At 47.6% G+C, this 144,179-nt stretch overlaps 2 long non-coding RNA genes across 4 annotated transcripts; one reads left to right on the top strand and one right to left on the bottom strand.

Annotated features, from left to right (window-relative positions):
• The first annotated feature begins 32,849 nt into the window (after positions 1–32,849).
• Positions 32,850–124,701, top strand: LOC119402001 (uncharacterized). 3 transcript variants are annotated; one of them, XR_007417128.1, is made up of 4 exons: positions 36,898–36,977; positions 92,306–92,347; positions 121,082–121,186; positions 124,630–124,701. It is a non-coding gene; the product is annotated as an uncharacterized LOC119402001 (long non-coding RNA). The 3 variants fall into 3 exon arrangements; XR_007417127.1 differs by lacking the exons at positions 36,898–36,977; positions 92,306–92,347 and adding an exon at positions 32,850–33,024; XR_005185596.2 differs by lacking the exon at positions 92,306–92,347 and having other exon boundaries at positions 36,819–37,017.
• On the bottom strand, positions 77,510–82,738 carry LOC119402000 (uncharacterized). Its single transcript, XR_005185595.2, has 2 exons — positions 82,607–82,738; positions 77,510–77,923 (listed from the first exon to the last, which is right to left on the bottom strand). It is a non-coding gene; the product is annotated as an uncharacterized LOC119402000 (long non-coding RNA).
• Positions 124,702–144,179: the final 19,478 nt, after the last annotated feature.

Below are 144,179 nucleotides of genomic sequence, written 5' to 3'. Positions count from 1 at the left end.
CGGACCAACGCACAGCCCATTTGACCTGATGGCCCCGATAAGCGGGGACGCATCGCTGCAGTCGGTTCCTTCTTCACGAGAAATGACAAGTATCTCAAGTACCATGTAATACAGAAATTGCTGAGAAGAAAGCAATATCTCTCCGCTCTAGATGTCTCACGGAAACGGAGCGATAGTGGCTCCAACACCACCAGATAGGAAGTGGCGACGGATTAACTGAAGTCAGTGAGAAGTTTCAATATGACTAATTAACCAATGTTGTGATATTTGGAGATGGGCCTATCCGCTGCTACAGACAAAAGTGTGAGCTCTGTCAGAGGCTTTGTGTCAGACAACAACCTTGTGGAACTCACTGACGATGAAGCCTTGGATGGATGGAAGTGCGAAAATGTCACACACGTACAACGTGTAACAATCAGGCGCAATGACAAGGAACTTTCTTGTAATTGCGCAATTGTCCAGACATATAATACTCCCATTTGGCTCCAGCACCGTGCCGGAAACAGTTGCAATAGGATATCCTAAGTTGCGTGTCAGTACCTACATCCTACACCCCTGGAGCTGCTTCATGTGCCAGAGGTATGGCTATGGGTCTCGAAGTTGCCGTGGGAGCTTGCATGTGCAAAGCACGCTTCGGGACACTTCGTCGGTCACTTCAATGCCAGGCTAAGGTAAATTACCTAAACTGCGATGGCTCCCACCCTTCATATTCCAGATTGGTCTCCACCTAGAAAAAAGCAAAGGAAATTGCTAAAATTAAATTCACACTGTGAGTAAGAGTCAGAGGAGCCTGACAACAAGTCTCAGAATCTCTCTGGTAAACCATTCGTCACCGAAGTAGTGCAACGGAAGGCAGTAATACGACGGTCTCAGGCAGTCGCTCATACCACGCGCACTGTGCTAAGGCGAAGCTACAAGCACCCATGGCAGGAACAGCCACGGCTGCCCTGCTTTGCCCCAACAAGTTCTAGCAGCAGCCCAGAAGATAAAGATATCCCGTGGACCTCTAGCCACTGGTGGTGGGGAAGGCTTCGTCCGCTGCGACGAAACATATTTGATGTGCACACCGCTCGCTAAAGCGGCTGTCTGATGCCTCGCCAGATGCGATGAGCTTTTCTTGTGCACCTGCACAGGCAGTGGCTCAGGAGCGGGGAGGACGCCTCGACCACTGCAAAAAGCGTGAAACCTAATTAGAGGGTCTGAAAAAGCCTTCGTCAATTTTCCCCTTTCCACCACCGAGTACTAACTCATTTTCAATATAGACAAATAATACGATGAAATGTCAAGGGACTTCTACACAAACTAAGCCTGTACAAGTGTTCCTAATAAAAACATGTCCAAAGGTGCTGTGTGACTACAAAAACGCACCAAAATTCAACATACCAGGTTTCCTTCGGTCGTATGTTCTTTTCCACAGCGATCACTAAGACGCAGTCGCATCATGTGGAGATGTTGCCATCAAACTTGACAAATGTGCTATGTCGTACCTCACACATGAAACGATACTAGTGGGAGTGATCACCCAAGCTATATATTTTGATATATTTTTATAGCTTTAGCTCAAAAAAAACGCCAGGAATACCCGGAACGCGCAGCACAGTCACAGCGAAAGCTAGATCAGCGACCTTTCTAGAGCTTATTACAGCGAAAGCTGTTACCAGATCCGAATGGCAGTGGGGTACTTGTCACCCTCCACCGCCAGCGCCGGGGTCCGTAACCAATATCCCGCGAAATAAACAAAAATGAAACAAATAAAAATATCCAGGATCGGTTGGGACTTAAACTCCGGCCCTCTGCGTGGCAGTCGAGTGTTATACCACAGAACCACGCTGTTCCTTGAAACTCCTTTGCGAAAAGGCCCTATGCACGCGTTATATGGGGCAAAGAATCGCATACCATGCGTGTTATGGGGTGGCAGAAGAGCAAAATAACAGCGAGGTGTCACAGAATGTTAATTACGCAACGAGTGTGCGGTTTAAAGGTTACTACCCACTACAAAGTAGTCAACCAGAATTGATCGCTATGATCAGCGACATGAAGCATCAACAAAGAGCACATAATGCCTTACAGATGTGTAGCGGGTATCTAACTTATCCGCAGAAAGACGAATATTGGCATAGTGGATGCTTCCCTACTTCGCAAAGTTGTCATTTGCGCCGTAGTAGATTCCTTGCATGTGTAAAGTTTGCATCATCATCATTATCATGTGTACTTGTATTAGTTTCCCCAAGAGAGTTTAGAAATGACAATAGATAGGCCACTCGTCTATCTTTTGCTGTGAGTGCGCTGCACGCTCGCCTGGCTTTTTTTTTTTATTTCGATCGCGATTATATGGACGCTCTCGACTGATTTTTGCCATCGCCGTCGCCGTCATGTCCCGCATATGTATGTGGATGTATATATAAATAAAAGCCACAAATCAAATATTTCAGAAGAAAAAAATTACAAAACGCGCGACCGGAAATTTGATCCATTGACCCCTAGATCAGCAGCGCGCTGCCTTAGACCATTACGCCATGGGTCGTTCGTTCTCCAGGATACTAACGGCATAATAGAAGAGCACGCGGCGTTTAGTGAAACGCGCGGGACGCCCCACGTGGCAAAATTAAAATTATGCGAGACGCGGGCCATGCTGTATCGTAGCCCGCGCTGCGTTTGCTTCGTACCGCTGGCAACCCACGCTTGTTTTCCATGTTGGGGTTGTAGCGCCGCGCCACTGGTGGCCGGTCGGCAAGAGCAAAAGAAGAGCATACCGTAGCTCGTGGTGGCACGAGCTAGTGGGAACGCTTTGGCTCTTGTAGGCTTATGCCATGAGAGGAAAGAAACGAGATGGCTGAACCAGAATCACAGTATATATCTTATACCGAGACCAGAATACTGAGCCTAGAATTACGGCGCAAACGCACAAGACACCCATGAAGAAAAGAAACGTACGGTACGAAAAAAGAAACGTACGGTACGTACGAGCGCTGACTAACAACTGCTTTATTTTTTCATACGCCAATTCATATATAAGACCTAGGCAACCTTACCGCGAATACGCACACAAGAATAGCTCTAAACCGAAACATGTGACATGAATGATAGTGTACTACGCTAATACCTCAAATCATATTCAGATGGCTGCAGAGACAAAGAAATAAAGAAAGAGTAAGAAGGACAAAGGAGTGCGTCTGCGCTGGTATTTTAGCCTCAGGAATATGTAGCAACTAGACCCAAATGATGTTTTATTTTAGTGACCAGAATCAACGCCCGCGGGGAATGCGAGCCGTGGCTTCACATGCCGCTACAATGCGCCGTCTTTATACTCATCTCTTGAGATCACGCGCTCTCCGGTTTTGTTCGCCAACCAAAGGAAAGCGCTACAGGGTCTTGGGATAAAGCGAGCGCAAAAGTCCGAGTGTGGCTTGCGTTCAGCGCATGCGTCGTGGAGACTCGCAAATGTCTGGTGTCTTCAATTCTAAAACTCTGTAGTGTTTCGCCGGAGTTGGGATCTGGGCCTCCTACTTGTACTTTATTATACAGGACATTGTTGATCATGCTCGCGCGATTATCTCTTGAAGGGAAGTTTTGTACGTATTGTGCTTTCACCGCAAAGATTGCGTTGAAGCTCTAGACCGCAGGAAGGTAACTTTCCTCGCTGCAGTGGCCGCGTGTGCGAAAGGAGTGAGCTGCTAGCTATAAGAGCCAAAGTAGGGGCTAGTTGAAGTAACAACTGTGACAGTTCGAGCTCGTCCAGTGTATACCTGCGAGTTCTATTCGTGCGTTTTTCTTTGTCCTTCAGCCACGCGCAGGAAATTTCTACCTGCTTCTCGTTCTTCATGTGAGATTCCAATTTCTTGTTATGACATTCATTGCTTCGCCCTTGAAGCGAAACTCCGACTTTTTTTTTGGTTAAACACCCTTGGGGCAATCACTAAAACTACGCTGTATGGCAGCGACTGCGCCATAAATCATCATACCGTTTGTGAAGTACAGAGACAGGGAATACAACATTTTTGTTATTCTGTGAAGAATCGCAATACCCGTGGCACATTTGTGAGGTATTACGTGCACTTTGTTGATGCGGTAGCTGAAGACGATGAAGAATTATGGCTCAGCCCTTTCTAATGGGTTGTAAGCTTAAAGGGGCCATGACGCGGTCGCCCAGAGATTCGTGGTTTTCAGCGAAAACTAGTAGTAGGGGGTTTATTATGCCTATACGGATTTCAAAAGTGGGCCGTAAGAGACTATTTCAGTGCAAAACAAGACCTAGAAGTCGCCGGCTTTAAAGCCCGCTTACCGCCGGCGACCGCCGTTTTGCTATGCCGCGTGTGACGTCACATGCAGCACGGAACGGAACCGTCGTGTTCTACTAAAGTTGCAGCCGCTGCAAATCGTCCAACTTCAGTGCTAAGCTGAAGAAAGCTCAAGTATCTCGATATCACGTGCAGCTTACCACGGAACAATATCGTTCGCCGCAATGCAGAGGCTTGCACAGCTAGCTGCTTGTTACTTCACGGCTCGTGAGTGCACCAGTGTTGCCTGAGTCTCGGGCCGCTCGCGTGTTTATAAAAATATTCGATTATAAATTAAGTGCTCGACCAAATGCGCGAACATTTCACCAGCTTATTTGTGAATGCACTAGGATTAATCCACATAACACAGATTATAATGAAAAATTGGGTGTCATGGCCCCTTTAAACGACCCACTAGTTACCTAATTGGCATTGGTTGACGCCCCCTCATTATTTTACTGTCTTACTACGCTATTTTACATATGGTAACGTGATTCCTTGGCGATAATGCAAATACATTTGCGGGGTACCCACTAAGCCATAAATTATCACTACTTTTGTGTAGTAGGGCTAGACATGTGCGCCGGACCCAAAATCACCGGCGGCGGCGCGCCGGTGTTTCCACCTCTGGCGGCGGCGCGCGAACGGCGTGGGGTTCATCTGACCGGCGGCGGCGCGGCGCGGGGGAGGAGGCGAAGCAGTGAATGCGTAAGTACACGCCGTAATGTTACATGAACGAGGGCTAGCAGCTAACTCTTTTTGCTCCGATCTCACTTAACTCTACAAAACGGTGGTGTATGACAATACGGCCGCTCCCGAGAGAGAAGCGGTTTTCGGTCAGTTTGTCCTATCAGTGGTCCGTGCGCGAAGCAGTGAGATCACGGCACTCACAACGCTCACAGCACGTAGAAGCTATACGAGCCGTTCGCTGGGGGATGTCTGCCGAAATAGCGCGCGTGCCAGCGCTCTCCACCGTGCCCTTATAGAGTTGCTGCTCGAGTTACGCAGTCCCTCTCCCCAGACATCCCTTCCTGCTCCTTCGCCCAGCAAATGATGGGCGGCGCGTTTCCTTCTGCTTGAGGAGCAATCAACGGCAGCACTCACATGTGGGTTGATCTTATTCCGTGTGACGGAGATGGCCAGCTTGTTTCTTCTCTGCTTTGGCCATGTTCCTTGCCAACGCTCCGAAGCTTGTACTCACGGGTCTAACACACAATGCGCGGAGCGATGTTATCGATTTAGAGTTTATACGGAGCATGACGGCGATGGTGAGAGCTGTCGTGAGTGTCCATTGAATTGCTAACGCAATAGAAATATACAAAAAACTGTCGAAGTGGGCTCGCCTTTTTCCTGGAAAGCTGCATCGTCTCCGCTCTAAAGAGTTCGTCCGTTGGAAGAATAATATAATCCGGCGCCTTTTCCATTGGTTTCGTTCTCGCCTTCAATACCCTTCTTACAGAAGACATCTCCTCGCCACTTATTTCTTCACAAAGCACGCGTACAATGTCTGCACTAAGCGTTGAACGTATCATGATTTCACGCTTGTCGGCTGCAGTCTGTTATCTCTGCATGCGCGGTCGCAAACGCACAAAATGGAGCGAAAATATTTAATCGCGCTCGATAGTCGTGCGAGAGAAGCAAGAGCGGGTGGGCGGCTACATAGCAAAGTAGTATGGGAGACCATTCACAACTTTTACTTCTCGTATATGCACCAGTCGAGAATATGTACTCTGATGATGTCACGTGAATCACTGTTCTGGCATCACGAAGTGCACCAAGAGACAAGAAACGCTAAGAGAGAATTACACGTTCGTTGTTTTTTTTTTTTTTTTGTATTTTCCGAGGCTGTTAGGGGCCCTTTATAAAACAGGGCGTGCAAACACGGATGCAGGAGAGTAGTCAAGACACCAGAAACGCCACTAACTGATAAATCATACAGCGGCGGAACCGAAGGTAGACACAAATATTTATCTGCGCATTCCCACGTAAGAGGCCATACCTATCAATCAAATGCGAGTAGTGGTCTACGCGAGAGCTGTTCACTCTCTCGACTTTTCTCTTATGTCCGTGTTTCCACGTCATGTCTTCTTAACATGAATACCTACCAACTAGCTCAGCTATATTCTAAGTTTGCCATTCTCTTTACTTCTGTATTTATTTATCGATTTACTTGAGTAAGAATGAAAGGAAAAAGTGTACTAACGCACCGATATATCTATAAATTACTTATCTATTTTATTTATTTGTGCACAGTGTACTAGGTCCAAGACTCCGAGAATATGTATTAGAGAAGCGAGTTGGACTAGTTGGTGCGTATAAACTGCGGACATATCTACTAGCGCAAAAACACACAAAGGACGAGGTAAATACGGCAGACAGGATGTAGCGCTAAACTTCAACTGATAATTTACGTCCACAAGAAACAGGTAATCACAAGCTGCGCAGGAGGCTCCGCCACCCGGAAGAAAACATTCAAAAAACGCCCCCATAAACGTCGCAGTGGTATGCATGATTCCACTGCCGTGCGGAAAGTGCTACATCGGCCAGACGGGTCGTTGTTTAAACGACCGTCTGAGGGAACATTGGGCATCTGTCAGTGCTGTCGCTGCCGGTGGCCATCTTGCTGACCATTGCCGAAGGTGCACGTGCACAGCACAGTTTCACTGCGCTCGTATGTTCAGGCGGTTGCGAGGTCAATCAGGCAGAGAGATTTACGAGGCCTTCTGCCTAAGAAAAGCGGGTGATCGGTTGGTAAGCGCACCGTCGCTGGCCCTCAGCAACAAGGAGTGCGCATGCTTAGAACGTAATCTGCGCATAGAACCGTTGGACTAGTTATGACACGATTCATTAACTTTGCATGTGAAGGAAAAAAAAAGAAAGGAAAAAGCATTGACGTTTATGGGGCCGTTTTTTGAATGTTTTCTTCCGGGTCGCGCAGCCTCCTGCACAGCTTGTGATTTCCTGTTTCTTGTGGAAGTAAATTATCAGTTGAAGTTGAGCGCTGCGTCCTGTGTGCCGTCTTTACCTCGTCCTTTGTGTTTTTGCGCTAGTAGATATGTCCCAAGAATATGCTAACCAGTGAGTTGGGTCGTCTCCCTTTAAGGCTGGAGACCGCGGCAGCGTTAAGGTCAGGCAACACTCGTGATATTTATGGAGAAGAAAAAGATACTACAACTTCTGGGGAGCTATTCTCGATGCGTTCATCCAAAGGAGATGTCCACAGTCCATTTCAGCAGAACGCATTCAGTTATTCGAAATAGCGATGAGCCGTGATGTCACCTCGCTGTTGACCACGTCGCCGCACCGAACCCGCCAGCACATTCCTAGCGTAAGAGAGTGGACGAAATGCACAGAAACAGGAATATTTCAAGTCTGAATTTGCATATAAATGTGTCCCAGATATTTGAGAACGATGCAGGGAATGCGTACGGCCTTACAGCCGCGTTAAACCTAAATATAATGCGGCCAAGCGGCCGCATTAAACCTAAATCAATGGCTAACACGATCAAAAGACATGTGCACCGAAAATCGGATCTCTGAGGGCTGCGTTCGTTGCATTGAAGCGAATTTCGTCCTTATCATTTGTGTCGAGAGTGTTTGAAAGCTTCGTGATGTCATGATGGCACTGCAGAACAAGAACCGGAAACAGGGGGCGCGCTTCTCGCCGAGCTTCCGCTATTCAGCGGCCGCCGAAATGGACAGTTCATTACATGGACACATCGAGAAGAGCTCCTCCAGCGAAGTGCTGTATTTTATTTCCAGATTCTCCATTCGAATTAAAACAGTAACGGCGGCGCGCCGCAATTATTGCGCGGCGGCGGCGGCGGCGCGGCGCGGCGGCGCACACCTCTAAGTAAGGCTGCGTCCTCAATACCATTATGTGTATTTGTTCGGACAAGCGTGGTACCCGCTACACACCTGTGACACAGTATGTGCACTTTGTTGATGCTGTGGCCATAGAGGTTCCTAAAATTAACTAGAGGGTACTCTGGCGCTGCGATCGTTCAGCCACCATGGGAATGATGGGCAGTACACGGATTTGCCTAGTCTTCGTAATTGCGGGCTTCGAACGCACCTGTGGCTTCGTTTATTGCAGTGTTTTGGTTTTCTTTCGGATAAAAGAATGGATGGTTGTGAACTTCGTAACCAGATTTGAATCGTTAAGGCTAAAGAAGTTAAAGTGGTGAAGTGAAACTGCTGATTTTTGCTGAACTTCGTTTTGCGACAAAGCGGATGCAGGCGACGCGGAGCCAAACGGAGCCGAAAGAACGAAGTTTAAACAAATCCGTGTACTACCCATCATTCCCATGCTGGCTGAAGCGCCATGCGTTGCAGCTCCCATAGACACTAGCGCCAGAGTTCCCTCTAGTAAGTATTGTATGAAACTCTATGGCTGTGGCTGATGACGAAGAAAAATTATGGCAGAGCTTTTTCAATGGGTGCGAAGCATCAAACGACCTACTCGTTACGCATTTCGCATTGCGTGACGCATGGTCGTTATTTTAACGCGAGAGTGTTAAAGAGCTCGTTTCGCAGAAATTCCGGCGTCGACATCGGTGTCGGCGACATTGGTTGCGAGCAAGAATCTTCATCTTGTCCGTGACCAAAAAATCGAGAAAGATGCAAATAAAATATTTAATGAAAAGCTTTGGTTCGAATGAGAATCTCACCCAGGCCGTCTGCGTAGCAAGCAGGCGTTCTACCGCAGAGCCATGATTACACGCAGCTACTTCGAAAAAAAAAACACTATTACGCAACGAGTGCGTATTTTGAAGGCCCATCAATTACCAAGTGGTCAGACATATGACAGATCACAACGTCAGGGGTAGTTGTCCGCCGCCACCGCCACCGATGTGTGAAACCACTTTCGCGCGAAACAAGAAAAAATAACGTAAGTGAAAATATCCTGTATCGGATTGCATTTGAACTCGGGGCCTCCGTGTGGCAGTGCAGTATTCTACAACAGATCCACACTGGTTTCTTTTCTCCTGCTTTCATTTTTACCTTTTTCGTATTCAGCATAGATACGGCGCTCCAAAGGAATTCAGTACAGGCAGCTAACATGTTCATTCTGCTCGTATCACGATACAACGCAGAGCTACGCTAGTCCTTGAAAGTTCTTCGAACATGACTTTCAGGCCACGCTGGTCCTTGAAACTCCTTTTGCACAAAGACCCTACACAGGCCTCACGTCGGGCAAGGAATTTTAGAATAACTGAGAGCTGAGCTAGTTGGTAAGTATTCATTGTAAAAAGACAGGGCGTTTGTGTACGCGTTTGTGGTGTCCTGACTTCCTTCTTGTGTCCGTGTTTGCACGCCCTGTCTTTTTACAAGGGCAAGGAATCGCGTTACCATGTGTAATATAGCGTGGTAGAAGACTAAAATAACAACGAGGCGTCGCAGAATGCTAATTCGGCTACAGTGTTCTTGAAGGGGTTAGTGGGATTAGGGAAAGCCGGCAAGTGTGGCATCTCACGTCGACGCCGCGAGATGGCGCCACCAGCGCCTGGGCTGTACGGAAAGCTGAACGCAGAGCCTTGCCAATGCGGAGAAAGCCGTGTGCGCTTGGTGTTTCACCGAAAAATGGAAGCGCGCAGTTCCTTAGCATATTTGCTGGAAACTTCCTCAGAATTAGGACAAGCGCAGACACAGATGGAAAAGCAGACGTTTTTGAGGTCGCGTGAAAATAAAGCCAACCCTACGAGTGCAGACAAACGGCCGCGCGACGATGCGGCGATTCGTAAACTAAAGGCTCGCGAACACCGTAGACGTAAAAAGGTGAATGGGTAAATTGCTTTGTTCATTTGTCATTAACAATGTGCATGCACGTTAGGACGCAATCGCATTCAAAAGTTTGATTTAGACAAGCAATTGCGGCGCATGTACTAGCACATTCAGAACATATGCCATATTTACATATTTTACATATTTACATATTTACATATTTTATTTCATTTCGAGTGGTTTCGTTTCCGAAAGTACATATCCACTGAAAGCTTCGGAGTAATTATTCCCATGACGATGCCGCTATGGCGTGGTCATAGTAGTTACCGGATATAGCGAAATTTCATGACACAGTAAAAAAATTATGGTGGCAACAAAAACGTAGCTGGTTCGATTCCGCTCTTCGGAAGCTTTTTTTCGGAAATATTTTTCTTTGGGACTTTTATATATATATATACATATTTATACATATACGCAGCATGACGGCGGCGACGGCGACGGCAAAAATCAGCCGAGACTGTCCATATAATTGCTATCGCAATAAAACTCTTTATTGGCACAAAAGATAGGCAGCCCCGGTATTCTCAAAGTACATGGATGCAACGAGAGAGGCACTATGAGCAACGGCTCATCTTCGCATGGAATATATTTTTACGCCGTTCCTGTCGAGATTGGTTAAGCCCTTTTACATAAAAGTGCAGCCTGGTCAGCACATAAAACATGGTGAACTATGTCGTGAGCGCATCTGAATGCTGGCTGCAACCTAGGGCATAACCAAAGTTGTCCTTCACCAGCAACATTACATCCAGTATGCTGTCACTGTAGAGTTTTTCTCGGCTGAAGAACACAGTGAAGATGTCGTTTGAAAGCGTATCGATTGGCTCCCCAGGAGGCGCATCCCACAACCACCAAAACGCGAGCTTGGAATAAAATTTTCGCAGATCCTCGTTGCTTTCAAGGTTTCACGTCGGCTTGAAATGTTGACCTAGAAAGTGCTTTTATTCCAGTACCTCGAACCTAAAAGAAACCTTCATAGAGAGTGTGCTACATCTTTAGATTGGTTACTTATCCCGGGTTAAATGCATTAAAATGTTTGAAATTTATTCAGATTCTGGAAGCGCGTGAGTGTAGCCCAGTGGTTAGTCTATTGGCGCTCGTCGGGGCTTATGGGCCAGGGTTGAAATCCGCGGACCGCCAGGAATATTTATAGTAGTCATGAATATTTATAGTAGTCAAGTTTTGTAGTCATGACAAGGGGCCGGATTTTTAGGCAATAAAAACGCTCGTTTTAGGCGCCAAAATAGGCAGGCCGAACAATGTTTTAGGCTTCCAAAATCGTAAATATAGGCACAATAAATTTTCACATAAATTCAATTAATTTAAAACGAAGACGTGTGCGAGCTCTTTCTACGACAGGAAAACAAAAATCTTATTGCTTAAGATAGCACAAAGGCGCCAACATTTGAACATAGCGTGCTTTGTCCCGCACGGTTCGCACTCCCGTGTTCTGCAGAGTGAGTCATGTGTCCACTGTTAAATCAAGAAACTCCTGAGTGTCTTTCCAGCATGAATGAGAAGTGCAGAGCAGGAGCAGACAGCCAGATTGCTAAAAGACTAGAGGGGAGGGATTCCTCCTATTGGCCGGATCAAATTGCGTAGAGCCAATTTCTCCCCTGGCAGTGAACCAGTGGCGTAGCTAGGCGGGGGGGGGGGGGGGTTTAACCTTCCCCTGTCCCCCGAAACTTTTCAGTTTTGCGTGTGTGTATATACAAGTACCCATACAAACGCATGCACGAACATATATAAAGTATAGTTGCCCCCCCCCCCCTGAAAAAGATTTCTGGTTACGCTACTGCAGTGAACACCTTACAAAGTAAATTACAAAAAAAGCCGCATGCACATCACATTTTTCTTTCTTTTTTTTCTCTTCACTCTCCTTTCCGCTGACGGCTCTCCGCGGTTTCGCATTCGCCAACCGTTCGGGCCATGTCAGCGCGACGGCGAAGGCTCTCCGGCGTGTCCCTCTTCAGTGTTGCCAGCGGTTCTTGGTTGGTTGAACTAGAGGACAAGGTTGAACCCCATAGTTCCCAACAGTCAATCTTACGCGTTAACATGAATAACGGTCTCAAACAGCACACGGGAGCGAAACTTGAGGCTAAGTAGTTTTCATATAAGCGCCAATTTTGAAAATAGGCATTTATAGGCATTTGTAAGCATTTAGGCACGAACGCCAAAAATGGGCATTTATAGGCACTATAAAAACACTATAAAAGCCCTTCTTAACCTCTAATTCATGCTCATATATCAAAATGGCGCGATAGGAGCCCAAGGAACAAAATAGGCATTTACCTGAAATCCGGTCTCTAGTGATGACCATCTTACGTGTCGATGCAACAGGCGGAACGATGGGCATTTTTCTTATTAAGTCGGGGTAGAAATGATCACGGATTAAAAAAATAGCTTATTGCGCAAGCGTCTATAACTCATTGCTATTGCTTAGGATCCCCACACTCAACTTCGCATGAATAAACTTGAAAAGTTGCTAAGAAAAGCAGCTGAGTTTACTTGAGCTCATTCAGATGGCACATGTCTGTGTCATTCCTTCTAGAAGCCGCGGCACGAAAAAAAGTCGTGCCGCGGTGAGGACTGTCGTCAGACATCCAAGCATCAGGAATTAGGGGTCAAGAGAATCCGTACTTCGAATGGACATTGTTGCTGATGCCGATTCGACGACTGTAAATCATTTTGAGGAGCTTGGAAGATTTCGTCATTACAAAGAAAACAGCGACATTCTGAGCTTCCATAATGTCCGCGTGGCTGGATTGAGGCCAGTCATTGATGCACTCAATGAAGCATTTTTATTGGCAGTTCATTCTTAGGAATGCCAATCTGTACATGAGATCGTGATTCGATTCAAGGGGCGCTCCTCCATAAGCATATCTGCCAAGTAAGCCGAAGGAATGGGACCTCAAAGTATGGTTGAGAGGAGAAGTGTCTGACTATATTTATTCTAGTTAGGTATACCAAGGCGCAACTATGGGAATTCAAATATTTCAAGCGACTTAGCATGGCTGGAGATGCAGCCATCAGGTTGCCCGAAGGATTTCACGTGAAAAATCCTAAAGTTTATGCTGAGAATTGCTTAACATGCATGGCCCTTGTCAGAAGCTGAGACCGAATATTATTTGTCGGGGCTGCTGTGCAAACCATCTGCAAGGAGCGAATGAAAATCTAAAACCCTTGAAGGAGCTCAATGCGGACGAACGGTAGCACATCAATTTGCACCTCAGCAGACAACATCACAGTGACAAGGTGGCTGGACAACTCGCTTGCTCACGTTGTTCCAGCTATGCAGGAATGCTGCCTGAAGACACAGGCAAAAGGTACAATACAAAATACAGAAAAGTAGTTGATGTCACCCCGCCGTACTCCGTTGAGCATTACAACAAACACATAGGAGTTGTCGAGCTCATTGATTCCTTGCTTGTAAGGTGCAGAAAGTACGCCCGGAACAAGAGGGGCTATTTGGGCATTTTCTTCCACCTAATAAATGCAGCTGTTGTGAGGGACATAAGGGTGACCTACATGTGGAGTATTATATGGACCAACTTCACTCCCGAAGTCGCGTTGCCGAAGTGCTCATATTCGGCAGTGAAGGAGCGCCAAGATCGAAGTGATGAGCCCGAGCATCCAATGATTCTTTGCCAACACACATAAAAACGAGAGTGCTCCACCATGTTCCCCTGAAAAAAGAGCCTTGACGGCGGGCGCCATTTCCCAAATATAAGCGAACAAAAGTAAGCCAGCCGCTGTACAAGCCTTGCCTGCCTGAACAAGACAAGGTACCTATGCGGTCGCTGCAACATGACGCTTTGCCCCAAGTGCTTTCATTACTTCCACAGCACGTAAGCTGCATGTATATATTGGGCGAACATTTTTCAGACTATTTTCTATTTCATTCGAACTCAAACCAAGTACTAATAGCGACTTACAGCAGGTTTTTGCAGAGGGACATATATGAAATCAGCAGTCATGCAAGCACTGCGGAATCAGGGCATCGACGAAGCCTATATAAACATAATGGAACACATCTACAGCGCATCCACAGCCACTATAGTCCTTCATAAAGAAAGCGACAGAATCCCAATAAAGAGGGGCGTACGACAGGGAGACACGATCTCTCCAATGCTATTCACCGCGTGTTTACAGGAGGTTTTCAGGGCCCTAGATTGGGAAGAATTAGGGATAAGAGTTAATGGAGAGTATCTCAGTAACCTGCGATTCGCTGATGACATTGCATTGATGAGTAACGCGGGAGACGAATTACAGCTCATGATTACTGAACTCGATACGGAAAGTAGAAGAGTAGGTCTGAAAATTAATATGCATAAAACTAAAGTAATGTGGAACAATCTTGGCAGAGAACAGCGCTTTGCGATAGGTCGCGAGACGCTGGAAGTTGTAAAGGAGTACGTCTACTTAGGACAGGTAGTAACAGCGGAGCCGAACCATGAGAGTGAAATAACTAGAAGAATAAGGATGGGATGGGGCTCATTCGGCAAGCACTATCAAATCATGAATGGTAGTCTACCACTATCCCTCAAGAGGAAGGTATATAACAGCTGCATCTTACCGGTACTTACCTACGGAGCAGAAACCTGGAGACTTACAAAGAGGGTTCAACTTAAATTGAGGACGACGCAGCGAGCGATGGAAAGGAAAATGATAGGTGTAACCTTAAGAGACAGGAAGAGAGCAGAGTGGGTCAGGGAACAAACGGGGGTTAAGGATATCATAGTTGAAATTAAGAAGAAGAAATGGATATGGGCCGGCCACGTAGCACGTCGGCAGGATAACCGGTGGTCATTAAGAGTAACTGACTGGATTCCAAGAGAGGACAAACGCGTGAGGGGAAGACAGAAAATTAGGTGGGTAGATGAGATTAAGAAGTTTGTAGGTATAACGTGGCAACAGAAAGCACAGGACCGGGTTGATTGGCGGAACATGGGAGAGGCCTTTGCCCTGCAGTGGGCGTAGACAGGCTGATGATGATGATGCTATATGAAATGTGATAAAGATGATCTTTACTACTTGAAATAAAATGTTTTCATAATCCTGGGGGTCTCTAATAGCATTTTTGGCGAAAAACAGTTTTTTAGCCTCTCAGTTTAATAATGCGTGAGCGGATTGGAAATGTAATGGAAGTATATGTGAGAGTATTGGATGGAAACATGTAGCACATGTGTCCATTTCTCTCTCAGTATCCAATGCTAATAATGGAATATAACTTTTTTACTGGCTGCTTAATGACTTTGAAGTGCTTGAATCACATAGTTGAATCAGGTAAAAGCACCATGGTATTTTACGACCAAGGAAAATCCTCTAATTATATCTTTTTACTCAGTCCTATGTGCTACATATGCGACAAAGCAACATGTGATACCTTTTTGCTGGAATGGCCGAGCAAGACGTATCCTAAGTAACGGACATGAAGACGAAATGACCACATCCGTATCAACGAAATCTCGATGCCCCTTATTTCCTGTACCTCTTTCGGTTATGAAGCCTTTTTTTGCAAAGAACTTGGGCTATCTGCAGCGACCATGGGATGCAGCAGAGTCAAATACGCTTGACCTTGTTAAACCATATCTGGGAAGCGGCTGATAGCTTCAAAAATTAAGACGAATTGAAGTAGTCCTTTGTCGACTGAGAATCTGTCATACATTCTCTGCGAAATCTACATCTCGCTTGTCAAAGCGAGAACTACGTTCTTTGCAAATAAAGAAATAGACGAAGTTGACTATGGTTTGCAATTTCTTCATTATTAAATTATTCTGATGAGCAAAAGTCAAAGATAACGTGTAGTTCTCTAGCAACTTCTAGTGATAAGTCGGAATTTACGACTCGATAAAAATTGAATGTTTCAGCCCTTTCCTGCAACGCAGTTTTCGCGCGCCTTTAAAGAAGGCAGCCTCAAAATGTTGTTACATGACCAGTGTCGAAAACTTGGAGCCACTACAACATATACGGAACCATATTTAAAGTTACATTATCTAGAGCAATTGACGACTTATCTAGAGCAATATACGACATTTTCTAAAGCAATAGAAGGCATTTTGATTTTCTATCCAAGGATGAAAGCAACAGTGTGGCCTTCAATTGTGCTTGCTGCAGGAAAACTCTTGAGTGTCCAAATAGCATACATTCTTTAGTATGCATTGAAGAATATATAAGACAGACGTTAAATATATAGCGAACGTTTAGGGAGTAAATTTCTATCTTCTCTATCGCCATGCGTAAAATTTAAAATACACAAGAGAGCAATTCGTTGGGCAAGTTAGTGATCCATAATGCTACTAACAGCGCAAAAAAGGACGAAGGACCAGGAAGCGCTTGTCTGTGTTTCTTCCAGGTCCTTCGTCCTTTTTTTGCGCGGTTAGTAGCATTAAAATACTCACTGATGATTTTAATGAGATTTCAATGGCTGATTTGGATATGTTTCCGCAAAGACTTCCAGATTTAGCTCGTGGTGGTGATGGAATAACTGCAAAATTTTACAAATACCTACTTATACTAGTACAAATACTACTACAAATACTACTTTTACAAATACTACACGTTATCTTTGACTTTTGACCCGACGTATCATCTGCAATTGCCATCCATTCTACAGAATGCTCATTGATTCCTACCAGTGCCAACATTGTTAAAACTTAAAATATTTCGAGTTCTTGAAGGTAACTGTGAAGGGTAACCTCATGAAAACATTGCACCAATTGCGTTAGCTTCTAAGTGGTTAATATGAATGATTTTTATGCCCATATTATGAACATGTTAATGGATTAATAAGTTTACAGCCCTTTCAAATCGGACTCAGACGAGTATGCTCTATTTGGTATGCTCAAGGAGCTTTCTCATGCAGTGGTTCTTTAATTAAACCAATAGTGTCATTTTGCTACAATCCAATCTCTCCTCCTTGCTGCGGCCATACAAGTGTAGCTTGCGTCAAATGCGCTGAAGTTCATTATTCCGCCTGCTTGCATAGCAGCTGCACGTTCCTGGCCTAAAAGATTCTTCATATACCACCAAACATAGCAACCGCTTTTCAATATTGCCGTGGACGCCTTCCCATCTCGCTTTTTTAATCACTTTTTTAATATGATATTCGGCCGAACCGAAGTATCGGCGCCGTCACGTGCGCGTTTGACTTGCGTTGTTGACAGTTAGACATATTATCTGGAAGCTTATATTTCTTCGTGGGGATCTGGTGTTGAAAAGTGCTTTTTTAGCGAACCACTGTACGTACCATAACGTAGCTCCATCGACCACGCGGTTACCGCTTTATACGCTACACGCTCTATATGCCGTATTTGCGCAAATGAAGACTCCGTAGTGGAAAAGTTTGTTTGATATTTCGGAAAAAAAATTTAACAAGATGCAACTCAGTTGCAATGCGCAAGATTATTGGGAGTGCCGATGGTAACGCGTTCCCGCCGTGTGGCACGCGACGCATGGTCGGAGATAAATGCTAGCGCTTGAAAACGCTCCAATGCTAGAAATACGCTTTCTGCGTTTGATTGCTTGTCTAATACTTTATCATTGTTGAGTACGATGGAGCATCAGCTATAGTTGGGACGATGATACCATGTACTGCGCACGTCAGGAGTAATTCGAAAATTGATATCTGATGTGTACAGGACATCAAAGCTCCCGACATGTTACTCTACTGTGAAGTTCACAGTAAAGTAAAATTTCGGCTAGTAAAATTTACAGTAAAGTAAAATTTACAGTAAAGTAAATTTCCTGTAACGCGCATGTATACAGGAGCAGAAGGGGGGGAGGCGTGAGAGATGCTCGGAGCTTCCAGAAAGCAATGCGTAGTATAACTTACAGGGCATGGTCGCCCATGGCCGTGCGCACCGTATATATCTGGTGGAGAGAAGCGAATGCTCCATATATTTCGGGCGCGCTGTACTGCTATCGCTTACTCCTCGCTGAAGTAATGACAGCACGAAGCGCTAGCGGTATTTTGTGAGTAGGAAAACTTAACTAATACTCACTTTGAATAATTGTGAACAAGTCTATGAATGAAATCTCGTTCCCCATAATTATTAACAGCCAGTTTCCTTATTCCATGTCTAGCCGCAAGTATCCACACTTGAATTCGGATGGATGACCTTTATTTTACATAGCGATGGGATATTTATATACGCAGTAATATTATATATACAGTAAAATTTCGTGAATTCGGATTGCCCTGGGCTGGACAAAAAGATATCCGAATTAAGTGAATGTCAAATTATCAAAGTATGAAGAACACATAAGAAAGCGTCGTTTACATGAATGCACTTTCATTTTCTTAATGGAAACGCAAATCTTGTGCTTATTACGCATAAAAGCTGTGTAAAACCCGCAATTTTCGTCATACGTCGACTTCGTTCACAAAGCGACCAGGGTGTTAGACCCCCGTGTTTATTTAGCCCAAAACGTGTTCTGCACCCATCGCTTGTTACGTACCCCCACCAGCACCACGCATACATGAAGACGGTTCGTTCGCTGGTAAAATGGTCGGCAAGCGATAGTTCGTCCATCATAATGTAGCAAAACGAGTTGTATCCGAGCATACCGACCACGGCTGAAAGCTCTTCGTCTCAAACAGCTTGCATCTTGTTTGCGTTTTCTGACATTGCGCGCTCATCGCACCAAGTTCAAACAAAGCTGCTGAAAGCCAGATCCGCATGTGGACAGAACTAAACCAAAACCGTGATCACTAACTGATGAAGATGATGATGATTTGAGGCTGATCCTTTTGTATCGGGCGGGCAAGATTAATTGCCCTAGCGAGAAAAGAAAGAAAAAAAACTTAGAAAGTAAATAAACTAAAACACACCACAGGCGTACACGCACCGTATCAGTTCGCATAGTTAGTCTGCACGCCTTCAATTTTTGTCCACGTAAATCACTACCGCTGCGTCGCGCGCCACCACTGCACCAGCCTTGTTTTGGTGGTGCGTACTGCCATCGCCCGCGGGTGGCGCCAGCTCATTTGTGTATAAAAGCCCCAGTGCCTCGGGCAGTGTGGTGCCCTCTCGCTGGCGTGGGTCCAAACACGTACAGCGTAGCACAAGGGGGGGGATAGTTTCTTCTTCCTGCTCGCACACCCGGCACATCGCCCTCGTGTGGTCGGTATTCTCGCCGAATCGGCGACGGTACACAAGCGTTCGTAGTGCCCAGCCCGCCCTTCGAACAGAAGGCGACTACCACCATTGTTGTCGTACATGCGCTCCTTTTCTATTTCGTTCTTGTAACTTCGATACACCGTCAAGGTTGGCTTGGAACGCATCGCCTTCCACCTCTGCTCGTTCTCTTCCTCCCGTACCTGTTCTTGAACGGCAAGAGCCCATCCGCACTCCCTGCTTGTCTTCACGGGTTTCGCGAAAAAACCAAACATTCGGTTCAAGGTGTACACCCGCGCAGTCCACTGTGTCCTCATTCGAGTCACGATGGTGTACTGGAACAAGCGCCTTGACCACCTCTTGTCATTCATGAGACGTAGGCGCCCTCGTAGGCTACCTTGCTCCTGGCTTCTCAAGCCTCATACGACGACCATTCAACGTCTCCTTGAATGGCCTCTATTGCAACTCGTCCGTGGCAGCCCAAGGCTAGTCGACCAATCTCTCGCTGCTCTCGTTCCAGCCACTGTCTGGTTCCTGGTTGGAAGGTTATTACAGCATTGGCAAAAAAAGGCATGGGACATGCACACTCTTCCACTTTTCTAGAACCATCAGGAATCGGTTGCAGCCCCAAAAACATTCGTTTACGCATCACGTTCGCCGCTTTGCCTGGTGTTTGTCAGGGTGTTTTCCTCACGGATATCTAGAACATGCCTCGATGTGCTCAGTTGCACTACCGAGGTATCTGTACTCTTACTTCCACAGAATCTGCCCACCCTCTGGCAGCGACAGTGCCGAAGTTGTGCCTGTGCCTTCGAACACCAGCACCGCTGATTTCTTTGCGCTGAAGCCGAGTCCGAGTTTGCATAGGTTATTGCCCATAATGAAACGAGGTGCTGTAGGTCACCCAGACTGTCAGCCATCAGGACAATATCATCTGCGTATACCAAGCCCGGAAGCCTCCAGGGAACTGGTGCTCCGTCATATGAGTGAGAAAGAGAAAATCCAACTCAATCCGCCAACAGCGTCCTCTTGAGGCTGGCTGTATACAGCATATACAGCAGCGGCGACAATGAACATCCCTGTTTGAGACCCTGCTTCACCGTCACTCGTTCGGCTTGGGCTTGAGGGAAACACGCCACCACCGTATTGTCCGTGTATAGCCGGCGCAGTAGACTGACCCATGTCTTCGGCATGCCAATCTGCGTCATGCAGTGAAACAAAGGGCCATGCGGTACGCTATCATACGCCTTGGCGACGTCGAGAAAACAAGTTTATAGTCCTCTGTTCTCATTTCGCGCTATCTCGATAGCCTGGGTGGGCACAAATACATTGTCCTCGAGGCGCCGTTTGCTGCGGTAGCTCTGTCAATTTGTGGGCGTGTTCTGCCTAGCCGCCCATCCAGCGATGCGGACAGCGTCCGCCTGGTTTCGGTTGTCTCCAAACACTGTTTCCGCTCTTTTGCATCCCACAGTTGCGGTGCTTCGCGCTGAGCAAGCTCCGATGAAGGTCCGAATTAATGGAGTTGCGGCCAAATATGCCCGAATTAACGAGGGTTTGACGCCAATAAACAATGCATATGCTGGCCGGGACCAGAGAACACGATCAAATTATCTAATTTACCGACTTAACGAGCTTTTACTATCTCTCTATCTATCTATCTATCTATCTATCTATCTATCTATCTATCTATCTATCTATCTATCTATCTATCTATCTATCTATCTATCTATCTATCTATCTATCTATCTATCTATCTATCTATCTATGAGAAGATGATGACAGACGAGAACTCAGTCTGATTTGGTCAGGTGATGGCGCTTGCTTGCAAGCTCCGCTGTTTCCTGAGAGTTCACAGTCGTGGAACTGGCTTTAATTTTGTACAAGTCAGCTTGACGATGTCTGATTATATTTTACGAGGAACTCTCGTTGTCACGTGTAGTGGCGTTCCTATCCGAGACAAATGCCAGTTAGAGGATGTAGCTCTCACCGATGCATATCTTCATTTCGTATATTCAACCGCCTGCACGCTTATTAGCTGGAACAAGAAAGGAATCAGTTTTGTTGCAATCACTAAAAATAATATAGTATATTAGTGTATACAAAGAGAATGCAAAGCTACAGACTACAACGGGACCCCATTTTCCAAATGTGCATATTAAAATAGCTTACCAAGGCTAACATAAACTCCGTGCAAGGAGTGAGTGAGAACATTATTGTGGTCCAAAAGTGGCCGAAGTTGAACACGACTGGAGGTCCCGCTAGCTCAGCAATCGCTGCTTTTTAAGGTTTTTATTACAAATATGGGCACAAGGTGTGCAAAGAACAAGCATATACGAAGTGTTCTAGGGGAGTCAAGGTAAACATTAATAAACAATGTAAAAAATGAAAATGAACATTCATGACAACAACAAAAAATAGTATAACTCCCATGAGGTACAAATAATAATTGGATAACTGGAAAAAAATTCACAACACGGATGTCAAGCTGCAATTTATGGAGTTGCAAAGAAGTAAGGTTTACTTGGACAAAAATAATTGAGTGCGCTGATAATAATAGACTGCAAATTGGTACTTGACAAAATAGATTCTGCTAGCTGTTTCTTTAATTAGTTAATTATAAGTGTTTTCATGTGTTATAGACTTGTGTTTCAGAAAGGGACAGACGAAAGCAGAACGCTTCATGCACCGTAATTAGTATGCATGTTCGTTAAAGAAGTGACTGTTTGTCGCAAAGCTGGTCGTGTTAGAATATGTTAAATAAGATTGGGGTACTGAGCTATAAAATAGTGCGTTATTCATTTGTTTGAACACAAAGGTGCGGACGTTATATTCAATGAAATTTGTCAGCCTGAGGACTTGAAATTTGTGAAGCACTACTGCCGGAGCCATTTCTTTCACTTTGTGATATTAACGCGCCTTGTGCACTGCAGTAACGAAGAAAAGATAAAAAAGAGAGGAAAGGACGAAATATTTATCATTTATTTATTTATTTACTTATTTATAGCTCTGCGATCTTTTACAAGATCTTGGCAGCGTGGCGCATATATGAGTGCACAAAAAGAGAAAAATAACGAGGGAAAACAATCGCTAAGTTTGTTCGCATATGCGCTTAAAAGAAGGAAACAAACAGGCACGTGACGTTATTCCAAAATTCTTGAAATCAAACAGACAATGAGTTAGCATAAGTAAAAAAGAAAAAAGAAATAAGAAACGCACGAAAAACATCTCAGCCGGACAAGAAAATGCTTCCTACTGAAGGTGCGATTCAAATTGCGATTAATTATTAATTATTGTTTACTATTACGGCTGCAAGGGGCTTATCTTTATGCCAATATTTCTTATAGCTATGCTCTTTTGACTAAAGTAAGGCGTTAAATATCTCACAGTAAGTCGCATACAACACAAACGTATAGTTCGTGGCAACGACAACTATTATGCATAAGTTCAAACCTGCGTCGCTAGAAGTAAAGTGTAGACTTCTTTTCTGATTATTGAGACTTGGCGTTTTTTTTTTTTTTGAAAGAAGAGGAGTTTATGAGATATTGAAAAGAAAACTACTTTAGTAACAAGAGCACTGGCGTCTAAGGCAATGGCTCATTCATGTAGTTTTTTGTATAATACGAAATCCCTTGTGTGGGCACGCTTCCAGAGACACACAAAGATGTTTTAACAAAATAAAGCTTCGTTCATAGAGCTCAAGCGCGAGAAATAGTACGTCCTAATGTCTTATCAGAAAACAGCCTGTTTCATAAATCACGAGACATGCAATAAAGACATCATAGCAGAATGGTCTAATTTTAACAGTTGTTCAGTCACCTTCACAGACATGTGAGAACGGTCCATGAAACCTAGGGGAGACTGCATGCCTATATTGTAAAATACCATTTGCTTAATATCCCACGTTTTTTCTATAGAAGGAACGCAGGCTTTGTGCCCGCGAGAGTGTGACAGTGTTCAACAAACATTTTACAGTCGCCTTAGCGTTCTGACAAAGGTGGGCGCTTATAACAATAGATTCGTGTGTTAACTTGTAGTCACAATATCTACCGAAGCTGTTTAATGCTAGATAATGCGTTTCCCTGCGGTATTCTGGGCAATGCGCGTCCGTATATATAAGAAAAATATACACAAAAGATTTTGAGATCGCGCAGCCTTCGGATGCGCGCAAACGTGGTGACGCTTGCCTCGGTGTTGTGTGGTGGCGCCGCGGTAGCATGACGTAGACTGCTGCGAGAAACGGGAGACGGCGAGATGCCGAGGCAAAGCAGCTCGTTAAACACTGGAGAAAAAGGTACAAAAATCGGCCGCCATCCCGCTCTGCGATCGTGAATTTCCGCGAAGCTGTATGAATAACAACCCATGCTGATTCGGGGTTATCATTTTTTATTACCTTAGAGAAAATGTTGTGATAATCGCATGTCGCCGCTCTGGTAGACCGTGATTAGTTCCGCGACCATTTTCTGCAAATCTAATTTGTTCCTTACGTCGAGCACTGTACTCACAGTGCTCATCTGACATATTCAGTTCCCGTGGCCTACCCGTGGTGGTCAAAGAATGAATTTAATAGGTTGCTACATGAGTCTGCTTTTTAATATGAAAGCGGAAAACACACGCGGGTAGAAGGAATGGATGTTTGACGTCATTCGAAGCCATCGTGTGAAGTGCAAATAAGTGGACTGACGGCTAAGGCAATACCTCGCTTTCAACTTAAGGCTAACCCAGTACCTTCAACCTTATCTTTACCGGGAACGCGTGTCAAGCTCTCCCCGTTGTTCATAGGTGCCTTATCATCCATCATGCGGTATGACGCTTGTTTTCTGGTTTTATTTAAGGAATTTAACACTCAGCTCCATGGTGTTTGCTTGACGGCCAAGGAACAAACGCTGTTTGCCTTCAATTTTTTAAAGGGCCCCTAAACCACCTAGAGGTGGATATTTAGTTGTGGCGTTGCAGTTCTGCACGAGTTCGCAGCGAACGCTAGCGGAGTTGCAGGAGTTTGCTCGTTCGCTCGTTTTTCGCTACGCTGCATTCGTCGGCTCGTCTGTCCACCTCTCCGAATGACCTTCTTCAGTATCCGCAAATATCCACATTTTTGAGGACGCTTTTCACAATGTCAGCGCATTTACCTGGCTGATCTGCAACCTGTCTGAGTGACGGCAGGACGTGGTATCATATTTTAACGCCATTACGTTAAAAAGCCTGTGGTGCGAGAATTCTGGTGGCGGCGTCGGCGGTGTTGTCCATGGTGGAAAACACGCGATAGATGTAACATATAAAAAGCGATGGTTCGAGTTGGAATTGAACACAGGCATTCTGCGTAGCGGCGACATGTTTAATCATAGAGCCACGCCTGTGTTTGAAACTGCTTTGGAAAAATACCCTACACAGGCATCATGTTGGGCGAACAGACCAGACATTGCATGAAACAAGCCATGAATCTCTCCACGCATCACACCATGCGAATTGTTTAACGAGTGTGTGGCTTAAAGCTGTTCACCCATTAGAAAGTGCTCAGCCATATTCGTCACCCCCATAATTAGCCATAGCGTCAACAATATATACAGCAAAAAAGGTGCGCCTATTGCCATAATGACGCGTACATTGCAAAGCGAAGAATAATGGCGTAATGTTCACTTCGCGACTCTATTGGCAGTAGACACACTGGGTGAGTTTACAGCGGTAAATTGTACGCGCAAACAAGCTTCTTTCCTCGCAGCATGGTCAAGATGTCCACCCAGAAGCTACTCACGGCGAGCGAATGAGAATGTGGTGTCTATGGGGCCCGAGTATACTGTGACGTTCCACTCTTTAATGCGAAGCTTAAGCGCGCTCAATGATTTTGATATGATAGCAGTAACTTGTGGTTGGGGTGCGTCTTGACAAAACTCTTGCATGTATCTCACTCACTCTCATAACGAAACGTTCTGAAATCAGCAATCTTTCCACTCAATTTATCCCTCTGTCCATTCGGCGCCGTCCACACCGCTGTTGCTTAATAGATCGAAATTTCTCACGCTTGTAGACTCGTATCGGCTAGGTTTCTTGTGTGAAATGCCTGAGGACGGCCACAAAGCGAGGCCATGACCTCATGTAGGCAAGCTATTTTCCATGATACGCAGTTGGAACGACTTTAGCGAAGAAGCCATCCAAGTAAAATGATATTTTTCCGAAGTTGCTGAAATGTGCATACACTGGTGACGAACTCTTCAAACACTCGCGTAGCCGATGTCATTTCCACGAGGTGGTCATCCTAATCGACGAACAGATGGTAGGGCTATAGTACGGTGCAGGCGCACCTTTGTGTATGGGAACTTTCACAATTGTCGCGGTTCATTCTATGTCAGAAGAAGCTTTCAACCTGTTGATGAGTTTTGGGTAACCTATGGCTGGGCACTGCGTAAATATTTTGTCTGAATTGCTTTTGTGTGGCTTCATTGACTTCGCTGAACAAAAGGTGATATCGTTCCAAATTACGCGCCTCTAATCTCCGGCGTTATGAAAACCTGGCGCCACTGTTGTGATAGGGAGAGGATGATCCTAGGTTCGCGGCTTTTTTGATGCTGTATATTGTTTCTTATGGGGTATGACATTCCTAATTCGACAGAAGACGCGGCAGAATGTATATGCGATGGAAAGATACGTGCTACTGAATCGTAACAGCGTATCTAGCGCGCATGAGTGGACCCACGGAGCGCTTGACTGATGATTTTATTGTTTACAGAAAGTTTAAACATGTGCAAGCTACTGAAAACGTGCTTCTTGCGAGAACAGTGACCTTTACTGGCAACACGCTTAAACACGTGGACTGGAACTTGATTATTCCATGGCGCTACAATGAAGACTCGTACGTCATAACTAGGTGGCTCTGATATCGCCGTGAGTTCTCTGAAATGCAGAAGCTGTGTGACCTGCACAGAAATTTTCGGGCACGCATGAGTTATCTGATGGCACCTGCCAAGGCTCTTATGCTGGCGTTGATTTTTTACAGTTCTTGGAGTGCAAGCATTCGATTGGCTTCTTCTTTTACCGACCTCTATTGCGTGACCGCATCTAAAGGCAGCTAAGTTGTGACATTTAAAATAATTGGGTTGCTTCGAAAGCATCAAGCCTTAAAGGAACGCTCTCACACTGTCGTGTCAGCGAGAGTGTGAGAGCGTTCAAGAAAAAGTTTAGAGTCGCGTTAGCGTTATATCGCTGGTGGGCGCTGGTAACCACCGATTTGTGTGTAAACTCGTAGTCACATTTTATACCGAAGCTCTTTAATACTAGATAATGCGTTTCCAGGGGGTATTCTGGGTAGGTCGCCTCCGTGTATATACGAAGAATATACACAAAAGAATTTGAGATGTCGCAGCCTTCGAATGCGCGCAGACGTGGCGACGCTTCCGAGGCAGTTCTTCTTTCCCTATCTTTCTCTTTCTTTCTTTCCCTCTGTAGTACTTCTCTCGCCCATCAGTGTCAGTGTATCTCATGTCGGACAAATGGATGCACCTGTTCTGGGAGCGAAGCAGAGGATGACAGTGAACTGATCGCGTGCCTGTAAATGATGATAACCATTTTCTACCTGGGGCACACGGCAAACCTCGAGCATAAGAGCGCTGCTAAAAAAACCCACGTAGGCCCATCGTGCACATATGCCTAAATGGGCGGCTGCGAGTTCACCGCTTCAATGGGCACAACGAGGTGCAGAGCCATCTCAGGAACACTACCGCGAGTTTACGTGTTCGCCTTCCTAGGTCACTGCTTCGCTTTCGGCTGATATGTGTCCAAATTGACTCGCAAGGCACCTGAACGGGAAACTGTCTCTAATATCCGCCTTGGTAACATGGTTGGAAAGGTATCACACAGCTACCCTCGAGGACGCGGGTTCAACTCCCGCCCATGGAGGCCGCATTGGGATTGGAGTGAAATGTGAGAATGTCCATTTGCATATACTTATTTGAACGTTAAAGAACCCAAGGTTGTCCAAATTTACGAGGAGCCTCTCGCGATGGCATTGCTGATAATTAGATATCATGGTTTTCTCCCGTTACCCGCGGTACGTAAGATTCTACTGTGATATTTGCGACCTCTGCCTGGTCACTTCTCCGATCACGCTTTCAAAACCTAAGCGCGTTTACCTTGCTGATCCGGAATCTGGCTGAGTGACGGCAGGACAAAGCTTGATATTTTAACGCAGTTACGAGAAAGAGCTCGTGTCTTAAAATTTCCCGTGACATGCGTGGGCGGCGTTGTCGATGGTGGAAAAAACGCAATAGATATAGCAAATACAAAGCGGTGGTTCGATTTGGAATTGAACCCAGGAATTCTGCGTAGTGGCCAGATGTCCCAGCACAGAGCCACGCCAGTGCTTGAAACTGCTATACATTGTGTGAAACTGCTATACATTGAAACTGCTATACATTGAGTCTCGCCAGGCGTCACACCATGTGAAGTGCTTAACGAGTGTGCGGCTAAAAGCTTTCCGCCCATTAGAAAGGGCTCAGGTATATTCATCACCATCATTAGCCACAGCGTCAACAGTTTGTTCTGCTACATAGCTTCATCTATTGACATAAGGACGCGTACTTTGCAAAATAATGAATAATGGCGTAGTAGGCACTTCGCGACTGTACTTGCAGTAGGCACACTGGCTGAGTTTGCAGCGGTAAATTGTACGCAAAAGCACGCACCTTTTCTCGCAGCATGGTCGAAGTGTCCACCTAGAAGCATTTAAAGAATCACTTAAAGAAGGAGGTACAGATTGAGACACAATACGCGAAAGAATTTGATGCGCTGAATGAAACACGCAAGTTTCCTTTGTGAATACATGCCTAATTATCAAAGCATTGTTAACTGATCTGCAGGCAATGCAAGGAATATATTCGCTTTGTTGAGTCATCACTTAGCGCTTCCTCCCGATATGCAAATAGACACGTAAACCGTGGTGCACTATCTCAGTTCTTGGAGATGAGAATGCTTTACTAAATATCAGATCATTGCGAAATCTCCTTCTCTGAAGCGCGTATACTCTGAGCGTACTTTTTATTCAGTGTAGTCAAATCAGTCGATTTTATTATCTATACGTACATGTCATGGCATCGGAGGAACTTTATTTTGGTCTAGAAAAAATAGAGCCCGAGGGCGAAGGCTCCCAGACGAAGTCGGTTCTCCCCCCATATAGTCACCAGTAGGTAAAGGCTTTCCCGATGTTGTGAGCTCTCCGGACGGCCAGGAGTTCATCTTGGAGAACTTAACTCGTCAATACTAATAATATCTCGGATTAAACGTCCCAAAACCACGATATGATTGTGAGAGACGCCGTAGTGGAGGGCTCCGGAAATTTCGACCACCTGAGGTTCTTTAAGAAGAAGAAGATGCTTTTAATGAGAAGAAGGAGGGCTGAGGTTCTTTAACCTGCACCTAAATCTATGTACACGAGCCTCAAACATTTTCGCCTCCATCGAAAATGCAGCCGCCGCGGCCGGGATTCGATCCCGCGACCTTCAAGTCAGCAGTCGAGCGCCATAACCACTAGAGCACTGTGGCGAGGCAAGCAAGACAGAAACTCGTTGTTCGCCCACTCGAGTACTCCTGACTGTTGAGATCCGAAGCGCTCTGGCTTGAGCACAGGACAAGCAAACCATCAAATCGGCTCGGAGTGTGTGCACAACGTTTACATACTGTGGGAAAATCTCCGTCAGTTGTGTTAAGCACAAAAGGTATGGAAAAGGATGTGGTTTGAATCATTCCTAATGGAATTGCCTGAGCTCGGCTCAGCTAATGATGGAGGCAGGGATGGGAGTAAGCACCTGTTGCCGTCCCTATAGTGTGAGGTCATTTCGCGAAAAGTAGTAACTGGGTTTCTATAGGAGCCGCAGTCATCCCGGAGCACTTTCTGATCTGGTGTGCGGTATGTGGGATCTCACAGAGCAGGGTGAGCTTGTTTGTTAGGATTGCAGCCCATTGGGCTGACCAAGCGGCGCTAATGAGCTGGAAACCAGACCAGGTCTGAGCTAATTGGTGTCCGCCAATTGAGAGCCGCAACTATGTAAATGATATGGCTCACGAGGAAAGCATGGTGAGCTCTAAGGAGGATATCCTCGCCTATGCCGCCCTTTGTTCGACACCCGTAGAAATAATCTCAGATTGTTCTCCGTATTTGTGGTGAAATGGACTATAGTCTTTGCGTCGCATTCCTTAGAGTCTAATAAAAGCCGTAGAATTCTCATATAGTCGACTCTAGGAATTGCGCGACTATCCTTCGTGCAAACTCTAATGGACACCTGATCGAGTGGGGTCAGTTCCCTAGCACCTTGCCTAGCCTGTCTGTGCAACAGGAGCTCCGACGTTTTCAGCGAAATTGCCAGTCCCGTACCTTCCTGGAAAGACTCTGTAACGTCCAGAGCCTCCAGTAGGGCTTGTTCGACAGCCGCCTCCGGTCCTCAGAGACACCAGATTGCAATGTCGGCAGCATATAAAGCGTGACCGGCATTCATAGCAGCATCATCTGGTTGCTGTGCCCCATAACAAAAAAAAAATTGCATATAAACTCCATGCATTTTCAACACAAGGTTTTTTTTGAAAATCAGCGCTTTTTCCCATGTATCTTTTACTGTATTTATTCGGCGCTCTCCAACCGCTTTCGTTTACTACAACAAATTCTTTCACGCATCCACGCTTTAGAGTGGTAAAGACTAGATTTCTTGCCTGAAATGCGCGAGGAGGGCCAAAAAGCGAGGCCACTGCATTATATGGGCAAGAAGTTTTCCTCTATACGCACTTGGAATGAATTTCGCGAACAGGCCATCCAAGTAATATATAACATTTTAAAAAACTTGCTGAAATATCCATACAGGGGTCGCAAAGTTTTTCTACCCCCCGCGTCGCCCATGTCGTCTTCAAGAGGTGGTGTTCCTCACCGGCTGTCAGATGGCAAAGCTATGGTATGGTGTACGCACACCTTTATGTATCGGAACTTTCACGATGGTTGTCTCTCATTTCATAGCGGAAGAACCATTTGCTGTGGATCAGTGCTAAGTAACCGATAGTTGTGTTTGGTGTAACTTTTTTAACAGGAAATGTTTTTGTGCCGGGGTCCACCAAGACTTTCATGACGTATTTCCGTCGCGGAAATACCTCAGCAAACTGAACGCCATCGGATGGCAAAGAAAAGACATTATAAGGAAATGTTGCATTGACGGTACCCATGACCACCCGGTCCCCGACGGTGGCTGGCGGGCGTTTAGCCCATAGAGCTACCGCTAAACACATTGCAGAGGCTACATGAACGCGCCTTTCATCTTTCACACTTTCTTCTTACAGTGTTCATGGGTGGATGGATGAATGCTATCAGCGTCCCCTTTATAACGCGACGTTGACATGTGTGCCGCCAGGCTCGAGAAAAAAAAAACGCGCCGTTGCTATTACCGCCCTGTTTGGCGCCTTTCCAATAGAAGTGTAATTTCGTCAACGGTTTAACACACCGCGAGGTGTCCGATTTAGCCCAAGCATCGTAGTGTGCCTCGATATGTGCGCTTCTAGTGTACTAGAATACGTGCGCTCCCCTAAGGTATTGCATTCTTTGATGGGGCTGATGCCACCGCGACCCCATTTCTTGCCTCGCGTCTCGTGCCTCTTAGCGCAGCCGCCGTAGAGCGGTGAGGCGCAGGTAAGACGCCGTGGGCTCAAATATGGCAGTCGCGCCGCAGTAGACGCCGGAGATGTCGTCATCCTAAACCAGACAAAACGCGCATCGAGGCGCCCTTAAGCCTCGCCCATAGCATCCACACATATGGAAAAAAATCGCAGCATATCCACGGAGTGAATGATGATGAGTGGGCGAAGCTGCGGAGGTTCATCGGTAAACCGTGAATCTTCCGTGAATTCTGCCCAGTACATCATCACCGACGTGAGATCGGGCGCGTTTATACTAAAGGTTCTATGAGAGTTATGACGACTTGCAGCTCACTTTAATTGTACATGTACGCTGTGAATTTTCATTTTTTAATCACGCACAGGAGAAATCGCACACACGCACTACCTTGGAGGTCAAAATCCAGTGCCTATATATACGAGGTGGTCAGTGAACGGTTGCGCAGCGCGAGCGGTCGGTTTTTTCAATCAAGACGCTGCCGCGACGCTGCCTCGCGACGCTGCCTGCGCTCATCGGGGGACCGTAGGAGAGGAGAAACATCTGGCGTCTTTCGTTAAGCAGCTGGCGTGTTTTCGTTTTGCTTTAGAAATATCTGGCGTTTTTCGTTTTGCTTTTAGAGAACATCTGGCGTCTTTCGTTGGTTTATTTCATCAATCAATGGCGTTTTGAACAAAATTTTTATTGTTAATTCACGCACAGAAGAAATCTCACCAGGCACTACCTTGGAGGTAAGCAATGGCTGCTAATGGGAATGAGAGACAGAAGAAGTCGGCTTTTAGCTAACACTTACACTTCTACTTCTACTAACGTTTCCTACTGGAACATGCCTATGGCTGCTAATGGGGAATGAGAGACAGAAGAATTCGGCTTTTAGTTAACGCGCACGCTGCGAATTTTTATTGTTCAACAACGCACAGAAGAAATCTCCCACCGGCACCACCTTGGAGGTCAAGATCTGGTACTAGCGTTAAGACTGGTTACGCACTACGACGGGGACGAAAGGGTACCGCTTTAAGGAGCTTCGCCCCTAAAATACCTCGCCGCCGCTCGCCGGCTGTCGCACCCGTTCCCCGCTCGCCCTGTGAGAGTTAACAGTCAGCCTGGAGGGAAGACACGACGCACGTTGTGTTTCTATTCGCGTTTTACGAGGCTTTGAAGGAGTGTATATTGAGTATCAGTGGTTAATATTCTAGTACACTATATCAGTGGTTATGTGCTTGTTGATGTCATGTTTGCGTGGAATTCACCCATATGCGGTGTCCACGATTATGTTAAGAACATCAGCGACCGCAAAGGTTAAATCGTGATCATGGGCGTTAGTGGTCGGTACGGAATTGTACATCTAGGCTTCAACGTGTGTGCATCTACATCAAGGAGTGCTGTATCTGCCAAACAATAATAAGCATTATACAAACTCTCGTATACCAATGCAAACAAAGACGACCAATGCGATCGACTACTTCTGTGACGACACGTTTTACTTTTGGTGTTATACCGATTCCCATGACGGAGGGATCAACGATGTTTTATCCTAATTGTTTTAGGCGGCTTTACACGACTTCGCGGAATAAAAAGTTAAGTCATTCACACTAAGACGCCTCTATTTTCCGGCGTCAAGACAATCTGGCGACACTGTTCCGGGAGGGAGCGGTGGTCCTATGGTTGCCAGCTTTCTTTGATAGTAGTTGTATATTTCTTTTTCTGGGATGTGGTATACTTTATTTCGCAGACGATGCGACAGAATGTTTGTGCGTTTGAGAAAGAGCTGAAGCTGAATCATAGCATTGTATCTGTTCCGGATGGGTTGATCGACGTGGCGCTTAGCTTATTGTTTTTTTTTTTATTTTGGGTAAAAGATTCAACAAACACGTACATGCTTCTACGGGCGTGCTTCTTGCCAAAGCAGCAACCATCTCTTGCGACATGCCTAAATACGTACCCTTTAACTTGTTGAACCTACGTCAACACAATGTGGTTTCGCACGTCATGAAAAGGTGGCACTTGTATCGCCGCAAGTTCTCCTACGTAGAGACACTGCGCGAGCTGCGTGCACGTTTCCGGAAGCACAACAGACGTTCGAGTGGAGATCATTACAGCTATAACAGCTTTCTTATGCTCTTAGGCTTATGTCGATTTTATAACTCTCTTGGAGTGCAAGCCGTCGAGGACCTTGTTTTTCCGGAGTACTTGTGGATGAAAGAATCGCAGTAAGGTAAGTTGTGACATTAGAAAAAAGGTGACCTGTTACGAGAGCATCAATCCATAAAAGAAACGACTGTTCGAGGTTTCGGCCCAATGTTAGACATACTTGCATGACAAATCAATACAACATATGCCCTTTTAATATCTTTCCAACTGGGTGTAAAATTTTATTTCTGCAGTTTTTAGTGACTTGAAGTTTGAGATAGTTCCATATAACTAAGTGGAAAAAAAAGGCCCTACCAAAATATCGAAAAGAACTTTTGGAATATTCCGAAAATACGAAGCACATTAGAATAATTGCTATTTTTACATCTACTCCGTTTTCGCTCACTATATAAAATAGGAGCACCAAGCCTGACGTTGGAGTGTCGCAAGTGTCCGAAACTGAAAAATTAGATAATGCAGTCCGACGCAGTGTCACACGTTCATTTTGTCTCTAAGATGAGAACTTGGGTAGAGGTTTTGTGATTATAGCAGTCGATTTGAGCAGCTGGATTACGTTTAAAAATTGCGACCAGTTCCACTTTCTAAAGATGGATGACCAGCAAGGCTGGCACACACACCGACCTTTCACCACGCTTGCGTCCGCAGGGAAAAGTTCCTTGAGATTATGTACCTGACCTGCCTCGTAGGAAAGCTTGCGTATATCGATGTTTGCTTCCCTTAAAAAATTATCCAAACCTTCGACGGTATGAAAACACCCCGCAGATGCAGAGGAACGCACGCAGAATAGACATCATGCTTAGAGAAGCAGCCGAGCATGAGGTCTGGGACGGGACGGTATTACCCCAGAGACGAGGAAACGGCCGCGTTGGCGCTGAACGTCGCTGTGTTTGTGCTGCCGCCCGTGCAAGCGCAGTGTGCTCATACTATGGCGTTCCACTCTTACGTGCGAAGCTTAAGCATCCTCAAAGATTTTGATACCATAGCAGCACTTTGTAGTTGCGGTGCCTCATAAAAAAAAAAAACTTGCACATATATTCCATTGATACTCAACACAAGATTTTTTTGAAAATCAGCGCTTATTCCACTCTATTTTTTACTGTATCTATTCGGCGCTGTCCAAACGCTTTCGTTTACTGCAACAAATTATCTTAGCCTTCCACGCTTTGAGACTAGTTACAAATAGATTTCTTGCCTCAAATGCGTGAGAACGACCAGAAACCGAGGCCAATGCATCATATAGGCAAGACATTTTCCTTCATACACAGTTGGAATAAGTTTCGCGAACAGGCCAACCAAATAAAATATTGCATTTTAAAGAACTTGCTGAAATGCGCATACACGTGTCGCGAATCTTTTCTACCACTCGCGTCGCCCATGTCGTCTTGAAGAGGTGCTGTTCATCATCGGCTGTCAGATGGCAAAGCTATCGTATGGTGCAAGCACACCTTTATGCATGGCAACTTTCACGATGATTGTCTCATTTCATAGCGGAAGAACCTTTTGACTGTGGATCAGTGTTTATTAACCGATGGTTCTTCTTATAGTGTAACATTTTTAACACGATATTGCTTTATGCCGAGGTCTACCAAGAATTTCATGATGTATTTCCGTCACAACAATAAGTCAGAAAATAAACGCCATTACATGCCAAAAAAAAAAAACTCCAAGAAAAAGTTCTTTTGACGGACCCGTGACCGCCCGATCCCCGACGGTTGCTGGTGGGCGTTTTGCCCACTGAGCTACCGCCAAACACATTGCAGAGGCTACATGAACGCGCTTTTTACCTTTCACACTTTCTTCTCACGGTGCTCTTGGATTGATGAACGGATGCTATGAGCGTCCCCTTTATAACGGGACGGTGACATGTGTGCCACCAGGCTGGAAAAAAAACAACAACAAAAAACCCGCCGTTGCTATGACCATCCTAATCGCGCGTTTCCAATAGAAGCGTAATTTCGTTAACGCTTTAACACTCCGCGAGGCGGCCTATTTAGCCCAAGCCTCGTAGTGTGCCTCGAAATGTGCGCTTTTAGTGGACTAGAATACGTGCGCTAAGACGCCGTGGGCTCAAATATGGCAGTCGCGCCGCAGTAGACGCCGGAGATGTCGTCACCCTAATGGCGCGTTCACACTGAGACATTCGGCGGCGAGAGCGCGCGGAATCCGCTTCGGTGGCAGCGAGATCCGCCGGAAAAGCCCATTCCGCGCCGATCGGTCCTGGACCGATTTTTGCGGCAGCTGCCGCCGGATTCCCTCACCGCGAACCAATCGGAACGCGAGTCGAACACTCGAAAAATGGCGGCGCGTTTGTGATATCGGAGTCGTCGAAGCCCGCAGCAACAGCGAAGTCTTTCGTAATCATCCTGTAGCTCTCGACAACTACCAAGTGTTGTCGAAAATTAGCATTTTTGCAATACATCATCACGATCTCGCAAAACGGGTAGCATTACCTCGGCTCGACCAAGCTTCTCGCGTCTTGCAAATCCGGACGAACCAACTACGACTGCTTGCGTCGTTTCTTGTTCGGCGAACGCATGTTTCTCCTCGTCATACATCGCCAGAAAGTTCCTTTCCAGCAGGCCCAGCAGTTCCACGACCCAGCCACGACCCTGCTCCTGTTTATGCGCTTCGCCATAACGAAACGCATACACAACGCCGAGCGCGTCGATGCCAGCGTTCCTTCGCGCGAAGGGACGATGACAACTAGGCGCCCTAGTTTCGGCGGTGCGGTTGCTAAGTGGTGTGAACAATGTGGAATTTCGGCGGCGCGCGAATTCCGGTCGCTGTGGCGGGCGGATTCCCCAGTGTGAATGAGCCATAAACCAGACAAAACGCGCATCGAGGCTCCCTAAGGCCTCGCTCATAGCATCCACGCATAACGAAAAATACCTCGGCGAGGCTCGCCGGCTGTCGCACCCAAGGAGGTTTAAAAAAAAATTCCTTGGTCGCACCCCGTTGCCCGCTCGCCCTGTGAGAGTTGTCAGCCAAGAGGGAAGACACGACGCACGTTGCGTTTCTATTCGTGTTTTACGACGCTTTGAAGGAGCGTATATTGAGCATCAGTGTTTGTGTGCTTGTTGATGTCATGTTTGCGTGGAATTCACCGTATGCGGTGTCCACGAATACGTTAAGAACATGAGCGACCGCAAAGGTTAAATCATGATCATGGGCGTTAGTGGTCGGTACGGAGTTGTACCACTAGGCTTCAACGCGAGTGCATCTACATCAATGGGTGCTGTACCTGCCAAACAATAATATACCTCCTACAAACTCTCGTTTACCAATGCGATCAAAATCGACCAATGCAATCGACTACTTCTGTGACGACGCGTTTTACTTTGGTGTTATGCCGATTCCCATGATCAACGATGTTTTTATCCTAACTGTTTTATGCGGCATTACATGACTTCGTGGAATAAAAATTTAAGTCATCCACACTTAGACGCCTCAATTTTCCGGCGTCAAGACAATCTGGCGACGCTGTTCCGGGAGGGAGGGGTGGTGCTATGGTTCCAAGTTTTCTTTGATAGTAGTTGTACATTTCTTTGTCTGGGGTGTGGTATTCTTTTTATCGTAGAAGATGCGACAGAATGTTTACGCGTTTGAGAAAGAGCTGAAGCTGAATCATAGCAGCGTATCTGTTCCGGATGTGTTGATCTGCGTTTCGCTTAGCTTATTGTTTTTTTTATTTTAGGTAAAAGGTTCAACAAACAGGTACATGCTTCTACGAGCGTGCTTCATGCCAGAGCAGCAACCATTTCTTGCGACATGCCTAAATGCGTACTTTCTAACTTGTTTAACCTACGTCAACACAATGTGGTTTCGCACGTCATGGAAAGGTGGCACTTGTATCGCCGCAAGTTCTCCTACAGAGAGACGCTGCGCGAGCTGCGTGCACATTTCCGGAAGCGCAAGAGACGTTCAAGTGGAGATCAATACACCTATGGCAGCTTTCTTATGCTCTTAGGCTTATGTCGATTTTATAAACCTCTTGGAGTGCAAGCCGTCGAGGACCTTGTTTTTCCGGAGTACTTGTGGATGAAAGAATCGCAGTAAGGTAAGTTGTGACATTAGAAAAAAGGTGGGCTGTTAAGAAAGCATCAATCCATAAACAAAACGACTGTTCGAGGTTTGGGTCCAATGTTAGACATACTTGTATGACAAATCAATACGAGATATGCCCTTTTAATATTGATACCAGACAGCGTGGCTGTATGAAAGAGGAAGACGACGTCGCTTGCTGGTTGTTGCTGGACTGCCGCCATCTTGTCCACCCTGCGCTGTGCATTGTGAATAGTTATTAAACAAGCTACCTGTAACATTATTGGTGGAGGTGGACGATTCCCGCACCTCCATGGAAACGCGCAGCGGTCGCAACACCGGCGACCCCTCACCGACTTCGCCTCCCGGAGCTTCATCACCGCCGACCCCTTCAGCCCCAGCCACAACCTACGTCACGTTCTCGCCTCCCCGCGATCCAGGCACTTTCTCCGGAGATGGTACTACCGACGTTGACGCCTGGCTGAACCGGTACGAGCGCGTCAGTGCTACGCACCGTTGGGATCGCACACTCATGCTCGCTAACGTTCTTTTCTATCTCGACGGCACTCCGCGGACATGGTTTGAAACCCACGAAGAAGAAATAACGAGCTGGGATCTCTTCAAAGAGAAGATCCGCGATCTTTTCGGCGATTCATCTGGCCGTCAGCACGCTGCAAAGAAGGCTCTCGCCACGCGTGCCCAGACTTCGACTGAGTCCTACGTTTCCTATATTCTTGACGTCCTGGCTCTTTGTAGCAAGGCCGACCAGCGCATGTCGGAAGACGAGAAAGTTAATCACGTCCTGAAAGGTATTGCCGACGACGCCTTCCATCTGCTGGTTTTTAACAACATCGCGAGCATCGACACGATTCTTAAAGGTTGCCGCCGTCTAGAACAGGCTAAAGCCCGCCGCGTACCTCAAACCATCATGCGCCTTCCGAACACAGCGCCTACTTCCTCTTGTGAAGACGTCTTCCGCCAGGCCCCTCGATGTGACAACCTCACCCGCATCATTCGTCGAGAAGGCGAGGCAGCGCAACCGGTGGTCACTCCATTCTCAACGCCTGACCCTTCCCCGACAACGGTTTCCTTGATCCAGGCCGTCGTCCGTCAAGAATTATCGAACTTCGGCCTAAATCCTGCTCCACCTGTATACTCTGCTGAGCCTTTTTATCGTCGGCCGTCCGCTCCTCGACTTGCTTCTAACTATTCTCGATAACGCAACCCGTCCGAATGGCGTACCTTTGACGACAAGCCCATCTGTTTTAACTGCCGACGCGTTGGTCATATCGCTCGCTATTGCTGCAACCACTGGGCTCCACCGGCACACTATGGGTCTCCAAACCAGGCCAGTTCTGTCAACCAGTCGTCCTCAGCGCTTGCTTCTATGCCGACCACATTCTCTGCTCCTGCCGCACCTCTGACCAGACCTCGCTACGACCGCTCACCATCCCCTGCTCGCCGTCAATCTCGCTCGCCCCCACAATCTCGCCATGCTGCCTCTCCGACCTATTCGCAGCGCCTCCAACCGGAAAACTAAGCAGTGCAGCTTCTCGAGGTGGAGCTGCATCGACGACCTCCGCAAGAAATCCTCGTTTAGCGTTAACAACAAACCGGAATCTTTTGGACGTTACTGTGGACAATGTTCCTGTGAGCGCGTTAATTGATACTGGGGCGCATGTGTCCATTATGAGTGCTGCTCTTCGCCACCGACTTAAGAAAGTTGTCACGCCCGCCCTAAACCGAGCAGTACGAGTCGCCGACGGGGGAACCGCCGCTATTATTGGCATGTGCTCTGCCCGGGTCACTATTGAAGATAGAAGCACTGTCGTTCTCTTTGCCGTTATCGAACATTGCCCTCATGAACTCATTCTCGGTATGCATTTTCTAGCCACTCACTCTGCCCTCATAGACTGTTCAGCCGGCTCTCTTCACCTTGATTTGCCTCTCCTTTCCGATCCGACCGACCCACCTCAAAGTCGTCTCAGCTGCACCGATTTCATACGCCTCCCGCCGAACTCCGTTACACACGTCGACTTATCCTGCACGCCACCTGTACCTGACGGCGATTACATGGTTGCACCGCTTCCTGCCGTGATGCTTACGCGTGGTGTCGCTGCTCCGCACACGATTCTGACAATTACGGGAAACCGCACTTGCCTTCCCCTTGTCAATTTCGCACTGACGGCACAGGTTCTCCCCCAGGGTATCTCTCTGGCCCAAATTACCGCTCTTCAGGACCACCATGTCGAGCCCTTCAGAGTGGATGATTGCTGCAGCTCAGCCCGTGGGTCAACTACATCATCTTCCTCTGGCGTCGACATTAAACGAATGGTTTCATCGGACCTCACGTCAGATCAAGCTGAAGCTCTCTACCACGTTCTGGAGCGCTATCGCGACATTTTTGATTTTGCCAGTACATCCTTAAGCCAAACGACCGTCGTTACGCATCGCATCAATACTGGCGATGCCAATCCAATTCACAGGCGTCCCTATCGTGTTTCCGCGTCGGAGCGTACAGTAATACAGCAGGAAGTCCAGAAGATGCTCACGAAAGACATTATCGAGCCCTCGTGCAGCCCCTGGGCTTCTCCCGTCGTCCTTGTCAAAAAGAAGGATGGAACATGGTGCTTTTGTGTAGATTATCGGCACCTCAACAAGATTACAAAAAAAAGATGTTTATCCTTTGCCCCGCATCGACGACGCCCTAGACTGCCTATATGGTGCTACTTATTTTTCAACTATCGACCTTCGGTCTGGACCGCGAGAAGACCGCATTCGTCACTCCTGATGGTCTTTATCAGTTCAAGGTGATGCACTTCGGTCTCTGTAATGCGCCGGCCACCTTCGAAAGAATGATGGACTCATTGCTCCAAGGGTTCAAATGGTCCACCTGCTTGTGTTATCTCGACGACGTTATTGTTTTTTCACCCACATTCGACTCGCATCTCGATCGTTTAGAGGCAATTCTTGACGTTTTCCGTAGAGCCGGACTTCAATTGAACTCCTCCAAATGCCACTTTGCTCGTCGTCAAATCACTGTGCTTGGCCACCTCGTCGATGCCACAGGCGTGCGCCCAGATCCTGAGAAAATTCGCGCCGTTACAAACTTTCCCGTTCCGAGGTCCCCAAAGGATGTTGGAAGTTTTGTGGGGCTGTGCTCATATTTCCGACGCTTTGTTAAGGACTTTGCGACCATTGCACGCCCCCTCACCGACCTCTTGAAGAAAGACGCCCCTTTTTACTGGGGCCCTGATCAAGCCTCATCCTTTTCTCAACTTACGACCCTGCTTACCACTCCGCCAGTCTTGGCCCACTTTGACCCATCAGCTTCAACCGAGGTCCGCACTGACGCCAGTGGGCACGGCATAGGAGCAATGTTACTGCAACACCAACATGGACACGACCGTGTTATAGCCTATGCAAGCCGACTGCTATCTCCCGCAGAGCGTAACTATTCAATCACAGAGCGCGAGTGCCTCGCTCTCGTGTGGGCAGTCGCAAAGTTTCGTCCATACTTATACGGGCGCCCATTCCGAGTCGTCACCGCTCATCGCGCGCTCTGCTGGCTAGCCTCACTCAAGGATCCCACATGACGACTTCCTCGCTGGGCGCTACGCCTGCAAGAATACACGTTCTCTGTAACGTATAAAACAGAGCGATTGCATCAGGATGCGGATTGTTTATCCCGCTACCCTGTGGAGGAAGAAGCCGATACTGACACCATCGCAGACGTTTTTTCTGTGTCGCAGCTGCTCAAACTTGGCGAAGAGCAACGCCGGGATGCATCTTTACGAGCCATCATTGACCGACTTGAGTCAGCACCTCGTGACGCTCCTCTACAAATGTATCTCGTCAAAGACGGGATCCTATACCGCCGCAACCTCGATCCACTCGGCCCCGACTTCCCGTCATACCGGCACATCTGCGTTCGACTGTCCTTCACCAACTTCATGACGCTCCCTTGGCGGGCCACTTGGGCGTTTCCCGCACATACGAGCGTGTACGTCGTCGGTTTTTTTGGCCTGGACTTGCCCGTTCTGTTCGACGCTATGTCGCCGCTTGTGAGCCCTGCCAGCGCCGCAAAAAGCCGTCTGCCCTTCCAGCTGGCTGCCTTCAGCCGATCGAGGTTCCCGCTGAACCTTTTTTTCGAGTCGGTCTCGACCTGCTTGGCCCTTTCCCACTCTCCAGCTCCGGAAATAAATGGATTGCTGTCGCCACAGACTACGCGACGCGGTACGCTATCGCACGAGCACTTACGACGAGTTGCGCTACCGACGTTGCGGACTTTCTGTTGTACGACATAATTTTAGTGCACGGAGCCCCACGCCAACTTCTCACTGACCGTGGCCGCACCTTCCTCTCAGCTGTCGTTGAAGAAATCCTGCGGTCTTGCAATACCAAGCATAAGTTTACAACTTCGTACCATCCACAGACGAACGGTCTCACGGAAGCGCCTCAACAGGACCATAAACGACATGCTCGCGAAATACGTTGCGGCTGATCACCAGGACCGGGACATTCATTTGCCATATGTGACGTTCGCCTACAATTCCTCGAGTCACGACACTGCCGGCTACTCGCCATTCTATCTCCTATACGGACGAGAACCCGTGCTACCCTTGGACACTTTGCTGCCCTCCGCCACCGAATATGCCGCCGAAGCCATCGCCCGCGCCGACCACGCGCGCCAACTCGCCCGTAACCGCCTAGAAGCTTCGCAGGAGCACCAAAGACAGCTCTATGATTGTCGTCATAGAGACGTGCACTTTTCTCCGGGTTCTCTTGTGCTTCTCTGGTCACCCACTCGGCGTGTGGGGCTTTCTGAGAAACTGCTGTCACGGTACACTGGACCATACCGTGTCGTTCGCCAGGTGACTGACGTCACGTATGAGATCATCCCAGCCGATCCAACGACGTCATCGTCAGATACGAGCGACATCGTTCACGTGTCTCGGCTCAAGCCTTATTACCCTCCTTCGACCACATCTGTGTAGATTAAGCACCAAGACGGTGCTTCTACCGCCGGGGGGTTATGATACCAGACAGTGTGGCTGTATGAAAGAGGAAGACGACGTCGCTTGCTGGTTGTTGCTGGACTGTCGCCATCTTGTCCACCCTGCGCTGTGCATTGTGAATAGTTATTAAACAAGCTACCTGTAACATTATCTTTCTAACTGGGTGTAAAAATTTTATTTCTGGAGTTTTTAGTGACTTGAAGTTTGAGATAGGTCCATGTAACTAAATGGAAAAAAAGGCCCTATCAAAATATCGAAAAGAACTGTTGGCATATACCGAAAATACGCAGTACATTAGAATAATTGCTATTTTTATATCTACTCCGTTTTTCGCTGACTATATAAAATAAGTGCACCGAGCATGACGTTGGAGTGTCGCAAGTGTTCGAAACTGAAAAATTAGATAATGCAGTCCGACGCAGTGTCACACGTTCATTTTGTCTCTAAGATGAGAACTTGGGTAGAGGCTTTGTGATTATATCAGTCGATTTGAGCAGCTGGATTACGTTTAAAGAGAATGCCCCCACCTCCCTGGAGGAAATCGTGAGGAAACGCGAATGCATTTCCTGCGCCGAGAGAGGGTAGCGTTGCCGTCAGACATTCGCCTTCACCGACTTCTGCCATAGCCTTGAGAGGCGCCCAGCCAGCGAACGGTCGAGAGTGAGGCGCGAGCGGACGGGAGAGTGGGGCGCCAGCGTTCTCGGCTCGGCGTTGGCGTTTCACAGCGGCGTCTCGAGCACACATTTCCGGATGTTCTTGAGAGGCGCCCAGCCAGCGAACGGTCGAGAGTGAGGCGCGAGCTGACGGGAGAGTGGGGCGCAGGGAGGAGAGAGAGCGTACGGCGAGAGGAGCGGCGAAGCACTGCACCTACCCTCTCCTACACTCTCTCGCACCACATGCTCCGGTTGCTAGGGGCGAGGATAAGCGCGCGCGCCCGCAGCTGTTGCTATGGGAGAGGTCGCCGCGGACAACGCCGGACGCTTACATAGCGCGACTAAGAAATGCATTCGCATTTAAAATTGCGACCAGTTCCACTTTCTAAAGATGGATGACCAGCAAGGCTGGCACATACACCGACCTCACACCACGCTTGTGTCCGCAGGGAAAAGTTCCTTTTCCCTGCGGACGCAAGCGATTATGTACCAGAGCTGCCTCGTTAGGAAAGATTATGTACCAGAGCTGCCTCGTTAGGAAGCTTGCGTATATCGATGTTTGCTTCCCTTAAAAAAATATCCAAACCTTCGACGGTATGAAAACACCCCGCAGATGCAGAGGAACGCACGCAGACGACATCATGCTTAGAGAAGTAGCCTAGGATGAGGTCTGGGACGGGATGCTATTACCCCAGAGACGAGGAAACGGCCGCCTTGGCGCTGAACGCCGCTGTGGTTGTGGTGCCGCCCGCGCAAGCGCAGTGTACTCATACTATGGCGTTCCACTCTTACGTGCGAAGCTTAAGCATCCTCAAAGCTTTTGATACCATAACAGAACTTCGTGTTTGCGGTGCCTCATAAAAGAAAACTTGAACATATATTCCATTGATTCTCAACACAATATTTTTTTTTTGAAAATCAGCGCTCATTCCACTCTATTTTTTACTCTGTTTATTCGGCGCTGTCCACACGCTTTCATTTACTACAACAAATTACCTCAGCCTTCCCCGCTTTTGGACTAGTTACAAATAGATTTCTTGCCTGAAATGCGTGAGGACGATCAGAAAGCGAGGTCACTGCATAATATAGGCAAGACATTTTCCTTCATACGCAGTTGGAATAAGTTTCGCGAACAGGCCAACCAAATGAAATATTACATTTTAAAGAACTTGCTGAAATGCGCATACACGGGTCGCGAAGCTTTTCTACCACTCGCGTCGCCCATGTCGTCTTCAAGAGGTGGTGTTCTTCACCGACTGTCAGATGGCAAAGCTATCGTATGGTGCGAGCACACCTTTATGCATGGCCACTTTCACGATGGTTGTCTCATTTCATAGCGGAAGAATCTTTTGACTGTGGATCAGTGTTTAACAACCGATGGTTCTTCTTAGTGTAACACTTTTAACACGATATTGCTTTATGCCGGGGTCCACCAAGAATTTCATGATGTATTTCCGTCACCGAAATACGTCAGCAAAATGAACGCCATCACATGGCAAAGAAAAAAATCACAGCATATCCACGGAGTGAATGATGATGAGTGGGCGAAGCTGCGGAGGTTCATCGGTAAACCGTGAATCTTCCGTGAATTCTGCACAGTACATCATCACCGACGTGAGATCGGGCGCGTTTATACTAAAGGTTCGATGAGAGTTATGACGACTTGCAGCTCACTTTAATTTTACATGTACGCTGTGAATTTTCATTGTTTAATCACGCACAGGAGAAATCGCACACACGCACTACCTTGGAGGTCAAAATCCAGTGCCTATATATACGGGGTGGTCAGTGAACGGTTGTGCAGCGCGAGCGGTCGGTTTTTTCAATCAAGACGCTGCCGCGACGCTGCCTGCGTCGGCGCCGCTGCGCCGCGAGGAAAGATAGGGGGGGGGGGGTCGTAGGAGAGGAGAAAGAGGGGGAAGCGTAGGAGAGGAGAGGGCGATACATATCACGTACTGTCGCAGCGCATTGTCTTTAGGCAGCCTTCATGTGTGCACGCCCCCTCCGTTTTTAAGACTGGTTACACACTACTACGACAGGGACGAACGGGTGCCGCTATAAGAGCTTCGCCCCTGAAAAACTACAAGAAAAACTTCCTTTGACGGTACCCATGACCACACGATCCCCGACGGTAGCTGGTGGGCGTTTTGCCCACTGAGCTACCGCCAAACACATTGCAGAGGCTACATGAACGCGTTTTTTACCTTTCACACTTTCTTCTCACGGTGCTCTTGGATTGATGAATGGCTGCTATGAGCGTCCCCTTTATAACGGGACGGTGACATGTGTGCCACCAAGCTGGAAAAAACAACAACAAAAACACGCCGTTGCTATGACCGTCCTATTCGTGCGTTTCCAATAGAAGTGTAATTTCGTTAACGCTTTATCAGTCCGCGAGGCGTCCTATTTAGCCCAAGCCTCGTAGTGTGCCTCGATATGTGCGCTTATAGTGTACTAGAATACGTGCGCTCCCCTAAGGTATTGCATTATTTGAAGACGCTGATGCCGCCGCCACCCCATTTCTTTCCTCGCGTCTCGCGCCTCTTAGCGCAGCCGCCGTAGAGCGGTGAGACGCAGGTAAGACGCCGTGGGCTCAAATATGGCAGTCGTGCCGCAGTAGACGACGGAGATGTCTCCCTAAACCAGACAAAACGCGCATCGAGGCGCCCTAAAGCCTCGCTCATTGCATCCACGCATATCGAAAAATACCTCGGCGACGCTCGCCGGCTGTCGCACCCCGTTCCCCGCTAGCCCTGTGAGAGTTAACGGTCAGCCTAGAGCACGGTGTAAGATATATACTATATATCTTACACCGTGGCCTAGAGGGAAGACACGACGCACGTTGTGTTTCTATTTTCCTTTTACGACGCTTTGAAGGACTGTATATTGAGTATCAGTGTTTATGTCCTTGTTGATGTCATGTTTGCGCGGAATTCACCCTTATGCGGTGCTCACGATTACGTTAAGAACATCAGCGACCGCAAATGTTAAATCATGATCATGGGCTTTAGTGGTCGGTACGGAGTTGTACCACTAGGCTGCAACGTGTGTGCATCTACATCAAGGGCTGCTGTATCTGCTAAACAATAATAATCATTATACAAACTCTCGTATACCAATGCAATCAAAGTCGACTCATGCGATCGACTACTTCTGTGACGACACATTTTACTTTGGTGTTATACCGATTCCCATGACGGAGGGATCAACGATGTTTTTATCCTAATTGTCTTATGCGGCATTACATGACTTCGTGGAATAAAAATTTAAGTCATCCACACTTAGACGCCTGAATTTTTCGGCGTCAAGACAATCTGGCGACGCTGTTCCGGGAGGGAGGGGTGGTGCTATGGTTCCCAGTTTTCTTTGATAGTAGTTGTACATTTCTTTGTCTGGGGTGTGGTATTCTTTTTATCGTAGAAGATGCGACAGAATGTTTACGCGTTTGAGAAAGAGCTGAAGCTGAATCATAGCAGCGTATCTGTTCCGGATGTGTTGATCTGCGTGGCGCTTAGCTTATTGTTTTTTTTATTTTAGGTAAAAGGTTCAACAAACAGGTACATGCTTCTACGAGCGTGCTTCTTGCCACAGCAGCAACATGCGACATGCCTAAATACGTACTCTCTAACTTGTTTAACCTACGTCAACACAAGGTGCTTTCGCACGTGATGGAAAGGTGGCACTTGTATCGCCGCAAGTTCTCCTACATGGAGGTGCTGCGCGAGCTGCGTGCACATTTCCGGTAGCGCAAGAGACGTTCGAGTGGAGATCATTACACTATGGCAGCTTTCTTATGCTCTTAGGCTTATGTCGGTTTTATAACTCTCTTGGAGTGCAAGCCGTCGAGGACCTTGTTTTTCGGAGTACTTCTGGATGAAAGAATCGCAGTAAGGTAAGTTGTGGCATAAGAAAAAATGTGGCCTGTTAAGAAAGCATCAATCCATAAACGAAACAACTGTTCGAGGTTTGGGCCCATTGTTAGACATACTTGTATACACAAATCAATACGAGATATGTCCTTTTAATATCTTTCTAATACCCCTGTCACACTGGAAGTGTTAATGTCATTAGGTTCGAATGTCATTCGGTGCAACGAATGCCATTCGATCCGTGATGGTGCTACACAGGAAAAAGTAATGTCATTCGTTCATGATACCTATGTCGATAATTCAGACAAAAAATGGCCGGAAAAGTTGAGGAAGGTAATGTAGAGTTGTAGAAAAGTGAAGTTATTTATTTTAAAAGACATGTGGGAAGTCGCTTCACAAAAAAAAATAAACGGCTAAAATTTTGTATCGCATAATATCTGGCCACAATAAGCCAAGACGAGACGACGCTTAGCCAGTAGCAACATGAGCACAAGCAACATGGCTGACATGGCAGTGACGCTGAACAACGACGCTAAGCTGCAGCAAATAAAGCATTTAGTTGCTTTGTACATTCGCGTTGCGAGAAAAGCGCATAAGACAGTCGAAGAGACTCATTGATCTTCAGATAGAAGAAGAATCAAGACGCAGCCATACAAAAAAGATAAGCCGCGTCTATTGAAGCTTTCCCCAACGCGAAGTGACAGAGGCACCCGTGGCAGTTTGCGGTGCGACAGCACACACTGAGAAACCCAGAGCGTTCCACGTTTATTCGCTTTCAAAACGCAGTCTCACATGCGTCCATGCGGGAAAGCAGTTTGCAAAGGAACTGCGCAAAATTGCCTTCCCATAGCCTTATGAGAGCAAACGCCTCCGCCTTGATACTGGATCCAGTGCGCTCGTGGAGCTGATGCCATCGCTGTAGATACACGTGCACACAGGCGTCTGTTTGTTTTCACTACGACCGACAGCGCCGGCGGCCAGACGCCACTGAGTGGGAGAGTAAAAAGATTTTGCAGCAGCCTTGCGTACACCTGTTCTCGTTAAAATGAGAGATGCCTAAAAAAACCAACATTATTAGCGAGTTTGTATGAATGCGTGTCAAAATGGGAATGCTGAATGCCACATTTTAAGTAACCTCTGGGGTAGAGAGTATACATTCGGTTCGGCTGCGGGGGCGAATGAGTTTTGCGAACTCATTCGATTTCTTAATGCATTCGATTCTAATGACATTAAATATCACTGTGTAGCAGCCACATAATGTCATTAGATGCGAATGTCATTCCATTCGAATGACATTAAAACGTCCAGTGTGACAGGGGTATAACTGTGTGTAAAATTTTAATTCTGGTGTTTTTGATGACTTGAAGTTGGAGATAGTTGCATAAAACTAAGTGGAAAAAAAGGCCGTATCAAAATATCGAAAAGAACTGTTGGCATTCGAAGCACATTAGAATAACTGCTATTGGTACGTCTACTCCGTTTTTCGCTCACTATATAAAATAACAGCGCCAAGCCTCATGTTGAAGCGTCGCAAGAGTTCTAAACTGAAAAAATTAGATAAGGCAGTCCGACGCAGTGTCACACGTTCATTTTGTCGCTAAGGTGACAAGCTGGGTAGACGTGTTGTAATTATAGCTGTCGATTTGAGCAGCTGAATTACGTGTATATATTGCCATCAGTTCCGCTTTCTGTAGCAGGATGACCAGCAAGGCTGTTTAGCGAGCGGCGGTGACGCTGCTGAGGCTATTTTGGTATGAGAGGCCAGCTTCTGTAGCTCCCTGCCTTCCTTCCTTGGCATACCCTATTCAGTCAGTGGGTACCAATATGGGTAAATTTGAAAAAGGCGTGCTTTCCTGTTATAGCTGAAGACCGCTTGAGGAGAATGTAGGAGTCTTCTAGCGGAAGCATCAGTTTACAAAATACCTACGACATGTCGTCGTTGGCCCACGCACGCGCTTGCAGTAAAACGAAGTATGGCGGCGCCACGCATGGAAAGCGCGCGCAGGTGAATAGGTGAGTTAAAATGTTTCTTAGAGCACTAAATACTATATATAATGTTAAGCAGTGTGTACAAACGATCATGATAGACTAGAGAACGCGCATGAAAAGTTCACGCTTGTCGCTTTGAGTGGCCTCTGAGATAGCGCAACTTAATTACAACTGTACCCAATAGGGAACCCAAGCTCAAGTTTGCGGCGCGACGACAGCGCCGCGCCAGCCGCGCTGCGGCTCTGTCGGAAAGCTCTGTACCTTCAGCGCGGCCGACTCAGCCCCTTTCACGAGGCCGTCAGCTGGGTACGTTGAACCGAGAGGCTTGTTCTGCGAAGCTGCGCATTTCCACGATGCAGAGCGACCCCGCGGAAGCGCAAGCGTGGTCCGAAGTATTGCGGTTTAGCGGCCAGCCACAACAGTGCAGACAAAGCACACGATTCACGTGTTAAACTGTATCGGTTCCCGGGCGTGTCGCACGAGAAATAAAGGCGGCAAGCGTGGATATCTGACAGCGCTGTCTCGCCTTCTATTTTGGCTATCTGAGTTCATCGCTTTCGTTCGTTCCGACTACCTGAATCGGTAAGTAACGGGGCGCATGCACGCAGCGACTACAGTAATGATTACTCGCTGTCTTCTCGCATTGTTAAAGTCCAGTTACGGTTGTAGGTGAAGCAACTTTGTGTTTTGATTCCCCGTGCTCGTGAGACCTACCCGTCGTTGTTGAACGTTCACATTGCGTTATACCGTTAGCGTTGCGCAGTTGGTTGAATTCAACTGAACTCCGCACATTGTCAGAAGTTCGGCGCCTGTATTTCACGCGTCGGGAAGGCTACTTTATCCCGCCGGAATGGACGTCTGTGCATTTTCAGCAAGCTTTGACATCGTTCTGCAGGTTTGCTTTGTTTTTGTCACTTTATTGGGGTGATATATATTTAAGCCGCTAAATATAACTGGCACTTAATACATGCTTTGCAATTACAACCTTGAAGTAACCACCTTCTGACTTTGTGCGATTTTCTAGCCGCGTTCACGCAACAGGTTTTATACGCCTGTCAAGTCGATATCACAAAAGAGACTACAAGCATGACGCGAGAGCCGAAAAAACGAGGCGAGCAGTTCATCTTGCTTCACAGTGGTTGAAGCTCAGCTAGCTGCCTCGCGTCTTAATCGGCGGGTGGTTCTCCAGCGGCACGGAGGACTTGACTCTAACCTTCTCAGGAAGCAGTGCCATGGCCGTATAATCTTTTTTTCGCACGCCGCAAACGTTTGTTCATGAAAGTACACGGCTGCTACTGTAAGCATGCCATATCATAACAACAATCATATGATTCGTAGTCCACGCCGCAGAACATCGATAGCGTGTACGGCTTCATTTCGGAGTGCATGTGGACCATTATTCATCTTTAACCTGACAGAATGAGACTTACCTCGAGGTATACGTCCTACACGGTGTAATCGCGACTTGGGAAATCCATTTCGCTTTGAGTCGGGCGTGGTTGTCGTCGATCGTCTGCTCTTCACCGTTAACGTGATTGACGAGCCTTTCTCATTTTATCAAGTTCGCTTTTCGGAAGTGTCAGTCAAGCTTGAAAATCCTTTTGAAGCCGCACTGCAAGCGGTACATTACGAGGCGCCGAAAGTGCACCGCGAGAGCTCTGCACGTGCACAGAAGCGAGCAGCAACGCGGTGGAGAGAAGGGAAAACACGCGCTGGCTAACACCCCAGTTTGTCTTTTTCTGCCAGAGATGGCGCTGCCTGTCAAGAGCAGCAGCGCCGCTAAGCGTTGCTTGGGAAGCCTGTAGGGTACTTCAGGTCGTTGCATTCGAAATAGATACGATTTTGTTATGTGTTGCAGGTAAGTTTCCCAGAGACTAGGAAATACAAGACCTATTCTCTCAGAGTGATATTGACTTGTCTGATGAAGGCAAAATTGTGAAAGAGCTGCACAGCAGCAGTGAATGCTCAGATAGCAGCAGTGATAATGATGAGGATGATGATGGAGATAATGATACATCGTAAGCATGGAAGTTGAGGGCTCTCGATTTTGAAAACGGGAGAGTAGGCCCAATTTGAAAGGAGTAGAACACGTTCGGGTAGTTGAAGGTCAAAGGAGGAGAAATAAAGCAGATGTATCGCACCACATTGCATCAAAGCATACAGCAAGAATATGGGATGTGTGTATCTTGCGTACAGGTACATGCCCTAATACAAGAGAAATATGCACACAAAGAAGTGGACTATCAGGGTACATGGCCACTCTTTGGACCTAGCGGTGATAAATTCAAGAATCGAATACAGAAATGACTACAAGCTCATGGATGTTGCAGCAAAAGACATTCTCTACCAATTCAAGTTTAAGAACAAAGTTGCGGGAACACCAACTCACACACACTTCAAGCAAATGCAAGAAGCTAAAAATGCAGTAGAGCTGGCTATTGAAATTGGCGACTGTCTTGGCAGTCCCTAAACCTAGCAAGCTGATTTTATTACCACTAAATAAGCTTCCATTTGACATGCCGGGAGATTTTCCAGAGCATGTGTTCCTAAAGCTTCAGATAATACGCTGCAATTAGGATAGCAGTGAAAAAACCCGCTTTATCGGCGCTAAATGTAGGCGGTTTCTTGCCTTCTAAACAAAAATGGCTTTCTTGATTTTTACTCAGCTTATGCCTGGTGTACATATATGGGCACGTCGAATATTTCCTCTGCGATTGCAGTTCTCCTTGCTCATTCTTCCGAGAAGTGTATCGTGACTTCAAAATGCCCAAAATAAAGAGTATATATGAGTTCACCTTGTCTACTTTTTTGTCAGGTCTAAAGACCAAGTTCAGAAGGCGACCACGGGAGCACTAAACTCAGGTGGCTGTATAGATAGATAGATAGATAGATAGATAGATAGATAGATAGATAGATAGATAGATAGATAGATAGATAGATAGATAGATAGATAGATAGATAGATAGATAGATAGATAGATAGATAGATAGATAGATAGATAGATAGATAGATAGATAGATAGATAGATAGATATGCTCAAATGTATCACTGCGCACAGTTTGTTCTCTATAGGCACCGGGCGTGGGGCGAGTTTGGACTGGTGGCGCCTCTTTCGGTGGAGGCGCGGAACTAATGGAATGTGAGTGCCAGAAATGAGCAGGCGCTTGCTGCGGGGACTTGTGCTGGATGTTGGCTGCGCTTCATTGTGCTCTCGTTGCTTGTGTCCTGCGCTGCCGAAAGGCCCCGGGAACCAAGCCCGAGCAGACAGGCTGCGCTGTAGGCTGCACAAACAGCTATGCAAACATGGATAAAGCTGGGGAGTAGATCCAGTTCCATCGGTTCCCGTTTGCAATCGCCGTCCCCGACGGCCTTGTTCGCGCACCGGCTGCTAACGACGGCCCTCGTTGCGTCAAGCTACATGAAATACATAGACTGAGGATAGCTGTTGAAATATTAGAATCGGCGACGCATCGAAAAGAAAAGGAAAGCAAAACGGGAACAGGAGTTTGCACGATGTACACCAGAGGAATAGCATGTGCGATCGACCAAGCATTGCGTAAGGAAAGCCGAAAATCGAATAGGAGACGTAGGGTATCCTTTTGAAATGTTGGGAGACAATGTTAACGTGTAGACAGAATAACAAGGTATTAAATATTCGGCAGGTTCCACGCCTTGTGGGAATCGGTTTCATGCGAAGCAGTCGGCGAGTAGCTCTATGCTGCATTTTTTTGTGTTGAGCCAAGCGTTACGAGGTGGATCGACGTGTTTTTGTAAGTGCAGTAGTTGTGTACACATCGTGGTCTTACCGGGCACGTCGACTATACTGGCGTTCAAAGGGTAACTTATGGCCTGACGCAACGTCAGCACCCACGTTACAGCACATACGTCAGTATTTTCGCAGTGAAGTGCACTTTACGGTGGATTATGTGAACATCATACGTAACTTTCGTTTGCGTATTCCTCCGGGGTCGAGAAACGCTTGAATTTAGCTTGCTGTATCATATAGGAATACAAATGTACAGTTTATTACACTGCTATAAAAGCAGAGCAAACACTGGAACCACAGACGTTAACCCGACATGACGCCTGTATCATAGGAGTACATATGTAGTGTTTATTGCTTTGTTATAAAATTGGATAGCCAGCACCACAACCACAACTGACGTTGCACCGAAATTACGCCTGCATAGGGTGTTTTTCCAAAGCAGGTTCTAAACCTGGCGTGGCTCTGTGGTTGAATACCTGACTGCCATGCAGAACCATTGGGTTCGATTCCTGCTGGGATCCTAATTTTTATTCTCTGCATTCGTCGGGTCAACGCTGACGTTGTCGGTTTTTCTTAACGCTCTCGCATTTTAATCAGATACGGCGGCGCTACTTGAGAACAGTGGGCCTTCATGCGACAAGACCACCGGATTATGATTTGTGGTTCTATGGGCCCCACCATAGAGCACTGTTGATGTGTATAACGGAAGCCGGCCTCTATCTGTATATTTAACTATGTATGCCATTGGGCAAACTCTCGAAATTAAAAAAAAATTACCAATGTCTGTTCTCGCCGTACCCGGGTAGATATAAGCTGTCATTCACCTGTGGCGCATACCCATACACCGATGCCCGTGGTAAACGGGTATGTGCGACACCTGTCTGGAGGAAAGGGTTTGACGACGTACGCGACAGGATTTTCACTTTATTCATGTCATGAGCAGACAGTCATATTCGTCAAATCCGCTTACCCTCCCATGCCAATTTTGGTCTACACCAAGTTAAGGAGGCGATCACGAGAGCACCCAGACGTAGGCGGTTAGATAAACAGATACCTAGATAGAAGCGCTCAAAGTACCTGGGGTTCGCTAAGAAATGCTTCGCATTTAAAAAATAGAAATGGTGCTACTTACATCTACCTCCACATCGTAGCTTATGCCGTTAAGCTTCGTCTGCGGGGCGCACTTGCAACGCTATTCGCACTCGTTGTCGCCTTTATATTTTGTGATGTCGTGCACGTGACCTGCTTCGTGCAAGCGGATACCCTTCTCTAGAGCAGACGCACGAAAACGCGTACGCCAGCTGGTCAAGTCTTTGAAACTTGCGCAAAAAAACTGGCAGCGCCATGGGTGCACTTGCGCTGTCAGGACTCGCCTTCGCGCCGGGGGCTTCCAGACAATAATGAGGAACAGCGAGTTCGGCAGTTAAAATGCAAAGATGCTTATTTTACATCGTGTCGCCAATCGGGCCTGCCTCATTTGCGGTCCCGAAAGGGAGGAGGCATCGTGCCCCCTCTGGTCCGTCTCTGAACGAAAACAAACGCCTACAAGCACAGCACCACGCAAAGAAGCTGACTCGTTTGATGCTCCGACAGCACTCATCGGTGTGGACATGAGAGGGACACCGTGTCATTCTTTCTAGATGACTTGGCAGCCATTAAACGCGTCCACGACCGCAAATGACTGCGTGGGAGTCTGCCTGAAGCCCGACGACGGGCCCCGTTGTCTGAACACATGTCCGAGAGTCGCATGCTTCGTGCATTGTTCAAAAGAACACTGTTGCTGCCGCTTCTCTTTGCCGCTCGGCAACAAACGCAACAACATAGCGCTTCGAATTGCTCAAAAAGAAACGCCGCGCTTCTCTTCGAATACGGGCCGAAAGTAGCAGAGCCTGCTCCGCGTCGTCTGCTTCACATGCCAGTGCTGTCCCTGCCGCCGCTTGGGGCTCTTTTTGGGAGAGGCGTAGCTGGCGCCTTACGACGGCCGCCCGGTGCCTATTTGGTAGTGCTGCACGCAATACCACACTTTGGCTCTTCAAGGAGGTGTCTTCCAGTAGCTAATACGGCACCACGTGCTTTTGCATAGTTACGATTGTCAATGTTGTCGATGTTCATCTGCAAGTTGTCAGGAACATTCTCGTTTCTTTGCCGTAGTAAATACTGAGCTACAAGTGAAATTAACACCACCCAGATAGCGCAGCATTTTAACGACTTATGAACGTCACTCCGTGCACCCAGTTTGTAACTCCTCTACCCACATCTTCTTTTTCATGTTCATCTTCTTTGGTGAAGAAATACTCTTGCAGCGTCCTTCTTCATTGTTATACTCGCGGCCGCTTCCTCATACTAATTTCCACGAGAGTAGGACAGGAGCTGAGCGGAAATATCACGAGGGACGTGCAAGTTCATCTGGCTGGCATGGGCAGGAAAAGCGCGAATGTGCTCGCATCAAGCTCGGTAATCGCTCCTAAACAAAATGCCGCGGGAGCCGACACTCGTACTACAACAAAGAGCCAGGAAACAGGTGCAAGGGCTTTTCACACAGCCGAGGCAAACCCAGTGCCCGTCAAACTATTACTAAATCACCCATTTGGAAGATGTCAGCAGCACTTTTGTAGATGTATTCAGACGCGTTTGGTGGTGCTGTATTCCTAGCCGAGCTGCGTAGTGAACCGGGCCCCTAATGCGAAGCGCTCTTGCAGAGAAGCGTCTAGACCTAAACAATGGGCGATTTAGTATTGTCTTAGTAATAAGTACAATGCTTTATAACAAGAAGACACTGAAGACGTAAGCAACGTGAAAGAAACCGCAAATAAATAATTCCGAAAGCATCACTTGATATATGAGGCGAAGCACCTAGACAGTGAAGGACCCAAGCTCTTTAAAAGCTCTAATTAATGAAGACACAATATTAAATCAAAGTGACAGCCTCAAGAGTCGATATAGAATAAGCTGAGCTGTCAAACACCTACGAAATTCCATAACAACGTTGGAGATATGGAGGAAGCCGGAAAATTCTCAATCGGAAGGGTGTTGGATGGATGGATGAATAAACTTCATTTTGGTCCCTCGGAACGCGCCCTAGCACGTTGCGGGCCGCTCCCACCTCGGAACAGAAAGACCAAGTCTCTCTGCTGCGTCGCGGGCCCGTTTGACTGCCCATAGTTGTGCTTCGAATCCGGAGCTTGTAATATCATCTTCCCATTTTGACGGCGTGATGACTTCGCCGCCGTGTAACGCGGGGCACCGCCAGAGCATATGATCGAGATTAGCGATATCTGCGCATAATTAACATACATTAGTTGGCTGTATTTCAGGATAGATATTGTGCAATAGCACGGGGTTAGGGTACGCCCCGACCTGAAGTAGCCTGAGTGTCAGAGCCTGTGGTCTGCTTAATTTTCTGTGTGGGGGAGGGTACTGTCTCCGCCCCAGGTAAAAATGCTTGGTGATTTCGTTATACGAGGTGGGAGGGTCCCGATTCTCCAAAACCTCAGCGCGCCTTCCAGTAGCTACGCGGTCTACTAGTTCTCGCGCAGCTATGTGGGCCGACTCATTGAGATTGGGCGGGGCTCCCTCGATCTGTCCCATGTGAGCTGGGAACCGGACGAGTGTGTGTGGCTCTATGTTCTTGTCGCGGAGGATCCGCAAGGCCGGTTCCGGGATGGTCGCCGATCTCGAGTCGCTGTAAATTGTGGACCTCTTGTTGTCCAGCAAGGCCAACGTAATCGTAGCTTGCTCCGCTATTTCGGCTGCCGTCGTCCTGACCGTCGTCGAGTTTGTGATTATCCCCTCGTGGTTGATGCTCACTGCCACATACGCCTTCCCCTCGAGATACCGGGCCGCGTCGACGAAGCAAGTCCCCGGCCTGATCGTGAGCCCTTTCTAAAAGATCCTTTGCCCTGGCCCGTCTCCTACTCTCGTTATGCTCGGGGTGGACGTTTCGCGGGATGAAGACAACGGTGATTCGTCCTCGCTGTTCACGAGGAATGCTGCAGAAGCGAGACTGGATTTCCGTCGGTGGAGTCCCCAACTCCCGCAGAATGTTCCTTCCGGAACGCGTGGTGGACAGCCTGGCGAATGACACCCTCTCCTGAGCCTCCGAAATTTCTTCCAGCGTGTTGTGCATTCCGAGACGAAACAGTCTCTCCGAGCTTGTGTGCATACCCTATTGGAAAACCCAGAGACACTGTCCCAGTGCCGTACATGATTATTGGACCAGGGTGGCGCTGGGTACTGGGACGCTGGCACGCTGCACGAGCCACGCTGGACGGTGGCGCGCTGCACACTGGGACACCGGTTACGGCCAGAAATCGGGCTTTTAAATTGTTTTTAAAAACTGTGGTCATGCCCAGATCGTAAGTAGGGCTGAAACAAGAGTACAGTGGTAATTCACTGCGTTTTTCCATACCACGGCGCTACTTCAGCGGGCGCATGAAAAGCTCTTACGCGTAATCATCGAGGTATACTCCCTTAAACACGAAGCAGTTAGTCGTTTTAGTACGCCATTATTGTCACGGCACACATTGTAAGTATCGAACTTGGTGCATCCCATCCGTACTTAAACCGAAGCACAAGTAGTATTCACATAACAACGGACAACAATTTATTTAACGCTCACACGTCAGCTCGCGACGACCGAAGGCGCGCGAGACAGGGCAGCTAGGAAGATAGACGCAGGCGAACAGCAGCTCCAGGCAGCGTGTGGTTCTCGTTGGACCGATTCTATCCTCTAACTTGGATGCGCGAAGTCGGTCACATTTTAAGAAACACGATGGGCCACGCGCATCGCTAATGCGCATCACGTGGTGTTATCAAGACAGCCAGTGAGGGCGTGGCACCTGTAACATGTATACCTCGCATTTCGTGATCAAACGTTGAGTAGAAACCATTGCAAAATGTTAACAGCGCATATATAGATTCGAAAAGGGACGGGACAGAGAAAGGCAAACAGCGCTTTTCGTCTCTCTTGGTCCCGTTCCTGTCGAAACCTTCTATGCGCTGTTAATATTTTGCAACTGATTCACACCAACCTGCACAAGCGTCAACCCTTTCAAACTATGCAGTTCAGTTGTAGCCAGCGCTCGTCTTGTTCTCATGTGTCTGATGCCTCTGGTTCAGGTCCTTCTTTGATCACAGTACGGAATTTCTTCGCTATGAATCAACTAGACAACTCAGAGATAATTCTACTTTAAACTCGATTTCTTCAAAATACGATAAAACATTGAAAATATCCAGAAATTCGATATTTCCAAACGCTTTAGGGTGACCTTTCACTATAAAAACAGCCAAAAGATCTGTTCCATAAGAATTCGACGAAACCTTTAAGAACCTAGAAATGAAAATTGCTGAAGGCTGCTGCGTTACATTTCTTTACACAGATGACACCAGAACTCACTTGTGAAGCTGTGCATTTGCCCGAGTGGACAGGCAAGCACCGCATTTCATTTTGTCGTATACGCTACTACACCTTGAGATACACGCATGCGCTACCTGCGTGCATGCGATAATGTGCAGTGCAACTTCTAAGCACCGGTTCCTGTGCCGTTGGTGTAGCCGAGACGGTAAAGCGTTCGGTTCACAAGCGGTGGGTCGTTGGTTCGAATCCCGCTGACGGATTGGCTAAAAAAACGGAGAGGTTTGGCGCAGAGATGTGGTTACCATGGCTAAACCCAATTCGTGGATCCAAAACTGCTGGTCCGCATCGCACTGCCGATAATGCTGAGCATAGCATGGAGATATCATTCGTGTATGGGGGGTTGCCTTTCCACGGCCTCCATTGGATTCGTAAGCATGTCACAACAAGGTACTGACCGACCCATCAACGCAGAAGAAAGGACTGCCAGATCGAAAAAGCGTGGTGGCCGTTTATTTTTTTTTTCGAACTGAATATTTCATAAAAAAGAAGGACCCCCGGTTCGTGCACGGGCAGCTACCCTTGAGCCCGTGCAGCGGGTTGGGGATCCTCCAGGCGTCTTAAGCTCCGCACCACAGTGGCACTATAAGACCACTACGAAGCCCGGCTGTACCCATCTGCAACCGCTGGGTGGGCGGCCGGCACCGGGTATCGAACCCGGCACCTCCCGTATTGGAAGCTGACGCCCAAGCGTATCGCCACCAATTCGGTGAGTGTATTAGTGAACAACGAGCAAGATATAGGTTACATGATCATTTGCGACGAAACCTAAAAAGAATCGACTGAATGAAATAAAGGTCAGGGTCACAACATGTAAGTGGGAGGGTCCTTCATTCCAGGAACACACAAACTTACCGCAATCGCATCCATCATGGGTTCCGAGGGTTATTGCCTTGCGTTTTTCGTTGCGATGCCCGCACCAGGATTCGAACCACCGCCCTCTTGTTTACGAGCGTAACACCTTAGCCACTGGGCTATTGGAACGGCGATACGAACCACGCTTACAAGTTGGTTTGCACATTGTTGCACACCATAGTCATAAAAATTAATCCTGTAGTTTTTTGTCCAAGCCTCGGTAGGTATAGTACTTGAGAAAAATATTCGTGTCATTGATTATGAAGGCTGTAGTCTCTATCAACTTTCTATTTCTCCAGTTTTAGGCATCTTTACAATTCGATAAAACGAATCATTGACGAATTTTTGACCAAACAGGAGAGCCTATAGGCTTACTGGTTCCTGAACACTAGCCCTCAAATCTATTTGATGCAAATTCTACAAAACATTCCAAAGTGAAAAGCTCAAGATTAGCTGAGCCCATCGCTTCACATTTTTGGCTAAATATACACGCACACCATACATTTCATCAAATTTTAAGATAACGGTAAAAATTAAACAAAAATTTCCGTATGTTGGCGTTAAGGTTGAAAATCGTCGCAAAATAGATTTCGTCGGAATACGACCAAACACTGAAAAATGGAAAAATACGAGATATCCAAAGGCCATAGGCTTGCTGTTTGGGCTGAATGTGGTCCCAAAGTTGGACGCATAAAAATCAATCAAAGTACAAAAAATGGGAAATGCAACATTTCCAAAGTCTATAGGCTTGCCATTTAAGCTGAAAATAGCACCAAAGTTGAATGCATCAAAACGCGACCTAACTACGAAAAAGCGCAAAATACAACATTTCTTAAGGCTATAGGCAGCCTTTTAGGTTGAAAATTGTCCCAAAATATATTTCATTACAATACGACCAAACTATGAATAATCGAAAAATACAATTTTTCTAAACCCTATTGGCTTGCCAGTCATGCCTAATATGGTCCCAAAATCTCTTTCACCGGGATTTGACCAAACTGTGAAAAATCGAAAAATACAACATCTCCAAAGGCTACATGGATACTATTTAGTCCAAAAAGAGACAGAACTAGGCAGAGAACTTCTGCAGCACCAACAACCAAGGACGAGAAGAGACAATTAAAAATAGTACGAGAGCTAACGTTATTGAAACCTTTGTCTTTTTTTTAGGAAATATGACGTATATATGTGTGCGCACATCGTCCAAAAGTCAGATTAAACATTTAAAGCAACCGACTTTGTTCTTCAATTGTGATAGCCACGGCGAACGGACAGTGCCTCGATAAGCGTTAACTGATTGACCTTCAAGATTTTCCCGCTCAAAGTTATCATGCCGCGACCGATACGAAAGCGTGGTGTTTTGTGAAATAGTCGCGGACCCGTGACCACAAACACACAGCCTGTTGTGAACTAATCTTGCGTGCGATTCTTTTTCATGGGAAATAGTGGTAATTCACTGCGTTTTTCCATACCATGGCGCTACTTCAGCGGGCGCATGATAAGCTCTTACGCGTAATCATCGAGGCATACTCCCTTAAACTCGAAGCAATTAGTCGTTTTAGTACGCCATCATTGTCACGGCACACATTGTAAGTATTGAACTTGGTGCATCCCGTCCGTAGTTAAACCGAGGCACAAGTAGTATTCACATAACAACGGACAACAATTTATTTAACGCTCACACTTCAGCTCGCGACGATCGAAGGCGCGCAAGGCAGGCCAGCTAGGGAGATAGACGCAGGCGAACAGCAGCTCCAGTAGCGTGTGGTTCTCGTTGGACCGATTCTATCCTCTATCTTGGATGCGCGAAGTCGGTCACATTTTAAGAAACACGATGGGCCACGCGCATCGCTAATGCGCATCACGTGGTGCTATCAAGACAGCCAGTGAGGGCGTGGCACCTGCAACATGTATACCTCGTATTTCGTGATCAAACGTTCAGTAGAAACCATTGCAAAATGTTAACAGCGCATATATAGATTCGAAAAGGGACGGGACGAAGAAAGGCAAACAGCGCTTTTTGTCTCTCTTGGTCCCGTTCCTTTCGAAACCTTCTATGCGCTGTTAATATTTTGCAACTGATTCACACCAACTTGCACAAGCGTCAACCCTTTCAAACTGTGAAGTTCACTTGTAGCAAGCGCTCGTCCTGTTCTCATGTGTCTGATGCCTCTCGTTCTGGTCCTTCTTTGGTCACAGTGCGGAATTTCTTCGCTATGAATCAACTAGACAACTCCGAGATAATTCTACTTTAAACTCGATTTCTTCAAAATACGATCAAACTTTGAAAATATCCAGAAATTCGAGATTTCCAAACGCTTTAGGGTGACCTTTCAGGTTAAAAACAGCCATACGAACTGTTCCATCAGAATTCGACGAAACATTTAAAAACCTAGAAATGGAAATTGCTGGAGGCTGCTGCGTTACATTTCTTTACACAAATGACACCAGAACTCACTTGTGAAGCTGTGCATTTGCCCGAGTGGACAGGCAAGCACCGCATTTCATTTTGACGTATGCGCTACTGCACCTTGAGATACACGCATGCGCTACCTGCGTGCATGCGATAATGTGCAGTGCAACTTCTAAGCACCGGTTCCTGTGCCGTTGTTGTAGCCGAGACGGTAAAGCGTTCGCTTCACAAACGGAGGGTCGTTGGTTCGAATCCCGCTGACGGATTGGCAAAAAAAATAAAACGGAGCGGTTTGGCGCAGAGATGCGGATACCGTGGCTAAACCCAATTCGTGGATCCAAAACTGCTGGTCCGCATCGCACTGTCGATAATGCTGAGCATAGCATGATGACATCATTCGTGTATGGCGGGTTGCATTTCCACGGCCCCCATTGTAAGCATGTCACAACGATGTACTGACCGACCCTTAAACGCAGAATAAAGGACGGCCAGATCTAAAAAGCGTGGTGGCCGTTTTTTTTTTTGTTTTTTTTGAAACTGAATATTTCATAAAAAAAGAAGGACCCCCGGTTCGTGCACGGGCAGCTACCCTTGAGCCCGTGCAGCGGGTTGGGGATCCTCCAGGCGTCTTAAGCTCCGCACCACAGTGGCACTATAAGACCACTACGAAGCCCGGCTGTACCCATTTGCAACCGCTGGGTGGGCGGCCGGCACCGGGGATCGAACCCGGCACCTCCCGTATTGGAAGCTGACGCCCAAGCGTTTCGCCACCAATTCGGTGAGTGTATTAGTGAACAACGAGCAAGATATAGGTTACATGATCATTTGCAACGAAACCTAAAAAGAATCGACTGAATGAAATAAAGGTCAGGGTCACAACATGTAAGTGGGGGGGTCCTTCATTCCAGGAACACAGAAACTTACCGCAATCGCATCCATCATGGGTTCCGAGGGTTATTGCCTTGCGTTTTTCGTTGCGATGCCCGCACAGGGATTCGAACCACCGCCCTTTTGTTTACGAGCGTAACACCTTAGCCACTGGGCTATTGGAACGGCGATACGAACCACGCTTACAAGTTGGTTTGCACATTGTTGCACACCATAATCATAAAAATTAATCCTGTAGTTTTTTTGTCCAAGCCTCGGTAGGTATAGTACTTGAGAAAAATATTCGTGTCATTGATTATGAAGGCTGTAGTCTCTATCAACTTTCTATTTCTCCAGTTTTAGGCATCTTTACAATTCGATAAAACGAATCATTGAAGAATTTTTGACCAAACAGGAGTGCCTGTAGGCTTCCTGGTTCGTGAACACTAGCCCTCAATTCTATTTGATGCAAATTCTACAAAACATTCCAAAGTGAAAAGCTCTAGATTAGCTGAGCCCATAGCTTCACTTTTTTGGCTAAATATACACCCACACCATACATTTCATCAAAGTTTAAGTTAACGGTGAAAACTAAACAAAAATTTCCGTATGTTGCCGTTCAGGTTGAAAATCGTCGCAAAATAGAATTCGTCGGAATACGAACAAACACTGAAGAATGGAAAAATACGAGATATCCAAAGGCCATAGGCTTGCTGTTTGGGCTGTATATGGTCCCAAAGTTGGACGCATAAAAATCAATCAAAGTGCTAAAAATGGGAAATGCAACATTTCCAAAGACTATAGGCTTGCCATTTAAGCTGAAAATAGCACCAAAGTTGAATGCATCAAAACGCGATCAGTAAATGAAAAATCGGAAAATAAAAGATATCTATATGCTATTGGCTTGTCGTTTAGGTTAAATATGGTCCCAAAATCGAATGCATCGAAACACGACCTAACTACGAAAAAGATCAAAATACAAAATTTCTCAAGGCTATAGGCTTGCCTTTTAGGTTGAAAATTGTCCCAAAATATATTTCATTACAATACGACCAAACTATCAAAAATCGAAAAATACAATATTTCTAAACCCTATAGGCTAGCCACTCATGTCTAATATGGTCCCGAAATCTCTTTCACCGGGATTTGACCAAACTGTGAAAAATCGAAAAATACAACATTTCCAAAGGCTACATGGTTACTATTTAGTCCAAAAAGAGACAGAACTAGGCAGAGAACTTCTGCAGCACCAACAACCAAGGACGAGAAGAGACAATTAAAAATAGTACGAGAGCTAACGCTTTTGAAACCTTTGTCTCTTTTTGGGGAAATATTACGTATATATGTGTCCGCACATCGTCCAAAAGTCAGATGAATCATTTAAAGCAACCGACTTTGTTCTTCAATTGTAATAGCCACGGCGTACGGACAGTGCTTCGATAAACGTTAACTAATTGACATTCAAGATTTTCGCGCTCCAAGTTATCATGCTGCGACCGATACGAAAGCGTGGTGTTTTGGGAAATAGTTGCGGACTCGTGACCATAAACACACAGCCTGTTGTGAACTAATCTTGCGTGCGATTCTTTTTCATTGTAAATAGTTGTAATTCACTGCGTTTTTCCATACCATGGCGCTACTTCAGCGGGCGCATGATAAGCTCTTACGCGTAATCATCGAGGCATACTCCCTTAAACTCGAAGCAATCAGTCGTTTTAGTACGCCATCCCTGTCACGGCACACATTGTAAGTATTGAACTTGGTGCATCCCGTCCGTAGTTAAACCGAGGCACAAGTAGTATTCACATAACAACGGACAACAATTTATTTAACGCTCACACTTCAGCTCGCGACGATCGAAGGCGCGCAAGGCAGGCCAGCTAGGGAGATAGACGCAGGCGAACAGCAGCTCCAGTAGCGTGTGGTTCTCGTTGGACCGATTCTATCCTCTAACCTGGATGCGCGAAGTAGGCCACAATTTAGGAAACAGGATGGACCACGCGCATCGCTAAAGCGCATCACGTGGTGTTATCAAGACAGCCAGTGAAGGCGTGGCACCTGCAACATGTATACCTCGCATTTCGTGATCAAACGTTCAGTAGAAACCATTGCAAAATGTTAACAGCGCATATATAGATTCGAAAAGGGACGGGACAAAGAAAGGCAAACAGCGCTTTTTGTCTGTCTTGGTCCCGTTCCTTTCGAAACCTTCTATGCGCTGTTAATATTTTGCAACTGATTCACACCAACCTGCACAAGCGTCAACCCTTTCAAACTATGCAGTTCAGTTGTAGCCAGCGCTCGTCCTGTTCTCCTGTGTCGGATGCCTCTGGTTCTGGTCCTTCTTTGGTCACAGTGCGGAATTTCTTCGGTATGAATCAACTCGACAACTCCGAGATAATTCTACTTTAAAGTCGATTTCTTCAAAATACGAATAAACTTTGAAAATATCCAGAAATTCGAGATTTCCAAACGCTTTAGGGTGACCTTTCAGGTTAAAAACAGCCATAAGAACTGTTCCATCAGAATTTGACGAAACCTTTAAAGACCTAGAAATGAAAATTGCTGGATGCTGCTGCGTTACATTTCTTTACACAAGTGACACCAGAACTCACTTGTGAAGCTCTGCATTTGCCCGAGTGGACAGGCAAGCACCGCATTTCATTTTGACGTATGCGCTACCACACCTTGAGATACACGCATGCGCTTCCTGCGTGCATGCGATAATGTGCAGTCCAACGTCTAAGCACCGGTTTCTGTGCCGTTGTTGTAGCCGAGACGGTAAAGCGTTCGGTTCACAAGCGCAGGGTCGTTGGGTCGAATCCCGCTGACGGATTGGCAAAAAAAAACGGAGAGGTTCGGCGCAGAGATGCGGTTACCGTGGCTAAACCCAATTCGTGGAGCCAAAACTGCTGGTCCGCATCGCACTGCCGATAATGCTGAGCATAGCATGGAGGCATCATTCGTGTATGGCGGGTTGCCTTTCCACGGCCCCCATTGGATTCGTAAGCATGTCACAACAAGGTACTGACCGACCTTTAAACGCAGAAGAATGGACGGCCAGATCTAAAAAGCGTGGTGGCCGTTTTTTTTTGTTTTTTTTTTGAAACTGAATATTTCATAAAAAAAAAGAAGGACCCCCGGTTCGTGCACGGGCAGCTACCCTTGAGCCCGTGCAGCGGGTTGGGGATCCTCCAGACGTATTAAGCTCCGCACCACAGTGGCACTATAAGACCACTACGAAGCCCGGCTGTACCCATTTGCAACCGCTGGGTGGGCGGCCGGCACCGGGGATCGAACCCGGCACCTCCCGTATTGGAAGCTGACGCCCAAGCGTTTCGCCACCAATTCGGTGAGTGTATTAGTGAACAACGAGCAAGATATAGGTTACATGATCATTTGCGACGAAACCTAAAAAGAACCGACTGAATGAAATAAAGGTCAGGGCCACAAAATGTAAGTGAGAGGGTCCTTCATTCCAGGAACACACAAACTTACCGCAATCGCATCCATCATGGGTTCCGAGGGTTATTACCTTGCGTTTTTGGTTGCGATGCCCGCACCGGGATTCGAACCACCGCCCTTTTCTTTACGAGCGTAACACCTTAGCCACTGGGCTATTGGAACGGCGATACGCACCACGCTTACAAGTTGGTTTGCACATTGTTGCACACCATAATCATAAAAATTAATCCTGTAGTTTTTTGTCCAAGCCTCGGTACTTGAGAAAAATATTCGTGTCATTGATGATGAAGGCTGTAGTCTCTATCAACTTTCTATTTCTCCAGTTTTAGGCATCTTTACAATTCGATAAAACGAATCATTGAAGAATTTTTGACCAAACAGGAGAGCCTATAGGCTTACTGGTTCGTGAACACTAGCCCTCAAATCTATTTGATGCAAATTCTACAAAATATTCCAAAGTGAAAAGCTCTAGATTAGCTGAGCCCATCGCTTCACATTTTTGGCTAAATATACACGCACACCATACATATCATCAAATTTTAATATAACGGTAAAAATTAAACAAAAATTTCCGTATGTTGGCGTTAAGGTTGAAAATCGTCGCAAAATAGATTTCGTCGGAATACGACCGAACACTGAAAAATGGAAAAACACGAGATATCCAAAGGCCATAGGCTTGCTGTTTGGGCTGAATATGGTCCCAAAGTTGGACGCATAAAAATCAACCAAAGTACAAAAACTGGGAAATGCAACATTTCCAAAGACTATAGGCTTGCCATTTAAGCTGATTATAGCACCAAATTTGAATGCATCAAAACGCGACCTAACTACGAAAAAGCGCAAAATACAACATTTCTTAAGGCTATAGGCTTGCCTTTTAGGTCGAAAATTGTCCCAAAATATATTTCATTACAATACGACCAAACTATCAAAAATCGAAAAAAAAGCAATATTTCTAAACCCTATAGGCTTGCCTCTCATGTCTAATATGGTCCCAAAATCTGTTTCACCAGAATTTGACCAAACTGTGAAAAATCGAAAACTACAACATTTCCGAAGGCTACATGCTTACTATTTAGTCCAAAAAGAGACAGAACTAGGCAGAGAACTTCTGCAGCACCAACAAGCAAGGACGAGAAGAGACAATTAAAAATTGTACGAGAGCTAACGTTATTGAAACCTTTGTCTTTTTTTAGGAAATAGTATATATGTGTGCGCACATCGTCCAAAAGTCAGATGAAACATTTAAAGCAACCGACTTTGTTATTCAATTGTGATAGCCACGGCGTACGGACAGTGCTTCGATAAACGTTAACTAATTGACCTTCAAGATTTTCGCACTCAAACTTATCATGCCGCGACCGATACGAAAGCCTGGTGTTTTGGGAAATAGTAGCGGGCCCGTGACCACAAACACACAGCCTGTTATGAACTAATCTTGCGTGCGATTCTTTTTCATTGTAAACAGTGGTAATTCACTGCGTTTTTCCATACCACGGCGGTACTTCAGCGGGCGCATGATAAGCTCTTACGCGTAATCATTGAGGTATACTCCCTTAAACTCGAAGCAATTAGTCGTTTTAGTACGCCATCATTGTCACGGCACACATTGTAAGTATTGAACTTCGTGCATCCCGTCCGTAGTTAAACCGAGGCACAAGTAGTATTCACATAACAACGGATGAATGAATGAATGAAACAACTTTATTGCAAGATCCGGCTAGTTGCTGGTCCGGGCCAGACCGCTCAGATGGAGGACGGAAGACCTTGTCTTCCACTAGCCTCCCTGGCCTGCTGGATAGCCCAGGTTTGGTCCTGTAGATCGGAGCTGAGCAGCGTTTTCCGCCATCGCTCCCGGAGAGGTTCTGGGGAGTCTGTTTGCTGATTGGAGCACACCCATAGCTTATGGCTTAGGGAGGCCTCTTCTATTCTACATGCTTTACATATTGAATCTGGGTAGATCTCTGGGAACATCCTGTGTAACTGAACAGGGTTGGGATAAGAATTGGTTTGCAATGTGCGCCGCTCTGTCGCCTGTTTTCTATCTAATTTTGGGTGAGGCGGAGAGAAAATCCTCCTCAAGTCTCGATAGTACTTTGTGTATTCTCTATAGCTGGTTATTCTGTCTTTCATTAATAGTTCGTTTTCGGCAACAGCATCCCCCGACGAGGGTACCCTTTGGGCTGCGCGGCGGGTTAGTTCTCGCGACAGCGCGTGGACCGTTTCGTTCGGGTTGTAGGTGGCTGTGTTTGTGTGTGCCGGGAACCAAATTAGATATCTACGTTCTTCCGAACACATAAATTCCTCGCTCTGGGTTAGAATTCTCAGGGCGTGTTGCGAAATACGTCCGCGCGCAAAATTCCTGATCGCGACTTGTGAATCGCTCAGAATGAAGCTGTGCTTAGTGGAGGTGAGGGCCATGGCAATGGCCATCTCTTCAGCTTCCTCTTACAGTACATGCGTTAATGCATTTTCCGGTAGCGTCAACAGCCGCTGCAGCATGTGACAACAATTTATTTACGCTCACACGTCAGCTCGCGACGATCGAAGGCGCGCAAGGCAGGGCAGCTAGGGAGATAGACGCAGGCGAACAGCAGCTCCAGTAGCGTGTGGTTCTCGTTGGACCGATTCTATCCTCTATCTTGGATGCGCGAAGTCGGTCACATTTTAAGAAACACGATGGGCCACGCGCATCGCTAATGCGCATCACGTGGTGCTATCAAGACAGCCAGTGAGGGCGTGGCACCTTCAACATGTATACCTCGCATTTCGTGATCAAACGTTCTGTAGAAACCATTGCAAAATGTTAACAGCGCATACTATAGATTCCAAAAGTGACGGGACAAAGAAAGGCAAACAGCGCTTTTTGTCTGTCTTGGTCCCGTTCCTTTCGAAACCTTCTATGCGCTGTTAATATTTTGCAACTGATTCACACCAACATGCACAAGCGTCAACCCTTTCAAACTATGCAGTTCAGTTGTAGCCAGCGCTCGTCCTGTTCTCATGTGTCTGATGCCTCTGGTTCTGGTCCTTCTTTGGTCACAGTGCGGTATTTCTTCGCTATGGATCAACTAGACAACTCCCAGATAATTCTACTTTAAACTCGATTTCTTCAAAATACGATAAAACTTTCAAAAATCCAGAAATTCCAGATTTCCAAAGGCTTTAGGCTGACCATTCAGGTTGAAAACTCCCATAAGATCTGTTCCATCAGAATTCGATGAAACCTTTAAAAACCTAGAAATGAAAATTTCCGGAGGCTGCTGCGTTACATTTCTTTACATAAATGACACCAGAACTTACTTGTGAAGCTGTGCATTTGCCCGAGTGGACAGGCAATCACCGCATTTCATTTTGACGTATGCGCTCCTTGAGATACATGCATGCGCTATATGTGTGCATGCGGTAATGTTCAGTGCAACTTCTAAGCACCGTGTCCTGTGCCGTTGTTGTATTTGAGACGGTAAAGCATTCGGTTCACAAGCGGAAGGGCGCTGGTTTTAATCCCGCTGACGGCATTGCCAAAAAGAAAAAAACGGAGCGATTTGACGCAGTGATGCGGTTACCGCGTGGCTAAAACCCAATTTGTGGCTCAAAAACTGGTGGTTTGCATCGCACTGCCGGTAATGTTGAGCATAGCATGATAACATCATTCATGCATGGGGGCTTGCATTTCCACGGCCACCATTGGATTTGTAAGCATACGCTACAGTAAGGTACTGACCGAAGAAAGGACGGCCAGGCCTAAAAATTATGGTGGGTGTTTTGTTTTCTACCCTTGGTCCCGTGCAGCGGGTTGGGAATCCTCCAAGCGTCTCAAGCTCCGCACCACACCGGTACTGTAACACCAGTACGAAGCCGGCCTGTACCCATTTGAAACCGCTGGTCGGCGGCCGGCACTGGGGATCGAGCCCGGCACTTCCCGTACTGGAAGCTGACGCCCAAGCGTTTCGCCACCAATTCTTTTTTTTTTCTTTATTGCCTGTATTCAGCAGTACATGAGAGCATCAACATAAACAACATATGTACACAAATAGATGGAATGCTTATCCATTACAAATAAATAATGAACTGCCACCTGTCAAATCGGAGCAGGCGTTGTTTAGAATTCCTTAAGATTGGCGAGGGGTTCTATTCTGGCCAGCCATGGTGGCGGACACTCTTGTGCAGCCATCACATCAACAAAACCGAGTTATTTGTTCTCGAAAATACACATGGACTGGTCTTTCATTGGGATCACAAGAGAAGCCAGCCATGCGTGAGCGCCATATACAGTAGAGGCCAGTTACCGATATCTGATCGAAAGGTCCTCATCTCCTGTCGGCAAATATCTGATGCCGTGGGGGTGAAGTGGAAATTCTTTCTTTACTGTTCGCTGTAAAATGTCCCAACAATACACTCCCTCCCAGCAGTGTAAGAATACGTGGTCTATTGTCTCAGGTTGTTTGCATAAGATACATTCTGATCCCCATGGCATGTAGAAGCCCCTTTCTTCTAAAAAGGTTGCAACTGAAAGTGTACTTGTGTGCAGTTTGAAAAAAAAGCTTTTGATACCTGGCGACATCTGCATTCTTTTTACACGTTTTAGAACATTCTGACCTGGACCTCGACTGTATATCGCCCTGTACAGCGGCGGGGGAAAAAGGCTGTCCAATACATCATTGCGCAGCTTTTTCCTTGTGACCGTAAACAGGTATTCTTTCGAATAACGTACAGTAAGGAAACGAACACTGAATACAATTTCTCGGTAAAAACCGAACACTGCCGCCGTCACACTTTGAGAACATACAATTATTTCTGGGAACAAATGCGCGAGCCTAACTTTACAGACTGTTTGCAGAAATGGGTCCTCGTTGTCGCCGAAGAACAGGAACCGTCCAACTAGTTGCCTCACAAACAGGTGGGCCAGTCCTAACCCTCCATCTTTCACCCTTCTGAACAAGTTGTTGCGACTGCATCTCTTCCATCCGGAACCCCACACAAACACGGCAAACACTCTGTGCAATTTCTACACATTCGCCCTATTACAGAAAATGAATTGCATAACATACCATAGCCTAGCGTTACAAGTTGCAGATAGTAGCCCTGGCAAATACTGAAAAGTGCTTAGCATTCCAAGCTTCAGCCTTCTCTTTAGCTGTTCTATGCTCGCTCTGCCAGTATTCGTCACTTTGTTTGTAAGCTTGAAGCGGTGCGCCTATGTACCTTGCTGGCACTGTCGACCACTTGACATTGGCAAATATTGCAGGGGTTTCAGCCCATTCCCCATGCGAAATACCGAGGAATTTGCTCCAGTTCACTCTACTGCCAGTGATTTCACCGAAGTTTTTAACAACAGTTATCGTTTGCAGAACACTCTGCTTGTCTTTGCAGCACACGGCTACGTCATCAGCATAGGCTAGGAGTTTGACTTCTGTCGATTGCATTGTAAATCCTTGAATACATTTGTTCTCAATCACAGCCAAACACAGACACTCTAGATAAATACAGAACAAAAGTGGGCTGGCTGGGCAGCCCTGACGCACGGAACGTTGTATGCTGATGGGGGCCCCCAGTGACTTGTTAATTATGAGCTTAGTAGTGCCGTTTCGGTACGCCATGGCAACCCCGTCAGAAATTATGGACCCGACGTTTATATGCTCTAGAATAGCTCTTAGAATACTATGAGCAACACAATCAAAAGCCTTCTCCAAATCAAGTTGGAGAATTGCAACTCGCTCCCTCAGCGCGCCACAGCATTCCAGAATCGATCTCATTATGTGTATGTTGGTGTTGATGGTACGTCCTTTGATGCCGCATGTTTGGTGCCTGCCTACAATGGTTTTCATTACTGATTGTAACCAGTCTGCGATTGTCTTCATGAATATTTTGTAATCGCTGTTCGTAAGTGATATTGGTCTGTACGACGTAACATGTTTCAGTTTCGCAGGCTGATCCGACTTTGGGATGAGCACGGTGTGCGCTTCCCCGAAAGAGTAAGGCAGTGCGTTTACTTCATACGCTTTGTTAAACACGTCCGCGAGTAGGGGCGCTAAGTCTGATTTGAACTGTTTATAAAAGGCAGCACTTAGGCCGTCTGGACCGGGCGACTTTCCTATTTTTAGGTTGGCGATTGCTTTTTCAACTTCGTGGGCTGATATCGGTGCTTCTAGTCTATTCTTCGTATCATCGTTGAGTTGCGGTATACGTCCCAAAAAGGCAGATCTAAAAGCGTCTAGGTCAACAGTTCTCGATGCATAAAGTTGTTTGAAGTGCTCGAAAAACGCATGTGCTATGCTCTCACAGTCGGTTATTTCGCGAAAATCTACTTCTATTGCATCTATATGGTTGCGCCGCGCATGCGACGTCTCCAGCCCGAGCGCGCGTTTAGTTGGCGCCTCATCTGCTGTCATTGCCTCGGCCCTTGCAGGAATAATCGCTCCCCGGTATCGTTCTTCATCACAGAGCTCCAATTTCGCTTTAATGCTGCGCAAGTCATCTTTGTAGACGCCCGGTTGGCTGCTTTCTAAGGCCGTTAATTTTTCCAATACCGTCCTTAGTTCTTTCTCTTTAGCTCTTTCTTCGTGCATTATTTTAAATGATCGGTCGATGGCGGTTCACTTAACTCGCTGTTTCAAATGTTCCCACCTTTCAGTGACCTGCACCTCGCTGTTATTTTCTACTTCTTTCAAGTGGTCTTGCACGTTGCTTAAAAAAGCTCGTCCTTTAACAGTTTGGAATTCATTTTCCACATCTCCCACGTGAAGGTGTTGCGTTTTCTTTTGTGTCCAATACATGTCTTTACCAAACAATGATCTGTAAATGAAAGAGGCGTCACTGCGTAGCTGCGGCACAGGGGTATCACGTCTAGAGACACGTACAGCCTGTCCAGACGAGCGTGACTATTGCCCTGGAAGTGCGTGTATTGAACATCGCGGGTTCCGACTAGGCATTCCGCCACGTCGTCTAAGTCACACTCTGCCAATAATTCATTGAGTGCATGGCAGCTTTCATCATTTGTTCTTCTTCCTGTTCTGTCTCGATCTCTGAGTACACAGTTAAAATCTCCTAGAATAATAACTTTTCTCTGCATGCAGATGTGCGTCTTTAGGGAGGAAAAAAACTGAGTGCGTTCATCACAACTGTTCGGTGCATATACACACAAAACTCGCCACATAACATCACAAACAGCAAAGTCAATGTACACTAGTCTACCCGAAGGACACGAATAATAATTTTCGATAGATGGCCCGGGCATTTTCTTCATAAATAAAATAACACCCGCTGATGTTCCTTTAGCGTGGCTCACTACCGCGTAGTACATCGACGTAAACCTTAGCAACATGCCCCGGGTCTCCTCCTCCCCTTCGACCTTTGTCTCCTGCACGGCTAAAACATCAAGGTCTTGGTCCACCATCATTCTGTACACTTGACTTCGTTTACTCTTTGCGGCCAGACCTCTCACGTTTAGCGTGCCTAAGGTAAGCGTCGGGTAGGTTGCCATTGCTAGGACTGGACAAGGAAGAGAGGCCCGGAGCTTGGTGCTCACCACCACGTCTAGCCTGTGGCTAGACGTCTCCGGGACCATCCGTTGGTCTGGCGTGGTTGTGGCTTGTCGCCGCCCTTTCTATCTCGCGGGATGTTAGGGCGGGGCCTGATGCTGGTCCTTCTCGTCACAGTTGTCTTTACAGGCGGCCCGTCGGCGTGGCTCTCTGTAGTTTTCAGGTCGGTAGTGTCCAGCGGTCTTTTGGAAGAAGCGTGGCCACTTGTATCCATATCGTCGCTGCTCTGGGACGGGTTCCCTCCCTCTGGTGCGTGCGTGGCATCGTCGACTAAAGGGCGGTTTTTGCTGTCTTTCTCCCTTTCTTCTGCATGACTCAGTGTCGCCTGGTGTTTCTTTTCGGAGGTTACAGGTTCTCCCTCTGTCTTCGATGTCTCCGCCACGTCGCTGGCGGTCTCCTGGACCCCAGCCCCCTTGGCGGCGTCCTCGGCTTCAGCAGCATCCATCCTCATCTCCATGTGTATTTCACTCGCTGGTGGCCCCACGGCTGCGGCGTAGGTGCATACGCACTGGTCTTCAGAGTGCCCAAAGATTCGGCATCGCGAACATCGCGACACCTTGCACTCGCGCAGGACGTGGCCGTCTCCCTTGCACCGTACGCACTGCATAGGCCGTCCCGGAGCCACAACAAGGGGCAGTTCACCTGCAACTCGGATTTGGTGCGGCAGGTCGTCGAGTTTCAATCCGCTCTTCAGTTTCAAGAGTACCGTCCGTGACGTCGAATCTTTGTCACCGACGCCTCTGACGCGCCAACGTTCTCGCGTCACTTCAATGACTTTTCCAAAGGCTACCAGCGCTGTCTTTACATATTCGTCCGCCACCCAATACAGGAGCCAATGAAGGCGGAGACGTACCTGCTGGTCTTGAGGGTCGACGACGACGCAGCGACGCCTCTTCACGTTGAGCTCCTTGAATGCCAGCAATTTCTTTACCGCGTCGTCGCTCGAAAAGGTGACCGCCCACACGTGGTTGATCTGGTATGCCCCAAGGGCCACGACCTCCGGCAACAATCCAGTCGCGTCGAGCGCGTCGCGGAAATCTTCGACCCTGTAGGGCCTTGCTCGCACGTCGCCATGCAAAAACACAGTGTTCTTTACCACATGTCCCTTCGGCAAAGGTGGCAAAATAAACTGATAACTCGCTTCCTCGTTATCATCGATAAGCCTGTTACCGCGGCTTGGTGCCGCAAAAGCTGCTCCGTCGGAGCCCATGATTCACCCGTTCGAACAGGTCGGCTGCCGGAAGTGGAATCCGCAACCAATTCGGTGAGGGTACTAGTGAACAACGAGCAGGGTATAGGTTGCACGATAATTTGCGACGAAACTCAAAAAGAATCGAATGAATGAAATAAAGCAAGGTCGACAGCTGGGCTAGTTGGTAAGGTTCCATAATTGCGCTGCTTTAAATATTATGAAATAAAGGTCAGGGTCACACTACGTGGTGCGGTCCGTTATTCCAAGAACCCCGTTTCCGCAATCGCATGCAATGAGAATTTTGACGGCTATAGCCTTCCCTTTTTTGGTTGCGATACCTGCACCAGGATTCGAACCACTACACTTTCGGTTACGAGCGTAACACCTTAGCCACTGGGCTATTGGAATGGCCCAGCGAACACTGCTTACAATTTGGTCTGCACATTATTGCACCCCATAATCATGAAACCTAATGCTAGGGTTTTTAAACAGCGAAGCTTTGCTGGCTCGAACCTGCGACCTTCGAAAAACGCGTCCAATGAGCATCGGACGCGTTGTTCGACGATCGCAGGTTCGGTGCCCGCCCGCGGCAAGTTATCTTTTCGCCCACTTTACTTTGATTACATTTACTTCATAATTACTACAATATAGCATCATCTATACTTTCCTTCTGTTTCTTGTCTGTTAATTGTAATTAATGTTGTCTAGAAAAGAAAAAAGAGGCCTTAAACTTGCCCATCCTTCATTCATCAAGGTTTGACTAAACTGTGAAAAATCCAAAAAAAGGACTTTCATAGGCTTCTGGCCGAAACTGGACCCCAAGTTTTTTTTTTCATTCAAAGTTTGAAATATACGTGATTGATGGCGCCCGGCTGCGTTGAGAGTCTCGAGGTCCTCTTCGTCCGTTGCTCCGTAGTGAGTGGAGACAACCGCGTTGTCTGCAACGTGTCCGCCATCTTGACGCATGCTCCGATCTACGGACGTGTTGCCGACAGTGGCGTAGGCACAAATTTTGTTTCGGGGGCGGGGGGGGGCACGCCCTTGATCCGACGTGGGGTCTGGGCAGATAAGTGTGACCAAGTGTCATTTTGTGCTCTGTATACCATGGCGTAAAAAAATTCGGGGTGCGGGCACGGGCCAGGTGTGCCCCCATGGCTACGCCACTGGTTCCTGACGCGTGTAAGCAGTATGCAGGCAGTACGGGACCGTGTTTGAACAAATGATATTTTTGACAGCTTACAGTTTACCAGCATTATGAAGTTGGCCGCTTCACACATTCATCTTAAGCTGCTGCCTGTAACCGCTTTTAAACGCGCTGCGGGCAGGTGTTGGCGTGAGAGTTTATTTTTGCGAACTGGGTCATTTGACAATGGCTGATCTTGCTCTGCAGGTGGAACATAACGCACATGCTCAGGCGTTAGTGTAGAGCAATAGACAAGCGTCGGTCGAATGAAAATATTACTTGGCATTGCTGCTCTTCGGGAAGAATTTCGCGGCGAAGCTGTGCTGCTTTGAAACAGTCTTTGTGCAGCAATAATGATGAAATTCGTTGAGACCATGTCGGTTAACCAGCTAATAAATGAGAATAAATATGTAATTGATGTCTCGAGGTTTTGATTAAAATGAATGCATATTTCTCACACGTATTTGGCATATCTGGGTCATAAGAGCATAAACTACGAAAATTATAATTCATACGTTTGAAGAAAGCAGATGAATATATCACTACGTGACTCAACTTGACAAGTGAGCAAAAACAACACAAAAGCAGACTCTGCATAGGAATGGGCAACAAAAATTAAACAAAATGCCTGACCTATGGCTAACTACACCAAGACACGATTTCAAAGTTAACTGTAGCTCAGTCATGCATGTCTGGCTTGCATGATGCCTGTTAGGTCCTATCGAGGTTCACGTATGCGCAGCCTCGCGTAGTTTGAAATTAGCTCCTTTTCAACAGTGTCTTCATGTTGCTCAAAGTAACACAACGCATATAGAAAAGTTTTTGTGGAGCTGCCGTTTGTCGCGCTTGATCCTTGCCACTGGACAATTTTTGGGGGGTCTCTCGGAAAATATAGCAGTCGCCAACCATTCCTGGACTGATTTAGACACAGTGGCACACATCAGAAGGGCACTTCGCATAATGCCGCTTTGAGCTCACGGATGGTAATTAGGCTAACCGATCCAATTACTTCGCACCGCACCGTTTTTGCTCAAGAAACATTCTCTGGATCGTACAGTATAAGGAAAATATGTTTCAGTCACCGCTCTCATGCCACAAAACTCTTGAAGAAGAAATAATTATTCCGGGGGAGTGCCGTATTACTAACACTGTATAGACATGAGGATTTTTCTAAGCTGCCACTTGTCGTGCTTAATGTTCGCCGCGCAGACAATTTTCCTATTTGAGTCTCGGAAAATTCAACCCATCCTGGAATGTTTAGAGCCCAATAGCACACAATAACTGGGCATTTCGCCTGACATCGCTGAGTGAACGCTGAGTGAACGCCGGGCTTGAAAATGGCGGACAGAGCTCCGAAAACTGGTTACGGCGGCTTGAGCCCCGTGAAAGGATGTCCCCACTCTGTACGGAGGGGCGGGCGAGGAGGATATCGAGGCACTTTACGGCCACGGTGACGGCTAGAAGGTGAAGTGTGACGGGCGAGAGCGGAGGGCTGCACGAATGAATACACAATGAAAGATGGCGGTAACACCAGGTGGCGTTACCTGTGTCATATGTGCTTGTGGCGACGCTTGCCTGCTTTGCATAGTGCCGCTAGACGTAGTAGCACCACTCCGAAGCACGCATGTACCCATTGGAATAAACCAGTGGGTGGCCGTCCGACACTGGCAATCGAATCCAGTACCTCCCATAATGGAAGCTCACGCCTAATCGTGTTGCTACTGACATGGTGAACGTATCGGTGACAAATATTCTGTGTCAATTTGATCAATCTGCGACGAAACTTCATAAAATCGAAAAACATTAAACTTTTTAAAAGCTGTAATAATACTTTCTTGAAAACGAGACCGACAGCGGGATTCGAACCACCGCCCTGTCCCTTACGTAGCACTCTCTTCATCCCTCAACCACTGGAACGGCACAGATGACCATGTCTTGCAGTTGGTCTGCACATTCTTTTAAGTGCTGTATTTCCATGTCTGAGCCTTTGTACACACAACACTTCACAAATTTCAGTGGAATTGTAACCAAAAAGGTAAAGTTACAGAAATATAACATTCAAGAAATTGAAAAATTTTAGATTTCCAAAGGCTATCATAGCCTCACCTTCTTGGTTGGAAAGTTCCCGAAAATTTATTTCATCCACATAGGATTAATCTTCAAAATATCGATAAATTGAAGGTTTACAATGGCTACAGACTTACCTTCTAGCCTGGAAATTACCCCAAAATTAATTTTGTCCAAATAATAAAGAAATGCGACACTTGCATGACCACGCAATCTACTGATGAATGTGAGCCTGCGACTCACATTTATTAGCATGCTCTAAGCAACCTCATCAAGCAACCAAGTGTTTGCTCGCAGAACCGTCAATTTGCCCTTCGCTGTCAATGTAGGAAGCGAGGAGACGATTTCACATCACACTCGTCTGTAGACACAGGTTGCATTGGAAAGGCCATGACACTGTTAGAAAGTCAAAGCCCTGACTTTCTTCCACGAGCAAAGTCCACTGTCACAGGTGATGACTTGTACTGGCTCTCCAATGACCGTGGCAGGGCCTTCTCTCTCTCCTTCTTCATTAACGGTGATCTTGCTGGCAATCTGCACCTATCGTCACCATCTGCGATGCCGTCATCATCTGTGTACTCCTCCACTCGACTGCTGGTCCTCCTCGTATTTCCCAGAACTAGGGGCATTTCTGAAAGAGGTCAGACGTCTAAGTGAGCTATGCTGCAAAGGTGCTGTAGAAGAATTAATAGCTGAGCTAGTAGGTAATAGTCTTTGAACATCTAGAAAGCAGCGCAAAAATGACACAGACAAAAAAGATAGGACACACCGCAATACTGAATTTGCAGTTATATGTATATTATTTGAAAATAGAAGTACGACAGTTAAATACTGAAAACCCATCGCCCATGTGCACGGTTCACACATGACATCTGAAAGCACCATCCTGAATCCTAAAAACCAACAAGTAGCATAAAAAATTCCAATCACCTCCACGTGAACAGCCGCAAAGAAGTGAGCAGTGCATCAGCTCTCCCTCGATTGCCTTGCATGATAGTGTATACTGTATCTTGGAACATTCAGGACCACATGCTGCTGTTCACATGGGAGTGAAATTTTCTAAGCTTTTTGTTGGTTTTTAGAAATCAAAATGGTGCCTTCCGGCATCATGTGTGAGAAAGTCACCTGGGTGAAAGGTTGTTAGCATTACGTGTGCCTGTATTTTCAAATAAAATTTACTTGAGAGTTCAGTGCTGAAGTGTGTACTTCTATCTTCCTCTGTCTGTGTCGTTTTTGCACTGTTTTCAAGATGTTAAAGTGCAAAGGCCCACGAAACGTCGAAAAAGCTTCTTGAAACCACTAGAAAAGTACATACACGTCTTGGTATATTGTGCGAAGTTGAATAAACGTTTTCCACTAGAAGTTTTGTAGGAAGCGTTGAGGAAACGTTTTGTACAAGGAGCTTTTTCTAAAAGTTCACCAAACGTCTTTTTCTAGAGCATGTAGGGATGTGTGCTGCGCAAATTTCAGTTTTGGACGCTGCACGTCCTTGACGGTAAATTTTTTTGATTGGCTTAACAGTGTGCGCAATGGAGACAAAAAGTTGCTTTTAGGACGCGAAATCGACGCACTTGACATCTCTATGAGCAATAAACCATTCTATTGAAAGTTAGTGCACATGTTGTGTCTCTCCATTTTGGTTCTTGTGCTGCTTATCCGGAAAAAATTCTTGGCATGTGCTACCAACTAGGGTGCATTTTTTCCTAGACCAATGTCGCCCTGTGCTACAGCGTCTGTTGTCTTTTAACCAAACTAGGCTCTTGTTTTTTGTTTTTTTTATGCTGGTGTAGGTGCATGCTTGACTGAAACATTTTCTTCGTTCATCGTGCCTTTTGTGTGCAGAATGAAATTAGAATTCTAGGTATTCCCAAATCCACAATATTATTGACACACACCCCTGTGGAGGAACTCTCAAATGTTGTCTACTCAAGATTCTTTAACATATATCTAAATTTACCTCATTGAGACAAATTAAGCCATTGAACTGCTCCTATTGGTGTTTACAAATGTTGAATGATTTATCAGAGTATTGCTACTTTGCTTGTATGTTTGCCAAGCGAGCCTTCCGATTTTTGTTGCGCTGACATTTGCCTGCTTGATGGAGACACCTTGTACTTTACTGTGCCTTTTGCTTCCTGGTTTTTGAACGAAGTCATCAATTCCATTGCTCCAGCCTATGTCAAGCGACCGACATATTGTTTGGAATTGCTACGATAAAGATTATGCATGACCAACAAGATTTGTTGAAATTTCGCATTTACTTTTGGAAGTGTGGTATAACGCATTCAATACAACATACGAAACTAAAATTAGCCGACATTAAAATGCTTACATCGTCTTGAGCAAAACTGATTACGCTAATGCCATGTCTAAATAAACAGGCCAGAAGAACACCAATTTTGCCGAGATGAAAATATTCTTGAACACCGCGTGTCGCTGGAGCAGTTTTGACAAGCGGACTTCTCTTCAAGGCTGGAACTTGAAGACAAGTCGGTTTGTCAAAACATTGGCTCCAGCAGCATGCTAGTCAATTCATTGTATCATGCCAGCATTTTGCAACCTTGTTTTAGCTGTTCACTGTCAAGAGTGATAACTAAAGGAACGCCTGCGTAATATGGGATCAGATTGATTTCTGGAGCTCCTCTAGCCAGCAGAATTGATAATTCAAAAAAGGCAGGAGTTCAGGGGAAGATGGATGCTTGAAGAGATAAGAAATTCTTGGACACGGGGTGTCGCTGGAGTCGGCAATTCGACAAGCAATCTTGTCTTCTCCAAGGCTGTAAATTGACAAGTCTGCTTGTCGAGATGGCTCTAGCGACACACCGTGTCCAAGAATTTCTTGTCTCTTCAAGCATCCATCTTGCCCTAAACTCCTGCCTTTTTTGAATTATCAATTCTGCTCGCTAGAGAAGCTCCAGGAATTAATCTGATGCCATATTACGCAGGTATTCGTTTTGTTATCACTCTTGACAGTGAACAACCAAACGTGATTGCAAAACGCTGGCATGATGCAACGAATTGACTAAAGCAAGCTCCTCAACAAGCTGCTTCGCATGAAAAATAAATGGCTAAAAAGGCTTTTAAAAAAATCTAGCGAGAAGTTTTCTAGAATTCTTTCAAGCAGTTTTCTAGACTTCTAATAACGTGGCGTTAGCACAGCTACAGGAAGTTTTCAAGCTGCTTACATCTAAACAACAACTCGACTAAATTTCTAATATACTTTTGGACTTTCCTTTCCGGATGTTCATTAGAAGTTTTCTAGCTTTTCTTGTGTTTCGGGGGGGTGCTGTCAGTGTTGGAAGACTGGTGGCATGAGAGAATACAGTCTGAGGAAGCATAATATAATAATTTCTGGGGTTCTACTAGCCAAAATCATGATATGATTATGAGGCACGAAATTGTGGAAGGCTCCAGATATTTCGACCACCTGGTGTTCTTTAATGTGCACCTAAGTACATCGGCCTCTAGCATTTTTGCCTCCGTCGAAAATGCAATCGCCGCAGCTGGGATCTAACCTACGACTTTTTGGTCAGCAGACGGGTGCCATAAGCACTGTGCCAACGGGGCGGCCGATTTGAGGAGGCATGCCAAGGCAGTGAGCAAACAGGAATCGCTGCGAAATCTAAGGTGAAATTTGAAAACAATCACACGAATCACACGAAAACAATCGCGTGGGAGTCAAACCCACCACCTCGACGCACCGCACACCCTGAGCCTGACACGTTACGGCTACGCCACACCTGAAAAACAGGAGTCAGTCTCTTTTTTCTTCGTGTTATAACTACTTCCGATAGCCAGTATTTTCATTTATTGTCGTTTAGAAACACAGATTTCAGTCTCTTCGTGCTCGCGAGAACCTGACAGCAGATAGTTAATTTGTTTGTTATGTTCTGCCTAGGATCAGAATGTCTATCTGGCACGTTTTGCCGCAATAAATATTACCGTAACCGCAAATATGTTGTGGCGATCGCACTAACTCGCTAAGCAGTTAATCATACCTATGTAGAAAACAATGTGTACCTATGTAGAAAACAACAAATCATACCTACGTAGAAAACTCGTGCAGTCACGAGTTTTCCTGTACCCCAATCAGCCAAAGACGTCCGGAGCTTTGTGGGACTCTGTTCCTACTTCAGAAGGTCCGTGGAAGATTTTGCAACAATCGCTCGACCGCTCACTGAACTTCTGAAGAAAGACGTGCCTTTTACGTGGGGTGCCGCTCAAACCGCCGCTTTTCATCGCCTCGTCACACTTTTGACAACGCCGCCTATATTGGCCCACTTTGATCCATCCGCTGCGACGGAGGTCCGAACCGATGCTAGTGGTCACGGGATCGGAGCCGTCCAGCCCAACGACAACAGGGACGCAACCGCGTTATCGCCTACGCCAGCCGCCTCCTTACAGCTGTCGAGCGCAACTATTCCATTACAGAGCGTGAATGCCTTGCTCTTGTCTGGGCAGTCTTGAAGTTCCGCCCATATTTATATGGCACGCACTTTTCTGTAATAACGGACCATCATGCGCTCTGTTGGCTTTCATCACTAAAGGATCCTACTGGCCGGCTTGGTCGCTGGGCTCTGCGACTGCAAGAATATAGCTGCACAGTGACGTACAAGTCGGGCCGCCTACACCAGGACGCAGACTGCCTGTCTCGCTACCCGGTCGATGAATTGAGCACCATCCCTGACACCGACGCCGACGCTTGCGTCTTTTCACTTTCGTTACTAACAAACATCGGCGACGAGCAACGCCGTGATGCATCCTTGCGTACTGTCGTCGAACGCCTAGAATCATCGTCTACCGACCGGTGCCATCGCTCGTTCGTCCTCCAAGATGGTGCACTCTACCGCTACAGTTTTCACCCAGATGGACCAGCCCTGCTGCTTGTTATTCCGAAACACCTCCGCTCGGCTGTCCTTCACGAACTTCATGACCTTCCAACGGCCGGTCACCTTGGTGTATCGCGCACTTACGACCGGATCCGCCGACGCTTCTTTTGGCCAGGGCTTGCACGCTCCGTCAGAAGATACGTTGCGGCGTGTAAGAAATGTCAGCGCCGCAAAACAGCATCGACGCTTCCCGCCGGGTGCCTTCAACCCCTTGACATTACGCCAGAACCGTTCTTTCGCGTTGTTTACATGCGCGAAAAGAGCGTGAAACTGGCAGCACATACGTAAGTGCCAACACTTCAGTGAAAGACACCGTAAGGTTAGTGACACGCAAATGACATTACATATATGTGACGCATCGCACATCACCGCTGCTGCTTACCTCCGACTGGACTAACTTTCTATATCAAAATATATCTACTTACAACATCACAGCAACATCCCAAGGTCGCGCTCATCAACAGACTGAAAGAAATTTACCAAATCATAATGGTGTATTGCTGTGGGGCTCACTTAGCTGGGCCCACGCGCGGCACATTCTGCAACCCTTCGTGGATTCCACATGAACAAAAATTGAGGCAAAAAAAATTGCTCACACGCCTCATACACGTCTCTCAGGAGGCGATTGACGAGCTGCTTCTTCAAGCGCAGTGCAAATGTTTTAGCGATCATAGTCCGCCTCCCACCGACGACACAGCCGTGAGCGCACGGAGTTGCTAAACGACCTATGTCAATGACGCACGCAAAGTTTCTGACGACACCGAGGCCAGGCAAAATACTCTAGATCAATTACCTCAGATCAATACACCTTACTTCCTGCTTGAAAACGTCTACAGGCGTGTGATCATTACGTGCCCGGAAGATTATATTTAAAATAACGAGCGTATCCGCATTCACTCACGTTCTTCCTTAAAGAATTCAATGTTCCCAACTCACCAAGAGCATTAGTGAATATACCGTTTACGTACGCATTTTTTCAACCTCGACTGTACTGCTTTCAATCGAATAATTCACACTAACCCACGGAAAGGAGAAAACATAATCCTGGCCATGTACAACAAGGGCGCCTTTGATATTGTTAGTCACGAAGGCATTCTCGAGAGTATTTGAAACTGCTTAAGAAAAAAGTCAGTCTCGCCGCAACGGCGGAGCAATGAATGCGATAGCAACACATTGGCAGGTAACGCGAAGAACGTAAAGCAGCTCGAAACTGCCAGCGCGTCGCTCAAGCCCAAAGGACGCACGAAAAGAAGGCACACAGCACGAGCGCGAACTATCATGCGTCACAGCTCGACACTTGAAGCTCACTACTGGCACATAAAGCAGGACGCACGAAACAAACGAACAGGTACACAAAAGACGAGCGTCAACTAAATACAGCACACTCCTTTCGCAAACGCGGCCGCCGCAGCGAGCGAAGTGACCTTCGTACGCTCTGTGACTTCAGCGCGGACATCGCGGGGAAAGCAGAATACATACAACCCCGCTTCACCCCCCCCCCCCCCCCGCACGGCCTTCTTCTTTCCTCGAGATAGGCGCACGAAGGCGACCACGCCCTGTGGGGTGAAGAGCACCGGCGTTCACAGGAGCGGGGCGACGACCTTCAAAGCGCGCCCTGCACGCACTTCGCGCCATCATGCTGGTGAGTAAGAAAGCAGGATGATGTAAATGGTGTATAGAAGTAGCTCGCCGTTAGCATGCTGATAGACGGTACTCTTCGTGACCTAGCCGTCTAACGCCGCGCGTTTCGGAGCGAGAGGTCGGTCGTTCGATTCCGCGCGTCGGAAAGTATTTCTGAAATATTTTTCATTGTGGCATATATATATATATATATATATATATATATATATATATATATTGTGATGACGAAGAGCGGCACCGAGGCTCTGGCTCGCGGGGAGCTAAGGGAAGTAGAGGAAGAAGAGGTTTAGAATAGAACAGCTGGCCCAGGATCGGGTGCTGTCTCTGTCTCGTTCCTCACAATGGCGCAGTCGACAGGATTGCATGTGCTACCAGCGAGTATAACACGACGTCTACCGAGGAGGGAGCTCAGCAGGTGCTACCCCTTGGGGCTACAACTGCACGCTGCAGCTCACCGGCAGACAGCTGCATAGCCTGGCCTAGTACGAACACCGGACTGATGTCATGCTGTCACTCTGCCTCATTATCCGACGCCAGAACATCCCCGCCAATGGCCGAGAGCATTTCGCATCCCTATCTATCGGAAAAGCCGCCTCCATGCTCGCCATCACCTGAGCACTTGGAGGCACCGGCCCGCGCCGTTCTGGACATTCAATTACCTAATGAGACATACCTGTCCGGGGATTACACCAACATCCCCTCTCACCAAAAGGAAGCGGATCTACGTGCGACACATTCCTTGGCCGAAAGTGAGAACGTTTATAACTTAATAAGAGACGACTTTTCAGAAGACACCAAAGTCTCTGACAACTCGGAGATTGTTTTCTTCGAAGACCTGCCCGGGCAGCACAAGTCTCCGGCTCTTAGAACGGCTTCTCTCGAGGACTCCACGCCTGCACGCAGCGCGTCTTCAAGAATTGCTGACTTGGAAACGTTAGTGGGCTCCTCAGCCACAACGCTGCAAAAGCACAAGCCACGTCACAGGTCAGCGCGTAAACTTAGCGCCACGATGCCGCAGACCGCTAGTAGGGCACTCAGACGCCCCTCGGCCCACTGCAAAAAGGGCCCACGGCTTCGTTCGGTGCAGCAAGTGGCTTTGCCGGATCCACCGTCTAGTGCCTTGTTTCCGAGACTGCGACCGAATAAACGCCCGGACAACATGCCACCATTCGACGTCAGCCAGGGCCGCCTGCCGGAGCCGTCGCTAACGTATTCGCAGTCAATTTCGCACCATGGCCGAGAACTTCGACGACGACGTCAAAATCACTTTCGCCTGCCAAAGAGCGCTGACGCTCGTTCCCAAGCCATGTCAAGGCGTGGCTTGGACCGACCACAGCGATTTGACCAGTGTCGCCCACCAGAGGTACTTCAGGCAGGTCTCCCAGCCAACTTGCAGCGTGGTCGGGACCGACCGCCACGATGCAGCCAGCACCGCCCACCAGAGATATTGTCGACTGGTCCGCGCGCTCGCAGTCATGGCCGAGTGTGATGACGAAGAGCGGCACCGAGGCTCTGGCTCGCGGGGAGCTAAGGGAAGTAGAGGAAGAAGAGGTTTAGAATAGAACAGCTGGCCCAGGAGCGGGTGCTGTCTCTGTCTCGTTCCTCACAATATATATATATATATATATATATATATATATATATATATATATATATATATATATATATATATATATATATATATATATATATACATGTAGGGTGTATGGCAGCGGCGACGGCAAAAACCAGACGAGACTGTCCATATATTTTCTATAGGAATAAAACTCCCCAAACAGGCGTCATATCGAACAAGGAGACGCGTGAACAGGCTTCATATTACGTGAAGTAAGCAAAAATTTCACCACGTGCCACACCAGGTGAATTGCCTAACCAATGTGTAGCTTGAAGCTCTCCACTCATTTCGAAAGGCTCAGCCATATCAGTCATTACCATCATGAGCCACAGCATGAACAACGTCTGCAGTTAGATAGCTGCGCATATCTGTATAAGGACGCGTACTTCGGAAAACGATTAATAATGGCGTAGTGGGCACCTTGCGATTGTAATTGCAATAGGCACCCCAGCCTAAAGTACCACGGCAAAGGTTCCGCACACAGACGCTCATTTCCGATATGCTGGGCATGGCAAGCGAAAGAGAAGGTGATGCCTCTGGGGCCCGATTATACTATGGTGTTCCAATCTTACTTGCGAAGCTTAAGCATCCTCAAAGATTTTCATACGATAGCAGCATTTTGTAGTTGCGGTGCCCCACAACAGAAGAATGTTATTTTTATTCAAGTACAATATTACATTTTAAGGACCTTGCTGACATGTGCACACAGGGGTCGCGAAACTCTTATACCACCCGAGTCGCCCATGTCACTTTCAAGAGGTGGTGTTCATCACCGGCCGTCAGATGGCAAAGCTATCGTATGTTGCAAGCGCACCTTTATGTATCGGAACTTTCACGATGGTTGTCTGCCATTTCATTGGGGAAGAACCTTTTGATCTGTGGATCAGTGTTGAGTAGCCGATGGCTGCGCTTATTGTAATGCTTTAACACTAATTGTTTTATGCCGGGGTCCACCAAGGCTTTCATGACGTATTTCCGTCACGGAAATACGCAGGCACAATGAACGCCATCAGATGACAAAGAAAAAAAACTACAAGAAAAAGTTCCGCTGTCGGTACCCACGACCTCCCGGTCCCCGACGATGGCTGGCGGGCGTTTAGCCTACTGAGCTACCACCAAACACATTTCGGAGGATACATGAACGAGCCTTTTATCTTTCACACTTTCCTCTTACAGTGCTCTTGGATGTATGGATGGATGCTATGAGCGTCCGCTTTGTAAATGGACGGTGACATGTGTGCCTACAGGCTCGAAAAACAAAAACAAAAAAACGCGCCGTTGCTACGACGATCCCATTGGGCGCCTTTCCAATGAGGTGTAATTTCGTCAATGCTTTCGCGACTTGGCGGATTTAGCCCAAACCTCGTAGTGCGCCGCGATGTGTGTGCTTATAGTGTACTAGAATATGTGCGCTCCCCTTAGGGTGCTGCCATTCTGTGAAGGGGCTGATGCCGCCGCGACGCCATTTCTTGCCCCGCGTCTCGCGCCTCTCAGCGCAGCCGCGGTAGAGCGCTGAGACGCCGGTAAGACGCCGTAGGCGCAAATGTGGCAACCGCGTCACAGTAGACGCCGTCGATGTTCCCACCCTAATGCGGACAAAACGCGCATCAACGCACCCTAAAGCCAGGCTCATAGCATCCACCTATATCGAAAAAAGTTACACCATCTTCCGCTAAAGGGGACCGTCAGGCGATGCGAAACCGGAGCACTTACACGATCGCGTTCCGTTGGCGTTCGTTCGGCATGCTGCCGACGTCGGGCACGCTACCAACCTCGCGCCGTGGAAGGCTAAGAGGAACGCTACGCGTGCCGTGTCTTCCCTCTAGCCTTACCGCTATTTCTCACAGGCCGAGCGGGGAACGCAGTCGACAGGAGCGCGAGAGGGGCAGATCGTAGGAGAGGAGAGAGAGGGGGAGGGGACGCGCATGCGCTGGCGCTCATCGTGGCGTTGCGCAGGAGTGAATGAGTCACGCGAGAGGGAGGAACGTAGGAGAGGAGAGGAGATGGAGGACGATGCGCATGCGCAGTAAGGGCGGTCATGCTGCACACCACCACCACCACCAGCAGCGGATTGAACTCCGCCATAAGATGCTTCGCATCTAATAGCTCTCCGACGCTCGCCTGGATTTCGAACCGTGTTCCCCGCTCGCCCTGTGGGAATTAACTGTCAGCCCAGAGGGAAGGCACGACGCGCGTTGCGTTTCTATTCTCGTTTTACGGCGCTTTGAAAGAGTGTATATTGATCACCAGTGTTCATTATGTGCTTGATTATGTCTTCTTTGCGTGGGAATATTCACCATATGTGGTGTCCAGGTTTAAGTGCAGCGACCGCAAAGATTAAATCATGACCATGGGCGTTAGTCGTCAGTATGGAGACATGCCACTAGGCGTCAGGCGAGTGCGTTCACATGAAGCGGTGCTATATCTGCCAGACAATACTAGACATTATGCAAACTCTCGTATAACAATGCACTAAAAATAGTGAACTACTTCAGTGACGACACGTTTTACTTTCGTGTTATACCGATACCTATGAGGGAGGGATAACCCATATGTTTGTCTTAATTGCTTTTATGCGGTTTTACATGACTTCGCTGTGTAGAAAGTTAAGTCATACACAATTACATGCCTCTATTTTTCGGCGGCATGACCATCTGGCGACACTGTTCCGGGAAGGAGGGGGGATCCTATGGTTCCCAGCTTTCTTTGAATGTAGTTGTATGTTGTTTTGTATGGGGTGTTATTCTATTAAGCACTTACGCACAACATGCATGGGGAAAGCTTGGCAAAATACGCGGGCATTACGCGGGCTCTTTCTATTGTGATAAAGTACTCGTCAGATTTGAATTTTCTAGAGCAACCACGAAATATGAATCGTGATCAATGTTGTACTCTGCGATTTACGTATGCGAATTCATTATAGTACATCTGATAATCAGCGAGCATACCTTCTCTTTCGTTAGCGTGAATTAGCTTTTTCCGCCCGTTTGGTGGAAAGCCGGCTATGTCATGTCTTAGGGCAGGCACTAACGAGCACTTAAGTGATATAGTTTTTCACCGCGAACGGTAGTGAACCTTTTAGATGCAGTCCGCTCTATATTGAAATCAAACCCTATTGGGAAACCCACTGACGCTGTCCCAGTGCCATACATGAATATTGGACCAGTGCGGTGCTGGTTACTGAGACGGTGGCACGCTGCACGAGGCAAGCTGCATGCTGGCGCGCCGCACACTGGGACACCCGTTACGGGGCGAAATGGGGCTTTAATATTGTTTTTTTTAAACTGTGGTCATGCCCAGATCATAATTGGAGGTGAAACACGAGCACTGTGGCAATAAAAAAAAAAAAACGAGTGAGCGGGAGTCAAACCCAGCACTTGGACGCACCGTACATCTTGAGTCTGACACATTACCGCCACACCACACTTGGAAGACCGCAGTTCCCTTTTTTTTTCTCCACGTCATAACTAATTCCCGTAGCCAGTATATTCATTTTCTCATTTAGAAATGGAGATGTCAGAGAAATGGAGAAATTGAAGCGTTCCTGCTCGCGCCAACCTAACAGAAGAGAGTTAATTTGTTTGCAAAGTGCTGCCTAGCATCAGAACGTCTGTCTGGCACGTTTTGCCGCAAATCATATTAGCGTAAGCGCAGATGTGTTGCAGCAATCGCACTGACACGCTTAGCGGTTAGTCAAACCTATGTAAAAAACATCGCGCATCTGCACTGCGTACTGAACTTTTCAGTTTCTGTCACGCATTTGCACATATTTTCTGTCCTTCTTGTCTACGTTCCGCGTGCTATACAGCCACAATAGTTCAGGCTGGCCGAGCCGACCATTAGGCTTAGAGATCTAGTCCGCGCGTCACGACCGCTGTGAAGATCGTGAATATTCAATTACGAAAAATCTAATAACCTTTCAAATGTACTTTCTATACTAACTGACTCAAGCTAGGTCATATTTGCATCTTCGACTGCACGAATAAGAAGCTAAAAACGCCGACATTGAGCGTTACAGCGGCTAACTGCTGCCGGTGTCGTGCGGTGACGCGAGACCCTAAGGTGCTTAGAATAGAATAGTTCCTTTTGACAGTCTGTGTTCGAGGTCATTTTACTGAAAAAAAGCATATTGACTTGCGGAAATTATTTTTCTTCACAGCTTGCGCACGTTCAAATTTTCATATGTAAAAATCTTACCAAGGTTCAGCAAGCGTAGGCATGCCCTTCCTTAGCAGCAGTGGTGCCTGCACGAGCACCTACATGGTGCACCACATGCGCATGACAGAAAGGCGCAGCGCGCTTTGGATTGTCTCAGCTGCGCCGATTAGTTAACATGCGCGAAATGAGCGTGAAACTGGCAGCACATACGTAAGTGCCAACACTACAGTGAAAGACACCGTAAGGTTAGAGACACGCAAATGACATAACATATATGTGACGCATGACACATCACCGCTGCTGCTTACCCCAGACTGGACTAACTTTCTATGTCGAAATATATCTACTTACAACATCACAGCAACATCCCAAGATCGCGCTCATCAACAGACTGAAAGAACTTTACCAAATCATAATGGTGTATCGCTTTGGGGCTCACATTCTGCAACCCTTCGTCGATCCCACACAAACAAAAAATGAGCCAATGAAATTACTCACACGCCTCATACACGTCTCTCAGGACACGATTGACGAGCTGCTTGTTCAAGCCCAGTGCAAATGTTTTAGCGATCATTGTCCGCTCCCACCGACGACACAGCCGTGAGCGCACGGAGTTGCTAAACGACCTTTGTCAATGACGCACGCTGCCTCCCCACCTGCACGCAAAGGTTCTGACGACACCGAGGCCAGACAAAACACTCTAGATCAATTACCTCAGATCAATACCCCTTACTTCCTGCTTGAAAACATCTACAGGCGTGTGATCATTTGGCGCCTGGAAATATACATAAATAACCACGAGCCTATCCGCATTCAATCACGTTCTTCCGTGTTCAATTCAACGATCCCAACTCGCCAACAGCAATAGTGAATGAGCCGTTTCCGGGCATATTTTTCAACCCCGACTGTACTGCTTCGAATCGAATCATTCACACTAACCCACGGAAAGGAGAAAACATAATCCTGGCCATGTACACCAAGGGCGCCTTTGATAATGTTACCCAAATGTTCATTCTCGAGATTCTTTGAAACTCCTAAGGAAAAACACCTTAAACAGGCGTAATGTCGAAGAAGGGGACGCGTTAAGAGGCTTGACACTGCGCGAAGCAAGCCAAGAATCTCCGTACGCGTCACACAAGGTGAATTGCGTAGCGAGTGTGTGGCTTAAAGCTCTCCACACATTGCGAATGGCTTAGCCATACCAATCATCATCATCATCAGCCGCAACATGAACAATGTGTGCAGCCAGATAGCTGCGCACACTTCTATAAGGACGCGTGCTTGCAAAAGGATGAATAAGTGCGTAGTGGGCAGCTCGCTATTGTAATTCCAAAAGGCCCCCGAGCATAGTGGACAACGGCAAATTTTACGTTCACCGACGCTCCTTTCTCAGAAGCTGGGCATGGCAAGCGAATGAGAAGGCGATACCGCTGGGGCCCGATTATATTATGGCGTTCCACTCTACCATGTGAAGCTTCAGCATCCTCAAAGATTTTGACACGATAGAGGCATTTTGTAGTTGCGGTGCCCCATAACAAAACGCTTGCAGATATATTCAATTCATTCTCATAACAAGATTTTTTTTTTTGAAATCAGCGCACTTTCCACTCTATTTTTTTACTGCATTCATTCGGCGCTGTCCACACCGCTTTCGTTTACTGAAACAAATGCTCTTAGCCTGAACGCTTTCTAACTGGTAACGACCAAATTTGAGCCTGGAATGCGCGAGGACGGCTGGAAAGCGAGGCCACTGCATCATAATAACAAGACATTTTCCTTTATACGCAGTTCCGATGAGTTTTGCGAACAAGCCATTTCAAGCAAACTATTACGTATAAAAGAACTTGATTAAATGTGCACATACGGGTGACGAAACTCTTCTACCACTCGCGTCGCCCATGTCGTTTTCAAGAGGTGGTGTTCGTCACCGGCTATGAGATGGCAAAGCTATCGTATAGTGCAAGCGCACCTTGATGTATCAGAACTTTCAGGGTGGTCTCTCATTTTATAGCGTAAGAACCTTTGATATGTGGATCAGTTTTGGGTAATCGATGGCTGTGGTTAGCGTAATTTTTTGTCTTAATTGCTTTATTTGGGGTGTTGCATTACTTCGCTGAATAAAAAGTTAAGTCATTCACATTTACATGCCTCTTTTCTCTGGCGTCACGACAATCTGGCGACACCGTTGCGGGAGGGAGAGGGGGACACTATGGTTGCCAGCTTTCTTTGAAAGTTGCTGTATATTGTTTCGTGTGGGGTGTGGCACTCCTAAATCCACAGAAGAAGCGACAGAATGTGCATGCGATGGAAACAAAGGCGCTGCCGAGTCATAACAGCGTATCTTTTGCAGATGAGTTCATTCACGGGGCGTTTAACTCATTGTTTTCTTGTTTGCAAAAAGGTTCAACGAACAGGTACTTGCTTCTACGAGCGTGCTTCTTGCTAGAGCAGCAACCTTTTATGGCGACACACTCAATTACGTTAACTTGAAATTAACCTACGTCAACAGAATTTGGACTGGCACGTCATAACAAGGTGGCTTTGGTATCGCCGCAAGTGCTCTGAAATACAGACGCTGCGTGAGCTGCGTAGACATTTCCGGAAGCGCAAGAGGTGTTCGAGTCGAGAGCATGACACCTATGGCAGCTTTCTTATGCCCTTAGGCTTCTGTTGATTTTAGAACCCTCTTGGAAAGCAAGCCGTCGGCGAGCTTTTTTTACAGAGCACTGTTTGATGAAAGCATCTCAGGAAGGTAAGTTGAGACATTGGAAAAAATGTAGGCTGTTACGAAAGCTTCAAGCTATAAAGGACTGTTCCAGGTTTATGCCGAATGTTAGACACACTTGTATGCCGAATGAAAACGACAAGTGTCATTTTATTATCTTTCTAACTCGGTCTAAAGTTTAATTTCTGGAGTTTTTAATGACTTGAACTTTGAGATAGTTCTATATATCTAAGTGGAAAAAGAGACCATGTCAAAATATTGAAAATAACTGTAGACATACCCTGAAACTCCGAAGCACATTGGAATAATTGCTATTGGCACTTCTCCGTTTTTCGTTCAATATAAAATAACAGCTCCAAGACACGCGTTGGAGCGTCGCAAGGGTTTTCACTGAAAAAATTAGATAATGCAATCCGGCCTAGTTCCAGTTTTATGTTGTCGCTATGGTGATAGGCTTGGGTAGACGCTTTGTGATTATAGTTGTCGATTTGAGCAGCTGAATTACGTGTAACAAATTGCGATCAATTCCACTTTGTGATTGTGGATGAGGAGCAAGGCTGTTTAGCCAGCAGCGGTGACACTGCGGAGGCTACTTTGGTATCAGAGGCCAGCTTCTGAAGCTCCTCGTCTTCTCCCTCTTTTCTTGCTTCCTTGGTATACACTAAGATGAGGAGGCGACCACGCGAGCACTAAACCCAGGTGGTTAGATAGATAGATAGATAGATAGATAGATAGATAGATAGATAGATAGATAGATAGATAGATAGATAGATAGATAGATAGATAGATAGATAGATAGATAGATAGATAGATAGATAGATAGATAGATAGATAGATAGATAGATAGATAGATAGATAGATAGATATGCTCAAATGTATCAATGCGCACAGTTTGTTCTGTATTTGGTGGCGCTGCAGGCCCTACACACTCTTGTGCCTGCAAGCAGGTGTCTTCCAGTAGCTACTACGGCGCCACGTGCTTTTGGATAGCTATGATTGTCGATGTACTACTACAAGTGGTCAGAAATGTTCCGCTTTCTATGGCGTAGCATATGCTGAACCACAAGAGAAATGACTACTACCCCTGGCTCTAACTATGTAAAGATAGCGCAGCACCTTTAAGCCTTCTGAACGTCACACCATGCACCCTGTTCTACCCACATCTTCTTCTTCTTCAACTTGATCTTCTTTGATGAAGTAAGACCCTTGCAGCGTCCTTCTACGTTGTTATACTCGCAGCCGCTTCTTCATACTAATCTGCGCTAGTGTAGGACAGGCGTTGAGCGTAAATGTCACGTGGGACGTGCAAGTTCATCTTGCTGGCATAGGCAAGAAAAACGGGAATGTGCTGGCATCAAGTTGGGGAATCGCTGTTAAATAAAATGCCATGGGAGCCGACACTTTCACTTCACAAAAAGTGCCAGGAAACAGGTGCAAGGGCTTTTCACAGAGCCGAGAGAATCCCAGTGCCCGCTGAACCTTACTTATCACCCGTTTGGAAAATGTCAGCAGCACTTCTGTAGTAGTATTCAACTGGGTTTGGTGCTGATGTATTACTAGCCGAGTTGCGTAGTGAGCCTGACCCCTTCTGCGAAGTGCTCGTGCAGAGAAGCGTTTAAACCTAAACAACTGAGCGATATAGTATTTAGTAAAATGCTTTATTACAAGAAGACAACCAAGACATAAGCAACGAAAAAGAAACCACAAAAAGATAGTTGCGGAAGCATCACTTGACATAGCAGATGGAGCACCTAGACAATGAAGAAAGCAAGCTCTCTGAAACCTCTAAAGCCTTAGTGAAGAAACAATAAAAAATCAGACTACCTCGAGACTTGATACAGAATTAGCTGAGCTGTAAAACACGCACCAAAATTCCATATGTACGTTGTTAATATGAGGGAAGCCGGAAAATTACGATTCGGAAGGGTGTCGGAGTATGACAGAAAACTTACTGCTTTATCAAGTGATTGTGGTCTTCAGCGATTACGGCCGGAATTAAAAAAAAGCGTGATCGCAAACATAATCCAAGCAACCGTTAAAATAGGCCCAAAGATATATGTGCAGGTGACAAAAAATACTAGGTGGTCCATCGAAAGAGCGAGTGCGCGCCTTATGTATCCGGTCTCTGAATTTTGTAGAAGAGTACTTATGCCTATGAGAAAAACGTCAGTGCATCTAAGACATGTTCGGGAGTCTGTTTCATGCAAAATAGTCAGCCACTAGCTGTATAGGCCGTAAATTTATTTATTTATTTTTACATACTGCAGTTTCAATGAGGCTTTTGCAGGAGTGGGAAAAGAAAACAAAACAATAATAGCAAATCAACATTCATGAAGATGCTTCCAGAAATTCTTTGAGTGGTAAGCAACGCACACTTCCGGGCAACAAATTCCAGGCTTCTATAGTAGCAGGAAAAAAGCTATATTTGAACATGTCAGTGCGGGTGAAAAAAGTTGTAATGTTAAGGGCGTGGTCGCTCCGCGTAGATAAAGGCCTGGAGAACTTAAGATAATTGTCTAGAGTGTCGAGGCGGGGAGAATTGATTAGACTGTAAAGCAATTTCAGGCATTCAACGTGGCGACGCTTCGCAAGTGTAGCGAGACCTAGTTGAGGAAGACAATTCGACGGAGAAAACTCCCTGTCATATCTTTTGCATACAAAACGCACAGCTCTTTTTTGAACGCGTTCTAGTTGTTTAATGTCACATTTCTTATGTGGGTTCCACACCACGCAACCATATTCGAGGATGGGACGAATGAGAGCTTTGTAGGTAAGCAGTTTGGTTTCTCGAGGAGCAAGTCGATGTAAATAGCCTAATTTTTAAGAGCCTTGTTGCATGCGAGATCAATGTGTTTAGATCATGAGAGATTGTGTGTCATAAGAATACCGAGGTACTTGAATTCGTTCACCCTGCACAAACTAACAATGTAAAAACCATAGTCAAATGTCGAGGGGCATGAACGTCGGGTAAATGACATAACGACGGTCTTGGAGAAGTTAATATTCATTTGCCAAGATTTGGACCAGCTACAAAAGTGAGAGAAGGAATTGTTGAGAGTGGCATGATCCAGTGGAGATTTAACAGTATGATATAGGACGCAGTCATCTGCGAAAAGGCGTATTTTCACAGGAGTGTGCAAGGGGAGGTCATTAATATAAAGCAGGAATAAGAGGGGGCACAGCACAGAACCCTGGGGAACACCTGATGACACAGGCATCGAAGGCGAGTTAGTAGAGCTGAAGCACACATACTGTGAACGCTGCGAAAGAAAGTCGGATATCCAGCCAACCAAGGACACGTTCTTCAATATGGCAAACAACTTGTGCAATAATTTAGGATGTGAGACAGTGTCGAATGCCTTGGCGAAGTCTATGAAAATGGTGTCCACCTGGTCACCTATGTCCATCGAGCTGCTGATGTCATGAACGAATTCTGTTAGTTGAGTAATAGTGCTAAGACTGCGTCTGAAGCCGTGCTGGTAAGTGCTTAAGATTTTGTTCGTTTCAAGGAATTCCATGATATGTTTAAATATAATATGCTCTAGCATTTTACATGAATGCGCTGTTAAAGAGATTGGTCTATAATTGCTTAATAATTGAGCATTACCCGATTTAAATAAGGGCAGAATTGAAGCATGTTTCCACGAGAAAGGAAGTGTTGCTGACGAGAGAGATTTTCTAAAAATAATTGTGAGGTATCTGCTACACCAAACAGAGTATCTAACTAGAAAGGCTGTCGGGATGCCGTCGGGACCGCATGATTTCTTGGTGTCTAAATTTAAAATGAGATTGAGTACGCCCTCAAGTGACACTGACACATCGTCAATTCCGGGGTGACATTCTGAATGAAAAACAGGGATGTCCGAATTGTCAGTAGTAAAGACTGAGTGGAAGTAGGCGTTGAAGGCAGAAGCGATTGTCTGTGGATCAGAAACTGCAACGTTGTCAATTGTCATCGTGTGCGATGAAGACCCAGATGGTTGGATAGCCTTTCAGAATTTACGGGGATTTGCTTTCATTAGCTTCGGCAAGGTAACTCTGTAATTAAATTTTTTCGCTGCCTTAATTTTAGCACAAAGTTCGTTTTTGGCGCTAACAAACTGTTGGGGCGTTGTTAAGTCACCAGAGCGTTTTGCTCGACGTAGTCTGGTCACACGACGCGACAAATGCCAGAGGTCCCTAGCCATCCAAGGTATTTCAGTGTTTGTTTTCTTTGTTTTCAAAGGAATGAAACAATTAATACACTTACTGATAAGATTTTCGAAAAAAGCTGATAACGTATTGACATCACTGGTGGCGCTTTTTAGCTCAAATTCTTGAAAAGAGTCGCAAAGGGCGTCTGTAGTTGCTAGATCATCAGCATGGTTAAAATCACGAAACGTGCAGTACGTGTAACGTCATTTTGGGACGATACCCGGAACTGAGAACAATACAGCGTTATGATCGGATACGCCATCAATAATATCACATTCAAAACCGGAGTTAGCTAGAGATGAAGTGACAAAAACCAGGTCCTGGACAGCAGCATTACGTGTAGAGTCCTTAACAATTTGGTGAAGGCCACAAGACAACGAAACGTAGATTAGCTCTCTTCCGATGGATACTTCATGTCCACTAACTGTCATAGATGACCAGTCTACACCAGGAGCATTAAAATCACGCATGCAAATAATGTTAGGCGCTGAAGCAACATAACTTTGTAGAAATTGGTTTAGATTGCGTAAATGTTTTATATCAGAACCAGGCGGGCGGTACACGACCCCGATAATCAAGGACATATTTTCTAGTTGGACCTTACACCACAAGGACTCAGTATTCGGTGGTGCAGGAAGTACAGAGAAGTTCAGGTGAGACCGAAGAAATAGGGTCACGCCGCCGGCTCTCCCGAATTCTCTGTCTCTGCGAACCACCTTGAAGCCAGGGAGAGTTATTTCAGAATGATGAACTCCATCATGCAGCCAAGTCTCAGTAACGCCGACAATGTGTGGGGCATAAGATGAGATGAGGGAAAGAAATTTGGAGTAATTACTAACAACACTTCTGGCATTGATATTTAATAAGAGTTTATTGTAGGTGCCACGTGGTCAAGAAGATGTTTCCCCAGAGGTTGATTCAGCGGGTTTAGCTAAGCCAGTGGATGATCTGACAAGAGTATTGGATGAACTATCCCAGTCATATCGCACCTTGTCAATGAACACATGATCAAAACGAATTTGAACAGATGCACCGTTATCCCTATAACAGGCGGATGCCTCCCAGAGCCTTTTGCGAATATTACGAACCTGGGGAGGAAAGTCTTCGGAGACCCGGAAGCCAGTGTTTTTAAACTTATAGCAATTTTTTTTAACACGACCACCTTATCCTGAAAATCCAAGAGCTTCATGATAACGGGACGTGGGCGGCCTCTAACATTACTGCCAAGCCTATGGCACCTTTCTATGCGCGGGCATGCAACCTTAAGAGAGTCGTCGAACCACTTGGAAATGATGGCGGATAGCTCCTCACGATTCTCGCCAGGCCCTTCACTAAGGCCATGAAGGATAATATTGTTTCTACGTGATTTGCTTTCTAAGCTGTCATTTTTGTTAGAGAGAGTTGATATTGCCCTCTTTATTTGTTGAATTTGGGTATGCATGTGATCATTCGAAATCTGCGTACCACTAGACGTTGATGGTGATTCCCGAGAACATACACGAGCTTCCAAAGCTTCAAACCTCGCATTGACAGATGACTGAAACATTTTGATTTCAGCAATATCCTGAGCCAATTTCTTTTGACCATTTAGTAGTTCAGCGAACATTTCCACTACCGTGGGTTCAGTATTAAGATCTGTCAACTGGGGTTGTGAAGCAGCATCGCGCTGAGAACGGGTGTTAGGACCCGGGTTAGATTCCACATCACCGCTCAGTAAAAGTCTGCGGGCGACATTTAGAAGCACAGAGTATAATGAAGTATAAACAAAACCCTGATAGCGATCATGTGGGCGAGGGAACAGCAGCATACATCGGTCATCAGAACGAATGCACCGAGCATTGGCAAGGTAACATACCTGCGTGATGAACAGACAGCGGATTAGCATGGTGCCCACACCGCTTTTGCCTCGCCCACTGATGAAAAAATCCACCGGGGACGCTTTTAAATTCGAAGCATTTCTCAGCGAACTTCTGCGACTTTGAGCGTATCTATCTATCTATCTATCTATCTATCTATCTATCTATCTATCTATCTATCTATCTATCTATCTATCTATCTATCTATCTATCTATCTATCTATCTATCTATCTATCTATCTATCTATCTATCTATCTATCTATCTATCTATCTATCTATCTATCTATCTATCAAGCCGCCTACGAATTTGTGCTCTCCTGGCCGTTTTGTTCATGGGGTGTATACCAAAATTGGTATGGCATAAGATGACTGCATGACGAACATAAATGACTGGTCATAACTTGAAAATCATGATATGCATGTCATGTACAGCATGATTTACATGCTACAGTCTTGGGGCTCTTGCGGCCGTTTCGTTAATTTGATATATACCAAAATTGGTATGGCTTGGCAAGAGCGTATGGCGAACATAAATAACAGGAGTTTTTATGAAAATCATGACACGCATGTCATGCACAGCATGACTTACGTGCCACGCTCATGGTGCGCTGGCGGACGTTTCGCTCGCTTGATATACACCAAAATTCGTATTGCGCGACCTCACTGTGAGACGAACATAAATAGCAAGAGTTAATATAAAAATCATGACACGCATGTCATGTATAACATGACTTACGTGCCACGCTCATGGTGCGCTGGCGGACGTTTCGTTCGCTTGATATACACCAAAATTGCTATTGCGCGACCTCACTGTGTGACGAACATAAATAGCAAAAGTTAATATGAAAATCATGACACGCATGTCATGTATAACATGACTTACGTGCCACGCTCATGGTGCGCTGGCGGACGTTTCGTTCGCTTGATATACACCAAAATTGCTATTGCGCGACCTCACTGTGTGACGAACATAAATAGCAGAAGTTAACATGAAAATCCTGGCACGCATGTCAAGTATAACATGACTTACGTGCCACGCTCATGGTGCGCTGGCGGACGTTTCGTTCGCTTGATATACACCAAAATTCGTATTGCGCGACCTCACTGTGAGACGAACATAAATAGCAAGAGTTAATATGAAAATCATGACACGCATGTCATGTATAACATGACTTACGTGCCACGCTCATGGTGCGCTGGCGGACGTTTCGCTAGCTTGATATACACCAAAATTGCTATTGCGCGACCTCACTGTGTGACGAACATAAATAGCAGAAGTTAATATGAAAATCATGACACGCATGTCATGTATAACATGACTTACGTGCCACGCTCATGGTGCGCTGGCGGACGTTTCGCTAGCTTGATATACACTAAAATTGGTGTTGTGCGACATGACTGTGTGACGAACATAAATAGCAGGAGTTAATATGAAAATCATGACACGCATGTCACGTATAACATGACTTACGTGCCACGCTCATGGTGCGCTGGCGGACGTTTCGCTAGCTTGATATACACCAAAATTGCTATTGCGCGACCTCACTGTGAGACGAACATAAATAGCAAGAGTTAATATGAAAATCATGACACGCATGTCATGTATAACATGACTTACGTGCCACGCTCATGGAGCGCTGGCGGACGTTTGGCGAGATTGATATACACCAAAATTGGTATTGCATGATGTGAGTGTGTGATGAACATTAATAATAGGCGTTAATAAAAAATCATGACACACGTGTCATGTGCAGCATGACTTACGTGCCACACTCCTGGTGCGCTGGCGGATGTTTCGCTAGGTTGATATACACCAAAATTGGTATGGCGCGACGTGAATGTCGGACGACCATAAATAACAGGATTTAATATGACAATCATGAAGCGCTTGTCATGTAGGGCATGATTTAGACGCCACGCTCATAGTGCGCTGGCGGACGTTTCGCTAGGTTGATATACACCAAAATTGGTATTGCGCGACGTGAATGTCGGACGACCAGAAATAACAGGATTTAATATGACAATCACGACGCGCATGTCATGTAGGGCATGATTTAGACGCCACGCTCATGGTGCGCTGGCGGACGCTTCGCTAGGTTGATATACACCAAAATTGGTATTGCGCGACGTGAATGTCGGACGACCATAAATAACAGGATTTAATATGACAATCATGACGCGCATGCCATGTAGGGCATGATTTAGACGCCACGCTCATGGTGCGCTGGCGGACGTTTCGCTAGGTTGATATTGTCACGGGCGAAATAAGACAGACAGCCAGGTGTTGACGTCTACCCCAGAACCAGACCAGCAACAACAACGTTCTCTTCTTCTTCCACTCGCGTGTACGTGCCACAGCGGATGGCTCGTACATGATGGCATGTGGCATTACTCCCTCTCTCAGAAAAGCATCGTCTCGATGCTGGTTATGCGCACTAAAAAAAAAGAGGAAAGAAAAACAAAACGTCACTATACAAACGAAACAATTGTGCCCGTAAGGCAAAATGAACATGCTGCCGCCACTGAAGAAGTAAATAGAGAAAGTGGGACACAACAAGAACAAGCAGAAAAGCAACAAAAAGCAAGAAGCTAAGTGGCCATTGTAGTCAAAGTCACTCTACGTTCGATTGACGACGCGAGAAATATGGCTTGAGCCTTGAAACATGAACCACATCAGTTTGTGGAAGCCGACGGGAACATGTTGGGGTGCCTCCTGGGAGAACCTCGTAGGTTAAGTCGCTGAGTCGGCGTACAACCTTGTAGGGACCGAAGTAGCGCCGCAGTAGCTTCTCTGACCGGCCGCGCTGTCGGATGGGGGTCCACACCCAGACTTCATCGCCTGGTTTGAAGGTAACATCTCGGTGCCGAAGATTGTAGCGGCGTGCGTCTGCAGTTTGGCGACTCTCAATACGGCATCGGGCGAGTTGACGGGCCTCCTCGGCGCGTTGAGCGAACGTGGCAGCATCCGTGTTAAACAGTCCCTGGTTGTCGGGGAGGAGCATTGCGTCGACCATTGTAGTGACCTCTCGACCATGCACTAAGCGGAATGGGGTGAAACCTGTACTTTCCTGCACCGCAGTGTTGTAAGCAAAAGTTACGTAAGGGAGGATATCATCCCAGTTCTTGTGGTCAATGGCCACATACATTGACAGCATGTCTGCAATGGTCTTGTTCAGCCGTTCAGTGAGTCCGTTTGTTTGGGGGTGATAAGCCGTGGTTTTGCGATGTTCTGTGCCGCTGAGCCTCAATACTTCCTGTAGCATCTCTGCGGTGAAAGCTGCTCCACGATCAGTAATTATGACAGCTGGCGCTCCGTGACGGAGGACGATATTGTTGACAAAAAAGTGGGCGATGCCAGCTGCGGTAGCTTTGGGCAGGGCCTTTGTTTCGCAGTATCGTGTTAAATAATCGGTGGCGACCACAATCCACCGATTTCCAGACGCAGACGTGGGGAATGATCCCAGCAAGTCCATGCCAACGTGATGAAATGGTGCTTTCGGTGTGGCGATTGGCTGTAACAGTCCCGCTGGTCGGACAGGTGGAGTCTTACGACGTTGGCAGTCGCGACATGTGCGAACGTAATGCTTGACAGTCTTCGTGAGACGTGGCCAGTAATAGGAGCGACGAATTCGTTGCAATGTGCGCGTGTAGCCAAGGTGTCCGGCCGATGGTTCGTCGTGGCAATCATGTAAAATATCCTCACGAAGCGAGGTCGGCGCAACTAGCAGGTAAGTAGCTTGCGTATGGTCGAAGTTCTTCTTATAAAGGACTCCATCCCGGAAACAAAAGGAGGCTAGCGAGCGTGCGAAATTTCGAGGAAGACTACATGTGCGCCCTTCCAGATAGTCAATTAGTGGGCTGAGCTCCAAGTCGTCGCGCTGTTGTTGAGCCAAGTCGGTTGCTGATACAGAGGAAAGGAAAGTGTCGTCCTGATCAAGGTCTGCGTGGGCACTTCCGACTGGTGCACGTGAGAGACAGTCAGCGTTGGTGTGTTTGCGTCCTGACTTGTGAATGATGGTAACGTCAAATTCTTGCAGCCGAAGGCTCCACCGTGCCAGACGACCTGAAGGGTCTTTGAGATTGGCGAGCCAGCATAGAGAATGGTGGTCGCTAACTACTCTGAATGGGCGTCCGTACAAGTATGGTCGAAACTTTGTTATAGCCCAAACAACAGCTAAGCATTCTTTTTCTGTTGCAGAGTAGTTTTTCTCTGCTGATGATAATGTTCGGCTGGCATAGGCAATCACACGCTCTAGGCCATTTTGCCATTGAACTAATGCAGCTCCAAGTCCGACGTTGCTGGCATCGGTGTGTAGCTCTGTGGCAGCGGTCTCGTCAAAGTGACCGAGTACAGGGGGAGCCTGGAGATGGCTTCGCAGGGTATCGAAGGCATGTCGCTGTTCCTGACCCCAAACAAACGGTACGCCTTCTTTCGTAAGGTGGTTGAGGGGTTCAGCGATTTTGGAAAGACCGTTGACTAAGCGTCGGTAGTAAGCGCACAGCCCCAGGAATCGGCGTAGATCGCGCTTGTTTGTTGGCACGGGAAATGCGGCGACGGCGCTTGTTTTGTCAGGGTCTGGGCGGATACCAGCGTGACTCACGACGTGACCAAGAAACTTGAGTTCCTCGTAGGCAAAATGACATTTCTCAGGTTTGAGAGAAAGTCCGGCTGTTCTAATCGCCCCAACAACTGTCTGGAGGCGCTGGATGTGCTGTTCAAAGGTGTCCGAGAAGACCACCACGTCGTCGAGGTAGACAATACATGATTGCCATTTGAGCCCAGAAAGAACCGTGTCCATCATTCTTTGAAAAGTAGCTGGCGCTGAGCATAAGCCGAAAGGAAGGACTTTGAACTCGTAGAGGCCGTCAGGAGTAATAAAAGCGGTCTTTTCACGGTCACGCTCGTCAACTGCAATTTGCCAGTAGCCGCTGCGTAGATCCATGGAAGAAAAGTATCGAGCGTTCCGTATGCGGTCCAAGGAGTCATCTATTCGGGGTAAAGGATAAACGTCCTTCTTCGTGATCTTGTTCAACTTTCGATAATCAACGCAAAAGCGCAGGGTACCATCTTTTTTCTTCACCAACACAACAGGGGAAGCCCAGGGACTAGTCGATGGCTGGATGACGTCGTCCTTGAGCATCTGCTGGACTTGCTGACGCATGGCGTCTTGTTCTTTTTGCGACACCCTGTAGGCATGTTGTCGAACAGGTCTCTCGGTAGGCTCGGTGATGATACGATGCTTGGCAAGCGGCGTCTGTTTGACCTTCGATGTTGTAGCGAAGCAATCTCGAAATGATTCGAGTATATCCAAAAGACGCGCCCGTTGTGCGGAAGGTAGATCCTGGTTTACGTCGAGAGTGCTTGCGAATGGCATGCCGGAATGGTCGCACGACGAAAGGGCAGCTAATGTTGAGGGACCCGAGACGTCGGCAATGTCTTCAAGGTATGCGATCGCGGTGCGCCTTGTAAGATGGCGATACTCCTCGCTGAAGTTCGTGACTAGTAGGCGAGCCTGTCTATTTCTGGGTTGAACAAGACCTCGGGCGACGCAGATTTGCTGTGCAAGAAGGAGAGACAAATTTCCCTCCGCGTTTACAGTGTCGGGGACGTCCTGCTCACATTCAACGCTGACAAAGAGGCTGCTACGAGAAGGCAGAGTCACAGATTCGGCGGACACGCGTAGGGCTGTCTTCGAGAAGTGGGTGTTGTCAGCCTCAGCTTCAGGATGAAAGGGGTCCTCGAACGACACTAGCAACTCACGTAGATTAATGATTGCGCCGTATTCACGAAGAAAGTCCAGTCCCAGAATGAGCGGACGGGAGCACACAGGTAATACGAGGAAGGAGCCCGTGAACGTCGATGCACGTATTCGAATACGTGCTGTGCACATTCCAGTCGGCTTCACCAGATGGCCACCTGCCGTGCGCAACGGGGGTCCTTGCCATGCGGTCGTAACTTTCCTCAGTTTAGATGCCAGGGCTGCGCTCATAACTGAATAATCGGCGCCAGTGTCGACGAGGGCAGTGACAGCATGATTATCGACGAATACGGCGATGTCGGCAGAAACAGTCTTGCTACTCTCTGAAAATAACGAAAAATCTGAGCAGTCATCGTCGGGTCGTTGCATCGAGGGAGGCTCTTTGACAGTTCGTTGGGAAGCGACTTAACCCCCAGAAGCCGCGGTTCCTAGTTTCCCCTGTGGGGACTCGGTGACCGGCTTCTGAAAGGAGCGTAGGACGACGAGGGCAAACTAGGTGACATAGAGCGGCGAGGCGACGGTGATCGTGATTGGCGGCGTTGAACAGGGGGAGGAATTTGCTGGCCCGAAAGGTACGCTTCGATTTCACGGGGGCGTTCACCGTAGCGTGGGCAACGAGCATCAGGGTGGAAGCCGCGTAGACCGAGTTGGCGGTACTGACAAGTACGATACACGTGGCCCGCCTCGCCACAGTGATAACATAGCGGACGGTTATCCGACGCGCGCCACACGCTTGCCTTGGTAGCGTTCTGTCTTGAGCCGGACGGCTGATACGTGGGTGCGCTCGGGAACCTTGACGCAGGGGGCGAAGTCGAAGAGGCGTCCTGGAATAGATGACTAGGCGGGTCCATTGTCCGCAAAGTAGGACCAGTAGCGTGTGGTGCAGGAGATCGTAGGGCCGCCGCATAAGTCAGGACAGGGACCTCAGGTCTTGGTGGTGCGAGTGGTGCGAGTGGTGCGACCGCCTGTCTGATTTCATTTATTGCGATAGCAATTATATGGACAGTCTCGGCTGGATTTTGCCGTCGCCGTCGCCGTCGCCGCCGTCATGCACCGTATATGTGTAAGTATGTATATATATATAAAGGCCCCAAAGAAAAATAACTCAGAAAAATGCTTCCGAAGCCCGGAATCGAACCAGGGACTTCTTGCTCTGCAGCGAGCGGCGCTATCCACTACGCCACGAAACGCAGATCCTCCACGTAGCTAACGGCGAGCGTTATATACACACCATTTAGCGCTGGACGGACTCAGAGACAGAAGGCGATAATAAGCGTTTCTTCATTACCAGCGAGGTGGCGCTAGGAGCCCGACGGGCGCATTTAAAAGTCGTCGGCGAGCTCGCTCGCTTCTTCTTATATTTGCGCATGGGAGAAGCTTGCCCTTCCGCTGTCTGCTCGCGCGGTTTTCTCGTGGCGCGGGGTAGAGGAATGTTTCACGCTTTCACCGTGATGTCCGCGCTCATGTTACGGCGCGTACGAATGTCACTCGAGCTCAGGGACGCCGCTAAACGAACAAACAGAAGATGAGTGCGAACTATCAAGTGTCAGAGCTCGACACTTGAAGCACGCTAGTTTCCTTCGCTGCTTCGGCCGCCTTTGCAACAGAAGCGCTGTTCAAACTGAGAGTATCCATTGGCGAGCCGCACTTCGTATAGCATTAGTTCCTTGCTATCGCATTCATTGCTTCGCCCTTGCGGCGAAACTGTGACTTTTTCTGATGACGTCCACGAATGCTGGCGCGGTTGGTTGAGGTCCCACTGCTTGGAGTTGGCGGAGCTCGTCCCGCACGACACTTCTTATGAAGTCTGCGAGGGCCTGCCTCTCGCTGTCAGACCCGATAGAGCATGCCGTGGCCTTTATGTCGTGGCGTTCGTACTGTGACGACCGCTGCTGGAGAGTACGTTCCATCGTGGTCGCCTCACTGATGAACTCAGCCACGGTCCTTGGTGGATTGCGTACTAGCCCGGCGAAGAGCTGTTCTTTAACCCCACGCATCAAATGCCGCACCTTCTTTTCCTCGGACATCGCAGGGTCTGCCCGCCTGAAGAGTCGAAGCATGTCCTCGACAAACATCGAAACTCTCTCGTTTGGTCGCTGGTTCCTAGACGAGATGGCTTGTTCCGCTCTCTCCTTCCTTTCGGCGTTGCGGTACGCGTCGCGGAGCTGGCGGCTAAACTCTTGCCACGTCGCAAAGGAACCCTCGTGGTTCTCGTACCATGTTTTGGCAGAGTCTTCTAATGCGAAGTAAACCCTCCGCAGCTTGCGACCTTCATCCCATTCATTGATGCTGGCAACTCGATCAAAGTGGTCGAGCCAGTCATCAACATCCTCAAAAAAGTCTCCGTGGAAAGACCGTGGTGTCTGCGGTGCATGAAAAACATGCGGGAGCGGAGAAGAATAGGCGTCGTTGGTTTGACTCGCCTGGCTTATAGTCGAGGTTGTCATCCTGTCAAGTCTTGACAAGGGACCGAATTCGGGGGGTAGTCCTAGCAGGCGGCGGCTGCTTCTTGCTGTGGGAGCTGTGGCTGTCTCCAAGTTGCTAGGAGTCACGGCTGGAAATTGAGAGCCAAGGTGCATGTACCCAGCACCTCCACCAGTGTCACGGGCGAAATAAGACAGACAGCCAGGTGTTGACGTCTACCCCAGAACCAGACCAGCAACAACAACGTTCTCTTCTTCTTCCACTCGCGTGTACGTGCCACAGCGGATGGCTCATACATGATGGCATGTGGCAATATACACCAAAATTGGTATTGCGCGACGTGAATTTCAGACAACTATAAATAACAGGATTTAATATGACAATCATGACACGCATGTCATGTAGGGCATGATTTAGACGCCACGCTCATGGTGCGCTCGCGGCCGTTTTGTTAGCTGGATTTATACCTAAATCAGTGCGGCATGACCTGAGTGCGTGTCGAATATAAATAGCAGATCACGAATCGTATATATGTACCAGAATGCACGTTTCATTAGCATGGCATATACCAGATTGTACATCCATGCGTTCATGGCAAACTGCGATATATAGTGAACTAGATGTCACGACATGAATGACTTCGTTTGCCTCAATGACAAACAAGACGATATATGCAGATTTTGCTGGCTGCTTCGCATTACTTCGATTCCCACATTGCGTGGGATCTGCCGGCTTTTTATAGCTGTAGAACACGCAGACTTCGAACTAGGTCTGTCGATGATTGGGCCGTCGCGTAAGACGTTAGCCTTGTCGAGTGCAGGATCCAGGGTGAAAGTCGAAGAAGCGAAGGTGAAACCATTGCTGTTATCCGCAAGGAAGATAGGGCAGTCCACACGTGCGCTGTCGTTCACGTCCATGACACGGCGAGGGAACGTTGACCAGGCTATCCACTGCATGACGTAAGGAGCATGTGCGGTGGAATCCCCGAACATGGAGGCAGCAAGGTAGCCGGCAAACTGCGTGATGAACAGACAGCGGATTAGCATGGTGCCCACACCGCTGTTGCCTCGCCCGCTCTCGAATTTGAGTGAATCATTACGAGTTACGTCGGCATTCCGCTTGTTGTTTGCGTGTATTTAGTGGCATTTTAAAAAGTAAGCTAAAGAGAGAGGCACAGATTGACACAAAATACGCAAAAGAATGTGATGCGCCTAATACAACGTGAATGGTTTCGTTGTACATGCCTATGTAATTATCGAAGTCTTCTTAAATGATCTCAGAGCAATACAAAAAAAGGTATTATCTGTTTGTGTTGATTCGTCACTGAGCGCTTCTTCCAAATATGAAATTAGACTCGTAAACCAACGCGCACAACCTCACTTCTTGGAGATAAAACTAACTTGACTGAATATCTGGTAATTGTAAAACCACTTTCTCCGATGTGCTTACGACCTCAGTTCTTGGAGAGGAATTTAGCTTGACTGAATATCTGGTCATTGTGAAACCACTTTCGCGGATGTGCATATATTTGAGCAAATTTTAACACAAAAGTGTTTCATGCCGGGGTCCACCGAGACTTTCATGACGTAATTCCGTCACGGAAATACGTCAGCAAAATGAACGCCATCAAATGGCAAAGAAAGCAAAACTACAAGAAAAAGCTCCGTTGATAGGAGTCGAAGCCATGACCTCTCGGCACGCCAAAATAGCTGGCGGGCGTTTAGCCCACCGAGCTACCGCCAAACAGATAAGGGATGCTTCATGAACGCGCCTTTTATCTTTCACACTTGCCTCTCACAGTACTCTTCATGAATGGATGAATGCCATGAGCGTTCCCTTTATAACGGGGTGGTGTCATGTCTGCCACCATGCCCGAAAAAAAAAACGCTCCGTTGCTGCGACAGTCCCATTCGGCGCGTTTCGAATAAAATGGTAATTTCGTCAACGCTTTAACACACAGCGAGGTGGTGGCTTTAGCGAAAGCCTCGCCATAGCATCCATCCATACCGAAAAATAGCTCTCCGATGCTCGCCTGGATGTCTGTCGCCCCGTGTTCCCCGCTCGCCCCGTGAGAAGTAACGGCCAGGCTAGAGGGAAGACACGACGCGCGTAGGGTTTCTCTTCGCTTTTCACGATGCTTTGAAAGAGTGCATATCGAGTATCAGTGTTCACTACGCGCTTGTTGATGCCATATTTGCGCGAGATTCACCACATGCGGTGTCCACGTATATGTTACGAACTTCAGCTGCCGCAAGGGTTAAATCATGGTCATGGGCGTTAGTCGTCAGCACGGAGATGTGCCACTAGGCGTCAACGTGAGTGCGTCCAGATCAAGCGGTGCTACATCTCTCAAAAAACAGTCGACATTGTAGAAGCTCTCATATACCAATGCACTATAAACAATCAAGTGCTTCTGTGACGACACGTTTCACTTTCGTGTTATACCGATTGCTATGACAGAGGCATTAGCCATCCTTTTTTTCCTTAGTGTACCCAAAGCAGTTCATTATAGTATGTATATCTGTACGGCATGGCATGTCAATAGTGTTAAGCGGTTTATTGGACGGCACTCGGCGACAATGCACTATGGCGACAGTCAAGGCAGAAGCACGGGCTCCGAGCGCGAGCGCCGTTTAGAAGAGGACGACCCACTAGGAGCCGCTGGAGAGCGCAGCCATCCAATAAACCGCTTAACAATAGCTTTATTTTTGTGGAGGAAAACTAGGACCCGAGGGCAAAAGCCCCGAGGCTATGTCCGGGGCTCTGCCCGGTAAGCCAAATGCTTACCGGTAGGCTAAAGGCTTACCTGATGTCGTGGGGTCTCCAGATGGCCAAGAGTTGATCTTGGAAGACTTCGCCTGATATGCGCCGACTCCAGTCCATCTCACCGTTGAGAACTGAATCCGTTTGGTTGGGGCACAGCCAGAATATAAGATAAAATAGACACGGAGCGCGTCTCCAACCTATAAATTCCGCGGGAAAAACCCCGTCAATGTTGTGAAGCACAACACGTGTGGCATATGATTTGGTTTCAATCATTTCTAGTGTGATTGCCTGAGCTCGGTTGAGCTTCTGACGGGTGGAAGGACAATACCTCCTGCCGTCCCTCTTTTGTGAGATGATCTCGTGATAAGTACTGAGAGGGTCTCTGTAGAAGCCGCAGTTATTCTGGAGCAGTTCCTGCTCTGTAGCGCGGCATGTTAGATTTGGCAGAACAAAGTTAGCCTACTCGTTAGGATTGAAACTAGTAGGGCTGGCCGAGTGGCCCTGATGAGCCGGAAGCCATATTGGGTGTAATCCTTTCAGTTTCTCGTAATTATGCATATTACGACTGTTTAGAAGTAGCTTGTGCGCTTCCATTTGGACGAAGCTGGCTTAGTCATTCCTAACAGTGTACGAGAATCACAGAAAATCGTGCATACTCTCTTCATTCCAAATGTCAGTGCTATGCTTGCTTTTGGGCGGCATGGATCGAGCTTTTTCTTAGTGAGGCCACGCTTAATAATTTGCCCTTCTCATCGAAGACGGAAGTAGCGTAGCGGCTACCCAATCCTTAACTAGTCGCATCGAGACAAATGGTTCAGCTTTGTTGTTTTTATTGCGATAGCAATTATATGGACAGTCTCGGCTGAATTTTGCCGTCGCCGTTGCCCGTCATGCACCGTATATGTATAAGTATGTATATCTCCACATCCCTCTCCCCTTTCCCTCTCTCCCTACACCTCTCCACTCTCCCTCTCCCTGACCCCTCTCCACTTACCCTCTCCCCTCCCCTCTCCGCTTCCACTCTCCCCTTTCCCCCTCTCCCCTCCCCCTGTCCACTCTTCCTCTGAAACGCGGGCTAGACATACCGAAATTCTCTCCTGCGCAACGCCGCGATGAGCACCAGCGCATGCCCGTCCTCTCCCCCTCTCTCTCGTCTCCTACGCTGCCCCCTCTCGCATGCCTGCCGACTGCGTTCCCCGCTCGCCCTGTGAGAATTAACGGCCAGGCTAGAGGGAAGACAAGACGCGCGTAGCGTTCCTCTTCGGTTTCCACGACGCCAGGTCGGTAGCATGCCCAAAGAACGCCAACGGAACGCGATCGTGCAAGTGCTCCGGCTTCGCATCGCCTCATGCTCCCCTTTAGCGGGAAATGGTGTAATTTTCTTGCTATCGCATTCATTGCTTCGCCCTTGCGGCGAAACTACGACTTTTGTAGTTTACCAAAGATGTATTGGGCCCTGGCGTCCCTTATGCCCTTGTTGTGGACAGGATGGGCTTTTCTAGGTATGGGATTCACAAGTAATTTTGTCTGCACCACCTTGGGTAGTTTGAACTTAGCGACGTCCCCTCCTAGAGGCAGTATTCCGAATTTTTTACAGGATTTCTGCTGGATTCAAAATGAATCCATAAGAAGGAGTGGGTAATATATAAGCATAGCACACTGAACATTTTCACAATATATTGCGCACAGAAAATGCCGCGAACACACACTTTCGAACGCGGTAAAAAAAAGAAAAAATACAGCGCATGGCATGCAATTGCATATAGCACAATACCTATATAAATGCGTACTAACATCACATGTGTACTAACAACGCATGAAAGGAAGCAAAGAAAAGATATGCAAAGATATCCAAAGGTATCCAAAAAGTCGTGCCAACGTCGCAAAACAAAGAGTAGAAATATGGCAGGAAGATATGCTATAAGTTCTTTAGCTCTGCTAAGAATGACGCCACTGTCGCGGCCTCCACAACCCCACCAGGGAGGCGATTCCACTCGCGTACAGTTCGTAGGAAAAAAGAGCCCATGTACGAGTTGGTTCTACAAGAAAATTCCTGTAATTTTTTAATGATCCGCCCGCGTGGGTCGTCGCACGACTTTTTCTATATACGCACTTGAATCAATGCCAAGCTTATCGTGATAGAGCAGGTACATATATTTTAATCTTTCGCGATATCGCCGCAGATATAAGGCTTCCAAGTTCGCTGTCTGAAGCAAAGCACGGACTGACGTAAGGCGATTGTACGACGGAAAGATAAATCGAGCAGATTTTCTTTGTAGGTTTTCTAGTTTATCAATATTGTAGCGGGGTTGCAGCTATGACTGTGGGGAGGTGTGCGAAGAAGAGGCAGACGACGTGTCGGTGTTCTGAGAATACACAACCGCCATCTTGACTGCTGGACTATTCCATATTGTAAATAAGTTAAATATATTCGTAACATTTTGGTGGTGGTGCTGGGTACTACGCAAGACGGAACTCCGCAGCGGACGTGTCCTCGACAGCCTCAATATGTCAACAGAAAGCAACTCTGCTGCTGCCGCTTCGACCGCGACTCCGGTACAACCGGTGCAGCCGGTACAGCCGGTCGTATTGACTCAACCGCGCGATCCCGGTAACTTCTGCGGCACCGACCACGTTGACGTCGATGACTGGATTGCGAAGTACGAGCGGTTCGCAGCGGTCTACAGGTGGGACCCTACAATGATGCTCGCCAATGTTGACTTCTATCTCTGCGGAACAGCAGGCGCGTGGTTTCAAGCTCATGAAGCTGACTTAACAAGTTGGGATGCCTGTAAACAGAAGCTTCGCGACCTATTTGGTAGAGCCGTCGGACGCCAGCGGGCCGCTTCTAAAGAACTCTCCTGTCGGGCACAAACTTCCACCGAATCATACGTCTCCTACATCCTTGACGTCCTGGCCCTTTGCCGTCGTGTCGACACCAACATGTCAGAGAGTGACAAAGTAAGCCATTTGCTCAAGGGAATTGCGGATGACGCTTTTAATTTACTTGTGTCTAAAGACTGCTCAACCGTGGACGACATCATCAAAGAGTGCCGCCGGTTCGAAGAGCTGAAGAGTCGCCGCATTGCCCAGCATTTCATGCGACTTCCGAACACGGCCGCTACATCATCCTGCGAGGACCTTCAGCCGCCATGCGGTCAACCGCCTACCAACGAGAGCGTAGTTCGCATCGTGCGCCGAGAAATCGAGGCGGCGTCGCCACCATCTTTCCTGACGCGGCCATCTGATGATCCTCGACCAACGATCTCGTTGATCCAGCAGGTTGTGAGGGAGGAGCTTGCAAATGTCGGACTGCAGCCGGTATGTTCGTTGACGGAACCTCGTGTCAGTTCTATAACGCCTCCTCGTGCACCGGAAATGTTGCGCCGCTATCGTGACCCTGCCCAGTGGAGAACGCAGGACGACAAGCCGATCTACTTTCGTTGCCACGGTGTAGGACATATTTCCCGCTACTGTCGTTCTTTCCATCTCGCTCGTTTGCTGGCTATCGACGTGACGACAACCACCGGCCACTGCAGTTTGCCGCTCGTGACGGTGGACCATACGATGAGGCTCCTACGACATCGGTCCGACGCTCCAGCCGTTCGCCGTCCCCACACGATCGTCGCTCCCGGTCACCTCAGCCCCGTCGTCATTCGTCGCCTCGCCCTACTGGACGTCCGTACTCGGAAAACTGAGCAATGCAGCTCCCGGAGGTGATGCTGCATTCGACCCCCGACCTGAAAACCCTCTGCTGACCCTCACTACGGACCAGAATCTGCTTGCTGTGGAAGTGGATGGCCTGCCTGTTACTGCCCTCATTGATACCGGCGCACATATTTCTATTATGAGCTCTGATCTCCGTGCACGATTAAATAAGGTCCTTACGCCGCCCGAGTCCCTATTTGTACGTGTCGCTAGTGGGGGAACTCCGGCTGTACTCGGAATCTGCACGGCACGTGTGAGGTTCTCCGACCGCCAGACGTCCGTTCTGTTTCATGTTCTCGCTCATTGTCCTCATGATGTCATCCTCGGACTCGATTTCTTGTCTGACCACTCTGCTGTCATTGACTGCTCGGCCGGTGTTGTACAACTTGACTTGCCTGCGTCCGCCGACGTGTCGGAAGTGGTTCAGACGAAACTTTCGTGTGCTGAGGCTGTTCGTCTGCCACCACAAGCCCTAACTTGCGTCGCTGTTGAACCATATCCCAGTGTACCGGATGGGGATTACGTGGTCTCTCCCTCTCCCAGTGTTCTACTGGCCCGCAACGTCTCCTCTCCGTACACAGTTGTAACTATTACAGCGAACAAGACGTGCCTTCCTCTTCTGAACTTCGGATTGAGCCCTCAAGTCCTACCACAAGGCTTTGCTCTCGCTACTCTGTCACCGTCGTACGAGTGCCAGATCTCATCGGTGTCACCCGAACTGCCCGCTGTCGTCTCTCCAAACCCGCATAGAGTCGACGCAGTCACCTCTTCTACACTGCACAAGAACATAACCAAGATGATTGCCTTAGACCTTTTGCCCTCTCAAGTTAAAGACCTCAGTGATCTCCTTATGACCTACTCTGACATATTTGACTTTGACGGTAGGCCCTTAGGTCAAACCTCGCAAGTCAAGCACCGCATAGATACCGGCGTTGCAGCTCCAATTCACAGGCGTCCTTACCGAGTTTCACCATCAGAGCGCCAAGTTATTCAACAGGAGGTCGACAAGATGCTCACAAAAGGCATTATTGAGCCTTCTTCGAGTCCGTGGGCTTCCCCTGTAGTCTTAGTTAAAAAGAAAGACAACACCTGGCGTTTCTGCGTGGATTATCGGCATTTAAACAAGATCACCAAAAAGGATGTCTACCCGCTTCCTCGTATCGATGGCGCCTTGGACTGCCTTCATGGTGCTACCTATTTTTCTTCGATAGACCTACGCTCTGGTTACTGGCAAATCGCCGTAGACGACCTCGACCGTGAGAAGACCGCCTTTGTAACGCCTGACGGTCTCTACCAATTCAGAGTCATGCCGTTCGGTTTGTGCAATGCGCCGGCCACGTTCGAGCGGATGATGGACACGCTTTTGCGCAGCTTTAAATGGTCTATCTGCCTTTGTTACCTGGACGACGTCATTGTATTTGCTCCCACCTTTGAGTCTCACCTCGACCGACTTTCGTCTATTCTTTCCGTGTTTCGTGCGGCTGGGCTACAACTTAATTCATCGAAGTGCCACTTTGGCCATCGCCAAGTTGCTATTCTAGGGCATCTCGTCGACTCATCTGGCATCCGACCCGATCCCGACAAAGTTCGCGCTGTCCTCGATTTTCCCGTACCAACTTGTGCCAAAGACGTTCGAAGTTTTGTGGGCCTATGCTCATATTTCCGACGATTCGTCAGAAACTTCGCAGATATTGCGCGCCCCCTCACTGACCTTCTCAAGAAGGATGTGCCATTTTGGTGGGGTCCTGACCAAGCCAGTGATTTTTCCCGCCTCATTACGCTGCTCACCACACCGCCGATCCTCGCCCACTTCGACGCGTCCGCTCCAACCGAGGTCCGCACCGACGCTAGTGGTTACGGCATTGGCGCTGTGTTAGCCCAGCGTCAATCCGGTCATGATAGAGTTCTTGCGTATGCCAGCCGGCTCCTTTCTCCTGCCGAACGCAATTACTCTATTACTGAGCGCGAGTGCCTGGCGCTTGTATGGGCAGTTGGTAAATTCCGCCCCTATTTATATGGTCGCCCTTTCACCGTTACCACAGACCACCACGCTCTATGCTGGCTTTCAGCACTCAAAGATCCAACAGGGCGCCTAGCTCGTTGGGCTCTGCGCCTCGAGGAATTCACGTACACAGTGGTCTACAAGTCCGGCCGTCTACACCAAGACGCCGACTGCCTTTCTCGGTACCCCGTCGACGATCCAGACCTCGTAACGGATGACACGTCCATCTGTATTTCCTCGCTCTCCGCTTTCGGCAACATCGGTGACGAGCAACAGCGTGACGCGTCCCTACGAGATCTAATCACCCGCCTGAATACTGACTCGACGGACAGTTCGCTTCGCATGTTCGTCATCATCGACGGCATTTTATACCGCCGGAACATGCGCCCAGTGGGACAAGAACTACTAGTTGTAGTACCCACTCATCTCCGCTCGACCGTACTTCAGCAACTACATGATGTACCAACGGCCGGCCATCTTGGTGTTGCCAGAACGTACGACCGTGTCCGCCGACGCTTTTCTGGCCCGGCCTCTACCGTTCCGTACATCGTTATGTCGCTACTTGCGAGTCGTGCCAACGCCGGAAAAAGCTAGCTGTGCACCCTGCCGGGCTCCTTCAACCTATCGACGTACCTGCTGAGCCTTTTTTTCGTGTCGGCCTCGACCTTTTGGGACCTTTCCCACTTTCTAACAACGGTAACAGATGGGTCGCCGTCGCTACGGATTATTCGACCCGTTTTGCCATTACGAGACCTCTCCCGAGCAGCTGCGCTACAGACGTCGCCGAGTTTTTGATCCAAGACGTCATCTTACATCACGGCGCTCCTCGTCAACTCATCACGGACCGAGGTCGTTACTTTTTATCCAAGGTAATCGAGGACCTACTTCGGTCTTGTGCAACCAAGCACAAGCTTACGACGGCCTATCATCCCCAAACGAACGGACTCACAGAACGTTTGAATCGCACGCTCACTGACATGCTCGCCATGTATGTCTCGACCGATCATCGCGACTGGGACATTGCGCTACCCTTTGTCACTTTTGCTTACAACAGCTCGCGCCACGACACTGCTGGATATTCTCCCTTTTACCTTTTGTATGGACGAGAACCGACCTTGCCGTTCGACACGCTCGTACCCACCCCTGCCCACCTGTCCACCGAATATGCTCGCCACGCTATTAGCACAGCCGAAAAGGCCCGTCAGATCGCCCATCGACGCCTTTCGGAATCGCAACTCCGCCAGAAACATACATACGACAGCTGCCACCGGAACGTTCGCTTCAATCCGGTTGACCTCGTTCTCCTGTGGTCTCCGTCTCGGCATGTTGGCCTGGCCGAAAAACTTCTGCCCAAGTACTCCGGCCCTTACCGTGTGCTACGCCAGGTGACTGAGGTCACCTATGACATCGCCCCTCTGGACCACACGGCGCCCTCTACGTCTTCCAACGTCGTCCACGTCGCTCGCCTGAAGCCGTACCTTTCGCCCACCACCTGCTAACAAGCGCCGAGTCGGCGCTTTCGCCGCCGGAGGTCGATGCAGCGGGGTTGCAGCTATGACTGTGGGGAGGTGTGCGAAGAAGAGGCAGACGACGTGTCGGTGTTCTGAGAATACACAACCGCCATCTTGACTGCTGGACTATTCCATATTGTAAATAAGTTAAATATATTCGTAACAATATTTTTCTTTGTGTATGGGTCCCAGACCATGCAGGCATATTCCAAAAGGGGACGAATGTAGGTTTTATATGCTAATAGTTTTATTTCTTGCGTTGACTGTCGTAACGATCTCCTAAGATATCCGAGCTTTTTCATGGCTTTCTTTTCTATAAAAGTGATATGCTCGTTCCGCCGGAGGTCTGAAGTGATTATTAAGCCTAAGTATTTATAACGATTTACAGCACTAAGACAGCGACCATGTATTGAATACTGGAAGATAAGGGGTGCCTTCTTTCTTGAAATTGTCATTGAAATGGTTTTTGTAGTATTGATGCTCATCTGCCATCTTTCACACCAAATATGTAGTTTGTCCAGGGCACTACTTAATAATGCCTGGTCATCAGGTGTGTTTACTTCCTGATAAAGGATGCAATCGTCCGCGAACAGTTTGATTTTGACAGGTATATCGTTTACGATATAATTTATAAAAACTAAAAAGAATAGTTGCCCGAGAACCGACCCTTGGGGAATGTCTGACCTCACGGGCACCGGGCGTGAACACGAGCCGCCAACTGATACGCATTGACTCCTAGACGATAAGTATGACTCTATCCATGACAAAAGGGAGTTATTTTGTAATATGGGCTTTAATTTTAACAAAAGTTTATGGTGCGAAACGCGATCAAATGCCTTCTGGAAGTCCAAAAAAGATTACATCGATTTGACTCTGTTTATCTAAGGCTGAGGCAAACTCGTGTATTGTCTCAAGGAGTTGGGTAACCGTCGACATTCCCCTACGGAAACCATGTTGTCGGCAATCAATCAATTTATTTTTTTGCAGAAAGCTTCACAAGTGCGTAAAAATAATATGTTCTGGCATTTTTGAGCAGGTACAAAGTAAAGATATTGGTCTGTATGACGTAATGAGTGAAGGATTTCCCGCCTTCGGGATCGGAACAACTTTCGCACGCTTCCAATCTCTCGGGAGTTCTGCAGTGGACAATGTTTTTTTTTAATATAAGAGATAAATACTTTGAACACCATTCTGCATAACTTACTAGAAATGCGTTCGATATGCAATCAATTCCTGGTAATTTCTTTATATCGATTTTAAGCAGCAGTGATAAAACATCCTCTTCAGTTATCATTAAGTCAGAAAGTTTTGGTACGTCCTGAGAAATCGCAAAATTTGGTTGTTTTCCATCGTCATTTGTGTAGACTGAACAGAATAATTTGTTAAACGATGACGCAAGGAGTGCTTCATCAGTGACCAATTCTCCATGAATGAGGATTTTATATGCCTGTTGCTTCCTAGTAAAAAGGGACGGACACATCTTGTGTCCGTGTGCAAACACGGACACAAGAAAGAGGTCAGGACACCACAAACGCCGACTAACAATTGAAGAGACGCACACCGGCTGAAAAGAAAGAAGGCACAAAAACTTATCGGCGCATGCCCATGCAACAGGCGAACCTATCAATCCGGCACGCGTGGCGGTCTACGTGGAAGATAACTGTTAAGGCATTTAATTTCATCTTTATGAAAGTTAATCGACGGTTGGCTCACGCATGCGCTACCACTATTCTTGATATGCCATGCTTCAATCATCATGTGCGTTTCTTCATTTCTATGCCGGTACAACACTGCGCATTCATCGAATTTAGGCGTGCACTTACAATCTCGACAATGTAAAGGTAGATTAGAAGGTGAGCCTGCTGTTAGCGATCTCTTATGTTCCAACATTATCGACGGCCAGATTATCGACGGCCGACGCCCAGTTTGCCGCTATCGGTGTGCAGCATGCATTGCTGTAGTTTGAGTTTTCATTTCCCGGCCACACGTTCGGCCAAATAAAGTTTCATCTTGAGCCCGCCGGCTGTTGTCTTCGTCGACGTCACGATCACGTGACAATATTTTTGTACATTGAGACACGAGAACTTGATCAATGTCTATTGCTGTTTGGCAGCTATCATGCGGTTTGAGGTGTATGCACCCACGTTCATGTCTAGTGGCACATCTCTATCGCTACGACTAACGCCCATGATCACGATTTAGCCATTGTGGTAGCTGAAGTTGTCAACATATACCTAGACATAGGATATGGTGAATACCGAGTGTTGCTATGCCCTGGAACTGAATAACAGGCTGCGCTCTCCAGGGCCTTCTAGAGGGTCGTCCTCTTTGGCTTCTCCTGAAAGGACGCCGCTCGCGCTGAGTCTGTGCTTTGCCTTGACTGGCGCCATTGCGTATTGTCGCTGAGGTCCGTCAAATAAACAACTTAACAAATTGGTGGCGGAGCACAGATAGCATATACAAGCACATAATAAACACTGGCAGTCGATATCCACTACTTCAAAGCATCCCTACTTGAGAAGAGACATGGCACTGTGCGCACTCCCGAATAATAGCGTAACCTACATCTGTGCTCATGCATACACTGCCACACTGCACTTCAGCAACTCGGGAGGCAGAGATTAGTAGCTTGAGCCGCGAACACGCGAAGGTGTTACACGTCCTGCTGGCCTTTGCCTCGCTCCACGAAGGCAGCATATTCCCTCCTAGACATCGTTGCCTTTCTGCTGCGCATATTGCAGTAGCGTTAGCAGGCGGCGGAGAAATGCCGTTGGTGCACGTGGAAGTTGCTGTACTCCGACAACAATCCGTCACACATTAACACTAAGCGAAATGCAAAGAACGTACCTGCGTTTAGGGCTACTCCTCGATGCATGGGCGGCGTTCCTCGCTAGCACCGACACGCTCTAACTGCGTCGTCGCCAAATCGCTCGTTATCGGCGCTCGTTAATGTCATGGCAAAATATTTCATTTCACCGCTTACAGATGGCGGCAACGCACCGCCCCACTTAGCTCCACCAACAGAGAGCATCGTACGAGAGATAATGTGTGTCATAGATATAAGGCGCGTTTGCAAAACCGCGCGAATGTGACGTAGCCGGTGACGTAGTCTGTAGAGCAGCGGCCGCCTATCGTCGCGGACCGAGAGGTCGTGCGTTCAATTCCTGGCGTCGAAGCTTTTTTATTCTAGTTTTTATTTCTTTCACATCTGTTAATGTGCATTTTACCGACGCCATATTCGTGACGGTAATACATCATTGAAGTCTTGGTGGACCCTGGGTTGAAACACTTTCATGTTAAAAGTACAAGATGGGACATGCACTGCGGCTGCCTTTTTGTGTTTTAACATTCTTGCATGTGGCTACAACAGTAACCAACTGCGCGTTACGCCACACTATTTCTCACCCGTGATATGTTTCATTGGTCAAGTCTGTGTTTCACGCCCACCACGATGGGTGGTAATTCAGCGAACGTTTTATTGGTATAACCTTGTACATGTACTTATGAAGCCAAAGATGTGAACGCCGGGATAGCCGTCATCATATCTCATTATTCCCCCTTCTTAAGCATCGGCAAGCATAGATCGTGCTAATAAAGTTGGTGTTATGCAATGTCTAACCGAAACATAGAGTGACTTTTTATCCCCAGAACATCTCTTTGCTGTAACCGCCCTCATAGATCGTTGCTCACAGCCTCCCACATTCATGAGTTCCGTTCCGCACTAGCTAACACTGTTGCAACTCACTTCTGCAAAATCTCTCTGGGTGTAAAAGGGTTAAAAAGAAAAAAATAGACTAACACCCGTTTATAGCACGAAGCCACAAGGAAAGCCATATGGATTTCTCAGAAAGAAAGCTTTTTAGCTACCGAAAAATTTGCTCTGATCCGGGTTTGCCTGTGGCTGCTTGCTACAAACGGGCGGTTGTATATTTTGTTATCTGAATCCTTCTGCCACCATGTGGGATTACGCAGAACTAATTAGCAATAATATGAGTCGATGTGCTTCGAGTTGTCGATTAATTCGCCCATGCGTTTGGCGGTTAGTTCATTTGGTAGAATGACCGCCCCAAAAAGGCGTTGGTCCCGGGTGCAATCTCTGGGCCAGGACCAGAAGAACTAAGAAGCTCTCTTTTGAGAAATCCGTAGGGATTTCTCTACGTATATGGCTTTCGCTTTGTGCTGCAAAAAAGTGATTGCCTATTTTTCTTTCTTTCTCATCTAATATTCAGTAACGAACCAATACAACCTACCTGTTCTCTTTGTCAATAACGTTTTTATTTTGCTAATTTATTTGGTAGTTGACAGCAGTCTCATTTTCTGTTTCCTTAACTTAGTACAAAATTACTGAACTTTGGTACCTTCTTTACAGTTTGTCTCTCAATATGATGTTTAGAAATATATTTAGTCTATAATTATAAATTAACGATAACAATACTTTTTTTACCATTATATCGCTTAGCTTTATGTGGATCAATGCGCTACGATTCGTACCACAGTATATTGCCGTAAATATAAATGAATGTGGGACTTACTTCTTTAGGCAATTTGCTGGAACATTTCTTTGGGAACACAGTTTGTACGAAAGAGCTATCGGCATGAACAACATCGCAGCCTGCTTGATCGTTATTACCCTCTTCGCTATGAGGTAAGAATGAACTTTTTTGAACAAACTTACCGCTTCGTTAATCTAGAAGACAAAGCATGGCGTCTCTTTGATATCTTGCAGTCGCTTCTCTAGAAAAAAATGTTACCCTAGTTGCTGCACGTGCATTAGCGGGACTTGCTCACTAGCAACTCCCACTATTTTCGCAGCTTTTCGCACCACATTTTTTTGTGTATTTGCGCAGCCAACCCATGATAACATTTCTCAAAATTTTCTAACACTAAGGGCCGGATAGCACATTGACATATTATTCTGCCACATCACAACACCGAGAAGAGTATTACAAAAATGACTGCCTCGCAACAATGAAATAATTTAAAGTAGTGCTCTTGACACCATGATGATCGATGCAGCATAACGCAGTCGAATTTAGAATAGGATTATTTCATTTTGGCTGACATAACTGCGCTGAGGGCCCTTCTGCCAATTCGTGGATTACTGCGTACCTGACACATCTCAGGAATAAATTGCTATGCCCTTCAAACAGTGGTGCGAATCGCAAAACTTTTTCAAATAATTGGCAAAGTGCACCTGTGGTTTTGAAACAGTAAAACATCGCTCAAAATCATCATCATAAATAAATCTGGCGTAACACGTGAGGTTTGTTCCTCGTATGCGGATAAAAGAGTGTTTCGGTCTCTCGGTCAAGCTTTGCAATTGCAGGTGCGCTTTAAGGGTACTCTGGCAGTTTAGTGCTGCTCATTGCCCTTTACACTAAATATTCGAAATCCTATAAACAAAATAATGCTTATTTAGCATTAGGCAACTTCTGAGTCATTATTTCAAACGCATTATCTACGTACGCATCAAATGTAAAGCATGCGAAACCAAGCTCACTCATGCGTGCGAGTTGTTATCTTACAGTACTCGAAATAAAGATCACACGGAAGGCAAGCGAATGCAAATAAAACAGCACAATTGTTGCAGCTCTCGGATATCTGCCTTTGCACAAACTCTTTGTGTCTAATGACGAAATAGGTGTTTTCAGAAAGTGGCACAGGACCGTAAATCCGGTAATAACTGATTAGAGTATGAGGCATGCATATTGTTTCAGGCAAAGGGCATGGTTCTTTTGCTCCATGTCACAGCCTTCAAGGATAAGTAGTTTTTATCGCAACATGCATTATATAGACATTTCAGGTTCATTTTCGCTGTCGGCATCCTCGTCGCCGTGACGTTTTGCATAAGATCCATACTGAAACGATCGCCGCGCGCGTCATAGGCTGTATGCGCGAGTAAAATCGTGCGAGGGCACCAGACGCCCACTAACGTTGCGCAAAACGCCATATGGAGTGTCCCGCAGCAACTGCGTACTTTCAAAGTTGAGTGGTGGTCACACGCTCCCTGTCTTAGCAAGGATTGGCAGAAGTCTCATACTATTTTTCATGTGCTGTTGACTCACCACCTGGTTTACGGTGAAGCAATGGACAGCATGAGCGTCTGTTTCACCGCTCATGCGGTCTTACTAACAACATATTGTAACAAGTGATAACCGCATGACGGTGTCCGCAGACGGCATGTGAAGCGACGAACCAAGTGCGTTACGTGCCTGAACGCCTGACTGAAGCAGACGACGGAGTTCGGCGCACTGCGCCGACGTATGCTGCGGCGTCCAACATTTAGGAAAATTCCGTCGGAGTATCAAAGACAATACGCTGGACGTTGCGGGGTGGGGAGGCATTAGGCCACTGTCGTGTCACTCTATCCCTTCAGCATTTGCACATACTATATGCACGGAGAAAGCTTAGTTAAATAATGCGGGCGTCATGTGGACACTTTTGACTGAGATAAAGCACTGACCAGAATCGAATTTTCTAGAGTAATCAGAAAATCTCGATCGTCATCTAAGTTGCACTGCGCGATATACATGTGCGAGTTTACAACAATACGCCAGACAAGCGGCGAGCACACGCTGCCTTTCTTTATTGTGAATTAGCTTTTTTCTGCGAATTCGATTGGGAAACAGCGCAATTGTGTCTTGAGGGCGGCACTACAACGTGCATTCAAGAGAAACTATTCCACTGCGAACGGCATTGAAACGTTCGGATGCACTACACACAATATTGAGAACAAACACTATCGAACTAAAGACTGCAGATGCGTGAAAGCGGCAAAATATAACCATAATTTGATATTCATGAGCGAACACTAACACGACAAAGGCTCCAGGTATTATTTGCACTCGGCTGTTTGTTTTGAATATTATCGTAAGCAGATAACATAATAATTCATTTTCATGGTAACCAACGAAGCAATAATGTAGCATTATACCTATGCGAATGAAGTGACACCTTGAATGTGAAATCAAGACGTTCATGGACATGAGGCAGCGTTATCAGGTCGGAAACACAAAATAGCCAAAAGGTAGAACAAACTGGTGAAGAATGGGCCAACCTACGGCACGACGAGTTCAGAAACCTTGGCAAAAAATAGGCACGCGTGTGTGAAAACAAGTGCGAAGTTTTTCTTTAAACTGCGAAATTTAAAATTATTTGGAAGAAACTGCGGATAAGTATTGTGGTAGCACTTTAAAATTGTAATTATTGAGATTGAAGCACTATTTGTTGGCTTTAACAATAATTAAGTTGTTTTTAAATGTATGGATGGTGGAACTTTCTTAAATATAGTCCTGAGAGACGCGACTAGCGCGCAGTGGGCTTCTCCCACGTTGGGATGGTCTTTAAATGGTTACAATAATTTATTCGTTACGCCTAGCTCCCACTATTACTTCCACATTCATTTATTGCGTGGTGACGAAATTTGAGCAGTGAATAGTCCTGAGTCGCAGTGCGTACCCAGTTTGAAGAAGTGACACAAGCAGTTTGTCGCACATCAAATTTCTAATGTCGTTGTATGGAGGGAGCCTTAGTGCGCAGTACGGAGCGCTTTTGATTGTACTGTTTAATTGCAACTATGGTGTAATGTCATGTTCTGAAATTGGCAATGGGAAAATTCAGGCCTCACGCAACAGTTTCCCTGAGTTTCAACTGCGCATCCCATATCTCTTGTTTTTGTATGCTGCAGGCGACAAATTCAATTTTGCGAGCAGGAAAAAGACCTTGGCCACCAAGTCTTGGCAGCGCATACTTGAATGCTAGCATCTGCGGGGTTCCCAGATTTTCATAATTTGGCTCCAGACAAACGAACGAAAAAGTAGCGAAGTGGTAGCCAAGTAGCCAGGATATTTTTCTTTTCTGCCGCCACTAGCCTTGAAAGGCAACCAAATTGGCGCAAACTAGGCAAACGTGGCACCCTCATTGACGATAGCGGCTGCGCCAGAGCTTTGGGGAAGGGCTGCCTTCACTTCACAGTGATCCACGCAAACCTTGCACAATTTTAGTGCAACCCTTTAACTTTTTTTTAAATTTACATGTATCTGCGGAAGAAAACTATAAATCTCATGCAAATGCTTGTGAACTTTTCAGCTCTGACTGGCAACATCCGAGCAATGTAATGGTAGAAGCAGGACGATTGTTTTCTTACAGAAATTGCTTGAATTCCGTAAGTATATAGTGCCACGCCCACTTCTTGTCTTGTTTTGATGTATTCGGGTTTGACCGGCAGGGACGGTTATCAACGCTCGACGCTGTCAGCGAAGTAATGTTCTAGAAGCATCGCGATTGTAGTAGATCGGTTTGTTAAGATTGCGCCCCGCACGCGAATGTTCCAGCTTTGTCTAGAGATTACGCCGCCACTAGCGATATTGCTGGAAAGTTCGATAGCGCCTGTATAAAAGCCGACGCGCGTGACCGCTTGTCAGTTGATCGACGGTCGACGCTCTGTTCGACGCTATCAGTGTATTGCTTTTCATTTTCCCGGCCACAAGTTCGGCCAAATAAACAGTTTCATCTCGGACGTGCTGACTGCTGTCTTCGTCGACGTCACGACCACGTGACATCTGGTGGAGGTGCTGCTTCATGATCCGGACGCCACCGTGGAGCGCTGACCCAAGCCCAAGCCGCGAAGAAGACGACTCTAAGAACAACCCGGATCCTCGAACCAGCCGCCGGCAGAAGGGACTACAACCAGAGTACGGGCTCCTTCCCGAAAACGCCAGGCAGCCGAAGACCGTCACATCGACCGTCGAGACGATGACCAACTTTCCGTGGATCGTCGTTTGAAGACCCGGAGAGCTGGCTGGAGACGTACGAGCGAGTCGCCGCCTTCAACCACTGGGACATTGAAGAGAAGCTGCGCCACGTCTACTTCTACTTAGACCACGCCGCGAAGACGTGGTTCGAAAACCATGAATCGAACCTTCAATCCTGGGACCTCTTTCGGACGACGTTCCTCAATACCTTCGCGAGCATCGTCCGCAAGGAAAAGGTCGCTGCTCTGCTGGAGACAAGAGCACAGCTACCGAATGAGACGGTAACTATCTACACGGAAGAGATGACGCGACTTTTCCGCCTGGCCGATGCTGCCATGCCTGAGGAAAAAAAGGTCCGCTTCCTTATGCGGGGAGTGAAACAAGACCTCTTTGCAGGATTGGTGCGGAACCCACCGAAAACTGTCACCGAATTCCTAAAGGAGGCTACAACAATCGAAAAATCCCTCGAGATTAGGACGAAGCAGTACAACCGCTCAACCCTGTCGACAGGCTACACCGAAGCGCACTCGCTAGGCACCGACGACCTATGGGAAACCATCAGAGCGATAGTGCGGGAGGAGCTGCGCAAGCTGTTGCCTTCAGCGCAGCCTCAAGTCGATTCGATCACCGACATGGTCCGCAAGGAAATCCAGCAGTCGCTGGGCACCCCCTGTGCAGCGCAGCCGCAGCTGCAAGCAATGAACTATGCTGCTGCTTCAGCCCGACGTAACGCCCCCCCTCCTCGCCCGCGTCAAGACGCCGCGCCGCCGCAGCAGTTCCGCCGCCAGGCACCGCCGCCACCCCCAACGACACCATACCGCCCGCCGACAGGACAAGGATGCGCCCCCCGAAAGACCGACGTTTGGCGTGCCCCTGACAACCGCCCGCTCTGCTACCACTGCGGAGAGGCCGGCCACACGTACCGCCGCTGCCAATACCGACAGATGGGGCTACGCGGATTCGCCATCAACGCGCCGCGCCCGCAGCCAGGCGAACGGCCTCGCGACATTGACGACTACCTCACCGGAACACAGTGGCAAGAACGACGACCTTCCCGATCGCCGTCGCCCGGCCGCTACATGTCACCGCACCGCCGGCAGTACACTGGCCCAAACCGGGGCCGGTCGCCCAGCCCGTATCCGGGAAACTAAGGGCAGCAACCGATGGAGGTGCGGTTGCTGTACGACGAAATGCCGAAGATCCTCCGCGGCCGCCGACGACAACAACGCGACGAGACCTTCAGAACACGACGCAAACCGGACGGAGCCCTCACGACGAAATTTCGCGGCCCGAAGAAAACCTGACGACGCAACGTCGAAACAGCGGGACTAATCGACGAAGCCGTGATCCTACGCCACGACCTAACCGCAACGCAAGACGACGGACTAGCGACCTCAATATTCTTATCGACGGCCACAGCGTCACAGCTCTCGTCGACACCGGAGCCGACTATTCCGTCGTCAGTGGGCCATTCGCCACCAAGCTGAAGAAAGTAAAGACCGCTTGGAGTGGACCCGAAATCCGGACAGCTGGAGGCCACCTGATAACGCCGATTGGTATCTGCACGGCGAGAGTCACCATCAATAACCGGACTTATCCTGCGAGCTTCGTAATCCTACGAAACTGCTCCAGGGATGTGATACTCGGAATGGACTTCCTAAGTGACCACGGCGCCGTTATCGACCTGAGGTCTGAGTGGATAACACTAAGCTCAGACAAAGCGCTCCCACCCCACGCGACGCCAGGGAACCATGCACTGAAGGTGATAGAAGAGCAGGTGACCGTTCCGCCGCGCTCCAGCGTCATTATTTCCGTCGGCACCGAAAAACCTGCGAACCTTGAAGGCGTAATCGACGGCGATCAGCAACTACTCCTGAACCGTCAAATTTGCGTCGCAAGAGGTATCGCCGAGCTGCATGACGGTAAAGCAAAGGTACTGCTGACAAACTTCAGCCACGGATATAGGCACCTCAACATGGGTGCGACGGTTGCCTACATCGACGAATGTGTAGCCGCCAGCGATGCTTTCGCCCTCTTCGATGCTGCCGAACCTGCTTCGACGAATAGAGGTCCCGAAACGGATTTTGACGTCAACCATAGCCTTCCGAAGGTCAAGCAAGACCAGCTCAAAACCCTGCTCCTGCATTACAAGGACTGTTTCTCGTCGTCATCGCGGGTCCGACAAACGCCCCTTGCTAAGCACCGAATTATAACAGAAGAAAATTCTCGACCACTCCGACAGAGCCCCTACAGAGTTTCGACGCGAGAACGTGAGGCCGTAAAGAAACAAGTGGACGAAATGCTTCGCGACGACATCATCCAGCCTTCAAAGAGTCCGTGGGCATCACCTGTGGTGTTAGTGAAGAAGGATGGGACACTGCGCTTCTGCGTTGATTATCGGCGCCTGAATAAAATCACGAAGAAGGACGTGTACCCCCTGCCACGGATAGATGACACCCTGGATCGACTTCACAACGCGACGTACTTTTCGTCGATGGACCTCAAGACCGGCTATTGGCAGATCGAAGTAGACGAAAGAGATCGAGAAAAGACCGCTTTTATAACGCCCGACGGCCCCTTTGAGTTCAAGGTCATGCCTTTCGGTCTTTGCTCGGCACCTGCGACGTTCCAGCGCGTCATGGACACCGTACTGGCCGGATTGAAGTGGCAGACGTGCCTTGTGTATTTGGACGACGTCGTCGTGTTTTCCTCATCCTTCGACGAGCATCTCCGGCGGCTTGAGGCAATACTTCAAGTAATCAAGACCTCTGGACTGACCCTGAAGCCAGAAAAGTGCCGATTCGCATACGACGAGCTCCTGTTTCTGGGTCATGTGATCAGCAAGTCTGGAGTGCGCCCAGAACCGCGGAAAACAGCTGCCATCGCCGACTTCGCGCCACCCACCGACAAGAAGGCAGTGCGCCGATTTCTCGGCTTATGCGCCTATTACAGACGCTTCGTCAAAAACTTTTCACGGATCGCCGAACCACTGACGCTTCTCACGAAGGCTAACGTGGAATTCAGGTGGGAAACGGCGCAAGTGCAAGCATTTCAAGAACTTAAACGACGCCTGCAGACGCCACCCATACTTGCGCATTTCAACGATTGCGCCGATACGGAAATACACACCGACGCAAGCAGCGTAGGACTCGGTGCCGTCCTTGTGCAAAAGACTGACGGGCTTGAAAGAGTTATCAGTTATGCTAGCCGGTCACTATCTAATGCAGAAGCCAACTATTCCACAACAGAAAAGGAATGCCTTGCCATCATCTGGGCTACGTCAAAGTTTCGCCCCTACCTCTATGGCAGGCCCTTCAAAGTTGTCAGTGACCATCACGCCTTATGTTGGCTAGCTAACTTGAAGGACCCTTCTGGTCGTCTCGCACGATGGAGTCTCAGACTTCAAGAATTTGACATTACTGTCGTGTACAAGTCCGGACGAAAACACTCTGACGCCGACTGCCTGTCCCGAGCCCCCGTCGACGCGCCGCCGCAAGAGGACGACGACGACTGCTTCCTCGGAACTATAAGTGCCGACGACTTCGCCGAAAGGCAACGAGCCGACGCGGAACTGGGGGGCCTTATGGAGTACCTCGAGTGCAAGACCGCCGTTGTTCCGAAGGTATTCAAGCGAGCACTGCCGTCGTTTTTCTTACGGAACGGCGTTCTCATGAAGAAGAACTTTTCGGCACTTCGAACCGACTACCTTCTTGTCGTGCCCTCATCATTGCGACCAGAGGTCCTGCAGGCCCTACACGACGACCCGACGGCTGGGCACCTCGGTGTTTCCCGCACGCTCGCCAGAATACAGGAAAAATACTACTGGCCACGCCTTGCTGCCGACGTCGCCCACTACGTTAAGACTTGCCGAGATTGCCAGCGACGGAAGACACCACCGACGAGGCCCGCGGGACTTCTGCAGCCAATCGAACCACCTCACCGGCCGTTCCAGCAAATCGGGATGGACCTACTGGGGCCGTTCCCGACGTCGACTTCCGGCAACAAGTGGATCGTCGTAGCAACCGACTACCTCACCCACTACGCGGAAACAAAAGCCCTGCCCAAAGGCAGTGCCGCTGAGGTAGCCAAGTTCTTCGTTGAGAACATCGTCCTTCGACACGGCGCCCCAGAGGTTCTCATCACCGACAGAGGTACGGCGTTCACGGCTGACCTGACTAAGGCGATCTTGGAATACAGCCACACAAGCCACCGCCGCACCACCGCGTACCACCCACAGACCAACGGCCTCACCGAGCGTCTAAATAAGACCATCGCCGACATGCTAGCCATGTACGTCGACGTCGAACACAAGACGTGGGACGCCATCCTTCCGTACGTGACCTTCGCGTACAACACGGCCGTACAGGAAACGACGCAGATGACGCCATACAAATTGGTCTACGGACGGAGCCCGGCAACGACGCTCGACGTCACGCTACCAAACGTGACCGACGAGGAAAACATCGACGTGACCACCTACCTACAGCGCGCCGAAGAAGCACGACAGCTCGCCCGCCTACGGATCAAGAACCAGCAGACGACTGACAGCCGCCGCTACAACCTTCGACGACGCCACATGGAATACCAACCCGGTGACCGTGTATGGGTATGGACGCCAATACGCCGACGAGGACTTAGTGAGAAGCTTCTTCGACGATACTTCGGACCGTACAGGGTACTTCGACGCCTCGGCGCGCTCGACTATGAGGTTGTCCCTGACGGCATTACGAACTCTCAGCGGCGCCGTGCGCGACCTGAAGTCGTCCATGCCGTGCGCCTTAAGCCGTTTTTTGCGCGTTAGCGATCCTGGGGACTCTATTTTTTTTCCTTTGTTATTGTACTAATTTATTTGTGTATGCACTTGTTTTGTTTTTTTTTCTTTCTCTTCTATGTTCTTTCACAAGCATCGGGACGATGCTTTTTTCAGAGGGGGGCAATGCCACGCCCACTTCTTGTCTTGTTTTGATGTATTCGGGTTTGACCGGCAGGGACGGTTATCAACGCTCGACGCTGTCAGCGAAGTAATGTTCTAGAAGCGTCGCGATTGTAGTAGATCGGTTTGTTAAGATTGCGCCCCGCACGCGAATGTTCCAGCTTTGTCTAGAGATTACGCCGCCACCAGCGATATTGCTGGAAAGTTCGATAGCGCCTGTATAAAAGCCGACGCGCGTGACCGCTTGTCAGTTGATCGACGGTCGACGCTCTGTTCGACGCTATCAGTGTATTGCTTTTCATTTTCCCGGCCACAAGTTCGGCCAAATAAACAGTTTCATCTCGGACGTGCTGACTGCTGTCTTCGTCGACGTCACGACCACGTCACAATAGTTGAATGGTGAGGGACGCCCAGCGCAAATATGCTTAGGTTTCTTAGTTCAGATTTTGTTGGCACGTTTACCTAGCCTTCAGGAAAAAAATATAATGCTGTTGATAGGGTGGAGTACGGCAGCAATGCCACGAAAGGACAGAAGACAACGCATAGAGTAGGTAAAAATTACACCATCTCCCGCTAAAGGGGACCATGAGGCGATGCGAAGCCGGAACACTTGCACGGTCGCGTTCCGTTGGCGTTCGTTGGGCATGCTACCGACCTGGCGTCGTGGAACGCGAAGAGGGACGCTACGCGCGTCGTATCTTCCATCTAGCCTGCCGTTAATTCTCACAGGGCGAGCGGGGAACGCGGTCGACAGGCGGGCGAGAGGGGGGCAGCGTAGGAGAGGAGAGAGAAGGGGAGGGGACGCGCGTGCGCTCGAGCTCATCGCGGCGTTGCGCAGGAGAGAATTTCGGCATGTCTAGCCCGCGTTTCAGAGGAAGAGTGGAAAGGGGGAGGGGAGAGGGTATGGGAGAGGGGGAGGGAAAGTGAAGAGGGGAAGGGGAGCTGGTTGAGTGGAGAGGAGGTGTGGGGAGAGGGTATGCGCATGCGCAGTAAGGGTGCTCACGACGCACACCACCACCACCACCACCACCGGATTGAGCTCCGCCTTAAGATACTTCGCATCTAAAAGCTAGCAAGGCCTATCCCATGTAATGCTATGGTAGAGCGGCCTGAGAACTTTTAGAGTGCCGCTTTACGTGCATCGCTACCTACTATCGTTTATTATGGCAAGAGTAGCAGGTATTAGAAACAAGAGGAGGAGGTCGACAGGCAAGCTGGAACGCACCGCCTCCTTTATGTCGCGCCTATCAGTTCTGGCTCGCCATAATGGTACCGTCGCGGACGCTTTGGTTCACGCACCGTTCGCTGCGCGACGCTGCTACCTGTCGCTACGTTGGAATGCTAATTGCTAATTGGTGCCAAATGGGATATAGTGTAGCAAATATGTGAACATCACCTGACCTGTGGTTTTCGGGCACAACGATTGAAAGAAAACGGTCAGGAGGAATAGCTTACTTGTGGACAAGAAATAACGGCCGAGAAAAGAATAAGATCGGCAATTGCGTAAGGACGGCTATTACGGAATTTGTAAAATAGGCGGAAATAATGCTATTAGAGGACGCGAATAGCCACATACGTGACCTTGACGAATAAGAGACCCCATTATGAAGTCATTGCTAGATCTCTGCGAGAAACGTAGTGTTGTGATAGCTAACACGGGGCCTAAGTGGGATCGGCAGATCACGCCGGGAGTCGGAAACAGGCAATGAAACACTGATTACTGTCTCATGACAGAAGCAATTTATCACAAACTGAGAGAACTGAGTATAGAGGACAAAAGATTAACAGCTTGGGTAGTGATCTTAATCGCGCAATATTGCAAATGAGATATAAAACCCGAAAAGACAACATAGGTTCAAAGTTGGGCAGCTAGTATATAATTGACAAACTAATAACAATAATATATATATAACTGTTATTAGCCGCTAATAAGAATTATATATATAGTTGTTATTAGCCGTGTTATAGCCGCAAGAGTCGAAGAAAAGGTAGGCAAAATACCAGCAAAGGACTATGGGTATAGTGAGCTCTTACCTGTAATGACGAAAGAAATAAGGAAACACAAAGAATAAGGAAATATAATCAAAATAACTCGATGGAAAGGAAAGAGAAACCCGAAAATCTGGTGGAAGAAAGAAATGCAGGAAGTGATCGAGAAGGGACGTGAAGCATCACGCGAGCAAAGGCAGGCAAAAAACGCGAAGCGGTCGCAGGACGAAGTAAACATAGGGAGCGTAGTTAGAGAAAAACTCTAGTGGACTGATATTGGTCAACGCAACGAGTAAGGGTGAAAGTGGTAGCTGGGTGATAGAGATTCGCTGAAAAGAGATGGCCGTTCCTGGGATATTTTGGATGCACATAAAATCGGTAGGTAGGAAGCCTCTCACAATTCCACGTCATATTGTAAATGAGGGAGGAAATCATTTGGAAGGGTACGAAGCACTAATCATATCCGAAGCTCAACAACCGATTAGTTTAAAAACAACCTGCAGGTGATTTCCCCGGTGGAAAAATGTATGAAGGAGAGGGCAACCGGGGAAGAGCTAGAGTGAGCAACTGGGCGTGTTGGCATTGCATGAGCCGAAATAGTACTTGAGAATTTCAAGTGGAAGAACGCAAAACGAAAAGAATGTCCGCAACTGCACTAAACGTGAAAGATGTAGGAAGTGCGGGGCAGTGATACCCCTCCTCTTCAACCTCACATCACTCCTCCTCATCCTCACTTTATTTTTCCACTCCCTTGCAATACAACACTGTACACTGCTATCGTATACTTTGCCCTCGCCTCCTCCTTTCCCTGTTTCTCACCCTTACATCTCTCCTTCTCGTACTCACTTCTCTTTCCCAGCGCTTGCCAGACTCGATCCGACTCAAACTCACGAAAAGACTACTCAGTCGGACTAACTCAGAATCAGACTTACGACTCGATATGAATCTGAGTGAGCCTCAGTGACTGTAATCATGAGTTTGCGCAACTTTGCTCCTTTCCGGTTTGCCAATGCTTACCGCTCGTGGTGCTGCTGGCTGATACTGGCATGAAGCGTCCATCCGTACCATACTATACACAACAAAACGGAAAGCCGTGCTAGTTGGTCTTGATTCATAACGTATGCAATTGCACAGCCCAGAATACAGAACGAAAGACTTGAAGAAGCACACACACACACAGCGCTGACTCTCAGCTGAGGTTTCTTGCGTAAAACACATGCGCAAGGAAAATAATTATGAGCGAGAAAGGAGAAACAAGAAAAACCGCAATCTGTTTACCCTCCGTTCATTACTTTCACGAATTGAACTTCCGTATCACTTAAGGTGATAGAAGGGTGGCTGGTACACTCATCCCTATATTTGTTAATGTTGTACATCTCTAGAATAAGTATTTTGTTCACGTAACTGTGCCTGGCTTGCATTGATGCTGTGTGCAATGAGCTACCAAGTTTGGTAATCGGTCATATCTTTATCATTTCCTCTGGTGCTCCCGTAATCTATTTTTAAAGACGATAGTCTTTCTTGGGGAACTTAAACGCAGAAATTTTGGTCTGTCTTTCTGTTTAGAAAAAGTTTATTTCATCGTAGGACCTTACGAACATTTAGAAACAGTGTCCGTACAACAAGAACATTAACATACACAAATGACGAAACACAATACACACAAAACGTTTTCTGTCTGTCTGTCTGTCTTTCTGTTTGTCGGCACGTCCCTCGATTCAGCCACTCAGCCAAAGTTGAACCACTTGCCCAAGGGCCAGCCGTCTTGAACGGTACGGCTGTTCATACTTGTGAACGTTGTCGATCAAAAAGTAAATATCATGCATATCTGAGGTGCAACATCACTAGGTAAGTATTAGGTGGCGTGTTCCTTTAATAGAAAATGCATACATACGTAATTATAAGGACCCTAGTTTCCTAAGCTGCGCTGAAAATGCATAAGAATGGAAGCTTGAGCGAGTTGGTATGCGTTCATCTTTGTTGAAACAGCGCTCACTAGACGACGACGAAGTAAAAGAAGGCACAGGACAGGCGCTACCTGTCCTGTGCCTTCTTTTACTTCGTCGTCGTCTAGTGAGCGCCGTTTCAACAAAGCTGAAAATGCGACTGCGCTGAAATTTGCCTTCCTCCGTGCCCTTCGCACGAGCTCATTGTTGTGTTTCGGTTTCGGTTCTGTATTGCACTGTACGAATGCCATGGGTTGGTGTTGAAAAACTTTAGTTTTGAGAAGGCCAAGAAGGTGAAAAAAATATTTAAAAAATGAAAAAGCAGCGTTGTGGGCGGCCTTCAGGCTGCCGGTTGTTGGCGCCGCTCTGGCGTTCCTGTTTTACCCAGGCGACGTGTAAATAAAAGAGTGTGTGGAGAGTACTCGTTGAGTGCGGACGTTTCTCTGCTTCAGCGCTTCGCGCCAAACCGCGTTTTCGGGCTGGCTGGCGTCCCCGTCGGTCGCGTTGGTCACCGCGGTCTTCGTCTGCTGCTGCGCCGGGACTACCAGCACGCAACACAGCACTCATGTTTCCCGACGTATTGCCAGATGGCGTCCATATCTCACACAGCGCCTCTTCTATCGTCTTTACACGACATTTGCAGCGAAGCACGCAGATACGCGGCCAATTTTCCCTTTCTTTTCCTCCTAATTATTTTCTTTGCGCATGTGCCTTATGCAATACAGCTCAGTTAAAGTCAGCGCTGATCGTGTGTGCTTCTTCAAGTGTCGTTCTGTATTCCGCGCTGCGCAATTCCATACGTTATGCATCATACCATACACGTCTGCGCTATGCTTTGCCCTTCACCTTCTTATTTCTATCCTCCTCATCCTTACTTCCCTTTTCTATCCTTTTGGTATGTGTTGCAGATGGCAATATCATGATCTTCCCTTCCCTACTCCTCTTCCTCCTCTTCACACTCACTTAAATATCGAAACCCTTGCTATACTCTACTTTCCATGGCTATGTGTGAAGGAAAGCTGATGCTCTAGGATTAGGATTCGAAGAGAAGCTAAGGAATGTGAAAGGCAGTAGATGGGCTCAGAAAGTATTCCAGCATTCTATGGGAGAAGCTTTATTGACTCAAAGCAAAGAAAAAATAACTAGGAGATTCACCACGAAGTATACGGTAGTACGCGTACGCGATATGGTGGCAAAGAGCGTTGAGCGAAAAGCCAGAAACGAGGAGACAATTTATTGAATAGCAGCGATGGAAAAGAAACCAGCTCTCAGAAAGTACCGAAGGGGCAAAGGTGAAATAAGGAGAGAGCCATTTCATGGTAATTTCATGGATGCCTATGGTAGGGTTCAAAAGTCGTATCTTTAATTTGAATCACTGAATTGAGTGAATATTGTATCGATTTGGCTCATTCGGGGTAAAAATATATAAGCTCACAGAAACATGACATTTTTAGCGATTGCATTTCTATTAGCGATAAACAGTTTATTTTGCCATATGCTACAGCAAGCACGACGCGCGTTAGGGAAGTAGGCAGTCTATGCTAGGTATTTTTTTGGAAAAATTATCGTACGCGTCTTGTGCAGCTTTTGCATTACGCACACGTAGCCGCAATACTTTTATCAAAAATGCTGAAATGTTGTTCCTGTTCTTCTCCTCATAACTGAAAGTTTCTATCTTGCAGTATTGCCATCATGGCTCTCACTGCACCCCGAATTGCAGGTGCCCGAGTGGTATTCACCAAGAATTATTTGGAAATTACAAGTGCTACTAATGTGGGCGGCTACATGTCGCCTAAAGTCAGCATAAGCTTTCTGCAATAAATGTTGTTTGCCTTTTTTGCCGTCGAATTTTGTATAATTTTTTATCTCAGACATGAATTGGTGTTATAGAAAGGAGTCTGCTGAAACCTGCTCAAATGAGCGCTCTAAAATTTGGGTTTTTTCAGAGGACATTGTATAAGTATCCCGTAGCATGATCACCTTAAATAAAGAAGTAGCGGCATTCGTTTTACGCGTGCGTTTGAATGCCACCGCAAGCTCCACTTGCTTTGCTGGGTATTCTGATGGCGCGCAATATTGACTGCAGAGTTTTTCTGTTTAAACTGACATGCAGTTAAGTTTCGCAGTCAAACTTCATAGTGGAGTAGTTAGTTTCAGCTGCCGACAAAGTACGGCTTGCGTAAGCAATAACGCGCTCTGTTCCGTCTTGCCCCTGCACGAAAGCAGCACCAATGCCAACGTTGCTGGCGTTCATGTGCACCTCAGTGTCACAGTCTTCGTCAAACTGCCCTAGAATGGGAGGTGTTTGTAAGCGTTTCTGTAGTTCGGAGAGGCATATTGTTGTTCTGCGCTCCAAAACGAATGGAAAGTTGCCCATTGTAAGCAGGTGTTAAGGTCCGGCTAACTTTGGAAAGTTAGCAACGAAGCGTCTGTAATATGCACGAAGTCCAGGAAAGCGGTGGAATTCGCGCTTATTTGTTAGTATTGGAAATGAAGCAACGGCAAGTGTCTTGTCAGGGCCTGCTCCAGTTCCGTTGCGGCTGACGACATGGCCTAAAAATTAATGCTGATAATATCCGAAATGGTATTTTCGGGCTTTAAAGACAAACCAGCAGCGCGAATGGCGTCAAGAACGGGCCTTAGGCGTTCAAGATGCTGGTGAAAAGCTGTAGAAAACACAAGTATTTCATTTGGATAGACGAGGCATGACTACCACTTAAGACCCGACAGAACTGTGTTCATATTGCGCTGAAAGATAGCAGGAGCTGAGGACAATCTGAAGAGAAGGACCTTAAATTCATAGAGTGCGTCCGGAGTAATAAATGCTGTTTTTTTGCGGTCTCACTCGCCAACTTCTATCTGCCAGTAGCCGCTGCGAAGATCCATTGACGAGAAGTATCGGGTATGTTGAAGGCGGTCCAAAGAGTCATCGATTTGGGGAAGGGATATACGGAAGGGATATAAGCTTGCTGTAGTCCAGACAGAAACGCATCGCACCATATTTCTTTCAAAGACGATAGTCTTTCTTGGGGAACTTAAACACAGAATTTTTGGTCTGTTTGTCTGTCTGTCACCCGTTTCAGCCACCCGGCGAAAACTCAACCACTTGCCCAAGGCCTAGCCATCTTGAACTGGTTTGTAGGTTCATACTTGTGTACATTGTCGATCAAAAAGCAAACATTATGCATAACTGAGGCGACACATCACTACCTAAGTATTAGGTAGTGTGTTCCTTTGCCAGAAAATACATTGATACGTAATTCTAAACACCCTAGTTTCTTAAGCTGCGCTTAAAATGGTGGCTGCGCTGAAAATACGGCTGCGTTCAAAATACAAGACGGCGACGAACGCCCTCTGCCAAGGAAGAAGGAAACCCTCTGTACAAGCTCATGTCTCCCGACGTATGCCAGATGACGCTGATATCTCACGCAGCGCTCGTCTATCGTCTTTCGGCGGGATTTGCAGCGTAGCGCGCAGATACGCGGCCAATTTTTTGACAAGAACCACAGGCAACGCCCATGAACGGCTGCATCACGCCGTCAGCAAGCATTTGTTTGACGTGGTTTCGGATGTCGTCTTGCTCCCTGCGAGAAGCGTGGTGGGCGCGTTGGTGTACAGGTCTTTCACTAGGGGTTGTAAGGACCCTGCGCCTCGTGATGGGCGTTTGGTTCGCATTTGATGTCGAGGCAAAACAGTCCGCAAAATAAATTGTATCGAATACGGCCTTGGTATGCACACAGTAATTTTGAATTCACGTCAACTTGTACATGGGTGGGTACGTCACCGTTAGAATAACTGACAATTTGTCAAACTGTGAGCGCCGGGGAAACGCTGCTCGCGGGTGCGGACGCGGGGCTCCACAAGGACTCGCTCCACACGTTTAACGAGGTCACGAAGCACTATAAGCTCGGCAGGAGGGTATATCCTCCGCCGCACAACAAGCTCTCTAGGCCTCAGTCTTCTACCTTTCGCATGCTGCAGACTGGGTCCTATCCCAGCCTAGCCAGGGTCAGCAGGTACGCGGACTTGTTCGAGCCCGATTGTCCGGATTGCGGAGATTCTTTCTGCACTTTAGACCACATGCTCTGGCGGTGTCCCTCGTTACGGCAGTACGAACGTTTGACCACGGCAGAAGAGTGGGGGGAGGCACTCAAGAGCTCCGACCTCGCCGTTCAGCTACGGTCCATCCAGTGGGCCCACGACGTGGCGGTAAAGCACAGGCTGCCCAGGGCAGCTTCTCCCCTGTAAGGGGGCATTCCGAGTCGCCCCTCCGGACCATATTTAAGTTCATTGTCTGTCAAACTGTGAGACAAATAGCAGACTCACTGATTGGCTACAAATGGGCGAATGCAGTTATACACGAATGAAATTAGTCAGAGAAATCTGTGCTGTACATGACAAAAGCTGCAGGACACCTCAGGCGACGCGAATCTCTCGAGCCCACAAGATTGACAAATTGCCCTCAGCGACACTGAGAACGGGAGTGACATCACTGGTTTTCATAATGAACATATTGCTCCGTGGTGGTAAAGTAGTACAATCACCCAAAACAAGTAACACCGTGGACTGTGCAGAGTCGTCGTCCAAAGTAGTTGCTAGTTTGCTGGAGAAAGTTAGAAGTAGCTCGCGAAGGTTCATAATTGCCCCGTACCCTCGAAAGAAGTCCATGCCAGTATGATCTGCCTGGAGCAATGTTCAAGTATAATAACTGAATGTGTACTCTCGCTGTCCAATTTTGCGATCGGTGTGTGATGACCGCATGCTGTTTGAAGCTTAGGCACTGGAAATGGCATCATCACCTTGCGCATGATCACCTCATTTTGGCAGATTGGGCGCCTTCAGGTAGTATGCAAGGGATTATTGGTCAGGTGGCAGCTCGTAAAAAGATCACGTGCTTCGTCACGCCAGCAGGCAGAAAACGAGTGTTCTCCGCTAGCTGTCATCGCTACTAACAGCGCTGGCTAACACTTCTAGCTTTAAATGCACGTATATAAACCATGAAGCGGACGGCAGGATGACCGCTGCCGTAGCTCAGTGGTAAAGCATCGGACATTATTCGAAGGTCGGAGGTACATCTATGCCTGCGGTCAGTTATCTTTTCGTCCACATAATTTCCTTACTATTTATATCACAATTACCACAAAATAACATCCCCTATACTATGCATGGCTTTCCTATCAGTTAGCTCTAGTTATCGTTCCATCGATGTCACTTCGCTGACAAACTCAGCTACTGATAGCTGGTGGACTTCGCATCAGTCCAGAAAACAACTGCTTCTTCACGCCGCGCAAGAGTAGGCATGTTTGCGTCTTTTCATGTTTGCGTCTGCACGCTTGAAGATTCGCGACATGTCCTCGACGAACATAGCCACGCTCTCATACGACTTCTGAAATCCGCTGTGAAGGGCTTGCTTGTGTACTCCGGAGAGAGTCTTGAAGCCGCCGGCTTTTGCGCGAGTTTTCTGCTTCCGGTAAAGTTGAACCGGATTCGAGAGCTTCCTGGGAGTCAGAGTTTACAGGCGTGTACCCAGCACCTCCACCAGTTTGTAACGGACAAAACCGCACAAGATCGTTCGGTCGGCACTACTGGTATATCGTCAAAGATACATCGTTGTTGTCTTATTCGGCAAATGCGCCAAGCTGCTTTAAGTTGTGTCAGGGTTATGGAAGTATTTTGTTGCGATTAGAAACATTGCTGAAGTTCCTGGTCGACTTTGTTGTAGTGCTCCTGCCATGGACACATTTATGTTTAAATAATGTTTCGCGCGACACTCTTTTAGCAGCGCCATTCACGTAAAAGAATAACAATGAACTACGTACAAATATCAAATATAAAAAGAAGGAAGCATAGCCATAATTACATTCTCTCCGCTACACCCATATGAGCTTACTGAAAAAGCAAAACCATGAAATTAATAATAGATACCTCATGCAAAATAAGTTTGTCGCATGAGCGAATGAGTCATAATGAAAGCAATGATACGGAGTATTATGGAAAGTTATGCTAGCAGCCTTAGCAGCAATGTGAGTCGGACGAAACCGAGCTTGCTTAGGAAGCAGCTGCGCTGCGCTGTGGGCAGACCCATATGAAGTCCGACACGCTGACCATGACAAGCAGCTTGTATTATGATCGCGTTGTTAGCAAGCTGTTGCAGCGGATACATAATTCTATATTGCGAATGAAGGAAAGAAGTGGAACTTTAAAGGGCTCGTTTTTGTTTGTTAAACACAATATTAATGAGAACTAACAGACACTAATGCCAAGGAAAATATATGGGACGTTATTAGTAGTAAATGTAATGTAAAGGTGAAGAAAGAAAAGTGGACGAAACGATAGCTTGCCGCGGGCAGGGACCGAACCTGCGACCTTCGAATAACGCGTCCGATGCCCTACCAACAGAGCTACCACGGCAGTCATCCCCCTGTCCACTTTATGGGGTATATATGTGTATTTAAACGTGGGAGCGTCAGTCAGCGCCGCCAGTAGCCATGACGGCGAGTGTGAAACACTCTTTTTCTGCCTGTTGGCGTCACGTAGCACGTGAACTTATTACGAGCTGGCAGCTGACCAGTAATCCCTCGCATACTACCTGAAGTCTGCCAGAACGAGACCTTCGCTATGAATGAAGGAAAGAAGTGGAAATTTTAAGGGCTCGTTTTTCTTTGTTATACATGTCACGTGGTTTATTCACGTACAAACTGCTAGAACGCCGAGGGACGTCAAGGGCAAGCAAGATCCAGGAAAGCGCAAGCTCGGGGCGCGTGGCTGTCGTTCGCACTGTGGCTTGCTTTCTTCACTCTTCGTCGTCGTCACGTACTGTTCACTACATTGGCCCCTGGTGAACAGCGGAGCCATCCTGGCGACCTAAGCGTTGTCAGTATAGCGGGGTCGTAATAAGACTTCAGGCGGCTGACATAGACGATTTCCCGACCACGACGACGTAAATCGTGGGATGCTGTCAGTGGCTCAACTTCATAATTGACAGGAGACGTGCGAGAAAGAATGCGGTAGGACCCCTGATATAGGGCACGTAATTTCGAGAAAAGGCCAGGAGTGCTCGATGGGATCTAGAGCCAAACGAGGTCACCAGTCGTGAAAGTAGAGAGAGGTCGGTCGGTGTCGTGCCGTAGCTTCTGGTGGCCTTGGTCTTCGGTGGTCAGCGAACGGGCGGATCTTCGGCGGATCTGGCAACGTCAGAAATCGCAGTATATTCAGACGAGTCCGGCGTATAGGGAAACATAGTGTCCAGTGTGCAGGACGGGTTGCGTCCGTGTAAAAGAAAGAAAGGTGAGAAACCGATGGTCGCGTGTGTTGCGGTGTTGTAGGCGTACGTGACGAGCGGCAGGACGGTGTCCCAGTTGATCTGGTCAGATGCCGTGTACATTATCAACATATCACCAAGTGTGCGATTAAATCATTCCGTGAGGCCATGTCTGCGGATGATATGCGGTGGTCATTCCATGAACGATGTTGCACTGGACGAGCAAGGCCTGAATAGCGTCAGGCAGAAAAACACGCCCTCTGTCGCTCAAAAGTTCACGGGGAGCACCGTGGCGAAGGACAAAGTTGCGTAAGATAAACAACGCAACCTCTCTCGCGGTAGCCGTTGGAAGTGCTGCAGTCTCTGCGTAACGGGTGAGGTGGTCCACGCCAACAATGATTCACCGATTCCCAGAGGAAGTCGGGGGAAGCGGGCCATATAAGTCGATGCCGAGCGATCAAATGGACGTCGCGGACAAGGTAGAGGCTCAAGTGGACCGGCTGGGCGTTCAGGTGGAGCTTTGCGCTGCTGACAAGCAGTACAAGCACGTACGTATTTGCGCACGAATGTGTACATGCCGCGCCAGTAGTATCGCTGACGCAAGCGGTTGTACGTCTTCAGAGCGCCAGCGTGAGCGCTTTGCAGGTCGTTGTGAAAAGCAGTGCAAACGTCTGCGCGCATGTGGCTCGGGATCACTAGCAACCACCTCCGACCGTCAGGTGCGTAATTACGCCGATAGAGGAGGCCGTCGCGGAGTGCGAAATACATGGCTTGACGACGGAGAGTTCTTGACGCTGGATGAACTAATGAACCAGTCAGAAAGTCGACGAGCTCGGAGATCCACGCGTCCTTGCGATGCTCCGACGGCATGTCTGCGAAGTCAAGGGGCGTCAAGACAGCTGACGTGGCTGACGGCGAAGCTGTGTCAGACGGTAACGGTGAGCGGAATAGCGCATCAGCGTCCGAATGCTTGCGGCCGGATCTGCACACAACACGAATGTCGTATTCCTGCAGCCGAAGCGCCCAACGACCGAGGTGGCCTGAAGGATCTTTCAGTGATGAGAGCCACCAGAGAGCGTGATCGTCCGTGACTACTTCGAAAGGGCGGCCATAAAGGTACGGACAGAACTTGGTCAAAGCCCAGATTATGGCGAGGCACTCTTTTTCAGTGACTGAGTAGTTGCACTCTGCTTTCTTCAGGGTTCGGCTCGCGTAAGCAACAACGTACTCGTCGTATCCTGATTTTCGTTGAGCCAGTACAGCACCAAGACCGACACCGCTGGCGTCAGTATGGACCTCCGTAGGCGCATTAGGGTGAAAATGACGAAGTATCGGAGGTGACGTTAATAAGCGCCGTAGCGTCATGAAAGCTACGTCGCACTCTTATGACCAAGCCGACAGGCCGTTAGAGGCTGTCAGTAGGTTGGTAAAAGGTGCGATGAGAGAAGCGAAGTCGCGCACAAATCGACGAAAATGCGAACACAGCCGAATAAAGCTTCGGAGCGCCTTGATGGAATTTGGCTTGGGATACTCGGCCACGGCACGAAGTTTTGCGGGATCCGGAAGAACGCCTTCCTTGCAGACGACGTGACCTAGTATGGTGAGTAGTATGGTGGCAAAATGGCACTTCTTGATGTTAAGTTGAAGGCCAGCAGAGGCGAGGCACGTGGGAATAGCGCGAAAACGAACATGAGCCGGAAATTCGCGGGAAAATACAACAATGTCGTCAAGGTAGCACAGGCAGGTATTCCACTTGTGGCCACGAAGGATGTTATCCATCATTCGTTCGAAGGTAGCTGGGGCGTTGCAGAGTCCAAAGGGCATCACCTTAAATTCATAAAGCCCATCGGGAGTGACGAACGCAGTCTTCGGGCGGTCAGGGTCAGCCAGTGGAACTTGCCAATAGCCCGATCGTAAATCCAAGGACGAGAAATATTCTGCTCCTTCTGAAATATTCTGATCGAGGGCATCGTCGATGTGTGGCAACGGGTATCCATCCTTCCGAGTTATCTTATTCAGGCGGCGGTAGTCGACGCAGAATCTGATAGAGCCATCTTTTTTGCGCACAAGCACGACAGATGACGACCAGGGGCTCTCGGATGGCTGGATGACTCCGCGCGTGAGCATATCATAGACTTGTTCATTGATAACACGGCGCTCTTCTGCCGAAACGCGATATGGTCGTTGGCGTAAAGGGGCATGACCACCGGTGTCGATGTGGTGCGTGACGCTCGTTGTGCGACCCAGAGATGGCTGACCGCAGTTGAAGGATGAGCGGAACTCTTCGAGAAGGGCCAATTTTTCACGTCGATGGTCCAGTGATAGATCCGCGGACACAGAAGGGTGAAAAATGTATGACTTTGGAGGTGCCGCAACAGGGGCTGTCATGGCATTCAGCTGGTGGTGAAGTGGGGCTTCAGCGAACTCCAGAAAGCGAAGCAGGTCAGCGGCATGTATGCTTCCCAAACATTCCCCGCGAAGTAGACTAACAGGCGAGGTGCGCAAGTTGGGAATCGGCATGATGGTAGCACCGGATTCAACGGTGAGTACGGCAAACGGCAGTCGTAGGGCGTGGCGGCGGAGAAACACCTCTGACGGGGCGAACAGGACAGCGCCGTCAGGAGCGCCCGGACAAGTCAAGGCGACAAGAGTGGACGTGTTTGGGGCTACGTCAGTGTCAGCAGCAATGACAAGCTTACATGCGTCAGATATGGTAGGCCCCGAAATAGAAGACTGCGGCGGCGTAAGGGCGACTT

The sequence above is a fragment of the Rhipicephalus sanguineus genome, chromosome 8, assembly GCF_013339695.2.
Source record: "Rhipicephalus sanguineus isolate Rsan-2018 chromosome 8, BIME_Rsan_1.4, whole genome shotgun sequence".
Taxonomy (NCBI): domain Eukaryota; kingdom Metazoa; phylum Arthropoda; class Arachnida; order Ixodida; family Ixodidae; genus Rhipicephalus; species Rhipicephalus sanguineus.
Note: the sequence above shows the minus strand (reverse complement) of the source record. Positions and strands in the feature narration are given on the sequence as shown.